Genomic DNA, 141682 nt, shown 5'->3' on the forward strand with positions numbered 1-141682 from the left:
CTAACAACGGTCGCGGGAGTAAAGGCTTGGAGGGAAAAATAGGCAGCAGAGGGGGACTTCCAGTGTTCTCTTCCGGATGCTTGTGGTTAAGGGTGAGAGGGAGGAGCAGGCCACCAGGGAAGCTCAGAAAAACGAGATCAAGAAACCCTGGGATCAGAAGGGCTGGGATTCGGGGAACTAAGTTCCCGAGCCAGTACCGCAGCCAGCTCATCCTGTTGCTCACCCAGCCTCCTTCTGTGTGTCAGGGCCACGCGCGGGGTGCCCTCTTAGCTGGCTTTCGTGACACGGTTCCGACAGCTCCCAGCCGAACCGTGAGCGTCACGACGGGGGCGGCCGCACGTTCGATCCTGTGGCGGAGCCGAGGAGCCCCGCGTTGTTCTAACTCCCTCGCAGACCAAACACGGTGGCGTCTTATGGGGGCGAGTGGAGCGCGTCCCGGAGGTCCCGGACGAAGGAAGGACGCAAAACGAGGGTCTGGGACCCGGGCCGCTCCGCCCAGAGCCACGGTCACCGCCCACCGTCACGGCCGGACTCGGAGTCCTCGTGAAGTCTCGCTTATATCTCCCCCGCGTGGGCGGCCGTGCTGGGCTCCCAGGGCGAGTTCGACCCTCGGCCACCAGGTTCTCAGCACTCCACGTGCGTCCTCACTGGACGGCTTCGTCTCCGGGAGACGCCGCGAGGCCAGGGCAGGCAGAGTGCGGGGCGCTCCTGGCCGTCGGCGCGTCCCCGGTGCGGGTCCTTGTCCCACGGCGGAGGCGGTCGGCCTCCCAAAGGGTGCCAGGGCGGTGACACACGAGGCCTCTCCCCCCCACAGTGACTCCGCCCGAGAGCGCATGCGTCACAGCCAAGCCCGGGAGCAGGGAAGTCAGCGCCGCTGGGGGCGAGGACGCCAGCCCCGGCCAGGAGCGGCCCGGGGTGAAGCCGGCGCCCTCCCATTGCCGGAGCGGCTCGCGGCAGTGGGCCGAGCGGCTGCAGGACACCCGGCTTGGGGCTGCGTGGGAGGCGCTGATGCCCAGCGCCTGTGGGAGGAGGTGGGCGAGAACTTCCTGTCACCAAGATGAAGACACGCCACCCTGGTCCACCCGGAGCAGAAGCACCGCGGCACAGGAGCGCGGCCTCCGGCAGCCGGAGCTGTCCCTAGAACCCGCGACAGGGCACTTGACGGCCTCCGGCAGCCGGAGGTGTCCCTAGAACCCGCGACAGGGCTGGTTGGCACCAACATACTGGCCTCTGTGGGCCTTGAAAGCTGATGAGATGTGCGTCCTGGTGGCGCTTCCCCGTCCTCATCTGAGAGGCGGCTGTGAGGTCCCGGTGGCTGCTGGGCCGGCCTGGCATTGGGGACCTTTAAAGTGTGTGCGGGGCTGGGGCACGGCCTCCGGTCTCCACCGGGGGGTCTGGGCCTGGCTCCCCACTGCCCACGGGGCGGCCGTGACCAGAATGTGCTGCCCGCTTGTGTTTGGACTGGTTTGCGGTGCTGAGGGGTGACCCCGAGGCCCCACAGGCCAGGCGGGCCTTCAGCCACGGAGCTACAAATGACAAACGGCATCAAAGCAGAACCCGAGCTGCTCTGCAAGTGTAGACTCCTTGAAAAGTTATTATGGCTGGGAGTAGAGATGCATTAGATACGAAGTAGAAGCAGTTTGTTCAGTTCGTAAGTGCTCTTGCTTGAAGTCGAGGAACCCAGCTTAGATTGTGAGGTGCATATTTTAGGAAGAGGTGGGCTTGGGCAGGAGGCCCTGGTATTCTAGGAAACAGCCCCGACATCTTCCAGCAATACAACTGTCGAGATTTCCTTCCTTCCTTTTTTCCTTCCCCTCCCTCCCTCCCTCCCTCCCTCCCTCCCTCCCTCCCTCCCTCCCTCCCTCCCTCCCTCCCTCCCTCCCTCCCTCCCTCCCTCCCATTGGTATTGGGGCTTGAACTCACTGTCCCTTAGCTCAAGGCTGGCGTTCTCTCACTTGAGCAACAGCTCTACTTCTGGCTTTTTTTTCCCCTGGTTAATTGGAGATAAGAATTTCATGGCCTTTCCTGTCCAGGCTGGCTTTCAACCATGATCCTCAGATCTCAGCCTTCTGAGTAGCTAGGATGACAGTCATGAGCTACTGGTGTCTGGTTGAGATCATAGTTATCACCAAAACTATGAGCCAGTTCCGCAGAGCTATGGCTCGTCCGTGCCTTCCTCACGCGGGTTGGCCATTGCGGCTCGATTCCACATGTCTCTGGACCCGGGAAGCCCAGCCCGGAGAAGCAGGCTCCGTGCAGGAGAGAGCTAGAGGGCTGGACGCCTCGGGTGCGTGTCTTACGGTCACGCCTCTCCATCTTCCCCCGTGGGAGCGAGTCGCATGCGCGGTGAGACGCAGGTTGAGGAACCAGCGGAGGCTGGAGAACTGGCGGTCGGAGGGGGCGCGGCTGTCTCCTCCTGGAAGGAGGCTGCGGGTGGGCTTGGGGTGCACTTCTTGCACTCAGGGCCCCCTCTCCCCGCGCTGTGAGCACGCGCGGCATGGCCGTGTACCCACGAGGACACGAGGACGGTACCCGCTGCTTAGTGCGCTTCATCGAAAGGCTGGAGAGCAATGGCACACCCGAGGCGCCCGGACGGCCGCGGGCTGTAGTCTTTGTGGGCTATGGAGGGGCATGGACTCTAATATTTTTTTTGAATAAAACTTTGTTGTTATTATGAAGGTGTCGTACATTTCTTTTCTTGGACAACGTCACGTCACTCTATCCTCCATTCTCCCCATTTCCCTCTTCCATTCCTGCCCACAAGTTGCACAGTCCATTTCCCACATAGCATGCACTAAATACCATGATTGCATCTGTTCATTGTTCTTTCTTCCCTTTCTGTGCTCCCCTGTTATCCTCCTAAAAAGACAAAAATAAAACCCCCGAAGCAAAAGCAAACACCACCACCACCACCACCAAAAAGCCCATGTTTCCATTTCCTGGAATTTGTTTTGATTAATAGTATTTTAAATGTTCAGAGGAGTTATACCTTTAGGTTCCTCTCCTAAGAGTTCCTCTCCTCTTTTGATCTTACTGTGCATGAATGCCTAGAATCAAGTCTGAATGTATTTTAGATCTAGCTCCTGCATATGAGCGAAAACACGCACTGTTTGTCCCTCTGAGCTTAGCTTACCTCACCTCCCATGGTTTCTTCTAGGTCCATCCATGATCCTGCAAACAACACAATATTATTCTGTCTAATGTCTGTGTAAAATTCCATTGTGTCTAAGTATCATATTTTTCTTATCGATTCATCTGTTGTAAAGCATCTCTAGCTCGGCTGTTGTGAATAGTACAGCAATGAACATGAGTGCGCAGGTGTCTTTATCATATCATGGCTGGTAATATTGGCCTCTAACATCTTTTTTTTTATTTTGGCCAGTCCTGGGCCTTGGACTCAGGGCCTGAGCACCATCCCTGGCTTCTTCCCGCTCAAGGCTAGCACTCTGCCACCTGAGCCACAGCGCCCCTTCTGGCCATTTTCCATATATGTGGTGCTGGGGAATTGAACCGAGAGCGTCATGTGTAGGAGGCAAGCACTCTTGCCACTAGGCCATATTCCCAGCCCGGCCTCTAACATCTTAAACACACAAGCTGAAGTGAATTTCATTGACACACCATGTTATGTTTGGGAACAACTTCCACGATGGTTTTTGGACTTCTCTAGGCAGAACATATTCTTGGAAAAATGAAATGGCAGGTCATCTAGAATTAATGAAATACAGCTATGAAATATAGCTACGTTCACACTTCTTAGACCTATCCAAGAAGGATTAAAAACAACTTAAAATTGTTTTTTGGTGATACTATTTCTAGGAAGGTTCTCCACTGCTTGAGCCATGCCACAGACATTTTTGCTTGTATTTCTATTATTATTATTATTATTATTATTATTATTATTATTTGTGCCAGTCCTGGAGCTTGAACTCAGGGCCTGGGCACTGTCACTGAGGTTTTTTTTTGCTCAGGGCTAGGACTCTACCACTTGAGCCACCATTCCATTTCTGGCGTTTTGCCAGAGATAAGAGTCTCATAGACATTTCTGCCGGGGCTGGCTTCAAACTGCCTTTCTTCAGATCTTAGCCTTCTGGGTAGCTAGCTAGGATTATAGGCGTGAGCCACTGGTGCCTTGCTCTGTCATTATTTTTTGGATAAAAAAAATGTCTGGGCCAGCCGGGGTTGTGATCCCCCATTGGAACTTCCTGAATAGCTGGGATGATGGGAACGTGCCACCGCACGTGTAGGGTCTGGTTCCAGGCCGGCCTCGAACCGTGATCCTTCCTGTTCGCCTCCTCCCCACCAGCTAGGGTTGCAAGCGTGAGCCGTGGCCCCTGGCTCGAAACGCCTGTGAGGGCAGCACAGAGTGGCCCAGCTCACACCTCGGTTCACGTGAACACATGGACCGAGTCGCCAAGAGCACCGGACAAGCTGACGTGGTCCTGGGACTCTGCGAACAGCACCCCACGCCGCCGGCAAGCGCTGCCCTAGGTTGCCAAGGACGGCCCTGGCTTGTTGGCTTGGGATGTGGTCGGGATGGGTGTGACAACACACGATCTGCCTTTTAGTCACAACAGAGACTCGGCTGTGGAATCCCAGCAGGCCCGAAGGACACACCTTCGAGGAAGGGTCTTGCTTCGGCCTCCTGAGGGGCGACTCTGTGAGACGGAGGTGACTCACAGCAAACCCCATGTTCTCTCAGAGGCTGCTTCGAGGGGTGCTGTGGAGTTTGGGGATACGACAGGCTTTTCTTTTCCTTTACACTTTTTTTTTTTTTTTGGCCAGTCCTGGGCCTTGGACTCAGGGCCTGAGCACTGTCCCTGGCTTCCTTTTGCTCAAGGCTAGCACTCTGCCACTTGAGCCACAGCGCCACTTCTGGCCGTTTTCTGTATATGTGGTGCTGGGGAATCGAACCCAGGGCCTCATGTATACGAGGCAAGCTCTCTTGCCACTAGGCCATATCCCCAGCCCCCTTTACACTTTTTAAAATGATACAAATGGAACAGCGGTGTGTATGTAAGTTTCTGCCTTGGGAAAAAAATTTACAACCTAAAGCCAAAAAAAAAATTAAAATTTCTAAATTGAAAAGTAGCACTTTGGGGCTGCTGTTCCCAGGGTTCTACCCTTTAATTATCTCCAGAAACTCTGAAGGGATGAAACCAGGAGCGACATTATTTGGTTTTCAGAGTGTGTGTTTCTTGCTTTTGAAAAAAAGAATCACGGGGCTGGGGATACGGCCTAGTGGTAAGAGTGCTCGCCTCGTATACATGAGGCCCTGGGTTCAATTCCCCAGCACCACATATACAGAAAACGGCCAGAAGGGGTGCTGTGGCTCAAGTGGCAGAGTGCTAGCCTTGAGCAAAAAGAAGCCAGGGACGGTGCTCAGGCCCTGAGTCCAAGCCCCAGGACTGCCCCCCCCCCAAAAAAAAGAAAAGAATCACATATATTTTATGACCTTCAGCTCCAGCAACCCCCTATCCAATCCCTGCCCCCCCGCCCCCGGCATTTCCCCTCCTCCAGGAGTGAAGCACCGTCTGAGTTCCTCAGCCCTCCTGTAGCAGTGTTCTCTGACATCCTTCTATGGTCATGCAATCGCCTCGGTCTGGTGCCAGCCACGCCTCTGCCCCTCATAAAGATGTCACAAACTTTGGTTAGATAATTCTTCCCGCATGTGATTAAAAGTTAATAATTGTCCTTTGGTGAGTTTCCTGGGCTGTCTAAGAACTCCCAGAGTTTTCCTCTCTCTTGGGTCCAATGTCTTAAGTTTCTGTCACATCCCAAGAGCATCTACCAAGGACCGCCGATAATCTCTTGGGGCGTCAGAGGCCCGTCACCTTCCCCAATCCCATCGCTGATGCTGCGCTCCGGGGACTGAGCCTGCAAACGCAAAGACCAGACCGGTGGAGACCATTTCCCATGCAAACCACAACACCTCCCAGTATTTGTTGGTTTTCCCTTATAACGGTCACTGAATTTTAGGGTCCTCTATTGTTTATGAAATATCATAGTGGTCTTCTGTCCTGGCGAGAATTCATCAGTCCTTGTTTTACTGTGCTGTCTAAAACCTCATACCCTCCAACTGTTTCATTCTCCACATTATTATTATTATTATTATTATTATTATTATTAATTGTTACTGCTGTTTTTGCTGGGACGGGGACTTGAATGCAGGGCATCCAGCTGAGCGGGAGCTGTGCTTTTAGGCTGAAGGCTGACGCTCTACCACTGGAGCCACACCTCCGCTTCTGGCTTTTTGCTCATTAGTCCCTCGGACTTGCGTACCCAGGCTGACTCTGAATCATGAGCTCCACATCTCAGCCTCCTGGGTTGCACGAGCTGTGGTGCCCAGATTCCACCTTGCTTTTGGTTCCTTTCTCTGTAACGCTTCCTGTTCTCTCACCCGTCACCCCTGACTCTCAGATGCCCAGCCTTGCCCTGGCGCTCCTTCTTCCTGACTCCTGATCCTACCTTTTCACGAGTTTTTCTCGAGACTCTCCCAAGAATTTTCCGGTGGTTTTCAAATTTGCTATTAGAGTATTTCTTGTTGCGTTCTTCTGTCTTTCATTTGCATGTTTCTTTCCTTTCTGCTTCCTTCAAGTTTATTTTTTCTTTCCTTTTTCTCTCCCCCCGCCCTCGATAGTATAGGGCTTTAAATTGGAGCCATGCCTCCAGTCCTTTCTGAGGTAGGGTCTCCCCTGCAGGCATGCACCCCCATACCAAACCACTGGTCAGGAGGAGTCCCTCCAGCTTTTGTCTTTGTCCTAGTTGACTTCAGACTGAGCTCCCCAACTTCTACCTCTCAAGCAGCTAGGATTACCGCTTGAGCTGCTGTGCCCATTCTCCTTCCAATTTGTCATCCGCTCTCCTCTCTCTTTTTGTTTTTTCTTTTCATTTTCTTTCCTCCCCTCCCCTCTCTTCTTTACCCCCCCCCACTTCATCCGCTAGAGGCCTGGAGCGCCATGTCTGTATGTCTGGCTGTTGCTTACGTTTTTGTTAGTCATTCAGAGGTTTTTCTTAGAAGGCTCGATCGGCTAGATGGGAATGCTTACCTTTGCTGGGCGGATGGGGGTGAGGGCGTCCTCTCCTCCCCCCCCCCACCGTAAGTGCTTGGTTCTTCGTGAGGGGCTCCAGATTTCCCAGGGGAACTGTCAGCCACTGATCTGTCTTGGCTCCACCTTCTCTTCACCACCCAGCCCTTCAGAGCGCTTTCCACGAACCGAGGAAGGAATCGCAGTCACCCTGAAGCGAAAATGAGTAGGTGTCCGACCTCGTGCCTAAGGACAATCAATGCCAAGGCTAGGGTATTACAGGAAGAACGGATCCACCCACCCTTTGCACATGGAAGTTCAGATTTCAAGCTGAAAAAAGAAAGAGAGACAAACTGAAACGCTGGTGTAGTCCTCTAATGATAAAACCAAAAAAATCTCTGTGCTCAAAATGTTGAATTCCAATCAGCGACAAAAATGCCTCTTGGCTCGTCTCAGACTTGGGTTTGACATCCTTAAAACTAATCAGCTGAATTCTGGTTTATAGCTCATAAAATTCTAGGAAGAATGCTATATTTCTAACTGGGCAATTTTGCACCAATTTTCCTAGAGCCAGCTCAATGCTGACATAGAACTCTACTTAAAATAGGATCTATTCATTCTCCCAAATGGAGAGGTTAGTATGTCTCCCCTATCTCGTGTTACTGACTCAAGATAAACCCAGAATGAATGCTTCGTCGGGCTTCCCTTGGCAAGAGTGCGAAGCATTGTGAGGCCCTTTCTTCATATTTAAGGATTCACTTTGGGACTCCTAGTGGTCAGCCATGCCTTGTTGGGGTGGTGCTGAGGGGAATATATCTGACAATATTTAGTTTACAGTCAGAATCTGTATCACTTTGCGACAAAGACTTCGCCTCCTGTTTATTTTGGTTAGAAAAATTCTAATGAGGCACGTTCTAGAAAGCAGAAGAAAACACAGACATGAGGGAGAGTTAGTTACAATGTACTCTCTTTAGAACAACTGGTTGATCATGGTTGTTATTTTCAACGTACCATGTGAAATGATGCCTTTTTCTTTTGTCTTTCTTCCCCGTGGTTTTTCCCTGGATGTCACTGTAACTGATTTCGGTACCCTGGGTATTGTATATTGTTTAATCGGAACTAGGGAAGGGAAGAGGAGCATCAAAATGGAGAGACGAAGGGTAAAAGGCGAACCAATGCAACAGCAACACTTACAAGACAATATGCTATGAACCAACCATACCACTCGGGGGTGGGTGGGAGGGAAAGGAATTGGGGAGGGGGAAGGTAGGAGAAAAATGAGGGAGGAGGTTAACAAGATAGGTAAGAAATGTACTCACTGCCTTATGTATAAAACTGTGACCCCTCTGTGCATCACTTTGACAATAAATAAGTAAATTAATTTAAAAAAGTATTTTCTTTAAGTCGTGTGTGTGTGTGTGTGTGTGTGTGTGTGTGTGTGTGTGTGTGTGTGTGTGTGTTGCTTCAGGGACTGGGTGCTGTCTCTGACCTTTTGTGCTCAAGGATAGCACTCTATCACTTGGTTCACAGCTCCACTTTTGGCTTTTTTTTTTTGGTAGCTAATTGGGAGTGAAAGACTCATGGATTTTCCTACCTAGGCTGGCTTTGAACCGTGATCTCAGATCTCAGTTTCCCGAGTAGCTAGGATTACAGATATGAGCCACCAATGTACAACTCAGTACTATTTTTTTTTTATTAGCATTCTGGGCAGGACCACTTTGGTTATAAATGCTGGGAATATAAGTTAAATGAGTGTATCAGATAAATATATTTTGGCTCATAGAACTGAAGGTGGAGTTGGGATGGGAAGGGTAGGATCAGACTTTGGGGCAGGCCTGGTCATTAAGTGGTCTGGAACGAGGAGACGGTACATTCCCTCTGCCTCTCTCCCATGCTTTGTCCTTCCTTGCTGGTTGGCTTCCTCCAAAGCACAGGAAATACAAGTCCAAGTATCACTGACAGGATCCCAGGCAGGCAGAGGTGCAAGAAAAAGCTGAGGAAAGACTCTGGACCGCTCGTTGGTGTGCCTTGTGTACGCTGGATGGCTCAGTGTGGGGAGGATCGGGCGGGGGGTGGCTGGGGATATGCAGAAAGGCCATGGAAGTAGGCAAAGGATATTAACCAAATTGAGGAAAGAGCTGGCCAGGCAAGGGCAGGAGTTTCCAGCCACCTGCTGGTACCTGGCCTCCCTCACCTTGGCCTCCTTCGCTGTGTTTTGCTAGGTGGAATTGCGATGTCCTCTAGCTAGACACTGTTGACTACAGCGTTGTTTGTTTGGAGGTAGATTCACAGGAGATTCGAATCCATGAATGTCAAGCTTTGGGAGCAGGGGAGGGGCACCTGGCTACCAGCATCTTCCATCTTCGTCCCTGAGCCTTGGGTTGGGCCGAGTGGAGAGGTGAAGCGTCAGAGGCGTGTGAACTGGAGTGGAGGATGGACAGATGCGGGGGAAGGCGGAGGCCGATGGGGCCGGCAGAGCCCAGAGCCTGGGACGTGGGTGCAGGGGCCTCCCGGATGCCGGTGCTTAGCAGCCACTCATGCCACGGGTAAGCAGAGCGGGCCACACAGGGCTCTGCGGGCCCTGCCAAGACCTGTGGTCTGCTCCTAGCCAAGGAGGCCCCAGGGCCTCGTTCCCAGACAGGCGTCGGCTTTCCGCGCTGCCGCCCAGTGAGGCTCCATTCGCGTGGACAGGGAAAGACCCATCCCAGCCGCCCTCTGGCTGCGGGGTCGGTGGAAGCCTCGAGTTCTCCTTCGTGGGTGAGATTACACTTCTTCTTCCTGGAAACAGCGGAGCTGCCCCGCGAGCCTTTTGCTCTGGGCTCACTTGGTTGCTCCACACACTCCTCTTGAGTAAGACGGGGCCCTGGCTTCACACCACCCAGCCACGGTGCCACTGGCGGAGGGTGGTGGGGTCTGGGCCGGGGATGGGAGGCAGGTCGGGGCTCTACCCCGGGACGTCCGCGGCCGTCCTCCCGCTGGCTGGCCTTTTGTGCGCTCCGCCGGTGCCTGCTGGGTTTCCCGGGCCGGTGGGATAAGATGGGGCCGAGTTCCAGGTCTGACACTCGCGAGTCCCCAGGGGCCTCGTGGAAGGATTATGAGCGGGAGAACCAGGTCCTCAGATCGTGCGTCTCTCCGCTGGGCCGAAGGTCACTGTTGTGGGTTCCTGCCTATCTTTAATTCTATGAATGCTGCCTGTACTATGGGATTTACTATGGGATTTGGGTTGCTCTAGCAATGGTGGGCTGGTGGGGCTGGTGGAGGGGATCTGATCTGAGACAGGACTGTTAGACAGAAGTCAAATGGACAAGGAAGGATCCTGTGTGGACTTCCAGAAGCTCCCTCCCATGAGCTGGTTGTGAGTCATGCAATTCCCTATTTCCGAAGTGTCTGCCAATACATTTCTTCGCATTCCCATAATGTCATCTCAAGCTGCTACTTACGATTTCACAGCCATGCGGACTCCATTCCACACCCCCCCCCATCGGCATGGCCTTCTTAGGTTGAGTTGAAATCAACAGGTGACATCTGCAGAGACAGCACTTGGACATTTTGTTAAAGAACGCATTCACATTAATTACAGTGCGTTCTTCTACATTATCTTATGGTATAAACGAGAGGCTGCCAGGCACCTAATCGTCCGTCTCTGTCAAGGCGGACTTGATGTTTGTGTGGGCTGGATGTGGATGGAATGTCCCAGAAGGAGTCCTGAGACAGGGATCCAACAGGACAATGGACCCAAGCCATTCCTTTAGAGGCAGGGGCTCAGGAGCTGGGAGCCCCGGAAAACAGCGGGCCCCTGACGTGTAAGAGCTAAGGACGGGTTAAGCCACGTTGTACCTACACACCCACGTGCCGCGGTGGCTCGGAGTCGGTCCAGTGGGATTTAAATCAGCACACACTAGAGAAGCTTCGGCGCGGAGGGAACGCGTCTGCCGCGCCCAGGACCCCCGCGGCCCCTCTCCAGGACCGGCGACGGTCGCCGACGTGTCATCCGGAGTCGGTCAGGGGCCCGGCAGCAGCGGCCTTGATTTGGCCTCCGGGAGTTGTGTCCAGGACATGAGCCCCGGCCCATTCTCCACGCTGCAAGTGGGAGACGCGACACCGCACTTGGGCCACGGTGCTCAGCCACCTGGGGTGAGCTGATGAACGCCGGGACAGTCCCCAGGGGCTGTATCCCTGAGAGGGCGGAGCCGTCAGGGGAAGAAGCCACCGCGGGCCCCGCACCGCAGGGACCAGCCACTCGGGATGGACGCCTCCGGGAACGGGGCCTGGGGGAGGCACTCGGTACGCTTGCTACGCCGGGCTGGCCTGTGACACGAGGGACAGCTGGCGTAGAGAACGCCCGTCAGTGCCCCGCATGCCCCTTCCAAACGCCGCGGGAGGGGACCCCTGCCCCAAAGGAGCCCGGAGACGGGCCTCTGTTGCTCACTGAGCAGCACGGGAGGGGCTGGGGTGTGGCCAGTTCAACCCAACAGCTGAGGGGAAGGGGAGAGGCTTCTTAGGGTCCCTCCGCGGCCAGTCCCAGACTCCGGTGGGCACGTTCAGGTCACGGCTTCCTCCTGGGACCAGGGGCCGGAGAGGACTGGACGTTTCAGTGACCTTAACTACGGATGATTCAGCCCGAGGGGCACAGAAGCCAGCCCCCTCCTTCCAGTTAGCACGAAGATGCTTTGCCACCGGCACTCCGAAGTTTCTGGAGCCACCGGTGGGTTAGGGAGATGTCTCAATCATGGTTAGAGTAAAATCTTGCAGGATGAGGTGTCCTAGGGAGGAGGGCTGCGTATTCAAGTCTTACCTCAATGGGTCTTCATGGCAGCGATGGGCTGCTTTCAAGGAACGGGGTTGGATTTGTCTGCAGCGAAGGAGCCCCCAGGAGAGCTCCTACCGTGCGTGGTTCCATCAGCCGCAGTGGGCCAAGCTACCTGCAGCCAAGACCGTGTTAGAAGTGGCGTAGCTGCAGTGGGCCACGGGCCCCCGAGAAACTCCTTCCTACCGCTGGCCTCGCGCTCGCTCCCGACCAAGGGAGGGGCAGAGCGTCTCCCCGTCTCCATGGGGCCACTTCTGTGCCCGTACAGTGGGGTGAGGAGTTGGAGGCCCTGCGGGAGCTTGGTTCCCATCCTGTCACCAGGGCAGTGTGGTTCGTGAGCTGAACCTCGGCTCTAAAGGCGGCCATGGGAACCCCTCCACCAGGGTCTCCATCCCCGGTACCCACCCTGACCTCCTCTAAGAGTTCCAGAGTGGAGTGGGATTCCCGCCGTGGACGGGCCGGGGAGTGGGGGCGATCATCTCCTCTGTGGCCTGGCCATACTGCCGTCACCCGCTTCTTCCCTTCCCCCACGGCCCACAAGGGCTGTGTGTGTGTGTATGTGTGTGTGTGTGTGTGTGCATGAGAGAGAGAGAGGACAGACAGACAGCGAGGAGTCACTTAGCCTTTCTGAATGTGGTTTTGCTAATCTAACAGGACCATAATTTTACCTAACAAAATCAGCCTCTCTCTCTCTCTTTCTCTCTCTCTCTCTCTCTCTCTCTCTCTCTCTCTGAGGCCTGGCCTTGGTGGCTCACACCTTCAAACCTAGCTTCTCAGGAGGCTAAGATCTCAGCTAGAAGCCAGCCTGGGCAAAGAACTCTGAGCGATTCCATTTCCAATGAACCAGCAAGAAGCTGGGCTTGGGGACATGGCTCCGCGGTCAAGCACCAGCTGAGCAGGTAAGCTGAGGAGCTCCAGACCTCACGTTCAAATCCCGGGACTACCAAATGAGCAGACAAGTAAACACACAAATAAAAGTAAAAAGCCTTGGGCTGGGATGTTTGTGAGCTATAGAGACAGCAAAAGCTGTAAGTCCGTCGCGCAGCTTCGAAAGCTGCAAGTCTCTGAAGAAGGCTGAGTTCCTACCCAGGCGTTTTCTTGGAACTCAGATCTCGATAACCACCCTGAGCTCCCAGTGCGAGCCTCCAGGCTTACAATCAGACTCATTATATATAGAACTTAAAAAAAAAAATAAGTGGGCTTTCCTTTCCTTGCCTTTCACTGGCAAACAGAGCTTTGGTTAGCGGAAAGCCAAGGAGGCGATGTTAATGGCTGGATTTTATATTTGAAAAGGGAGATTATTAGCCGAAGTCTCAATTCAGAAACTTCAAGAAGAAATGGAAGGGTGTGGCCAGGGCTTGGGGTGGGGGTGGGGCCGCATGGCCTGTTTTCCTTTCCTATGGTGTTGAAAACATGGCAGGAAACCATGGAGACCTATCATGAAATTCCAAAATTCATTCTTTTTGCCACCAGGAGCCCAGCCCCGAAGGTGATGGGTAGAAGCAGTCGAGTGTTCTTTTTTTTTTTTTGCAGGAGTTTGGGCAGCGGGACCCTAGCTGGACATTTGTAGGAGGAAGAGAAGTGACATCAGCTCCTAGCGGGAGCCAGGAGCAGCCGAGCCCCGGGTCTGGTTTTCATTTACAGTTTGGGTCTGTCCTGCAGTAAGGAGAGAGGAGGGGTCTGGAGGAAGGGAGAAGGAGGAGGAGGAGAAGGAGGAGGAGGGGGAGGAGGAGGAGGGGGAGGAGCCGGACTGTACCCTGGGCTCTGTCCAGTTTGGAGTTCAGCTTTCCACCCAAGGCGGCTCAGTGCTTGAGCCTCCGGCAAAGACTGCAAGAGGAGGCGGCCTCCTGTGCCCCGGTCTCCCCTCTGCTTGGCGGAGGAAGGCTGCAGAAAGACAGACAGACCCGGCGCGTCTGCACAGGGCGCTATGCATTCTGGCCGGACCTGATCGACTGGAGAGGCCAGGGACGCGCGTGCTCGCGTTGCTCAGGGTGAGTGCGGTTCCCCCCCCCCCCCCCCCCGCTGTGGTGAGGAGGGAAGCGCTCTGAGGACCGGAGGGGACCACCTCGCCGCGCGCCCCGGCCTCGGTGCGGCTCCGCGTGTCCCGTGCGCGTCTCGGGTCTGCGGAGGAGTCTGCTGGGGTTCCTCACTCCCTTTGTAGCTTTGGGCTGCTCTCGTGGAGTTGAGCTCCTGGGTTTGCCGCAGCCTGGAAGGGGATTTCAGGGCGCTCCTGAGGGCCCTGTTTTCTCAGCTTGTGATTTATTTGGAGTTCTCGCCTCCTGCCTAACCTAGCTGGAATCTGCTTTGTTCCCGCGGTGTCTGGCTGGGGACCGTGCGGTGGGGGGGTGGGGGGGAAGGTGGCGTCTCAGGGTCTTCTGACCGTGACGCCGGGCTTGAAGCTTGTGGCAGGCAGGGTCCCTGCCCGGGACCACCCATGGCAAGGAAGAGGGAGCGCACCCCGTCTCTCGGGGAGTGTGAAGTCCCTGGAGGAGGCCGCCCTTCGGGACGGTCCTTTGCTCCGGGGAGCGACAGGGTCGGGGGAGAAGGAATGTGAAGCGGGGGCACCGTGCCGAGTGGATGAGACGGGGCTCCGGGGCTGCCAGCTGTGTGCTATCCAGATGTGCTCTGCTCCGTGCCAAGCCGGGAGGCCCCAGGGCCGTTCCCCTGGCCGGGAGGCCCCAGGGCGGGGCTCAGGTCCGCGCCGGCGAAGGCTGGAAGCGGTCTGCCGGGGCTCGACCTCTCCCCAGCCTGCCACCTGAGAGAGATGGACGGGACTGAGACAACGCTGAAGCCTCGGGGAGGGGCCTGGGCCGCGTTGGGGGAGCAGCTCAAGAAAACTCAATTTTACAGCAAGCCCAGGGCAAATGTAGAGGGTGCTGAGAGTGTAGGGGTCACCGTGAGCCCTTTGGAAGGGCAAGCGTGGGGGCCATGCAGCTGTTTCCCTCCCTCCTCACAGCTGGAGCCAGAGGAGAATGGCAGGCTTTCCCAGCTGCCCGGGTGCTTTGGGCACGTGTTAAGAGTCCCCAGTATCCCAGAGGCCCTTTCTCACTGCGGCAAAAAGTTGGAACAGGGATAGCCTTCCGATCCAAAATGATGTGGAAAGGCAGCTGGTTGGCGATCGAGCTCTTCCCAGGATTTCTGGCTTCTTCACCAGGATGAGGAAGATAAGGGGAGAGATTCTTGGCTGGCAGCCACCGACGAGCTGTTCCTTGGCTTGAAAAAGATGAGAAATAGAAGGCTCCAGATGACTTGGCGTGGGACCCGGGGTCTGATGAGTCAGGGAAGGAAGCCCCACCTGTCCTACTCCATGGAAGGGGATGGGAAACGTGGTTCAGGCTCCAGAGCGAGCAATGTGGGGGGGTGGGGGGGCGGGGTGGGGCGGCATTGCTCGGTGACGGAGCATCGGGGTGAGCCTCCTTCATGAAGCCCCCCCCCCTTGAGGACCCAGTGGGTTGGAGCTGACGTTTGCTGTACTGTGGTGGGGGGTGTCGTTCACCGACATGTGAGATGCAGGAATAATGGGGTCTCTGGACACCTTTGCTTAGGAAGGCCTTTCCGGGACCACAGAGTACTTTACTGTGTTTGTTGCTCACGGGCACGGGAAGCCACGGGGCAGACCTGGGATGGGGGGTGGTGGTGGTGGTGGTAGGGGACCTGGGGCAATGACCAGGCTGGGATGGGACTTGGTGCCTCTCGGGGTTTTTTCCTGTCGGGGAACTGGAGGGTGTGGCCAAGAGCCTCCCGGGAGGTGGCTGGGGACTACCCTAGAATGTCAGCCGTTGGCCCAGAGGAGTGAACCCCATTCCACCATGGTTGAGGTTGTCAGGTGAAGGGCTAGAGACCACCTGCCTGAGCCCAGGGTCTTTGTGATGTTTCTGGGAGGAAACGAACATCTTTCGAATAAGACCTATCTTCATGCCCGCACTTCCCTCTGGTTCACACCTGTCACTCGCCAGAAGGGATGAGAAATTAGGAGCAAGCTCCCTACTCAGTTGCTTTCCAGTGAAACTGTGCATCCAGGTCTCAGTTTGGGGCGCTGACCCCAGTGTATGCCCCCTCCCCCAGGCCCCCTAGTTGACTGGTGGGTAGACGGCGCTGTCAGCGGGACTGCCGGCTCTGCTTCCTTCTCAGAGTTTGGGTGAGCTGGATTGGGGGTTGCTTTACCGTGGTTTGTATCTCTGATGTGAAATTCCGCGTCGGGTCGAAAACTCCCCAGCAAGTCCCGAACATGCTCACAACTCCAGCACAGTTCCTTTTCTTCGGAATTTGCTTTGGTCACTTGGCTGTGGAAGGAAGCCGGGGATTCGGCGTCTCTTGGGGAGGACCGATGGGGCGGTGGCTCCGTGCGAACCAGACCCCGCATCCCCAGGAGGCTTTTCCACAGAGCCACGGGAGCGGCCTTTCCGTGGCGCTGTGGTCACGGCAAGCAGACAATAAAAACACACCACCACTGCACACAATTAGTTGATGATCTGAGGGGCGGCCTGACATTTGAAAAAACACACCTACTGGTAGCTCTAGCTAAGGAAAGCGGGGCTCCAAAAAGGAGTCCAGTTTTAAAGCCGGCAACATTCAAAAGTTCCCGCGACTTCAGCCTGGAAAGTCTGTGTCTGCCCTATGGGTTCTAAGAGACAACCCTACTGTTAACTATGAGGGATCGCTTTGTCCTGTTCAAACCCTGGTGAGGAGACCCTTATTCTCCGTGGTGCCCATAGGTCCTGGCTTTGAGAAGCGGGGTCCTGTTCAGGCACGGCGGGTTACCGGCTTTCAGGAATGGTCTGGTCTGGTCGGTGGGGCCTCCATCTTGGAACGGTGGGTTCTGAGGAGGTGGTTTGGCTTCACCCCTCTAGAGGGCAGTGCGTCCCTCCGAACACAGGGATCATCTCAGCTGGGGCTGTGGGGCTGCTCCGGGTGGGGTGTCACTGGTGGATCCCCCCAGCAGGGCTCCTGCCCCTCCTTAGGGGGGCCCCTTAGCTGCGTCCACACACAGCCGCTGACAGGGACGTGGCGGCTGAACCCCGCGTTCCCTTCGTGGTCCTGCGTGAGCGCACTGGGGTGAACCCGCGCCTCCGGTGGGAGTCTGCGTTCTGTCTCCCACTCCGGAGAGAGCCCACGGGGCACAGGAGAAGTTAGGAAGGGGAGATTTCTTGGCGTCTCATTACAGACATTTGCACGAGCAGCCGGGGGCTTGGGGACGGGGGCGTACTGGCCTGCTCGTGCTGTGTGCGGTACCTGCACAGAACCTCGTTAATTGAGACGGGCAGATGCAGTCATTCCTAGAGTCGTGGGTGTCTGCCGTTCCACATTTTCCTCCAAACGGAAAAATCAGCTTAAGCACACTAAAAAAAAAAAAAAACCAACAACCCCACAGACTGTCGCTGTCACGGCCCATTCCAATCACTGTCCATTCAGACGATGTCACCGACGCCCTCTAACTCACGGCTGTGAACGGGAGACGCGCGTCGCTGGACGCGCAGCCGGTGAGGAGCTCCGGCCCCGGCTCTCTGCGGCCGGCCGCCGCGTCCTCATCTCCGCCTAGCGCGGTGATGCGACACGCGCGTGCGCTCCAGCACGTGGACGGGGGACAAGAAGTGACAGGGGCGGAGAGGACGGGGAGCTGGGGGGGGGGGCGCCTGGGGCAAGGCCCTGGTGCTGCGTGCTGGCGAAGCCGGCTCCCCGAGCGCTCTGCACACGCGTGCTGTAGGTGAGCAAGCAGGCACTCGGGGTCACTAGGTTACGGGAGAGGAACGTTGAGGGGGACATTTCGGAGAACCGTGCGGAGAAAGGCACTACTTAGCAATATATAAATATGTGTGTGTACATGTGTATGCACACACACAGAGATAGCCATGCAGATACATGTCTATATGTATCTATGTATACATACACGGATGCACAAATGTATATACATACATAGACATACATGCACGCATAGATACACGCACATATATAGGTGTACGTGCACACACATACACACATGCATACATGCATGAGTGTGTGTACATATGTGTATGTATATATACATATGTGTAAATACTGTATATATGTATATATACACATGCATATAATGCTTGTCCCGGGGCTTGAACTCATGGCCTTGTGCTCTTGCTTGTCTTTTATTGGAGATATGAGTCTCTTGGATTTTGTATGCTCAGGCTAGCTTCGTGCCTCGACCCTCAGATTTCAGCCTCCCGGGTAGCTAGGGTTACAGGCGTGAGCTACCAGCGCCCTGCTCTTCGTCATTCACCCGTTTTATATTGGATTAGCATCTTTGCATTTGATTTGGCAGAGGAGGATTCACCGTTGTTTAAAAAAAAAAAATCGGGAAAGAAAAAGGAGCGCCGAAAAAAATGAGACAACTAGGGAAAGTTCTCCCCAAGGCGAAGGGTTCATCGGACAGGAGCCTGGCCGGGCCTGCCCCCCCCCCCCCCACGGTCTCCGGAGGCCTGGACTCCACCGACACAGAGAGGCAGCCGGGCGCGGGCAGCCGTGTCGGCGAAGCCCCCGGGGTCTTTGTCCACAGATGGCCGCGGACCATCCGAGGAGATCAGGGGTCGGTTTCGTTTCAAAATTAACAACGGAGCAGCAGCTGGATATGACTCAGATCTCAAGGGAAACCATTCCAGGAAATGGTTTTTCACTTCTGGAACCTTCGTTAGTTGATTCAGCAGCTAGTGCTGGCACACAGCGCTGCAGCCAGCTCAGCTAAACTCAGATAGAGCCCCGAAGGGGGCCCCGGTGACGCGGGGGTGGGGGGTGGGGTGGGTGGGGGGTGGGTGGGGAGGGAGAAGCCTTGTCTGGGGACCGTCGTCTGCCCCTGCGATTCGCCTTCCTTTGTACGTTCAAAAGCGAGCCTGGGAAAGATTAAGCAGTCATTCCTGTAAGAAAGCAGCAGCTTGCAAGTTTTCTATTTTTAGGGCTACACTGAAGTATGAATCAGAAAGCAAACAGGAATGTACATTTTCCTTATGGTGCGAAGAACACTTGAGCACGTGGCTTGGGTAACTCTGCAGTGGAGTGCCGTGGTTTCTGAGGGGCAGGGATGAGCCAGCTGAGCCCATTGCATGCTAGGAAGATGTCTTTCATTGTTATTACAAAGGGGTTCCATTTCCCGAGGTCAGGTTATGGGTACCATGCTTCCTTGTCACGGTCACTCCCGGAACACTTCCCCTCTCACGCCTACCCTCACGTTACGTGGTTCAGTGCCCATTGCCTGTAATGACATTGTGTTGATAATGTCTCCAAGACAAATCTCCAAATATCTGGGCAATGAATCTGTTCCTTATAGCTCTCTCTACGGAAGGGAGGGAGCGGAGCTCCGAGGACTGTCTCCTTTGCGGGCTGAGCTCTTTGCCAGGTGTTCACATTCTCTGTCGCGCTGTCTCTGTGTCTCTGTCTCTCTGCGCGTCTCTGTGTCTCTGTCTCATCCTGCTAATGCACAAGCTGGAGTCTCAGAGCCGTGGCCTCTGCTTGGTTAGATTTGACCAGGTAGAGCCAAAGGTCTCATCAGCTATGTGAATAGATTAACAAGATCTCATCGACAGTTTCCTCAGCGACTCGAGTCTGTCAAGGTCACATCAGCTACCGGGGTCTGGCAAGGACGCCGGCAGGTGATAAGGAGGTCCTGGATTCTGTGGGATTGCAGGAAACACAGAACCAAAGAGCTTGCTGCTCTAGGATGTTTTCATGGCATAGGATGCAAGGTCAGATTTTGTTCTTAAAGAAAAAAGAAGACAAAGAACCAGTTTTTTTTTTTTTTGTCGGTCCTGGGACTTGAACTCTGGGCCTGGGCGCTGTCCCTGAGCTCTTTGGCTAAAGGCTAGCGCTCTACCACTTGAGCCACAGCGTCAAAGAACCGGGTTTTGAGGCATTTCTTTGGGAGGTTTTCTTAGAGTTATTCCAAGTCTTTCGCTTGTGAGGATTCCCTGAGAAATCTGTCTGAGAGCAATTCTGTCCCCCTGCTTTGCCTCTGGGGTCCTAGTAGTCTCGCAGCAACCTCCCTGGGACTCGGGTAAGAAAGAGAAGGAAGGAGGAAAGGGTGGGGGCCAGGGGCTCCCATTCTTCAAGTCAAGAAAGGATTCTTGGCAAAGTGAGCAGGGGCAAGTGCGGACTCTAAAGAAGCCCAGGTTTCCCCCGTACCTCTTGTTGCTGTGTTCTGATTTGTGCAGCCCCAACGTCAACGGGCTGTGAGAGGTGAACAGAGGTCTCAGGAGACAGCTTGGTTTTATAAAGCCGTGTTGGAGAAAACCAAATAAAAGACTTCAAAATGAGAGCTCTGGATGCATTCAAGCCTTTGTTTCGAAATTATTTCCTTCTGTGCCTGTGTGTGTCTTTTTTCTTAAAAAAGATTTCCAGACATGGAGAATGGAAATGCTTTTGAGGAGGCTTAATGAAAACTAATTTCACAGAATTGCAAAACAGCTTGGGAAAGTCGCTGGGATGTGATTTCAAGTTGAAGACCATGTAGAGCGAGCTTCATAATAAGAAACGCCTTTTAAAATTTCAAGTAGGCCGTAACTGAGTGGAGAAAGGTAGCTTGGATTCTTTTTTCAACAAGGCAGGGTAAAAACAAAGGAATGAGAAGAGCTAAATGAACATTCAATGAACATCTTTTTGAATTTCTCACCCAAAGGGCACAAAATCCCTGACCCACGGCTCTTTCCCCCTCCAGCCCACAGGACGCACGCAGCCAAGTCTGGCTTTTATTTTTTCACGTTTGGAAGAACAAAGTCAGACATTCACCATCACCACCAAGGAAATCTATTTTTTTTTTCCTTCGAAGACGGGGAGTTTCCTTGAGATCCTGGGGTGGATTCTTGAAAAGACCACTCCCGTGAACCGAGTGCGAGGCGGATTGTCTTGTGTCCCAGTGGGAAGTCCTTCCTCTGTAAAGATAATGTGCAGGAAGCGAACACCTTTCCACGCGCTATTTAACCAACGTTAACGTCACGTTCCATAGAATGACTGAAGATCATTCTGGAAGGTCTTCACAGAATCCGTCATATTGCTGTTCAACGCTTTCTGAGCGTGACTGCAACTAGAAAAGTGTTTGGAATGATCAATAGCCCGTTCACTGATGGACACAGAATTCAAAGGTGTTCCCTGCATGAGGTACGGGGGTGGTTCAGAGGCCGAGGGGCAAAGCCTGCTCAGGCCCCGCCTACCCAGGCCCGGTGGCACATCCCCTGCAGAGGTGCCCGCCCCTCCTCCTCCACCTGCACCCAGCAGGGGGCAGACAGCCTGGTCTCAGACTCCCTTCCTTTCTCCCATGCGTTACCCACTCTAGTTCTTGTAGTGAGAGCCTGCAATATTCTGTGTTGTAATTCTCCAAAAAAAAAAAAAAAAAAAAGAGCTATTTGAAGTCATGTGTCTTCCTGCATGGCTTAGATGTTTAACGTAACTGACTGGCTGTCCCGTACTATTCACTGAACGCTCTTGGTAGAAATTCTGATGCTTACACTTGGGCCGGGCACAGCTGCCTTTTATAATCACGAAGAACAGGGCCCCGTGCTGAGGAAGCACCATTTCCCACCTGGTCGGTACAGAGTCGGAAAGCCCGTCAGTCGGTCCTGTGTCAAAATGCTGGTCTAGAACAATTGGAAACCACAGGCCGCTTAGGAAACCAAAGTCTGGCGATCACTTTTAAATAGAATCAGGGGGAGCACACGCCCCGCATACTTCTGGATGATTTAGAGCACGCATGCTCAGTGAGCTGAAAACGTTCAATAGCACTTGCTTTTTTCTTCGGTCGAAAACCTCCGAGTGGGTCTGCCAGAGAGAAGCGATGATTGATTGGCAGGGATACTGGACGCGTTTCCAGGGCAGGGGGTGGGCTTGGGGCTCATCTGCAGACTGCAGGGGTAGAGCTGGGGCTGTGGTGCCGAGCGCTCATTCCCAGAGGAGCCCGCCTGGGTTCTACACTGGCCGTGGAAGTGCCCGGAGCCCAAGGTGGCACACTAGGCCTTGGGCTCCCTGCCACCCCACAGCAGGAGCATGGCAGACCGCTCTTCTGCATCGCACCCGTCTCTGTCCCGCAGGCTGTGACCAAGACAAGAAGACGGGACGATGCTTTTGCCATGTTGTCAGGATCATCTTGTTACCAAGGGGGAATAAATGGCGGGGTGGGGGGGGGGGGGGAGGGGTCCCTTGCCTTCCTAAAGCCTGGTTCTTGATCTGAATACATGTCTGTGTGAAGAGACAAATAACATAATTTCTTTAACGTTCTGACTAGAACTGGGGCGAGCAGGAGGCCCCTGTCAAGTGGTAGAGCGCCCCCCAAGGGAGCCAGCTGCCCAAACTCAGAGCAGTGACTCGCCCAGAAGAGAAGAAACAAAAGCCAGGCAGAGGTAGATGGGGGTGGCCGGCTTTCCATGGCCTCAGGGCACGCATGGGTGGTTCATCCTCACCCCCAGCCTGGGACTGCCTGAGGGCACCTCGACCCCAGGGCCCTGGTGCACTGTGACACTTGGTGGTAGGATGAGAGGCGCTCTGTGGATGACTGTCCCCCGGGCTAGACTGGACCAGTGCTCCCTTTCCCACCGCTGGTACACTTCCAGGATGGACAGCGGGCACCGAGAATGCTGGGTGAGCTGCTGAGCTCAGCCCCCGCCGTCTCCGAGGCTGAATCGCAGGGCAGGTTTGGCTCAGCACAGGTGGCTTTCCCTGGAAATACGAAGCCACAGTGGGGCTGGGAAGTCGTCCTCTGGCTTATGTTTCTCCAGCCTACTGATTTTTCGGTAGATTGGGTGTAGGCCTACAGCGTATCTTCGTCCTGGCAGGGCTCGAACTCAGGAAGGAGGATTCAATCAAATCCATGGACCGCATCCACTTTGCTCTAGGCTTCTGTGACGGGATCAGAAAGTACCATTCCCCTCCCAAACTTCCCACCGTCTTGCCAGGAGGCCCACATGGACATCATTCCTCTGTCTCATCCAGGATAAAGTTTTGTCACCCAATTAGATGTTCCTCTACCATCTTGGGTACACAGATCCTTCCTTCCCTTGGGCTTCATTAGCAATTCAGGGAAATGGAATCAGCCTGGGGGGTGCCTACTACAGGAGGAAGGTCAAGGTCAAGATGAGAAACTTGGGCCAGAGGGAGAGTCCATTTCATGGCTGGTTACGGTGTCTAAAGGATACTAGTTAGGGAAAGAGTGATACTTGAACTTGGCCTAAACATCAAATTTGTTTCCTTTTCATGGCTTGTCTCTTCACTTAAATTCTATCTTTTCTTTTCTGCCATACATGTCTAAATATTGTTTAGAAGCAAGGATAGATATAGTTATTTGAATAACAGGGCATAAACATGTACATTGCTTTCTTCTTTTGGCCCTTAAACCTTATCACACCTCTGAAAAAAGATTCCATATTTGTACCAGTCCTATGAAGTCATTTGGCTGTATTTTAAGTGATGCACACCTATACTCTTCAGCTCTGGAGGGCAGTCTTTCCTGTCTCCACTTCTCTTTATGCATGTACTTATTGTGGCACAAAACATAGCATAGCACCTACCATCCTAACTGCTCTTAAGTGCACAGCAATAGATGTGCCTTGTGCCAAGAGACACAAGAACCTGGGAGCTTTTTGATCTTGCAAAACAGTTGTTACAGTGATTGGGCAGCCCCAACTCCTCTCTCTTTGCCTCTGACAACCACAATTCTTGTTTCCAAAAGGTTTGTTTTTAAATTATCCTCAACGTGTTACATGGGGGTTTCATTTGAACGTGTTTATCTTTGTATACAGTGTATCTTGATAACGCACCCTCCACCCACCCTTCCCGGTTCCCTTTCCCAACCGCTCACATCAAGTATTCTTATTCTATCTTCACATAGACGCCTTGAACATTATGAACACATCGTCCACTCCCCCTCTCTTTCTTTATCCCCCCTCCCACTATTATCCACCCTTCCATCAAGACATGCTTCAGTTTCCAAATATGCCTTTTGATAAACTGCCTGTTCATTGTCCAGAGAGTACTCATAAGCTTTGTTCTTGCGTGTACCATATTTGATCACATAGATGATAAAATATATGTGCATATATACGTATGTGACCCATTATATGTTTACATTTTAGTTCTTACATCCACGTATGAGAAAAGAACACGTCCTTCTGAGCATGCCTTACTTTACTCAATGTGATGTTTTCTAGACCCTGTCATTTCTCTACAAATGATATAATTTCATTTTTCTTGATGGCTGAATAAAATTCATATATATATGTATATGTAAATACATCCTAAGAAAGCCTCTATCTCTAAGATGAGCCCATTGGCTCGGGGAGAGGAATATCAGGAGACTAAGCCTTGAGATAGGCCAAGAAGGTGTTGTGGGCTGGGAAAGGTCTGATGACATGGACTACTGAGCCTAAGTGAATTTGAACTTGGCAGCCCCCAAGTCAGGTTTGTGACCCCCAGGAGGTGCATGATGCGGGGGGGTGTGCAAGAAGCGGTTATCCCGCAGGTCTGACTCGTGACCATGCTAGTTACACCTCCCTGGGTGGTTCACGGTGAGATTGGAGGCGGCACCCACACATCACGGAGACAGCTGACTAGCAATAGAGGGGGAAAAAGTCAGGAATTGAAATAGTACCCCCTGCTGTGGTTGGTTTTGCAAATGCTGTGACCTGGGCGAAAATCTCTTTTCTCCTTAAACCCAAGCTTTCCTCTGAAATTCATGTAAACAGCATTTACACAAGAGAACTGGCTGTCACACACTCATCTTTCATCTAGAGCCTTTTCATTCTGCCATTTGCACGGGAATATACTATTTCCCAATTGCTGCTGGTTGTCAATGTAGAGGAAAATAAGGTTTAGTTGTGATAGCCGAAGAAATACAGTCACTAGATTTAAGGATTTTTCACTTCTATGTTTAATTCTAACTCCTTCTTATGAGGGAAACATTCTTGGTTCATTAGTGATTTAAGAAAAGGAACATTTTCAAACTCTGGTGAAACTACTAGAGTGTCCATTAGGAGAGTGTAGTTGTGTCTGGTGTTCACCTTGCGATCTCAGCTACCTCGATAGAGATCGGGAGGACCAGGAGCTCAAGGGAAGTCCAGGCCAAAGGTTTACAAGATTCATCTCAACCAGGAAAAGCCGGGCCTGGTGGTGTGTGCTTGCCTTCCAAGGATGTAGCAGAGCATACATAGGACGGCAACCAACATATCCCGGGCAACCGGGGCACAAATGCAAGATCTTATTCAGAAAAGAAAACGACACACAAACCATGGAAACCAAAAGGACCGGGAGCATCACTGCCCTCCGTGGCAGAGCACCTATCTAGCAAGGTCAAGACTCAGTACTGCTGACAACAGCCACAACAAAAAGCTCGGTCAGGAAGTAGACAGCTCCATCACGAGGCTGTCTCCCGTGACCTACATGAGTCTGTGGTTCCCTCGGAGAGAGATCTGTTCCTCTCGTTGCCTCCTCTCTCTCCCTTTTCCTTGCCCCTGGTACTCCGTCTTTTCCTCTTTCCCTTCCTTCTTTCCTTGCTCTGTCATCGGTGCGCGTCTGTGTGTGAAGGCGAGTGCGCGTGTTTGGCTGTGTACTGGTTTCTAGTCATGGGGCACTGATGGAGACAGATGCAGATTTGCTCTGTAGGTATCATGGGATGGACCCACCCACGAAGACGTGGCACCGCCCCAGTGAATGTTGCATGGCTTGCGCTGGGCACGGCGGGGGCTTCCTGACAGGGCCGCGCCTCTACTTTTCCCTCTCTCTGTCCGTCTGCTACTTCCCTGCTTGCCCTCGGCCTGTGTGCAGCTGGCTCCCTTGGAAGTCTAAACGAGGCCTTGAAGCCATTGCATCCGGGGGAACTTTTCAGCATGAGTAAAAGAAATAGAAGCCTGACTCTTCTCTCATGCTCTATTTTCTCTTCTAGGTTCAAACGTGGTGCTCAGACAAATTCAAAATGAGGAAACATCGGCATTTGCCCTTCGTGGCCGTCTTTTGCCTCTTTCTCTCAGGCTTTGCCATGACTTATGCCCAACAGCAGCATGCAGGTAAGGTCCAGAATCGTCCTGAGTTTTGTACAAAGGAACAGTGTTTGCCTCTAGATCTCAGACGTTACGACCTTGATAGACAGCCCGGATATGTCGAGGGTCAGCTCCTCTACCTATGAGAGGTGAATCACCTACTCCACAGGTTTGTGCACATGCTCTGTATCCAGCTGAGACTCGAGTTTTGATGTCTTGGAGGTCGTCTGAAAGGGGCTTGGTTTTACATCGGGTGTGAGCTGCAAGTTTCCATATCAGAGGGTTCACCGTCCGAAGAACTTCTATTTTAGTCTCTGAGCACATAAGATAGAAAGGAGATAGATAAGATAAAAAGGAAAGAAACTACTGATTGTAGAAATGTTTTTCTCTGAGAAAAAAAATCACCTCTTCTGGACACAGAAAGGCATTTTTCATCTAGAATCATTGAACGTTTGAAAAAAATCTGGTTCCTTAGTCGAATTTCAAACATAGATTCCTTTGATCCTATTGAAATTGCTTTCAGAGTTTCAGGACAGCTCCATGCGTTTCAGGGGGGTAGCAGCTGCCCTGGGCCCTCTACCCTGCTTTTCCCGGTGAAGTGGGTGTGTGCAGCCCCCCTCCCCTGACCTGGGTCCCCATCTCTCCTCCCTGGAGAGCTGGGTCTGTGCCTCTGCCCCAAGCCAGATTGCTCTAGAGGGGTTAGCATCTCTCGGTGGAAGAGGACCATAGGTTGGGTCCCTGTCAGACTGAGGTAAGTCGAGTCCAGGAGCTAGCCTGGTCATGGCTGCTGAAGGGCTCTTTCCGGAGCACCGAAGCCTGATACAGTCGGGGAGAGAGATCTGGACTCCTTATGGAAGAGCCCAGCACTGTCCAGCATCTATTGAATCTGTCAGGCCGTGACCAATATGCAATCACCAGCTCCAGATCCTTTGTTCATGCTCGGGAATCTGAGCCGATTGAGAGTTTTCTGTGTACCGCCATGGCCTTCCTCGCTTAAAGGAGATCCATTCAGCCCATTTATTTTCTTAGGTGCAAAGTCATGTGAAACAGCAGTAGTCTTCACACCCCAAAGTGAACAACCATGAGTCTATAAAGCAAGATCTGTTCACTTGTGATAAGAGGTTGCCATGGTCTGGTCAGGTGGGTGTAGGGGACCCACCGCCATAAGAAACTGTGCTTGCGTTCCCCGGCACCCGGGAGGTGCCCCCCCACCCCGGGGCCGGCTGCTGGGCCCCAGGAATGGTGGTCACCCAGCATGGCGCGTGGGCTAGGTTTGGGTACCAGAGCTGTGGAGTCCACGTGCCCGGAGCCTGCTCCCCAGGTAAGCCTGCCTCCTCTCTACCCTGCAAGCGAGGTTTGAACTCTTTAGTTACAGTGTAGTGGCAACTGAACTTGTTTAGGAAGCTCTCACACGGATAGGAAGCCATTATTTGAACAAGGAGAAAAATCTAAACCAATGTCTTTTTTTAAAGATGTCAAAAATGGCGCCGCTGCCAATATACTATTTCTAGTGGATTCCTCTGGGGGCCCTGGAAAGGAACGTTTCCAACTGGTTCGAGAGTTTCTCTACGCTGTCATAGAATCTTTAGCTGTGAGAGAAACCGATTTCCATTTTGCTCTGGTCCAGTTCAGCGGAAACCCACTCACTGAGTCGCTGTTAAACACGTATGGCACTAACCAAGAAGTCCTGTCCCCTATTTCCACCCTGTCCTCCACTGGGGAACGCAATCAGAGCGGCCAAGGATTAGAGTCCGCAATGCACACGCACCTCACTGAGGCTGCTGGAAGCCGGGCCGGTGGCGGAGCCCCTCAGGTGATGGCCGCTCGGAGGACGGCCCGGCTCTGTCCTCAGCGCGGCTTCAGGCTGCGGGCGTTAACGCGTTTGCAGTTGGAGTTGAGGGCGCAGACGAAGCCGCGCTGAAAGCAATAGCGAGCGGGCCCGTCAGTACGCGTGCGTCCAAGCTAGAGAACGCCACCTCGCTTCAGGACAGAGTAGGACGCGTAGTGGCCCGTGTGCTCGCCTTCGTGAGGCCAGGAAGGGCTGGGGACACGGAAACCCTTAAGGACGTCACAGGTAACGGCTGCCCCCCCCCCCCCCCGCCCCAGGCTGCTCCCTGCCCTGCTGTTCCGTCCAGATGAGCTTGGCCAGCGCTGGCTTAAGATGGCAGCGGACTGCTTAGGGAAGAGATGAACGTTCTCGGGATTAAAAACAAAGGTTTGATGATCGTTCCCGAGTCTCCTTCTCGCCTGTGCCCGGTCAATCCTTTTGAACCCCGTGAAGCCGTTCCTATGGGATCCGAAGTGCTACCGTGTCATTCACCCCTCACTGGCAAGGGGAGCTCGCTCCTCTGCCCTCGTGGCCCAGGGCCCCCGTCCTTCTAGAACAGCTCTGTGACAGGAAGCGTGAGGTCGAGGGGGAAGGGACGGCCGCATCTGTGTCTGGTGAAAAGCAGAGAGCTCCCGGTTCTGCCCCATGGAACCAATTTCAGAGAATGGAGAAAACCAGGAGTGGTTGGAGCCTAGCTGGGGTCCAGTCCTAGTTTGTCTGAAGAAATGACCCGAATGGCTGGAGGGTGAGAGGCGGGGAGCGAAGGAATGAGCTGGAAGCCTGGGGCTGGGGCTCGGGTCTGGGTTTCTGGAGGTCCTCGCAGCTGCACCGGCGACTCTGTCCCCAGAGACTCTTTGATTGCTCCCAGGCATTATCAGAGCCACCCTAGAAAGATGGGGAGCACGGACCCTATATTAGTGTGCTACTGCATGGGCACACGGCAGGCCACTGACTAACCAGCCCAGCTCCCTCCAGTGCGGAGGGCAGGGGCTTAATAAGCAAGATGGAACTCTGCTGGACCAAAGCCATGCTGACGAGTGCTCGGGGCCAGAGTCCTCACCAACCCGGGAGGCAGAGGGACACCTCTGTGTTAGAGCTGAGGCCGGTGGCCTTTCTACAGTGGAGGGGGGGGCTCTGGGTGGAGTGAGAGAGAGTTAGGGAGGAAACAGACATGTTCTCCAAGATGAGGGAAAAGAAGAGAGAGGGGACTGCGTCCCTGAGGCCCGGTAGCAGTGGGGGGGAGGACAGTTGAGAGGGGCTGAGTGGAGATAGGTCATCTCACTAACGCAATGGCACATGAGCCTGGAGGGGTGGGTGGGAGCCACTGGGCCCAGTGCCCTGGGATGTGACAGGGACCACGCAAGGCTCAGAATGCGGGAGCTGGCTGGCCTTGCTGCCCGCTGTCTTCAGAGGCTGCCGGTGGTGTTCTCCATTGGCATGGACCCCTAGCTTGCTCCAGGTATCTCAGGTAGAGGAGAGGCGAGGGGGAAGGGTGCCCTCGGGGAGCACATGTGACGTCTGGGTCCCCTGGGAGCTGGAGGAGTTTCAGCGTGCTTGCAGTGTGGCCTGCGTGTGCCCACGCCACAGCCCGGAGGCCTCTGGGGCTGAGAGGACTTCAGAGCTGAGGCTGGTGCCCAGCGGGGCTGTGTCTGCATGGACAGACGGCCACAGGGCATTCAGTGTGGGGATAGACCGGGCTTAGAGTCATGGGAGTCACACACACAGCTTTTCAGTGAGAGAAATGCGAGTGGGCACCCAGGACTCGGGTCTACACGGCACAGAGGAGGTGCTCAGAGCGAGGGAGACTTGGAGCCCGCCTTCCGAGAGGCGACCACCAAGAGGGGTGCAGAGACACGGCCATAGAAAGCCGGCCTCTTGCTGCTCAGGCGGGTGAGTGGAGGAGAAAGAAGAGTGGGTGAGCAGAGGCTTTGCTGCCCAAATCTGGACCTCTAAAGGGGTCACATGGGGTGACCCAAGGAGAGGGAGAGCCCCCGGGTGGTGATCACAACAACGGGCTGTTGTAGGAAAACAGTGCTAGACAGTTGTTTATGGCGGATGTTCGGGGCGGGGGTGGGAGAGAGGGGATGGGTGCCGGGCTCAGGCAGAAAGGAGCCAGCTGCTGTGGTCAGGCAGAGCTTGGGGAGAGAAGGGGTTTGGGGCCAAGCCAAGACCCTCCTTCAGGACCCCCTGGATGGCAGCTTCGATGGAGCGGGAGAGCCGCCCGCCCTCCTCAGCAGGCAGCTGCTTGGTGGTAAGTGAGGAGACAGCCTGGGGGCTTCCCCTACACCCTGGGAAGGGGCAATGTGGTAGATGGGCCTCTTCCACGTGACTGGCCCTCCTCGGGCCCGGTGCCACAGAGGTCTGTCAAACAGTGCAGGGGTCCTCAGGGTCACCCCCCGAATGCACACCCGAGGCTCCAAAGGAACCACAGGAGGACATCGAAACGGGGTCTCAGTCTTAATACCTCCCAGGAACCTCCGTTTTTCAGACGGTAAGGCTAACAGCAAGGAAAGAGGTTAACAAATGACGACTGAAGGGATCCACAGAGAAAGGAGCATTCAACATATTGATGCCCCGGCAAACTCATGAAAAAGACTAGAGGAGCTTTTCCTTATGTAGCCGTTTTCCAAGTGGATGCAGGAAATGCTCAGCGAGTCTCCCAACACATCACATTTCTGCACAGATGATTAAAAAACCTTTGTTTTTATGCCAAGAACACATCTCTGTCTTTTAATGTTCAAGCCCCTCCCAGCACCAGGTGGAATATTAATCTTCTGTGTCATCTTCTCTAATTAACCGCACTCTCCAATTCTTCTGGTATCAGATCCTACTGCATGTTTCACAGAAAAATAACATAAGGTAAAGTGGAATTGAAAAAAAAAAATACTTCGTGTCTGTTTAGAGCTTTGGCCCATAGGAAAGCACACAGGAAGCCTAGGCAGATAGGGCTGTCGGTCAGGACCCTTTCTTTGCTTTGCCTTCTCATCTTGGGACTTTCCTCCAGAAAACCAGGAGACAAGAACATTCTATACCTAAGCCGCAGATGGTCGCCACTGATCTGTTCAGGGAGTCAGCCTTCAACTGCTGTGTTTCCCAAACTCCCTTAGCTGCCCTTTGTAAGATGGACGAAAGGACACAAGACCTCTTTGAAAGGATTTCAGTATCAATGTTGTTTTTTCAACAGAGTATTAAGATTTGAAAAAAAAAAAAGTGAAACACACTTATAGTGCTATGCTTTGCGTAGGAGATGAGGATGTGATTTTGCCCTCCCTCCCTCCCTCCCTCCCTCCCTCCCTCCCTCCCTCCCTCCCTCCCTCCCTTCCTTCCTCCCTCCCTCCCTCCCTCCCTCCCTCCCTCCCTTCCTTCCTTCCTCCCTCCCTCTCTTCCTCCTTCCCTCCCTTCCCTTTCTTCCTCTCTCCCTCCCCTCCCCTCCCTCCCTCCCTCCCTCCCCCCTCCTTCCCCCTCTCCCTCCCCTCCCCTCCCTCCCTCCCTCCCCCTCCTTCCCTCCCTCCCTCCCCCCCCTCCCTCCCTCCCTCCCTCCCCCCCTCCCTCCCTCCCCCCTCCTTCCCTCCCTCCCTCCATCCCTCTCCCTCTTCCTTCCTTCCTTTCTCCCTCCCTCCCTCCCTCCTCCCTCCCTTCCTTCCTCCCTCCCTCCCTCCCTCCCTCCCTCCCTCCCTCCCTTCCTTCCTTCCTCCCTCCCTCTCTTCCTCCTTCCCTCCCTTCCCTTTCTTCCTCTCTCCCTCCCTCCCTCTCTCCCTCCCTCCCTCTCTTCCTCCTTCCCTCCCTTCCCTTTCTTCCTCTCTCCCTCCCCTCCCCTTCCTCCCTCCCTCCCTCCCTCCCTCCCCCTTCCCTCCCTCCCTCCCTCCCTCTCCCTCTTCCTTCCTTCCTTCCTTCTTTCCTTCCTTCCTTCCTTCCTTCCTTCCTTCCTTCCTTCCTTTCTTCCTCCCTCCCCCCTCCTCCCTCCCTTCCTTCCTTCCTTCCTCCCTTCCTTCCTTCCTTCCCAAAGGGGAGCATCAAATGAGTGAAGAAGGTCTTGTGCCCACACTGTGTGCAGCCTAAGTGGACATTGATTTTTTTCCCCCCTTGGAAAAATGTCCATCGCAGATGCTGCAAAGGATTTGATGCATGAGCTCCAGAAGCGGTAAAAGTAGACATCTTCCAAGTGTTACAGGCTGAGAGAGACACACTTCACCTTGGCGTTAGTGCTGGGCATTGGCATATCTAGCTGCAGGCGGGACCTTGGGGCCCCTGGGCCGATGCCAGGCTTCGGCTCTCCTGATGGCCAAGCATGCTCTGTGTGTGGCATCACTGTGTGCGTGTGAATAGACCATGTTGTTGTTGTTTAAGGCAGTGATGACAAATTATCCAACATTTTTATGATCTACAGTTGTAGACGTTCCGCTTCTCTGGGAAATGCGCACAGATTTCCCTTGGGGTTGGTTTGTCTTAGTTGCATAATGTAGATAGCAACTCCCAAGTAAGGAAGTAATGAATGGTGTCTCATGATGTAGACATCATTTTTATTGATTCTATGGATCACGTCTGCTCTTCTTTTAAATGTCTCCATGTGCTGAGCAAGAGGAAGACCCTTTCCTGTCCCTTGGGGGGTCACTTTTATCCCTCGGGGGTCACTGGCTTGCAGCTGGAAATCCTGAGGAATTTTTTGTGGTGTGGTTCACCTGCACTCTGCCTCATGATATGAGGTAAAGTATTTCTATAGCCTGCTGTTGCGCCTCAAACTCGGTGGCTCTGCAGCTTCCTAGAACCTTCTGGAATCTTACATTTTGGCTGAGAAGTGGCACACATTTTGGAGTTCAGAGCAAGAGCACAGGCTTCTTGTGTGAAAACAAACAAACAAAAAAACCCAAAGCAAAAACCCAAACCAATAAAAACAAGATCTTAATTCCTATAGCAAAACAACTATCCTTCTCATTATATCTTATAAGAAGGATTGTGATAGAAATCTTCCTAAGCTGCTTTCTTTCCCTGTGCAAAGAATTAATCTGCAGAGGTGGCATCAGGGATTTGCATGTGGTTAGGGGAAAAAGAACCTTCCAGAGGCTGGCACTTCCTGCCTGAGTTTCTGCACAGGCAAGTTGCATTGCTTTAGAGAAGACCTGCCAATTTTATGAGACAGGGTTTGTATGTGTTTTCAAAGTGAGAATAAACACCATTCTGCTGGCACAAGTCAATTTAATTTCTATTTTTATTGTTTCCCCTTTTATATTATCTTTTAAGTAGTTGTACAGAAGAGTTGCCGTTTAACAAAGCATCTTCTTTTAGATGATAAAGAAGAAATGCATTGCCTAGTCTACCTTGTTGAGAGGGGCTTGGTGAAAACCAGCAAGAAAAAAAAAAGAAATACAGCAGTTGGAAAGAGTTATTCTAATCATATGTAGAAAATCTCCACAAAGCCTTGACATGAATTTAAAGGGAGAAATTGTGTGTTTAGCAGAATTGCTTGATGCAACATTAGAATTATAAAATCATTCCATACATATAGATGAAACAAATACAAATAAAAATTATACAACTACATTTTTTACCACAGAGCAGAGAAAATGAAGTACACCAGATTGTTATAAAAAAGAATGCAGCGAATATTAATCAATGTCACCCCTTTCATCATTCTCAAAATTTATTTTAAAATATGAAACATTCACTGTCATTAAAAAGTTCAGAATGAATCATCTCACAATATTACAATTATGCCCCAAATATAAAATTTTAGAACCCAAGAATATGAATATATACGCTCACCAAAAATCTCTTCTTGTCCCCAATATGTAGCTAAATTATTGAAAACATTTACAAAGAATAATTCTCCTAGTTTAATCTTTTTTTTTTTTTTTTGCCAGTCCTGGGCCTGAGCACTGTCCCTGGCTTCTTCCCGCTCAAGGCTAGCACTCTGCCACCTGAGCCACAGTGCCCCTTCTGGCTATTTTCCATATATGTGGTGCTGGGGAATCGAACCCAGGGCTTCATGTGTAGGAGGCAAGCGCTCTTGCCACTGGGCCATATTCCCAGTCATCTCCTAGTTTAAACCTGTCTGGGTTTAAACATTTCTCATTGTGCCTTTGAAATGCTCAGTAGACTTCCTGATTACTGCTTTTTTCCCCAGTGTGCCTGTGTAGCCCCATTGTCCGCAACAGAATTCAAGGCAGGGGCGTTAAAGAGGTCCCACTCGGCCTGATTTACATCCTTTGCCTGGCCCCAGAGCACATTCTGACTAAGGGATTGCCACATTCTCCCAGGTTGGCCCGATGATCCACTTAGAAAGTCATAAAAATAAGGTTGGATAATTATGTCATGACTGGTTTCACATCACTCTGTTTAACATTGTTCTGCATTACGTGATTAGATATAGAGGCAATGGCAAAAAGAAATGAATGAAATGTCTTGGTCTGGTTCTAGGCTTGCATTCGAGTTTCACAGAACCCAACAGCATGCAAGAAAGAAAATAAGAAACCCAGAATCGATTGCAGTATTTTTTAAAAAGGAAAACGTTACATGTAGTTTGAGTCCACAAAGATGCGTGTGCTCAGCCCCTTTTGCGGTGTTGATGAGACAGTAGTTGTACAAAGAATCAAGCCCTAGCCTGGGAAGACGGGTTGCTGACTCTGAGTCTGGGCCTCTGTTCTCTAAGCTGTGGATTTCCATGCAGAACTCTTACAGGTGCCCAAGGGGGCAGCAGAAATGACCCCAAATCAGGAATCGCCTTTATATTTTTGTTCATTTTCTCTGGCACTGTGGTGATACATCAACCCATGCAGCTACACGTCTGTCCAAACTGAGTAGACCCTCCCAGACTATGAGTGAGATTTCTCCCTTGGAAAAGTGAATGTTGTAAAATTCACCCATAAAGATGGTGCCAATGAGATCTTGATATGAAATGTCTGTATTCCACACCGCAATTTAAGAAGTTGCCTCTTATCCATTCAGAATGCAGAACTAAGAAAGAATTCCACATTCTTTAATCACCACGTGTTTCATTTGTCCCTACTTCGTGTTTCTTGTGGGTTTCCAAAGAAACATGTCAGACCACTGGACGATGCATGAGGTCACTTGTTCTAACGCTTTCACATGTTTTGCATTTCTTTCTCTTTAAAGCACAAGACTCTGCTGACATTATTTTCCTTATTGACGGATCAAACAACACCGGAGGTGTCCATTTCGCTGTCATTCGCAACTTCCTTGTAAATCTCCTTGAGAGACTCCCCATTGGAACCCAGCAGATACGCGTGGGGGTGGTGCAGTATAGTGACGAGCCCAGAACCATGTTCTCCTTGGGCAGCTTCTCTTCCAAGGCTCAGGTTCTGGAAGCGGTGAAGGCCTTGGGGTTTGCCGGGGGGGAGTTGGCCAACATCGGCCTGGCCCTTGACTTTGTGGTGGAGAACCACTTCACGCAGGCGGGGGGCAGCCGCGTGGAGGAAGGGGTCCCCCAGGTGCTGGTGCTCATCAGTGCCGGGCCTTCTAGCGATGAGATTCGCGATGGGGTGATAGCTCTGAAGCAGGCTAGCGTGTTCTCATTCTGCCTCGGAGCCCAGGCCGCCTCCCGGGCAGAGCTTCAACACATAGCTACCGATGACAACCTGGTGTTTACTGTCCCGGAATTCCGTAGCTTTGGGGACCTCCAGGAGCAATTACTGCCCTACATTGTTGGCGTGGCCCAAAGGCACATTGTCTTGCAACCGCCAACGATTGTCACTCAAGGTACGTATGTCCTTCTCACCGCCCCTGTGGAGGGGGGGTGTTGCCTTGGTGTTTTTCATAGAAGTGAGGGGGGCACTGGAGTAGCCATGTCAGGAGAAGCTGTAAGTACCCGCAATCCAGTCCTCCTGGGACGAGCTGGCTTCTGGATGGTATGGACACGAGCGACAAAGTGCTCAGAAGAGCTCGAGACCCACGAGTGAGTCCAAAGCTCCATTCAATCACGAGCCGCAAACAAAGTGTGCCTTCCGGGGGAACACGGCGAGCGTCTTGTTTTGGCTGATGGCTAAACGTGGTTATGCTATTTGTAATCTAGCCCTTCTGAAAATGGTCTTGAAGGGTTCATTGCCATTCTGAAAACGCTGTGCCAGGATAACGGTATTGCTGGTGTGTTCAAAGTGTGGTTCATGGAGAGTGTCTTCCCTAACGTGGAGGAAGATTACGGGGTGTCTTCTGCAGCTGGGGCAACGGGAGAGGGACTCTTCGGAACATAAGGGACAGCAGAGAGCACTTGATGGCTTCAGTGTTTACAGCCTATTTTGTTCCTCTGCTTATCACGTTCAAAAGTGATTTTTCTGAGTGGCAAGATGGCGGTAACCATTCCAACGGAAGTACTTCCACAGCAGTCAACTAGAGTCATTCCAAAAACCTAAAGCCCATCGAGTCATATAGATAACGCCCACTGGACGCACACGGGAGGTCTGTGGACATGACAGTGTCCAGTGCATCTCACGAGCCCAGACACTGGGCACCTTTCAGAGTGTATCCATGCTATGACCTTGGTTAGACCAAGCGGATGCCAGTCAGTCCACGAGGGCCGAGGACACGGCGCCACTTTGATCCTCTTTATCTTTCTAGCATCACAGCAGATGTTGTGCTCAGTGAAAGCTGGCAAACTAGCAAGATTTATGGAAGACTATGGTAGCATGTGCAGCCAGCGGTTTGAATTTGCTGGTGTGGAGCCACACTTGCTTTCTAACTTCACAGGGAAAGGGCCTGTTTCTATACAGTAACGATGGTACTGGTCCCAGGATAGCGTTGCTCATCTCATCGTGTCACAGGGATTTCAGGCTGGGTGTCCCTGGAGAAACGATTGGTAGCAATTTAAAAAGAAGCATTTTGCAGGGGGCACGCCATTATATAAAACGGAGAACGGAAGGTTTTCAAGTGCCCATTAAAAAAACTTGCTTATCGGATCATAAATGCAACTGACCTCTACCAAACAGTTCCTGGCTAAACTAGCAGGCATAGTCATTGCATAAATGTAAGGGGAATCTCACCACACTTCCTAATTAAGTGTTGTGGAGAATTCAAGCAGAATTAGCACAAGCTTCCTCTAAATGATTTTCAGAGAGGGCTTTTGTTGGCATGACAGTCAAGCTGTAGGCAGATAACTAAGGACTATGCCATTTCTGCTCATACTGGATATCAGAACCGTGTCCTGGTGGCGTGGTTAGGAAAGTGTATGTGAGAATTACTTTCTGGAGAAGACTCTTGGTAACGTTGAGTTCAGAAAGGCCAGTCTACTGCGGCTGAGTTTCACCTCCCCTAGGTTTCCAGCTCTTCCCTTGATAGGGACGCAGAACCGACCCACTAAACCCCCTCAGGGGAGCTGGAAGAAAAGTCAAAGTTTGGTGTATTGCTTTGATACAGCAGTGAAGAACAGAGGAAATTGTATCTAGAGGCCAGCTGCTTGCCTGCCCTATCATCGGGCTGTGTTGGGACCGCGGTGATTAAGGAAACGATCAGATGGAAATAGTCAATTTCCTGAGGTTCTTTTGGGATTACACACTGTCAGAAGCAAACATTTCTCTAGGTTTTGCAAGCACAGATGATATGCTTTCGCTGTCACGGGGAGACCTGGCTTCTTCTAAGGTCTGTTGAGCAGCTGCATAATCCTGGGCAGGTTGCACAAACTCTCTGGGCTCTGATCTCTTGGACTTACGACAAAGAACTTTCACTTGATGAAAAGCTTTTTGTTCCAGGAGAAGGTTCCGTTTCTTCATTAAAACAGGCAATTTCATTGACCTCCTTTCAGATTTGCCTAGATAAGTAGAGTTTCAGCTCTCTGTTTACCAGAATCATGCTTCATCTTAACAGTTAACTTAGAAACATTCAACAAATGTGCCTGACTCTCTCTGGCCTGAGCCAGCTGCTGGGCCAAGTACGGAGGACCCCGTTCTGTTTCTGGAGGCAGGGGTTACAGTAGAAGGGGGAGATGGGTGATAAAGATGTAAATGAGCAAAGGAAATAGTGCCTGGGCGTGACACATCACACGAGAGACGTAGACATGGCTGGGATAGAAAGACTACGGGCAGGGGAGCTGGAAGTTCTAGCAGGCACTGTGGAGCGGAAAGGGGCTGGGCACGCAGCGGGGGGGAAGAACACTGCGGCCCGGTGGCGGTGCCACTTAGAGATGGCACAGCTAGAGCGCAGGGAACCGGGCACCCAGGGTCCAGCCTCTCGGGAAGATTGAAGCCGAGAGGCACCAAGCTTGGGGGTGCTATGTTGGAAGCAAGCATGAGGAATTGGGGGGCTATGCTCAGCTGGGTTTGGAGAAAAGGTTTGGGGGGGTGGGGGGGCAAGTTGAGTCCGCACTGCAGGGCAAGGGGAGGCGGGCCGGGGGAGGGGGCAGGGTGGGCAGAGGAGGGGGGAGAGTGGACAAGGAGATAGACTTTGTTGGAAGTGTTGGGTTGTGTTGAGGTTGGTGGGGGAGAATGGACGTAAGGACAGCTCCAAGGCAGGGCAGAAGTGGGGGGGCTTTGGAGGGCTTGCTCCGAGCCGGTTATGGGAGGGGGGAAGACGTCACCAGCAACGGGGTAACAGACCCAGACCCAGCAGAACCACATGGCAGAGAGAGCGGGGTCCCTCCCATGCGGACTGCATTTCGGACCCGGGGAGAGGCACCCCTGACAGGAATGCACCCCCGACACGACCCCATTGGTGAAAGGAAGAACCGAGGCACCGCTGACCCGGCTCCCGAGGAGGCAGCGGTGGGAATCACCAGGTTGAGGCCGGGAGTCGGGGGTTGGAGGCAGAAAGCAGACCCGGGACGCCAGTCCTTCTAGAGCCGTCCAGTACTCTCCAGTGCCGCTTTGGTGTGGCCCAGCACAATTCCAGGTGTCATCTGTGATGAGTCCCCGGGCGCAGGTCCCGTGGAACCCTGAGGCACATTTCCGAATCAGGGGCCAACTCCCCCGGTGTGGACCTGGGTTTGAAGCGTCTCTGGGCGCGAGGGGAGTGATAGCGACTCAGTTATAGGGGGCGTTAGGAGTTGGGCGAGGCAGCGAATATCGGCCTCGTTCACTATTGCGTCTTGTAGGTGTGAAGAACGTAAGTGTGGTGTGGTGGAGACGTAGTAGTGCAATTTGATTTGCGGGGAAATTTTAGACCCAGCCCAGGGAGACAGTAAGATCTAAACTGAAGGAAGGAAAAAGTCCTGGAGACATGTGTATAACCGGGATCGTGGCCTGGTCAGAGCGGTGGAGTCAGGTGCTATGTCTACTGCTGCACTTACTACTGGGCACTTGTAAGGTGATAGTGCCCAGGTGCCAACTTCCTGTTAGAATGCAGACTTCCTCTTGGTGCTGAGGACACAGGAAGGGGGTGCAGGAGGCCCCAAACCACTCGGGGCGGGGGGTGGCCTCGTGTCCCTGGATCTGACACAGGCTTCCGGCTGCTGGTCCTCAGTCAGCAATGAGCTCCCTTACAAACAAAACCACAGTTCTTAGGAAGGCCTTGGTCACCAGCCTTGCTTCCTGCTGGGCGTTAGCAAATCAGCTTGCCGTCCAGCTGTCTAGTACCGGGAGGACGGGACAGGTGGAGGCCCGTCCTGCGAATGGGGTACCCCCTCTTGGGTTCCCTCGGGCACGTCCTTCGGGTCTCAGGTGGGTGCAGGTGTCTAAGGGACCCCCGTCCGCGCGTGGGCGACTGGTGTCCACGTCAGGACTGGCTGGCTGGAGGCAGCAGGCATTGGAAGCAGGGGTCCCGTGGGGGCGTCTTGCTTTGTGGCTGTCCTGAAGTCATGACGGCATTCACGTGTCACCGATGTCCCTCCCCGCCCACACCCGTTCTGGCCAAGTTACGCGTGGACCGCAGCAGCGCACTGGCCACCTTGTTAGTGACAGCAGGTAAACAGGTGGCTACTGCACAGTTGTTTCTGCACAATGGTTCGGCTAAATACCTGAAGAGGCTGGGCAAGAGGGGAGCCAGCCTGGTATCTTACAGGGGAGGATGCAAGTATCACTTAGGGCGTCATGACACGTCCTCCCCCCTCTCCCCGGGGAACCCCTGTGCCCTGTGTGCCAGAGTGAATGACAGTGTATCCTTGTTAGAGACAGTGGGTGTGTGGAGTCACTGCTGAGCGTGATTGCTAAGGCCGTTCTACTCACCTGCTGCTGTTGCTACCTACAGTCATCGAAGTCAACAAGAGGGACATAGTCTTCCTGGTGGATGGCTCCTCCAACCTGGGGCTGGCCAACTTCAATGCCATCCGAGACTTCATTGCCAGAGTCATCCAGAGGCTGGAAATCGGACAGGACCTCATCCAGGTGGCCGTGGCTCAGTACGCAGACACTGTGAAGCCCGAGTTTTATTTCAATAGCTATCCTGGCAAAAGAGAGGTGATATCAGCTGTGCGGAGGATGAAGCCCCTGGAAGGCTCAGCCCTGTACACGGGCTCCGCGCTGGACTTTGTTCGCGACAAACTGTTCGTCAGCTCGGCGGGCTACCGGGCCGCGGAAGGGGTTCCCAAGCTGCTGGTGCTCGTCACGGGCGGCAAGTCCCTCGATGACATCAGCCAGCCCGCCCAGGAGCTGAAGAGAAGCAGCATCATGGCCTTTGCCATCGGGAGCAAGGCGGCCGACCAGGCCGAGCTGGAAGAGATCGCTTTCGACTCCTCCCTGGTGTTCGTCCCCGCGGAGTTCCGCGCGGCCCCTTTGCAGAGCCTGCTGCCCGGCCTGCTGGCGCCTCTCAGGACCCTTTCTGGAACCTCTGAAGGTATGGTGGCTGTAGCTCAGGCTTCAGGAGGGTGGCTGGCAGATAGAACCTTCGAGAACAAAAAAAAGAGAGAGAGTGGAGTTGTTGATGACGAAGGTCACTGCAGAACACAGAGTTTAGTCCATGTTTCCTTTCCCCTGGATTGAGAATGTCCAGTTCAAATGTCATGTGGGAAACTCGTATGATGGAGGCTCTAGGGCCCGGAGGCCATACGTCCGTGTGCCTTTTGGCTGAGGGCTCGAGTCTCCGTTCTTGTTCCCGGTTGAGGCCCAGAATTCTGTCCACTGGTGACTCCTGGGCGGCTGCCTCCTCCTCCTTCCTGTTGGAGGTGACAGAGCTTCCAACGAGGCCAAGCCTGAGCCCCCAGGTTGCAGTGTCCCCAGTTTTTAACCCTCCCTCTGTACAAGGGGCTTCCGCCCAGGGGAGAGAAGATTGGAAGGGTGCGAAGACAGAACGCCATGTTTCTTCAAATCCCTTGCTTCATATGACCGGCAAGGGGAAGTTACTGTTAAAGGTCTTACAAAGCGTGTGAGCCTGTTAATCGACAAATGCGGTTCTCTGTCCCCAATGAAGGGAAGATGACTATCACTGGCTCGAGCTTCTCACTTCACAAGCCTCCAGCTGTGGGTCTTTTGGTGCATGCGCCCTGCTTCCTGGACACCTGCTCTGCTCCGCCCAGACTCTGCGGTCTTGGAAATCCAAAAAGCATGTGCGGATGCTCTCTCTCTCTCTCTCTCTCTCTCTCTCTCTCTCTCTCTCTCTCTCTCTCTCCCCCTAATCCATTCTTTTATAACCAAAGTTCAATCCAATAAGCCCAGAACAATCAGTCTGCCTTAGAGTAAGGCACCAGGGAAAAGAGCAAGGGAATTTTTAAAGGCGTTAAGCAGATGGTTGACAGTCAGTTCTTAGGGACTCCCCATCTACGGATGCTCGAGTCCCTGGTGTCAAGTGACACGGGGCTTGCGTACAACCCGTGCCCATTCTCTGGGCTGCTTGACCTCAGGTCTGCGCTACTCACGATGTCTCAAGCCACGAGAGCACTACAGACACACGGCACGTTTTAGAGAATAGCGGCAAGAAAAGATCTGCCCCGATTTTGGGATCTGGGCTGGCTGAATCCGCGGGTCTGAGCCCCCGGGGGAGCGGGCCTGTGGCGTTCTGAGAGTCGCACTGTGTATCCTCTGGGTGCTGAGCCTCAGCAAGGTCAGTGCACAGCACATCGCCCCCCAGCCCGGCTCCGCCCTTCGGGGCGCTGCCCCGGGGACCTGGTTGGATGATTAACCAGCGCTGTGACCCGCAGGAGAAGGAGACAGTGCAGGAGAGGAGGACAGGTGGGCGCTCTGGGTCTTAGGCCAAGAGCAGCCTCTTGTAATTGGTTCTTAGTCTTCAGGGTCATAGGTTCCCAGGTCAGGAGGGTGAAATGCTCCCCAGCTGTGGGTGGGAAGTTCTCCAGAACGGCACGGGGCTGGGAGCCCCACCCAGGATGCGTGTGGGGGGTAGTCTGAGAGAGAACAGGGCCCAGCCCCCCCCTCCCCCCCGTAGAAGCCCGTTCCAGGGTCGGGGTGTCCTCTTTCCGGGATGCTGACTGCTGCGTTGTTGCACACGTCCTAACTCCGGCACTCCGTCTCTGTGAGCCCCTCGGGTTTTGCGCATTTGGGTGTTCATTCGATCTGCTCACCAGCACCAGCTGCCACAGGAGGAAACCACGCAGCCGTACTTAGCGGACGGGCACGCTCTGCCACGCTGGCTTCCTCTGCGTCCCGAGTGTCGGCATGCGTGCCCGTGAACGGGCACACATGGCCCCCCCCCCCCCCCGTTGTGTGTGTCTCACTGTGTGTCTTCTGTGCTTCACCGCAGTTCACGTAAACAAAAGGGATATCATCTTCCTTTTGGACGGATCGGTCAACGTCGGACAGGCCAACTTCCCTTACGTGCGTGACTTTGTCATGAACCTAGTTAACGGCCTTGATGTTGGAAGTGACAGTATTCGAGTCGGTCTAGTGCAATTTAGCGACACTCCGGTCACGGAGTTCTCTCTGGACACTTACCAGAGCAAGCCCGAGCTCCTGGCTCACTTGAGCCGCTTGCAGCTCAGGGGGGGCTCGGGCCTGAACACGGGGGCGGCCCTGAGCTACGTCCAGGGCCATCACTTCACCGAAGCCGGCGGCAGCAGGATCCGGGAACGCGTACCGCAGCTGCTGCTCCTGCTCACGGCCGGCCGGTCCGACGACGACTCCTACCTGCAGGCTGCCAACGCCCTGGCCCGCCAGGGCGTGCTGACCTTTTGCGTGGGGGCCAGCCGGGCGGATAAGGCGGAGCTTGAGCAGATGGCTTTTAACCCGAGCCTGGTGTATCTCATGGACGATTTCAGCTCCCTGCCGGCTCTGCCCCAGCAGCTGATTCAGCCCCTCACCACCTATGTTAGCGGAGGGGTGGAGGAGGTGCCACTCGCCCAACCAGGTAAACCTACCCCACCGGCTCGGACCCCCCCGGCCCCCCTCCTCCCTCAAGGAAACCCAGAGCCTGTGAGCGGTGGAAAGACGGCCGACCCCTCTGATCAAAATGTCGAGGCTGCACTAGCAAGCTGAGAGTTCAAAGGGCATTTGTGAATGGAAGGGTAGGCAGGGCCAGGGCTGCTTTGCCCCTCATTCAGAAGCCCCTCCTCCATGCCCATAACGATGGTATGGAGGGAAAATCCAGGGGAGGGAAGAAGGGGTGGAAGGTGAGCGAGAGAGAAACCAGGGAGGGAGGGGGGAAAGCAGGGATGGGGTGGGGAGGGAAGAGGGAGAAGGGAAGAGGGAGGGAAAGGAGACCCCGAGGGAGGGAAGCCAGGAGGCGCAAAAGGAGAGACTTTTCTCTGAGTATGCCCTGGGATCCCTGAACAATTGGAACGATTGTCTCCCTGGGGCATCTTTTCCACGTAGACTCTGCCGTCGTTAAAGGCCACCAGTCCCTCTTCAGGCACTAGTAAAGGTAGCTTCCAGAGGAAGTGTGGGCCATCGTTACCGGGCTCCGTGGCGTAGCGTGGAACCACGGTGGAGGACGTGTTTGACCCTCCAGCTTGCCGGCTTCGCGCAGGGCTAAGCCCACAGAGGCCTGGTCTGAGAACCGTGAGCTGGGAATGGCGTTTCCGTGACACGCGGCGCGACACGATGCGTTCCCCTCGGGGCTGCCACGCCCGTTCTCTGTGGTTCAGTGATAGCAGACTCCAAAGCGCTAGCAGTGACACGGCGTCCCAGTAATGATGGGCACTGTCGTGGGCCTGAACCCACAACCTCAACGCAAACGCAGTGAGGATCCGGTTAGAGCAGCCATGTGACAACACAGCTGTCCCTGGGTGGCTCATCTGTCCCTACAGACGGACACAATATTTTTTAGCCAAGGTACAATAGGGCCGATACATTTTTTTTTTTTTTTGCCAGTCCTGGGCCTTGGACTCAGGGCCTGAGCACTGTCCCTGGCTTCTTTTTGCTCAAGGCTAGCACTCTGCCACTTGAGCCACAGCGCCACTTCTGGCTGTTTTCTATATATGTGGTGCTGGGGAATCGAACCCAGGGCCTCATGTATACGAGGCGAGCACTCTTGCCACTAGGCCATATCCCCAGCCCCGATAACATTTTTGATAGCTTTTTTCTGGCAACATGAAAGTGTTGTCTGTTCTCCCGGAGAGAATCTGCCTGACGAGAAGCAGGACCCGGCTGGCTTTGTTCCCGTGGCCTGAGTCCATGCCTTTGCAAGTGATGAGGGCACTGTATGCGGGGAGGCCGGGCGGGCTCTTCCCTTGCCGGTTCGGGGATCCCCGGATGAGTTCGGTGAAGTGCTGGTGGTGCCGTGCTGAGTCCGTGTGGCCAGTTGGCCCGGTTCCCTTCCCTTACTGTGTCCCCACCTACCGTCCTCGTAGAGAGCCAGCGAGACGTCCTGTTCCTCTTCGACGGCTCCGCCAACGTCATGGGCCAGTTCCCCGCCATCCGGGACTTTCTCTACAAGATCATCGACGAGCTGGACGTGAAGCCGGACGGGACCCGGGTGGCTGTGGCGCAGTTCAGCGATGACGTCCGCGTGGAATCTCGCTTCAACCAGCACCTGAACAAGGCGGAGCTCCTGAACCTCGTGAAGAGGATGAAGGTCAAGACCGGCAGGACGCTCAACCTGGGCTTCGCCCTGGACTACGCGCAGAGGCACATCTTCGTGAAGTCCGCGGGCAGCCGCGTGGAGGACGGGGTGCTTCAGTTCCTGGTGCTCCTGGTGGCCGGGAGGTCGGCTGACGCCGTGGACGGGCCGGCGAGCAGCCTGCGGCAGAGCAGGGTGGTGCCCTTCGTCTTCCAAGCCAAGAACGCCGACCCGGCCGAGCTGGAGCAGATTGTGCCGTCTCCCGCCTTCATCCTCACGGCAGAGTCGCTCCCCAAGATCGGAGACCTCCAGTCCCAGATCGTCAGTCTCCTGAAGTCGGTGCACAACGGAGCCCCGGCGCCAGGTACAGGGGCCGCAAGGCAGCCCGGCTCTCTCTCTCTCTCCTGCCTGCTTGGTGCAGGCTGCAGACCCTGGGGTCTCGGATAGAGGACCCGCTGGGGCCGCCCCGGGGTGAGGGGCGGTGGAAAGGTTACAGGTGGTTTCCATGGGAACAAAAGAAATGACTTCTCTCTCCTCCATTTGATCCTCTAGCGACTCTCTTGGACCACACAGAAGAACCTTGGTGATTATTTTTAAGGGTGTTAGAGTATTTGACAACAAGATCCATTATAAAAACTTAACGATAGCTAAAATCCCTTATTTAAAAAAGAGTTTTAGCCAGGCACTGTAGGCTCAGGCCTGTCATCCTAGCTAGTCAGGAGGCTGAGATCTGAGGATCACAGTTCAAAGCCAGCTCAGGCAGGGAAGTCCGTGAAACTCTTATCTCCAATAAGCACCAAAAATAAAGAAATAAAGAAATCCAGAAGTGGAGCTGTGTGTGGCTCAAGTGGCAGAAAGCTTGAGCTTGAGCAAAAAGAATCCCAGGCCCCAGGTTCAAGCCCCAAGACCTGCACCAAAAAAAAAAAAAAAAAAAGTATGTTGTAGGGAGGATCTTAAAGAGGGGGAGCTCATGTTCTTACCTCTTCTAGCCAGAAGGATTTGGTGGTTATTTCAAAGGACTCTGGAGAAAACATGATCCCCTTTCTGTCCTCAGATTCCTGTAGCACAGTGACCTACTCACCTCCAGAGGGCCATGGGGAGGGAAGAGGGCACAGAAGAGACAGTGGAGAGCATCCTCCCTGGTCACCAGGTCCATCTGTAATGAAACCCTGGAGTTTGACTGGGGTGTGTGTGTGTGTGGTTAAGTACAGGGCCGGGGATGGGCCTAGAAAAGAGTGTAGGGGGAGACAGGCAAGAAGCAGGACCCGGAGAGTCTGCTTGAACAGCGGCAGCTGGAAGCCAGCCTCTCCCACGGCCCTGGCCCCCCAGCGGATGCCACGCCCCCTTCCCATTTCTAACACAAGCAGAGCTTGCTGGAAGGAGGGCAGCTGAGGATCCCGATTCGAGGCCACCACTGCCGCTGTGTTTGTGCCCAGGTTGGGCACGTTGCCTTGCCTCATCTATCTTCCTTCTTCTGTTTGATCGTTTTTAATACGATAAAGACCCCCCCCCAAAAAAAGTATTTTACTATGTGCGTATAAGGCCATATAACATGGCGATCTTGATAGCTGAAACAGTTTCCATCCTGCAGCTCCCTATGCCTCTGTTTAAAGGGAAACCACTGCTATCGTTCCTTGAAGGCACTCCCCAAAAACTAAAGACACTGGAGGAGGCAAAAGAAGAAATAATCCCCGCCACAAAGGCCGTCTTGCTGTGTGTTTAGACTATGGGACACTCCGGGTTACAGCGAGAGCGCCTCTACTGATTCCTGCATCCTGTTGCCAGCTGGTGGCGGGTGGCACTCTGACCTCTGACCTCCCCGGGTTAGCCGCTGGGTGTGGCAAGGTTCTGAAAGGGCAGGGCTTGCTGAACGGGGGCATCCGGTGGCCACCTCTGCCGTAGCACGTGACCACCGCCTGTGAGATCGGGAATTGGAACAAGCCTTTTCTGGTTCGAGGGGAGCCGCCATCGGGCCCGCGTTTTTCCCGGAGGTCCTAGGAGACTGCGCATCGCCTCAGCTTTCCCGGCTTCCGGGGGCTTCCTGCACCTCCTGGCACCTGGCTGCCTGCCTCTCCCATCCCGGAGGCAGGCTGTGGGGGGCCTTCTTTTCCCTCTGACCTCTAACCCCACCTCTCTCTCTAGCTCTGACCCTCTCCACTCTTTCTTGCAAGGACACCGGGAATTAGTGTAAGGATGTTGGATCCACCTGGATCCACCATCGAGGAATATCACCCAAGTCCTTTATGTAATCCGCTGGCAAGGTCCGGGTCACAAGGACCGGGAGGTGGACTCTGTGGGGGCCGCCGCAGGGGGAACGTCCCACCCTCCGGCTCCCCGGGACTCACGAAGCGTCTCCCTCCAGTTTCAGGTGAGAAGGACGTGGTGTTTCTGATCGACGGCTCCGACGGTGTCCGGAGTGGGTTCCCCCTGCTGAAGGACTTCATGCAGAGGGTGGTGGAGAGCCTGGACGTGGGTCCCGACCGCGTGCGCGTGGCCGTGGTGCAGTACAGCGACCGGACGAGGCCCGAGTTCTACCTGAATTCCCACACGGACCCACAGGGCGTGCTCAACGCCATCCGCAGGCTGACCCCGCTGGGGGGCCCCGTCCCCCACACGGGGGCCGCCCTGGACTTCGTCCTGAGGAACGTCCTGACCAGCTCTGCCGGCAGCAGGATGACGGAGGGGGTCCCCCAGCTTCTGATCGTGCTCACGGCCGAGCGGTCTGGGGACGACGTGCGCGGCCCCTCGGTGGTCCTGAAGAAGGGCGGCGCGGTGCCCATCGGCATCGGCGTCGGGAACGCCGACATTGCGGAGATGCAGACCATCTCCTACATCCCGGACTTCGCCGTGGCCATCCCCACCTTCCGGGAGCTGGGCACCGTCCAGCAGGTCATCTCTGAGCGGGTGACCCAGCTCAGCCGCGAAGAGCTGAGGCTGCTGCAGCCCGTTTTTCTGCCCCCGTCCAGCCCAGGTGAGAGGGCTGTGGGACGCTGGGTCCTTGGTCCTTAAAGGCTGGGGGTAGGACACCGAGAGCAGGGCGTGACTGGCTGCCTCTTCCCAGGGTCTGCTGGAGGAGTTGCCGGGCCTTTCGCACTCAGGCCCGTGCGCGGCTTAGGAAGGAGTCTTGGGAATGTTAGGAGAGCTCAAAGTGTGAAGATCCCTTTTGGGTTTGCTTGAGGATGGCAGGCAGGGCGCCTGGCTCTCGTGAGCAAGGTGGATTCTCTTCCCCCTCCCAGGCCTGGACACAGAGGGTCCCGGTGACTGGAAGGAAGAGCGGCGAAGACACATCTACTCCCACAGAGGCCTGCCCAGGGCCTGTGTCCTTGTTTTGTATTTTGTGCTGGTCCCGGGGCTTGATCTCAGGACCTGGGCACTGTCCCTGACCTAGTTAATGGTAAGCTAGGCTTTACCACTTGAGCCACAGCTCCACTTCTGGCCTTTTTGGTGGTTAATTGGAGCTAAGAGTCTCATAAACTTTCCTGCCCAGTCTGGCTTCCAACAGTAATCCTCAGATCTCAGGCTCCTGAGCAGCTAGGATTACAGGTGTGAGCCACCAGTGCCCAGTTGCGCCTCTTTTTAAAGATATAGCTATGCCACACAATTCCTTCCATCTTGTCTTAAAGTAATGCAGACCAGCTAAGATCAAGACCACATTTGAGACGGGGTAATGGGTTTTATTGCCAGCAACCCAAACCAGGCTAGTGCCAGAAAGAAATTCTGGTCCGAAGGGAGGGGAAATCCTGAGTTTTAGACAAGCTGGTTACACACAAAATAGACATTAATCAGATATTCCAAAGAGGGGGCAGGCTGGCGTCAACTTCTGACCAGGTGGGCAATTCCTTTCTAGTTGTGCAGAAATCATGACATTCGGCTACTAACCCGTCTATACTGTTATTAAAGAAAAAAATTGCCCCTGAGCTTCTTACCATCCATCCAGAGAGCTCTACCTTGTCTGTCCCCCAACCTCCATCCCAGGAACAACCCCACCGGGCTGCATCCATCAGCTACATGGGAGCCCCATTCCGGCAACTGGATGCTGGAAAGCACCTTTGCGGGGAGGGGTAACTTTGTTACTTCCTATCCCCTTTGAACCCAGCCTAAGCTCTCAACCGCCCTTGTCCCTGCTCAGAATGTGCTCTCGTCCAGGTCAAAGCCCTGTCCCTGAGTAGCTGACTCCCCGGTGCCATCTTCCTTGGTCTACAAGCAGCATCTAACTTGATCTGTAGGCAGCACCGCATCCTTTGTTGCCTCTTCTCCCCTAAGTGCCACCTTCTGGTGATGGGGATGCCGCGCTTGTCTCTGCCTCCTTTCCAGCCACTCTTCCTCCTCCTTTGCCGAGTCCTCCCCTTCCTCCCACGTTGAGGTGCGCAGGGCTCCCTCCTTCCACAGATAGTTTCACTACAGCAGTGGCTGTAGGTCCTGTTTTTCTGTCAGGCGGTGGTTCCAGGACAAATGAGAAGGTAATCGGTAATGCTTGTGATTTGGGGCCGACGGAGTTGAACCCTGTGATCCCGTTCGCTTCGCAGATGTCGGGAGCAAGAAAGACGTGGTCTTCCTCATCGACGGGTCTCAGAACGCCGGGCCCGAGTTCCAGTACATCCGCACGCTGATCGAGAGGATGGTGGACTCCCTGGACGTGGGCTTCGACACCACGCGGGTGGCGGTGATCCAGTTCAGCGAGGACCCCAAGGTGGAGTTCCCACTGAACGCGCACTCCAGCAAGGACGAGGTGCAGGGCGCCGTGCGCCGGCTGCGGCCCAAGGGCGGGCGGCAGGTGAACGTGGGCGGCGCCCTGGAGTACGTGCTGAGGAACGTGTTCCAGAGGCCGCTGGGCAGCCGGATCGAGGAGGGCGTCCCGCAGTTCCTGGTGCTCCTCTCCTCGGGGAGGTCGGACGACGAGGTGGACGACGCGGCCGCGGAGCTCAAGCGGTTTGGGGTGGCCCCCTTGGCCGTAGCCCGGCACGCAGACCAGGAGGAGCTGGTGAAGATCTCCCTGAGCCCCGAGTACGTGTTCTCGGTGAGCACCTTCCGGGAGCTGCCCACCCTGGAACAGAAGCTGCTGACCCCCATCACCACCCTGACGGCTCAGCAGATCCAGCAGATCCTGTCCACGACGCGCTACCCTCCCCCAGGTGAGGCCGGTGGGCAGGGCGGGGCCGCGCTCCCCAACCTGATACCAAACCCGGGGGCTCGGAGGTGGCGCGACCCTCTCTGGGTTAATTTCCCATGAAGGTAGTACTCCTTTCTCTTTATGCCATCACTGGCCACCAGCCAGAGGCCACCGGAACACACCCACGGCTACGCAGAGTGACCCCGTGGCCGTGGCCCAGGAAAACAGAGACTCGGGGACAGGGTGTGAGCGGGTGGCTGGTAGTTGTGTGCACAGCTAGTGGAGGCAGGGCTCTGGCCCGGGGGGAGGAAGTGGAGATACTTCCGCAATGCGGATCATCTTCCCCCAAAGATACTTGGATAAACTTTGTTTGTGAATTTGATTTAACGTTCTCAGAACCTTTTGAAAGGCTGGTTGTCCCAAGGGGGTTGCCGCCGAAGGTGTCATTTTGGTGAACTTTATACGCGCCCGGTATCCCTCATGCGAGGTATTTGGTTGGGAAGTGGTTTGGATTTGGGATTTATCTGGATTTTAGAATAGGTACGTGTGTGTGATGAGATACCTCAGGATTGTAACCCAAGTCCAGGCACGCATTCCTCTGTGGTTCTTCTATACTTTCTATGCATAGCCCGAAGGTGATTTTATGTGACTGCAATAAAAGCGTGGGGCTTTTCACCGGTGGAAGGCGTCTCAGGCCGGGGTGTTTGTGACTTTGAAGGATGTGAGATTTTGCAATTTTGAATTAGAGCTGCTTGACCTGTGGCTAAAAAACAACAACAACAACAACTCATGAGAAAAAACAGAAGAAATAATAGCTTGAAAAGCAAAGTCTTGGAATAAGTGTTAGAGGTTTTTGGCCGGCCAGTCGTTGGGGAGTGGAAGGGATATAAGTGTCCTGTGGTATGGAGATGGGGTGCGGTGCAGGAAGGGGGACACACGGGACCCCCAGGGCTGGCAGTGGTGACTTTCGTGGACGGAGTGAGGACAGGACCACAGCTCTCTCTCTCTCTCTCTCTCTCTCTCTCTCTCTGATCACAGGCCCTTCAGTAGCTACAGTGTATCACTGCAGCTCACAGTAGCCCAGGCCAGGATTAGTTCCTCAGTGCGACTGATCTTTTTGTTTGTTTGTTTTTGGCCAGTCCTGGGCCTTGGACTCAGGGCCTGAACACTGTCCCTGGCTTCCTTTTGCTCAAGGCTAGCACTCTGCCACTTGAGCCACAGCGCCACTTCTGGCCGTTTTCTGTATATGTGGTGCTGGGGAATCGAACCCAGGGCCTCATGTATACGAGGCAAGCTCTCTTGCCACTAGGCCATATCCCCAGCCCCCTGCCACTGATCTTTTAAATAGCGAGCAAGAGCAATGCAGACTGTGAAGCTCAACTTAAAGCTAGCTCAGCAAGAAAATGGCTTAGAGAACCTAAAGCATTTGATGAACTGGAAATGCTTTTGGGGAAGAGAGTCCTCTTGGTTTTGTTTTTGTTCGTTTCGTCTCAGTGTCAGTACTGGGGCTTGAGCTCTGGGTCTCCCACGCTTGCTTGGCTCTTTTGTTCAAGGCTGGAGCTCTACCACACGAGCATACCTCCACTGCCAGCTTTTTGCTGGCTAACCGGAGACACGGTCTCAAAGACTTGAGCAAAACATCCGGTATTTAATGACTAATTTGCAAATGAATGAAAATGACAGGTGCGGGAGGGCAGGCATCGTTTCCACTGCCGGTTGACCTCGTGGGACATCCTAAGGCCAACGTGGGGAAGGGCAGGGGGAAGCAGAGAGTTTACTGAGCCCTCCTCCTTCCTCTCTCTGCAGCTGTGGAGAGCGACGCTGCTGACATCGTCTTCCTCATCGACAGCTCCGATGGCGTGAGGCCGGATGGCATCGCCCACATCCGAGACTTCGTTGGCAGGATTGTTCGCAGACTCAACATTGGTCCCAATAAAGTGCGGATTGGGGTCGTGCAGTTCAGCAACGACGTCTTCCCAGAATTTTACCTGAAGACCTACAAATCCCAGGCCACCGTGCTGGACGCTATCAGGCGCCTGAGGTTCAAAGGCGGGTCTCCACTGAACACGGGGAAAGCTCTGGAGTTTGTGGCGAGAAACCTGTTTGTGAAGTCCGCTGGCAGCCGGATAGAAGATGGGGTCCCCCAACACCTGGTCCTGTTTCTGGGCGGGAAATCCCAGGATGACATTTCCAGGTTCTCCCAGATCATCAGCTCCTCGGGGATTACGAGCGTCGGAGTTGGAGACCGGAACACGGACAGGGCAGAACTGCAGACCCTCACCAGCAACCCCCGGCTTGTCTTCACGGTGCGGGAGTTCAGAGAGCTCCCCAACATAGAGGAGAGGGTCGTGAGCTCATTCGGACCCTCTGGAGCCACGCCGGCCCCCCCCGGGGTGGAGCAGCCTCCCCCTGCAAGGCCAGGTAGGAGCTGCGTCACCTGTAACTAGCGTGGGAGACCAGGATTTTAAAAACGAAACAGGCTTATTACCCTCCAGGTTGTGTCTACAGATAACACTCCAAACGAAATACTGGAAAATTAGTTCAGTTGGGAGGGACAGGGAAACAGATCCCCCCAAGGGACATGCCCCTGGCTCCCCGTCCCTCCTGCGGTCAGCCGCGGCTGGAAGGCTCTGGAACGGTGACGGAGGGAGGGCACTGCAGCCCTTGGCTCTCAGGATGAGATGGCGTCTGTGGAGTCCGCCACTCAGCATGGCTTCGATGTCCGTCCATTACCAGTGGCGGGATTCGCCCTCCCCACCCCACGCCCAGTCCAGGCTGACCTCCTTCCTTGAGCTCCTGTGACCACTGGGCCACTCGCCCGCCAGCTCCCACGCTCCCTCTCCTTGTGAGATGCCACAAGTGGACTGGCCCCCTCCGCCAGCACACGTTTTTTTAAAACATCGAATTTTATTGTCGAAGTGTTGTGCGGAGGGGTTATAGTTACACATGTAAGGCAGTCGGCACGTGCCTTATCATTGTCAGTCTACTTCTCTCAGTGCCCCCTTGCTCTGTCCCTAATACATCTCCCCCCATTCCTACAAGATACGACTTCTCACGCCTCCTTTCCTTTCACCCTTGGCCATCTTGTTCTTGACATCATCTTTTGGCGCTGGGTGATTGGCTAGAACAAGGATGTCACCTATCAGTGAATGATTAGAAAGGTCTTCTATCGGTTACTTTGATTTGTATTTTGTGTTTTTCCATTCCGGACACGGAGACCCAACTTGCTCTCATGTTCATTGTGATCTCCTGTAGAGAAGAAGAAAGCAGACATTGTGTTCCTGCTGGATGGCTCCATCAATTTCAGAAGGGACAGCTTCCAGGAAGTGCTCCGCTTTGCCTCGGAAATCGTGGACACGGTCTACGAAGAGGGCGACTCGATCCAAGTGGGGTTGGTCCAGTACAATTCTGACCCCACGGATGAATTTTTCCTGAAAGATTATTCCACCAAGAGGCAGATCATCGACGCCATCAACAAAGTGGTCTACAAAGGGGGGAGACACGCCAACACCAGGGTGGGCATCGAACACCTGCGGCTCAATCATTTTGTGCCCGAAGCCGGCAGCCGCCTGGACCAGAGGGTCCCTCAGATCGCCTTTGTGATCACGGGAGGAAGGTCGGTGGAGGACGCTCAGGACGTGAGCCTGGCGCTCACGCAGAAAGGGGTCAAGGTGTTTGCCGTGGGCGTGAGGAACATTGACTCGGAGGAGGTGGGCAAGATGGCTTCCAACAGTGCCACGGCCTTCCGGGTGGGCAACGTCCAGGAGCTGTCGGAGCTGAGCGAGCAGGTCTTGGAAACTCTGCACGATGCGATGCACGAAACCTTATGTCCTGGTGTGAGCGATGTTTCCAAAGGTAATCAATCCCCTTTGCGGTTACACGCCCCTGGGCGTATGTTTCCAGACTTTTCCTGTGGGTGGTGGAGGGACTTAAGTTCTGCCCTATGGATTCTTCAAGGATTTGGTTACTTCAGATGCCTACTTACACACACACACACACACACACACACACACACACACACCACCACCACCACCACACATACACATGTGGGTTGGATCACAGGGCCACTGTGGGAGAATGTTCTTCCAGGACAACAGTAGTAGACCACCTTTTTGCCCTTATTAGCTCAAGTTATTTTCTCCGTGTTTCTCTAAACAATTCAAATGTATTCATTCTCCTGTTCATTTATACATTTTTGGGACCAAAAGTTTGGGATCAGAGCCTTCAAACACCTGCTGTGTGTTATGTCACAATTGATGAGCGCTCCCCCAAAGAGAAACCATACATTAGAAGGGTTCGCAACGGTGGGGCCTCACGTCCTTCGTGTTTCCCGTGAGAGCCAGGCTCACTGCTTCTCGGCGCTCATACATGAAGCAGCTCATATGTAAGAGTGCTCTTCTTTTTCTATTTTTGTCCAAGATCGGGGACTTGAACTCAGTACCTGGCCCTTTCACTCACTGACTGGCGCTCCACCGCCAGCCTGAGCCAGGCCTCCAACCCCGGGTGCTCTGTGTTCTCCTGCGGTGCGATGGCCCCTGGGCAGGGCCGTGCCTGTCACTCGTGAAGTAGAACTCTTCCCATCAGCTTCGTCTTTGAGCTCATGGCCTGCATTTTTCCTCTCCAGCCTGTAATGTGGAAGTGATTCTGGGATTCGATGGATCCAGAGGTCAGAATGTATTTGTGGCCCAGAGGGGACTCGAGTCCAAGGTGGACGACATCTTGAACAGAATCAGTCAGATGCAAAGGATCAGCTGCGGCGGCACCCAGCTGCCTGTCGTGCGGGTGTCGGTGGTGGCCAACACACCGACGGGGCCAGTGGAGGCCTTTGCCTTTGCCGAGTACCAGCCGGAGCTGTTTGAGAAGGTCCGAGGCATGCGCAACCAGCAGACATACGTCCTCACGGCCGACACGCTGAAGCTCTACCAGAACAAGTTCCGGCAGTCCTCGCCCGACAGTGTGAAGGTTAGTGGACTGGAGCTTGTCCAGGGAGCCTGGCTGGAGTCCTGTACACACTGTGTACATGGGGTCTGTCCAGGGAGCCTGGCTGGAGTCCTATACACACTGTGTACATGGGGTCTGTCCAGGGAGCCTGGCTGGAGTCCTATACACACTGTGTACATGGGGTCTGTCCAGGGAGCCTGGCTGGAGTCCTATACACACTGTGTACATGGGGTCTGTCCAGGGAGCCTGGCTGGAGTCCTATACACACTGTGTACATGGGGTCTGTCCAGGGATCCCGGCCCCGAGTCATTCCTATACACACTGTGTACATGGGGTCTGTCCAGGGAGCCCAGCACCAAGTCATTCCTATACACACTGTGTACATGGGGTCTGTCCAGGGAGCCTGGCTGGAGTCCCATACACACTGTGTACATGGGGTCTGTCCAGGGAGCCTGGCTGGAGTCCTATACACACTGTGTACATGGGGTCTGTCCAGGGAGCCTGGCTGGAGTCCTATACACACTGTGTACATGGGGTCTGTCCAGGGAGCCCAGCACCAAGTCATTCCTATACACACTGTGTACATGGGGTCTGTCCAGGGAGCCTGGCTGGAGTCATTCTTATACACACTGTGTACATGGGGTCTGTCCAGGGAGCCCGGCCCCGAGTCATTCCTATACACACTGTGTACATGGGGTCTGTCCAGGGAGCCTGGCTGGAGTCCTATACACACTGTGTACATGGGGTCTGTCCAGGGAGCCTGGCTGGAGTCCTATACACACTGTGTACATGGGGTCTGTCCAGGGAGCCTGGCTGGAGTCCTATACACACTGTGTACATGGGGTCTGTCCAGGGAGCCTGGCTGGAGTCCTATACACACTGTGTACATGGGGTCTGTCCAGGGAGCCCGGCCAGAGTCATTCCTATACACACTGTGTACATGGGGTCTGTCCAGGGAGCCCAGCCCCAAGTCAATCTTATACACACTGTGTACGTGGGGTCTGTCCAGGGAGCCTGGCTGGAGTCATTCTTATACACACTGTGTACATGGGGTCTGTCCAGGGATGCCACACCAAGTCATTCCTATACACACTGTGTACATGGGGTCTGTCCAGGGAGCCTGGCCGGAGTCATTCCTATACACGCTGCTCACATAGCACTGGGTTGTTAATTCCCGTACTGAGCAGTTCCTCATTTATGGACCCATTGTAACTTCCTGTTCCGTCTTCCTCATCTTTCCAGCCTTGCTTAAGTTCTACAGACACCTGGGAAGCCAGGAACCAAGCTTGAGTGGATCAGAAACTCTGACTTAATTTTGATCCTACTTATTCAATAAGTCTGCTTCTATTTCTCTTTCCTCTGTCTCTCTGCATTTGTATTCTTGCACGCTCGTGTGTGCATGCACACACACACGTTTCCCATACATGTACTGTAGTATTTTGCTAAAGCTGCTCTTATACTATAAGTTAGCTACTGTGGCTTAAAGCATAGAAGTTTGTTTTCTCGTACTTCTGGGTTGTAAGTTTGACATGAAGATGCTGTCAGAGCTGGTTTCCTTGGAAGCCTATGTCTTTGGGGTCCTCCGAGGGTCCTTCCTGTGGCCGAATGTCCTCTTGTCGTGAGGACAGTAGACGCTCTTGGGTTGAGGGCCACCAAGGGCCCGTCTCGAAGGCACCGGGGTCAGGACTTCACTGTCTATTTTTTGCAGCTGTACGTTTCACGTGCACAGCCTTCAGAAAGAATGCCTCTGTTCCTTCTTCTCATAGTTGATTGCATTTAAAAAACCCCAACAAATCAAACAGTTGAGCATGCCACTTTTACACTTCATTTATTGCACAGTATCCTTGGCCTTGGCCTTTTATTTCCTTAGCATGAAGGACTGGAACGAGCCATAGCCCCTCAGCTCGTCTGGATGGCCGGTGGTGTTTCTTTTCAGTCCAGCCTGGGCCTTGACTCCTCTTTTGCTTGCAGGTGGTGATTCATTTCTCGGATGGAGTAGACGGAGACTTGGCTGACTTACACAGAGCTTCTGAGGAGCTCCGGCAAGAAGGTAGGTTCCGAGGCTTCCTAAATACGAGGAGCAAGGCCAGCGATGTGGGGTCTACCACTCTGCCGAGAGGAAGCCCTGCGGTAGTAGCAGAGTCCTTGGAAGCGGGGGTGGGGTTCTTCTGGAGGGTTCCCCCCAGCATTGAGGCCCCGCATTGCCTCACGAGGACCGAGAGATGAGGCTAACAATTCCTCCTGCTGACCTTGGGCGGCTTTACTTCCGAGTCCGAACAGAGGTGTGAAGACTTTACTCAGATGGGAGGCCATCTAGAACGTATGGTTCTCTTTGCGAAAGAACTCACGTATTGGTTCATTGAACTCCATTATACACCCCAGGAATGAATGTGCCAACAAAAGAGACGGCTGCACATTCAGCGGGCCATTATCGCAGCTCAAACACACGGCGATGTCTAAACTAATACACATGCACAAGTAGTCTGACGTACATAAATAACGCGAGCACACTTGCCCCGCGCCCCACGACTGGGTAAGCAGCGTGCAGATGTGCACCTGGGCTCTGGAAGTTCTTAATCTTTTGCAAAAGGTGGATGCCAAGTAGCAAACATTTCAGAGGGATCTATGGAAGCAAATGTATTTAAGAATATCCTGCCCTTAGCTTATTTTTTTCTAGCCATGGCAGGAAACTGCTGTTCTCTGGTGTAGGACGTGTGAGTGTTCCAGCTCTTCTATAGCACACTGTTGTGTAGGGCTAGAGTTTACAGGTGTGTGTGTGTGTGTGTGTGTGTGTGATATTCCACCTGACACACTGTTGTGTAGGGCCAGACTTTACACGTGTGTGTGAGAGAGACAGAGAGACAGAGAGACAGAGAAAGAGAGAGAGACAGACAGAGAGAGAGAGAGAGAGAGAGAGGGAGAGAGAGAGAGAGAGAGGCTGCCTGAACGTTACTTCCCAAGCTGGTAGCAATACCGTTAGAAACACCGAGGAGGCCTTCAGGTTCGCCCGCTCCAGAGCATCCGACGTGCTTGGAGTAGAGCCACATTTTATGCTGCAGAGTTCTTTAAAGAGAAAACAAACCCAGGGAGGCTCAGGGCTGCAGCTCCGTGGTAGGGTGCGTGGAGCTCTGGGTTTGACCCCTCCGGCACCAACGCGCTACAAAACCAAACCAAAGTCAGGAGAAAACTGGTATCGGGCCCTCGGCGACTCTCTGGAATGTTCTCTCCCTGTAGGAGTCCGGGCCCTGATCCTGGTGGGCCTGGAACGGGTAGCCCACATGGAGCAGCTGTCCCAGCTGGAGTTTGGACGGGGCTTCATGTACAACAGGCCTCTCAGCCTCAACCTGCTGGACCTGGATTATGAACTTGCCGAACAGCTGGTGAGCTTTTTTTTAAAAAGGCTTTTTACGCATAATCTAGTTTAGATATGAACATTTTTGATATCTCAAGACTATGAAGCCAGTCGGGGCCTGGTGACCAGGGGAGGGGTTAAGGGTATGTGGTGAAATGACTGTCAGCCTGGGCGGGGCTAGACTAAGCGGGTGTGGGGGAGGTGGGGGCGAGTGGGGGAGGGGCGCATGGGGGAGGGCGGGTGGTGGATGGTTTGTGTCGCTCACAGCCTTCCTGCCGCCCTCAGGGAATGGTGCTGGATCGGTGGCCTTCTCCTCTGTGTTCCAGCGAAGGAGTCTTGGGAGTTCCTTTGCAAAGACTGGGGTGGGGTGGGAGACCCAGGCTGGGGGTGTTCTTGGGTGGGGGCGAGAGTGTCCTTTCTTCCCCCCCTCCCCCCGCCTTCTTTCGTGGCCGGAACCCCGAAGGCTTTTGCCGCAGTTGACGTGGGGGCGCGCTTGAGTTCTGGGAGGCGCACTGCGCAGAGTCGCGTGGGGCCAGCCAGTCTCTCCGACGGAAGCGCGCTCGGGACGCGCACTTAGGGACACTCCAGCCCCCGTGAGGTCAGGGGCCGGAGCGGGGAAGGATGGCGGGGGGTGTCTGTGATGCGGAGGCCCGGTGCTTCCAGGCTGGAGACTGTGACTCCGGCAGCTCTGGGGGGAGGGGTGCCACGCGGCTCCTCCCAGCTGAATCCGCAACGCCGTATTTGAAGGCTTTGTATTGGTGACGTAAAACCCTGTAGAACTCAGTCTTAGCATTTCCAACTCCAGTGCCAGGGTTGGAAAGTTCTCGAAGCAAAGCCTGGGGTCTGAGAGGACATTGGCCGTGCTCTGGCTGCTCTCCTACTGTGATTTCACCCTCCGTCCCCCGCCCGCCCTACTCCCGGCGGTGCACACCTGGGATCTCCCGAGTCGCCCGTCTTTGAGAGCCGGCGATGCGCCGCCTCTTCTCGCACTGTGAAGTTTGCACAACCAGCGGTGGCCATTAGTAACGTGGTGATATTTTTCGGCTAAGCCTTTCTTGGGATCTGAACTTGATTTTTCCATCTGGCAGGACAATATTGCCGAGAAAGCGTGTTGTGGGGTTCCCTGCAAATGCTCTGGAGAAAGGGGAGACCGAGGACCCATTGGCAGCATTGGACCAAAGGTAGGGTGGCGTCTACCCCTCTTCTTAGCACCGGAGGCTGGGCTTCCAAGTCCACTGTCACTTGGGCTGGTGACTTTTCTAACGTCCAGCACCGGGGTCGGGGAGGAGACTGTCTCAGGTTGTGGGCAACGGGTCCCAGGTGCGAGGGCGGAAGTCCCAGTGACAGCCAGCTTCTCCTCCCCTGTGGGAGGAGGGACTTCGAGTTCTGCATTGCCAAAGGAATGAAAACCAGTGGGTGAACAGTAACATTGGTGGGAAGCCCCCCTGTGCTAGTCATCCTTTCCTTGGGCCTCTCTCTCGGTGGGAAGCCAACTGGCTTGCTTGGTAAAGTAAGAACCGCAAAGATCCTTCTAGAAAAGAATAACTCCATTGAAATAGTCAGTGGAGAAGAAGCGGTGTTCAGCTCCAGGCACGCTCAGAGCCAAGCGAAAGCTTAGCACTGCTGGCCAAAGTCCAATGCAGGTGGGGCTGGGCTGGCGACACTGGTGGTGGGGAACCCTGGGGGCCCGGGGGGGGGGTCTAACCCCGGAACCTGTGTCCTTCGTTTCAGGGCATCTCGGGAGAAGATGGCTACCGAGGCTATCCCGGCGACGAGGGCGGTCCTGTAAGTGGAAGTTGCTCTGTCCGCTTGGTCTCACCTCCTCCTGCACCCACCTTTGAGGATGCTGTCCTGAGGTTCACTACCTCTGCCGTTGATGGGGGTGGCTTTCTCACGAGGAGAACATTTAGTTTCCAACTTCCCTAACAACTGTTCTCGGGTTTCTCCACTGGAGAAGATAGCAGCGTGCTCTGCATAGGCGGTCTCGAGGCCGCATGGGGTCTAGCGCAGAGGGAGGGACATAGCCGGTGTCTACTTAAGAAAGATGTGCAGGCAGAGTGGGTGTCAGGAGGGTGGGGAGCAAGGACAGAGCTGTGAGTTACCCCAAGGGCCCAGAAGAGAGGTGTGGGGGGGGGGAGAAGCAGGGCCTGGGGTGATGGGGCAGAGAGAGAGAGAGATACAGAGAGAGACAGAGACACACACAGACACACACACACACACACACACACACACACACACACACACACTGAGGTGGTTTGAGAGGTTTTGAGAGCTTAGAACAAGTTCTAGCCCTGGAATGGGGGACCCAAGGGCTCCTGGGGCAGTTGGAGATGTCTTCAGACCCCTTGCCTAGATTCTGGGCATCAGGGCTCGGCCTTGGCCCCGCTGTCCAGCTGGGAAGCATTCACATAGAGGAGGGGTCAGGCCACGGGAGCTTTCTGGGGGTGGGGGGCAGGGGCGGTGCCCACAGGCTGGGCACCCAGTGCCATCCACACTTGTTCCGCTGGGCAGCTGCTGCGCTCCTTTTATCGAGCTCCCGCTCTCCCCGGGCCTGGCACGGGGCGTGGAGGCTCCAGGTGCATGCAGCACCGTCACGGTGAAACCCAGGCCGTCCTCCTTCCACTCATTCTCCAGCAGGCAGACCCGGCAGGGACACGGGACGAGGAGCCCTGTAAATTGCCTTTGTTTCTCCAACAGGGTGAGCGAGGTCCACCTGGCGTGAACGGCACTCAAGGTTTCCAGGGCTGCCCGGGACAGAGAGGAGTCAAGGTGCTGTGTGGGACTGGGGGCTGGGGGGGGGGAGAATCTGGGTAGTCTGTGTGTGTGTGTGTGTGTGTGTGTGTGTGTGTGTGTGTAGAGAGAGAGAGAGAGACAGAGACAGAGACACAGAGAGAGAGAGAGAGAGTGCCACAGCTCAAGGATTCCTGGCTGACCCACTGCCCTCTACTTGCTGACATGTTGCAGCAGGTGCTGAGGGAGGGATCATCAAGACACAGAGGTACCAAGTTGGCCTTGGCCTCTGGAGCCTCTTTCCTGCCTTTGGAGTTAGGGCTCCCGCCAGGGAGCCAGGAACCGGCTGAGAGTTGAGATCCAGGCAGGCTGACTTTGTAACGCCCAGCAGGCGATGGGGACGCAGATGGATTCCCCATGCAGAGGGAATCTCTAACAGGGAGGTTTCCAGGCACTGGGGCGTATTCACACGTGGGTGGGGGAGCATCCCTAGGGCCCTTCTTCCCCCAGGGACCAGCCCTGTGGGAATAACTGATGTCACCCTGTCCCTTACCTTCCAGGGCTCTCGAGGATTCCCAGGAGAAAAGGTACCCATGTTTATGTGCTTTTGGCATTGAAAATGTTCCCAGTATTTCTTGTCCCCCCCTCCCCCCCCGGCCCCCACTCCTTTGCCACTATAGCTTCTGGCTTCACGTGTCTGCCTTGTTCCTCCTCAGGGTGAATTGGGAGAAATCGGGCTGGACGGTCTGGATGGCGAGGAGGTGGGTGATATCCCCTTCTAAGTCCAAAGACCCCCCCACGATTGTGACAGCTGCCAGGCACGACCACGTCTCATTGTCTTTGCAGGGAGACAAAGGCTTGCCGGGTTCTTCCGGAGAGAAAGGGAGCCCGGGAAGGAGGGTAAGTCCTCCCCAGTGCCGCCCCTCCCCGATGGGTCTGGTCTGCCCTCCCCTGCACAATGGCGGCCGCCGAGTCTCTAGGCTAGCTCGGGCACACCCTGCGGTGTTTTCTGATTGGACAGCCTGGTTTTGTTATAAATAAATCCCCATAGGACGAGTCCCCGATAAACACTTTGGGATGAACTGAAGCAATCAGACCTATTTGGAAGTGATTTTTTACCTTTATGTAAAATGAGTAAATGCCCGACACGGTCCTGTCCGGGGTTTACAAAGTGAAGAAGGTGACTTTTCAGAGCAACAATGTGGTGAACAAGTCTGGAGCCCTTCTGTGTAACTTGAGAGCTAGTTAATCAGTTGGTCTCATGCTGCAGACTTCAGTAAGTAGGCACATTTCAGCAGCCGCTTTGCCACAACCTGAAGTAGCTACAAGAACATGGGTCAACAAACCCGGGAACACCTAATTTTTTTTGTTTGTTTGTTTTCCGCGTGTGTGTCTTGTATAGGGTGACAAAGGACCAAAAGGAGACAAGGGGGAGAGAGGAGATGCTGGAATCCGGGGTGACCCGGTAAGGACGGCTTGCTCAGGGGTTACCCCGTCATGCGCCTGGGGAACGGACTTGCGGGAGAAGATGGGAAGCTGTTTCTCTTGAGATAGCTTCAGGGTGTGTTGACGGGCCGTGTGCTTTCCCTTTCTTACAACCTTGGGCTGCAAGGCTGACCATTCGCACACCGCTCCTAGGAAGAGCTGACTGGTCTCCCAAAGGGCCGCTCAGCGCTCCGCAACTTGGCTTTTAGAAAGGAAAGCCATTTGCAGCGTTCTTCACTGGGTAGCTGGGAAACCTTTGAAGGAGGGGACCACTGCCGCCTTGGCCTCTTCTCCAGGCCTCCTCCTTCTGGGGCTGAGGGTGGCAAGAGTGAGCGGGTGCCCCCCCCCGCGGCCTCCTCGCTGAGCCTGTCTGTGTCCAGCCCGAGTCAGCACCGGCTGGATATCATCCGGACAGGGGTGGCTTCGAGGAGCGCTTGCACTTACACTTGCACTTACAATGTCACCCCTGCTTTCTGGAGTGGCCACCCCAGCAGCGGCGACTCTCTTCCCCGGGGCGGCTCCTTTCTCAACCCGTGTTCTCCTCAGGGTGACTCTGGACGTGACAGCCAGCAGAGAGGACCCAAAGGAGAGACGGGTGACATCGGCCCCATGGTACAGTGCGCCCCATCCAGAGCTTCCCCTTGTGCTCAGGGACACAGGGACTCACCGGTCACGGAGGCTGTGGGCGTGGCCGTTAGGTGCCAGAGCCGCTGAGCTGAGCAGCAGAGGCCCCATGAGGCCGGCGCATGGCCCTGGGCAAGGAAGCATGGACAGAGGGACACAGCGGCCCTAACCCAGCCAGCCTGCTTCTTGGCTATAGCACTGCCCCTTAGCTCCACAGTGTGCCCGTGAAGCCACCCGATGTGGAGGGATCCCGAGTCTACGCGCTTCCACGGTGCCCCGTGACTGTCCATCCTCTGCGGATGGCCCCGCCCCCGGGAACTGACGGACCCGCCCCTTGACTTGCCGTGTTCTGGGCCACACGCCACAGGCACGCGTGCTGCCTCATGCTCGCTTTGTTCCCACACCAGGGTCTTCCAGGAAGGGATGGTGTAGCTGGAAGCCCAGGAGAGACGGGCAAGAATGTGAGTACCTCAGGGCTTAGCAAGCCCCATCCTTCCTGCCGAGCACGGCCTGACGCAGAGTCGCCCCCCTCCCCCCCAGCTCTTTAGGCAGAGAATTTAAAGGAATTTCTGAAACCAGTTCTTGCCCTGTGCTAACAAAAATACGAGAGGCTTGGTCATTATGAATGAGCAGAGGTCTTCCGCACCCTCCTTAGCTGTGGGGGTCTGGACTCCTGGGGCCTTGTCCAGGCTGAGAACACCCAGCCTACACCCCAGCCTATCTATTTGGGTTACAGCTCTAGAGGCCGTGAGGCCTGAGACCCTCGTTCTGGTTTCCAGCGAGGGTCTTGGTGCTGCTTTCTCCCCTGGGAGAAGGGAGAGGGCAGGATTTGGGTCGCTCACAGAAAGCGTGCATTCTTAGGACTCGGTAGCTTTTCTTCTCTTCCCCCTCACACTTGTATCTTTTCTCCCCCCCCCCAAAGCATACACACAGTTGGATGAATGTCTTGGAGGCCTTTAAGAATTTGGCCAGTTCTTATCTCCTTAAGTGGTTTAGAAGCCCAGGTGGGGAGCCTGGTGGCGGGGCGTGTGCGCGGGCCGCTGCCAGCCACATGGACACAGGTGCGGCTGTTGGAGCACATTGCATCCTGCAGTTGCTTCTTGGAGGCTGGGAATGTCTGTTGCAAACTTACTGCAAACCTTGTCTTGCACTCATGGTGAGGGAGTGCAGAAGCCGAGGCGACAGAAATCATCCCTATGAAGGCGTTTGAAAGCTTCCAGGTCCCAGACGGGCAGAGAGCCAGGTCCCTTCGCCCAGGAGGAGAGGGTCCCCACCTGGGGAGATCCAGGAAGCTTGAGACCCTCAGGGGAAGTTGAGGAAGCTGGTAGGTGCCCAGGACAGGCCTCTGTTCAGAAAGGAACGGCAGCTGAGAAGATTCCTGCCATTTCTCTGGACCACTGTAGCATGTTCAGGCTCCAGCAGCTGATACTCAAGGTGAAGGGCTCCCACGAGGAACTAGTAGCTCCCCTGGAATCACTGCCAAAGGTTTCATTGTGCTTCTAAATCCATAAGCCAACCAAGTTCAGAAATCCTATCTTTAAAAGTTGAGGACTATTGATGAATCATGCTAAGATGTACAAAGGGAGATCAATAAGGAAACCCTCACCAATTGTCGCAATGAGCAGTTGCAACTCAAAGGTTGGTTTCATGAGAGGATTTAAAGCATTGCAACATACACAATTAGCTTTAAAACCACCAACCAGGTAAGACCTTAGGTTTGAGTTCTGTTACAGACAAGGGCTCTTGTGGCCTGACTTTGGGGGTTCACTGAAGCAGGACAGGTGCATCAGGGCGAGGTCTCGCTGAGAGGTCTTCTGTCCCTTCCCCGAAGGCTTCTGGTACTGAGCTCTGCGCAAGATGCCTCGCTTCCCCACCGATGGGCTAGACCACGCTTCAGGTCTCCACTTTAGGGCCTCCGTAGTACCACTGGTCAATGAGTTTCCGGGCAGCAGTAGACTCTGATTGGATTAGAGCCTGCTTCCTCTGGGAGAGAGCAGGGGGAACTATTATTCTGTGCAGGGGAAGAGTAACCAACCCCCAAATGTATCCATGGGAGGAGTTCCAAGGTCTCTCATTAATGCAGCTGGCACTGCAATGAATGAAGGCGGAGGTCACTGGGGCAGGTGCCCGGGTTTGTCCCCTGGGAATGGAGAATGCGGGTTCTGGGTTGATCAGTGGAGGAGCAAGCCTAAAACAGAGCTGGCAAGATTGGGCTCTGGAACACCAACCTCTGATCGTGTACAAACCACCCAGGACACCCCAGCTTCCCACACCACCCTCTGCCTCAGGGGACACGGGGTGGGGGTGGGGGGGTTACCCGAGGAGCATTTGGGAGGACACTGCTGAGCACAGCCCACGTTTTCAGCTCACGCATGTGCGTTTGGGAGGCTTTGCTGGACGGAGTGGGTGTCGTATTTGGCCAGGACCATCTGGCAAGCTCGGGACTCCATTCCACCATCATGAATTTGTTCCGCGGCGGCTCTCTGCAGTTGGGAAAATGACCACCAGGCCCAGTTCTCAGCCCTCACTTGAAATGGGCTGGGCCTGTGTAGCCAGCCAGAAGGAGGCATGAGTTTGCTCAGCCTGTCTGAAGTAATTCTCACGTTCACTGGAGACTTAGGAGGAGCCGCAGGGGAGGAAGAGGTCTCTGAGATGGGGGAGGAAGGAGGGACGTTCTGATGGAGGTTTCCCTAGGGCTACCGAAGCGTAGGTTCTGGTCTCAGACACAAAGGTGGGGGACCAGAGACGGGCGGATGTTGAGGCTTCGCGAGCCCCAGCCCCCGGCCCGGCATCCCTGCCTCCTCTAACCGCGTGTGTGAATTCTCCCACAGGGAGGCTATGGCCGAAGGGGACCCGCAGGAGCAAAGGTGAGACTCTGGGTTGATGTCTCTGCTCTTCAGCCACAATGTTGCTCACCCAGATTCTGGGGAGACTGACAGAACACGGGCAGCCTGGGGACTGAGGCTGCTGTGTCTTGAGACCAAAGAGCCTCTGCCTTCCAGCCCATTGTTGCCTCCACCTCAGCCTCTTCCACGTGGTCTTTGAAATGATTCCCAGCGGGTTGGCAAGAGGAAGGGAAAAGGGCTGGGCAGGTGAATCCAGGGCTTGCTTCTATGGCGTGCCCAGGCAGGCTTAGGTCTAACACATCTGCCCTCCACAAAGCCCTTTGGAGGATCATGCGAGGCACAGGAAAGGAATTATGGGAAAAGGACAGAGACACTGCTCTATTCAGGGTCCCATCTTGGGGGTACGGTGTTCATCGTCAGTGACCCCGGGGAGCTGTGTTCCCCCTGGATGTGTCCCTTGTCCAGAACTGGTGGTAGAGCAACGAACTGATGTCCCATCTTCTCTTGTCTCCAAGGGAAACCGGGGCGGTCCAGGCCAGCCGGGATTCGAAGGAGAGCAGGGGACCAGAGGAGCACAGGTCAGTGGCCACAGGCCTTGTGACGTTTCTCCACACGGCACAGTATTTTCATTTACATTGAGACGACGTTAGCTCCTCCAAAGGGAGCGATGTGGAGTCCTGTCGTACATCGTAATGTTGCACAACATTGTGAAATACTCTAGACAGAACCACTCCTCAACACCCTCCATCCCAAACCCTCCACTCCGAACCCTGGGCACCCCTAACAGATCGGTCTTCCTTCTGGACACTTCATATCAATGGAAGCACTTCACAGGCGCCTGTTTTGCCCTTGGCTTTCCTCATCCAGCACGCATGATTTTGTGATGCAGCCATGGTATTTGCTAGAACTCCATTCCTTTCGATGGCTGGACGATATTCCGCCGGGCCGATGCAGCACAGACGGTCCACCCTCCCATCGAGGGCCCTCTGGGGTTCCCCCTGTGGCTACTGTGGGTAGTTTTCATTTGTGGGATTCTCGTGGAGAGAGAGAGTGCAACAGCTCTGGCCGTAACCGTGACCTTTCACCCTTTAGGGCCCACCTGGTCCCACTGGTCCTCCAGGCCTGATGGGCGAGCAAGGCATACCGGGACCTCGGGTAAGTCGTCTCTCTCTCTCTGGCCCATTTTGAGGTGAACATAGTGCAGCAGGGCCCCATGGGCTGAGACTCCCGGGGTTGGTGTGTTGTGGACAGGCCTGTCCCTTAGCTCTACTCTTTGGCAACACAGACCCTGGATCCAAACGGGGTCCTCGCAGTGACTGGCTACAAAATCCTAAGGTGCTTGGTGCTGTGGGATCCCAGGGCCACTCCTACCAGACAGAGACTCCCCGCCCCCACCCGGGGGGCTTGAACGAGGGAAGGACGCGAGGAGCCTTAGGAGGGGAGTGCATCAAAACTCGGCTGCCGAAATGTGTAGATGGCGTGAAGCGTTTTGTGTTGGCCCCCCAAAGGATCGCCCCTTCTGCTAGAGATAGCCATTGCTTTTCGTGAGGAGTCCCTCATCCTCAAGGTCAACACAGAGGGTGCATCTTCCGTGTGCGGGCACCTCGGCGATCGGCGGGTGGATGTGTCAGCCATTGGCTGTGAGGGGCAGGAGTGCCTTTCTACTGGCTGGAGCTCTGTCTGGCCTGGGTTCCCCTGAGCAGGGCTAATGGGGCGGGAGCCATCCTATCAGCTGATCCCGAGTAGCTCAATGACTAGAAGGTGGGTAATGAGCAGGTCTGTTGCTGCAGAAGTGAATGAAAGCATGTCACAGCGGAAGCTTGCAGAAAGCGAATGGTTTGCTGAGACACTAGCTTGAAAGATGGAAGATGCCCGATTAAAAGTTCTGCACGTTAACTTCTAATTAGCCAAGAATGCAAGCTAGTATGGGGCCACGCTTGAGAAACACTTATCAAGGCATGGTTTCTTATCATCTTTCCTAGGGACATTTTTTTGGGGTAGATAGTCTGCACCCCATTTTAAGAGTTACTGTCCTGCTTTCACCCACTCAGCTAGTTTTGTAGGTCTCTGCCTGCCTCAGCTGCTCTGCGTAGGGAGTAGAAGAGTAGAGGACACAGAGTCACGAGGTCAGGGGCTGGAAGTTCTGGTTGGGGTCCCGACAAGTACCCAGAGACAATGGCGGCACGCGTGCATTGGTTAAAAACGAGCCCTGAGACCTCACACCGGGATTTCAGATCCGTACAAGTCCCCTCTGGAATTGGGGTTCGTGGTCCCACCGTGGGACGGTGGGGGGCAGGGCAGGACGCTGGCCCTGAGGGCTGAGGCGTCCACCCCGGGAGAGCGGGGAGCCTGTGGCAGGGCCAGCTGGGAACGTGACGCCCCCTCTCTCTCTGTGCTGCAGGGAGGTGGAGGCGGCCCCGGGGCCCCCGGAGAACGGGGCAGAACCGGTCCTCTGGGAAGAAAGGTTTGTCTGCAGGGAGATCAAGCTTTGCTGAACACAAAGACCCGTCCACGCGCACCCCTAATGCTTCCTTCCACTGGGGGTGCGGGGAGGCGGGGGGAGCTGGGACTGAAAGGCCGAGACCCTGCTCTTGCCAGCCACAAGGAAAACTCCACCCTCCCCTAAGTAGGAAGGCATTCCCGCACCCTGCGCCTGGGTGGTGGGCTCTGTGCCTGCTGGCGTTGGCTCTCACTGCTGCACGCAGCGCGGGGCCCTTTCCTGCCGCCTCTTCCGCGTTTCTCCGTCTCTCTCTCTCCCCCAGCAGCCAGGCCTCTGGGTCACAGAAGGAACCAACATGAGTGGCCCTGGATTCTTTCCAAGAGCCAACACAGGAATTAAGCAGATGCATACATTTGTTATTCTCAAAGCAACACATAATCACTGTACATATTTATGGAGTCAAGCGTGACACTTTAAGTACATGTATATAAGGCCACATGATCAAATCAGGGTACTCAGCATTCATTTTGTTTTAGGAACCCCTGGTCTAGTTATGTTTAGCTATCATCCCGACCTAAGAGGAGAGGCTTGTGTTTGCAGCAGCCCCCTCCTGCCAGGGACATCCGTTAATACGTACACGAACCCGCCCAGAATGGCAGTGGGGCCTGGGCTCGCTGTAGGCCCCCCTCTGCTCACAGTGCTTTCCTCTGTCTAGGGAGAGCCTGGAGAACCGGGACCGAAGGGAGGCATCGGGAGCCGCGGCTCGCGGGGGGAGACGGTAAGGCCCCGGTGGCCCTGCTGGCGGGTGAAGCCAGATGTGGTCCTCAAGGGAGAGGTGTGGGCGTGGCTCCTTTCCTTACTGGGGATACCTCTGAACATAGCAAGAGCCGCTGCTTATAAGCAGCCGGTTCTTTCCAAAGTGAGTCTGGTGTCCCTGGCGGGTGGGTGCGTGGTCAAGACGCGTTCTCTTGGTGAGCGGATACGGCGATGGGCTGGGTCTCGAAGCTCCTCTGTTTTAAGACGTGGGCCTGTGACCAGGGTGCTACTCCGCCAGGAAGCAAACATCTCGGCGCTGCGGTGGGACTGGGTTTAATAAAGCCTCATAGGAACGGAAACGGATTCCTTTGGATGGGACATCCAGGGATAGAATTTGTGGCCTCAATAATTTGATTTTGGAAATGGGATTGAGCACACCCCAGCGGCTCCCCGATAATTCTCCGGTCACCTGCCCTGCCACGCAGGAAAAGCAGTCAGTACTCCATACCGAATTTTTCTAGAAGGAGTCGCTGTAATGGAAATCTCCAAGCTTTGAAATACGGCACGTAGTGTACACATATTCATCTGAATCTTTAAGGGGTGCTCAACAGTGATGATAATATCAAATGGATAATTTCCTTCAGAAGGGGCCACGGGGGTCTGAGCGCGCGGCCCCTTAGAGGACACCTGTCTGGACAGGATGTTCCCTTGGGCATGACAGGGGGCTTGGGGGAGGGGAGAGAAGCCACCCCCTCCCCTTTACCCCCCCCCCAGGAGCCTTGGGGGTGTTTCTTTTGAAACACATATGAGGGTTTGTGAGAGTTGAGGTGACCTCCGAGTTTCCTTTCGGCCGTGAGATTCCCTGCCTGGAGGAGTTGCTGGTTGTCCACCCACCAGGGCCTCTTCTTCGTCGGCACCTTTGGGCTCTTTAGGATACTGTAGCTCATGGAGAGCACTGACAGCTCCCTGAGCTCCGCCTCACGGCGCTGCTGCAGGGTCCTTTGCATGGCTCCCCCCGTGGACCCGGCCTCGCTCGTACTCCAGGAGGATGGAGTACAGAGGGGAACCTGCCTGCTCTCACGCCTTCATCCGGAATATTCCAGAGACTCAGCGTCCCCGGGCTCAGGGCAGCAGCGTGATATGGCGGGCGTGAGGTCGCCTACGGTGACAGTTTCTTTCCTTCTCCTAGGGAGATGACGGGCGAGATGGAGTCGGTGGTGAAGGACGCAGAGGCAAAAAGGTACGTGCCCGCGGAAGTTTCCGGAAGAGCCCTTCTTGCTGGAAAGCTCCGAGGGCAGATTCCTATTTAATACGATGTTCAGAGGAACATGTTGTTACGCTTTGCTGTGCTTTCGTGATCACTTAGGTTTGAGGGAGTCTATAGGCTTGTTTTTCCTTTTGAGGTAACGTTTGCCTTAGATGATTTTAAGTGGGGACAAGATATGGAGACATTCATTTATCTTTTCAGGGAGAAAGAGGTTTTCCCGGGTACCCAGGACCAAAGGTAAGTATCTCCAGGGGCTGGAACTCCCTTGCTCTGTGTGTGTGTGTGTGTGTGTGTGTGTGTGTGTGTGTGTGTGTGTTGGGGGAGGGGGTGGGGTCTGGTGCTTCCAGGAGTTGGAATCAGAGCATCCTGGCTTCGGTCGGGGGTCAGCCCTTAGTGACCGGGCCGTCCTGGGTGGGACCGGTCCCCTCCAAGACGCTTGCTCTTCGGGCGGATGGAGGTGACAGTGCGCACAAGCGTGATGCACCCGGCGTAGGTGGAGTCGGGCTGCGAGGAGAGAACCCTGTAAACTGTAAACTGCCGTAACTTACGTGGCACAGTCGTGAGCCAGGAAACGAACCGGGCTCCCTGCAAGCGCCGTGACCACGTTAGAAACTGCAGAGAAGCCATGAAGCTGACTCTTCAGCTGCCCTAGACAATACGACGCAGGCGCCCACGGGGGCCCAGCCCAGGCTGAAAGTTCCTCTCCAGATGCTGACGTGCTGCTTTGTGGTTCTCTTCCAGGGAACCCCCGGCGAGCCCGGGACGGACGGAGCACCGGGACCCAAAGGTGTCAGAGGCCGAAGAGTAAGTTCGCTGGAGGCCTTTGAAGCCATTGCCCTTTCGGTGTGGGCTGGGCAGACGCGGCGCGGGGTTGAAGAAACGGGGCCCCCGGAGCCCCACGTCGAGGTGGATCCTCGCGATCTGGACATGGCTGTGGTCTGCGCGGTCTTCCGCAGCCACAGAGTCTCAGGGAGTCCCCGAGGGCTCAGGGGCCCCTAGCCCCACGGGAAGCTCCAGCGCCGCGTGAGGAGCTCTCAAATCTCAGGCAGCACGGGCCCGCTGGGCCCCGGGCGCCCCGGCGGGGAGGCAGTCGCATTTGACGAGGTACGCGGGCCACTTCCGAGGCTCCCAGGCTCTCGGGTTGGGACCGTTAGCTCCCAGTTCTGGGTTGGCAGGCGAGCTGGGCTAGGAGGGAGGATGGACCGCACAGTCCCAGGCCCCCAGCGGCCCTGGGCGGGGAAATCACTCCTTGTCAGCGGTATTGGTTCTGGGTTTCTCTCTTCCGTGACGGTCACTCACTCTCCTAAGAATGCACCGAGTCTTGAATGGGCAGATGGTGGCCCAGGTCTAGGTAAACGTTGCTGACCATTGTTTTAGCCTGAAACACAGTGGGCAATGATAAAGACCTGTCCTGTCAAGTTGATCAGCGAAGAGAGGCAAATTGGATCATTTTTGTCCTTGAGGGGGAGTTCGACATCGGACTGACTTTTCACGCAGACTCAAGATCTCCCTTGTTGGTGCTAATCCACTCTCTTGGATGTAGGGAGATAATCTCAGTCGCGGTTCAGAGGCAAGTGGGTGTCAGGCCTTGCCCTGCCGGAGTCCAGTCGAGGGGACTCACAGCGGCTTTGTACGGTCATTTGTCCCTCTGCTTGAGTTCTGGTGACAACCGAGCACCCTCCACCGAGCCCGACATTTCTCCTGTGAGGAGGAACGTGGGGCCGTGACCTTCATCTTCTGTCCCAGCGCATCTGCTCCCGCAGCTGAGTGACGCTTGTTCTGCCTCCTCCAGGGAAACTCGGGCCCCCCAGGCGCAGTCGGACAGAAGGGAGACCCTGGCTACCCAGGGCCGTCTGTAAGTACCCGCCCAACTCCATTCAAGCCCCCGGGGTGGGGGACGGGTCCACCTGTCTTCCACTTGATCCGGAAAACTTCCTCCCATCTTCTTCCCTCGCCGAGCAGGCTTGCTGCTTTGGTGTTGGCTTATTATTCGCGTCTAAACCTTTTCCCTTCGGATACCCTGCTAGAAAATTTATTTCTCTGAGTTTTACAGTAATTAGATACGTTTTCAAAGTTTCCTAGGGACGGAGGGGGAAGCTCACTGGCAAAGCATTGTCCTTGGCACACCTGAGGCTTTGGGTTTGCTCCTCAGCACCATAAACAAACAGAAACCAAAGTTTGGTTTCATGTGGTACTCAGTAGTAATTTCCTGACAAGCAGGTCTGTGTAGAGGAGAGACCACAGAGATACATAGCAATACCTCTCACTTGTGTCTTGTGGAAGGTATGTAGCGATGTCAGGCCTGTGTGTAGGGAATGCATTCTTTGGCCTGTGAACTCTTTGGGAGCCATTGAGTCGTGGTCATGCCCCACCAGATCCCAGGAGAGCCCTTAATTACCAATACCTTTTCTTATGTGACTTTGTCCCTATGATGACACAGATGGAATTTTAAAAAACGGGCATCACAACTGAGGAGTCAGACAGTCACCCCGAGAGAAAGGCTGAGGGGCCGGTTTAGTGGGACGAGGGAGAACGCTCAATCTGGTGGTCCTGATTTCCGCACTCGGGATGTGAAGCGCTTAATGGGGTATGCGAAGGAACTCGCTGCAGATGGCAAAGCAGGAGAAATAGCGGGTGGGGAAAGGTGGCCAAGTAGCCAAACAGCTGAGCCCTTGACCGTCAGCCCGGCAAGACACCGAGGCGAGGCTCTGAGGACGGCCATCCGCCAGAGCCCGAGGAGCAGACCTGGAGGGGGAGGAAACACCTTCACCACAGAGACTAGCATGGATGGCTCCGTTAGTCCTGTCCTTGCTGTGGGGGCAAGGTACATGAGAGGGAGCTCTTCTCTCTCTCCAGAGAAGCACTGCTCAGACTCCAGCTCAGCTCCGTGACCCGCATTGACGGGTGCTGGGTCTCTGGGCTGCGGGGCGGGGAGCAACTTCCCAGCTGGGCTGCCTCCTAGGGGATGCTGCTGGCAAAGCCCCTCCCCCCCTCCAAGGGTTGGAGTCAAATTGAATGTCGAGGGAGAGGCTAGAAATGGCCAAGGTTATTCCAAGGTCGCCTGGACTCCCGGTCACGTTTCTGTGGCCATAGGTTCCACTATTATTTCTTTTTATTGTATACTCAGTAGCACGTACCAATTGTGCAAATCGGCGGGTTTCACTGTGAACGTATTTCCACAGACGATGTGTAAATCATGCGTAGATTGTCTCCCCCGTCCTTCCATGTCCCCCAAAGTCCACGCGGGCCGTGTCTGCTGCCCGCTCACGCGCTTCCCGGCTTGGTTTTACAGGGTCACAAAGGCAACCGCGGCGACTCGGTGGACGTAAGTAGCTTGTATCCAGTGCCAACCGTTGCCTTGCGTGCCTTTTGCTTGCTCTCCTGACACGCTGTCCTGTTTTCTTTTAAAGCAATGCGCCCTCATCCAGAGTATCAAGGATAAGTGCCGTGAGTACCTCGTTTTCTACCTCCGGTGGGCGTCCCAATTCACACCTGCAGTTCACACCTGCTGGTATCCTGTCCCTCACCTGTTCTTCTCTTTGTTTCCTTACAGCTTGCTGCTATGGTGAGTGGGTTGTGGTGCTTTGACTTCCTTCCGAGAAAAGGAAGACTTCTTCCCAGTGAGTAAGCCTGTCCTTGCTGCCCTCCCCCCCCCCCTCGCCTTCTCAGGGCCCCTGGAGTGCCCGGTCTTCCCGACGGAGCTCGCGTTCGCCTTGGACACCTCAGAAGGGGTCACGCAGGACGCCTTCAGCCGCATGCGAGACGTGGTGTTGAGCATCGTGGGCGATCTGACCATTGCTGAGAGCAACTGCCCCCGGGGGGCGCGCGTGGCCGTGGTCACCTACAACAACGAGGTGACCACCGAGATCCGCTTCGCCGACTCGGCCAGGAAGTCCGTCCTCCTGGACAGCATCAAGAACCTCCAGGTGGCTCTGACGTCCAAGCAGCAGAGTCTGGAGACCGCCATGTCATTTGTGGCCAGAAACACGTACAAGCGCGTGAGGAGCGGGTTCCTGATGAGGAAGGTGGCCATCTTCTTCAGCAACAAGGCCACCAGAGACTCTCCGCAGCTCCGAGAGGCGGTGCTCAAGCTCTCCGACGCCGGGATCACACCCTTGTTCCTCACCAGCCAGGAGGACCGGCAGCTCGCCAACGCCTTGCAGGTGCGGCCCCCCGAGTGTTCGTTCTGGTAGTCTCTCTCCCTTCTCACCTTTGAGCAGATTGTCAGGTGCATGGGTTGTCAGGTTCATGGTGGCTCTAACGATCCCAGGGGGCCGAGGTGGACCCCCTCTGGAGATTTCCAGGGTGGCTTACGCTTGTTACTGACTGCTTCCCCTGGTCCCTCCCCGCTCGCTGACAGCTCAGCCAGGCAGTGAGGCACCGTCCTCATCCATCAAGCCATGGTGTGTGTGTGTGTGTGTGTGTGTGTGTGTGTGTGTGTGCGTGCGTGTGTGTGTGTGTGTGTGTTGGTGGATTCTCTGCCTTCTCCCAGATTCCACTCAGCCCCCAGTGATTGCTCTCCCCCAGGGCCGGCCACAGAGACTACATTGCTCCAAGAGGTACCCCGAAGCATGAGTGGTTCCGCAGTGTGCCACTGGGCAAGCCTTTCCTTAGGCAGATGGCCCAGCCAGCCTGTAGAGAGGCCCAGGCCTCCTTCGAGCTCGTTACATGCTAGAGTCGGTCAGTGATTGCTCCTTCAGCGCCCATACACTCGGACACTAGATAAGAAAGGCAGGAGGGAGCCTTTTTATCCTTGTTCTTATCCCCCTTGCCCATTCCAAAAGTCAGAGCTGTCTTTTTCTCCCGTGAGGCAAGGCAGCGTGAAATGGTCTCCGATGGCTTGTGGGTGTCCCGGAGTTGCTCCGCCGCTGATGTCGGTGAGAGAGCTGGGTCACCGCTGCCCGACACTGTAGGCCGGTCGGCACATAGAGCACTGGGCTCCAGAGCCCAGTGTTTGATGCTTTTTACAATGGGACCTTTGTGAAGATCTTGCTGAGTGTGGGCAGAGCCACTCAGGGTACATGGAAGTCTTCATTCGTGGTTTATACAAGATCAGAAGTGGATTCATTCATCATTCATTCATTCACTCAAAGTCGGTATTCATGAAGTGTATAATTGTGAGACCCGTGTTAGACTTGACCCACTGGCCATATGCTTTTTACAATGGGACCTCTGTGAAGATCTTGCTGAGTGTGGGCAGAGCCACTCAGGGCACATGGAAGTCTTAATTCGTGGCTTCTCCAAGATCAGAAGTGGATTCAGTCGGTCAGTAAGTCACTCGCTCATTCATAGTAGCTCTCCATGAAATGTACGATTGTGTCCAGTCAGAGTGATGGGCAGGGATCATTACAGGTTCTACTAGTGATTTCCTCACTTGGCTTGCTGGTGTCTAAGCCAAGAGGGTGGGGAAGGGCCAGAGCTCACCTTTCCTAGCTGCCCTCCTGTTACTGCTACAAATGACCATGGTGGCCACTGGCCTAGTATTCCTGTGACCTGGGGTTTGATGCTCAGCACCACAAGAAAGAGAAACTTCTAGTTCCCTTTTCATCCCCATTATTTTCTATCCGATACTACAGCCACTTCACGTAGTCCCTAGTTCAACCGTCCAAGTAACGCAGCAGGACGGCACCCTTGTCTTCATTTTACAGTTGAGGAAGTGGAACCCCAGCAACGTTAAAGAAAAGAGTGCTTTAGTTCTAGCAGAACGAGCGGGAGAGGGATCTGGACTCCTGCCATGGCATCGGGATGGAGCCGCCCTCCCGGGGTGGGGCTCCCCTTCTACCCGCGCCTCCGGCAGGAGCTGGGTTCAGCTCACTGGTGTGGATTTGACTCCTCCCTCAGCCAGTCTCAAATAGTTTCTTCTCACGTGCACTGACTGCTACAGCGAGCATCTCCTTTTGTTCAAACCAGATCAACAACACGGCCGTGGGGCACGCGCTGGTCCTGCCGGCGAGGAGAGACCTCGCAGACTTCCTGAAGAACGTCCTCACTTGCCACGTTTGCTTGGGTGAGGTGCTTGCCCAGTGGGGGACAGCTGTCCAGACCTAACACCCGCAGGGGGCACTGGAGAGGAATTACCGTCCATTTAAAGAACACCGGTTATGTTCAGGTCACTTCAAGGCTCCTCTTCTCCGGTGTAAAGCTTACCTAAGTAGTTTCCCTAGTTAACAAGGCTTTCTTCTACCGGGAGACACAATTAATTTTATAGATAACAAAAGAGGAGGTGGGCTCCGTCCAAGTTCTGATCTTCGAAGGTAGAATTCACATGTTTGGTTTGAGTGACGTTTCAGAACATATGCCTTTGAGGCAAAGAACGGCGAAGGGTTAAAGGACTGTTTTGCCCCCGCCCCACCCCATCCCTTTAAAATCGATAGTAGAGCGCAGGTATTTTAGTCCAATGATTGGTTTAATCTGGCGGAGGATTAGATGACAAAGACTGAAATCTGGCCACAATTCAGAGAGCAGGACGTAAGTCCTCTTCCGAGACAGCGTCTTTGTAAGGAGCTCAGGTGGGACTAGAAATTGTGGTCCTCCTGCCTCTTCCCCCCCCACCCCCAGCGGGGTTACAGGTGTGCAGGACCATGCCCTGTGGGTAGTCCCCCGTATGGGAAAGGCGGAGTGGACCGGCGGGGCAGGGCCCCCGAATCAGCAGGCTGCGGTGCTTCTTTCTAGATATCTGCAACGTGGACCCCTCCTGTGGGTTTGGCAGCTGGAGGCCCGCCTTCAGGGACAGGAGAGCGGCGGGCGGCGATGTGGACATCGACCTGGCCTTCCTCATGGACGCCTCGGAGTCCACCACGCTGTTCCAGTTCAACGAGATGAAGAAGTACATCAGCTACCTGGTCAGGCAGCTGGACCTGAGCCCGGACCCCAAGGCCTCCCAGCACCTGGCGAGAGTAGCCGTGGTGCAACACGCCCCCTACGCGTCGGTGGGCAACGCCAGCGTGCCGCCTGCGAAGGTGGAGTTCTCCCTGACCGACTATAGCTCCAAGCAGAACCTTCTGGATTTCCTCAGCCGTGGGATGAGGCAGCTACAGGGAACCAGCGCCTTGGGCAGCGCCATCGAATACACCGTCGAGAACGTCTTTGAAAGCGCACCTAACCCCCGGGACCTGAAGATGGTGGTGCTGATGCTGACGAGCGAGCTGCAGGGGCGGCAGAGGGAGGAGGCCCAGAAGGCCATCCTGAGGGCCAAGTGCAAGGGCTACTTCTTTGTGGTTCTGGGCATTGGCAGGAAGGTGAACGTCAAGGACGTGTACGGCTTTGCCAGCGAGCCCAACGACGTGTTCTTCAAGCTAGTGGACAAGTCGACGGAGCTCAACGAGGAGCCCTTGATGCGCTTCGGGAGGCTGCTGCCGTCCTTCGTCGGCAGTAAGTCCTGCACCCCACATCACCCCCCCTCACCCCCCTTCCCCCACCCCCCCGCCACAGCTTTACACCGGCCCACATCCGAGGGCCGTAGGGGAAGCAGGAACAGTCACAGAAAGTGCATTGATGTGCTGAGACAGGCTTGTTCGCTCAGTCAGTAAATAGACATTGCCGCGAGGTGCAGATGGCTGCTTTTAGGAATCAGAGCAGGCAGCACAGAGAGAATCCTCTGTCCCCATGCACACATTTACCCCCCGCTCCCCATTGACTCGCCCCTCTGAGTCCTAGGGCACCGTTGGTGCTCCAGAGTGCAGATGTATAAATGGGTCAAGCACACATTTACTGGGGTGTCATGAAGAAGGGTGTCCCGTCTGGAGCACTGAGGAAACCTTCCCGGAAGGGACCTCGCTGATCTGGGCCTAGCCCCCAACCCCATGCTTGGTTCCTTCGGCTCTTGGTCCCTGGAGCTTGTCCTTCCTCGAAGGGCCCGGCCCCCGCCTTCACGGGAAATTCACACTCACCTTCGAAACGCTTCTCTGTGTGGTCACTCCCTCCCTGGCCCGCCCCCAAGGCCTCCTCATGGGGAACTGGAGCCTGTCGGTGGCCGGCGCTAGGTTGTCTATTGTGTAGCCTGCTGCTCATTTGTTTGTGACTCCAAAGCTCCTGCCTTCAGAGGATTAAAACAAAGCACCGGGACAATAGCACATGTCTCTAGATTGTTATTCCATGTTCAGAGTTTGTAGCTTGTTCAACACTCCACTTGATTTTTCTTCTGTTCTAGCCTCTTGAACACATAGCTTTAATCGAATCACTGAAATACTGCCAAATAGAACATATTAGCTTAAGACATTTTATGGACCAAATGCTGTCATAATTAATGTTTAAGATTACCGGACTGGGGCTGGGAAGGTGGAAGTGCTTTCCTAGCATGCATGAAGCCCTGGGTCCAATTCCTCAGCACCACATAAACAGAAAAATCCAGAAGTGGCTCTGTGGCTCAAGTGGTAGAGCGCTAGCCTTGGGCAAAAAGAAGCCAGGGACAGTGCTCAGGCCCTGAGTTCAAGCCCCAGGACTGGTGGGGGAAAAAACAACAACAACACAAAGATCACTGGACTGAGAGTGTCTGGAAGAATTAATAGAAGCAACATTTATTTATGGGCTAAATAAATACTATGCAATCTGTTTTTAACTCATTAGTGGACTAATTTTAACTACCCCGTGAGTCACAAGTGTTTTAAACACATTTCTCTCCTCTTTTCTCCAGGTAAACATGCTTTTTACTTGTCTCCAGATATCAAGAAACAATGTGATTGGTTCCAAGGGGATCAACCAATAAACAGTGGTGTGAAGTTTGGTCATAAACAAGTGTAAGTGATTGTAATCATTGCTCCAAAAATTGTAGTGCTAGCTGTAATGCGCTGGTCCTCTATCCAGCCCCTCACTTCATGAAGACATTGAAACACAGAAAATGTACTTCCCTAAGGTACTGTGGGGTAGTCTAGAAGAATCCGTTATATCACAGGCTCCTGCTTCATCACAAACGAGTGGAAACACAGCGGCTTAGAGCAAGAACAGTCTACTTGCGATTCTTGGGCTTGCACGCGCTGGCTGGGCTCAGCTGGATGGCTGTTCGGGTCTTTACTGGATCTCCACAGGTATCTGTGGTCATCTTGGCACCAGCTCTCTGGTGCGTGCGCTGGGATGATTTGTGCCCACTCCACGTGGTCTCCCAGTCACCAGGAGGCTGCCAGCCTGGGCCCGTCCACCAGATGAGCCGTCAGGCTTCCAGTGCGAGAGGCCCAAGTGTACACTGTCTCCTGACACATGAGCCAGACGTGACAGGTGGTCGCTCTCCACAACGTTCTACTGGCCAACGCGTGTCTAAGGGCCAACCAAGATTTAAGGGGTTGGGGGGACTAACTTTGAGGGGAGGACCCAAAAATGTCACACGACACACTACGCAGCCATGAGAAGGCCACGAACGAACCCTCTACCACAGCTCAGGTCTTCAAGTGATTACTCCTATGATGAAGTGATGGCGGTAGCAAAAGGCAGCCCCGGGCATGTCCTTCTAGGCCCCTTTCTCGGGCACCGCGGCGCTGGTACTGCCTGACTAGGTTCAGCAGCTCTGCTTTCCTAGCAGGGCTGGGAATGGTACCTAAAGTTGGTCCAAACTTCTTACCTATAGAAGAACAGGATGGACAAAATAACTGAGCATTTGAAGTTTTTGTAGCATCGGCTTTAAAAATACGGCATGTGGCATCTAGTAGGATAGCCAGCACACGATTGGATTTTCGTTTAAAAGCAAGGGCCAAGTGTGAGTCCACACTGTTGTGTTGTTTTGTGGTGTTGCTATTCTACAGTGACATATTCTACACAGCAGACCAAGAAATTACACTAAAGAAACCCACATACGCAGAAATGAATGCAAAACTATGTGCACTTGAAGGAACTAGCTGACTCTATGTGAAGCTGACTCTATAACCTTCCAGCACAATAGCCACTTTGTTGACGGGACACTTTGTTATAGTGAAAATAGCTATTTCTGACTTTGTATGTAAGTTTCAGTGTACATGTCTCATTTTGTCAGTTGTTATAACCAGAACACTGTGGAATGCAATTTATTATTCTCTTGACCTCGCTTCGTGCTTTCTCTTATACATCGGTAATGAGAGATCAGATCCATTTTAGTGTAACGGAAGCTTTATTTTGAATGATTATGTTTCTATAGGCTGTTTTGTATCTTCTCTTAATGGTCCAGATTCCCGAAATGAGTTTCATAGACGGCACACTATGAATTCATGATCTATAAACACGGCCCCGCGCACTCTGCTAGCGCGGGGGCACCGCGGAGCTCAGGGGCTTTGTCTGTGTGTGTTGGCTAGCACGCAGATGGGCAGTGACGTTTAATCTGTTTGAACAGAAACATCCCACCCAACGCTACTTCCAGCCCGACAACGAAGCCCGCGACGACAACAAAACCGACCACGACGACCGTCAGTCTGCCTCCCGTGAGGCCGGCTCCGGCCAGGCCGGCGGCCGGAAAACCTGCGGCCCCGAGTCCAGCCGCCGCGAGGCCGGCCGTGGCCGCGAAGCCGGCCGCGGCGAAGCCGGCCCCTCCCAGACCAGAGCCCCCCAGACCGCAGCCCAAGGCCGCTGCCGCCACCAAACCCCAAGCCAAGCCCGCCTCTACCAAGACAGAAGCCAAACAAGCCGCCTCCGCCAAACACGAGGTCAAACCGGCGGCCGCTAAGCCGGAGCCCCCCCGGCCACAGGCCAAACCAGCCGTGACCAAGCCAGCCATGGCTAAACCTGCAGGTAAGAAAGCCCCGGTGGGGGCTGCCATCCTGTTACCCCCTCATTCCCGTGGTGGGGGGCTTGGCCCTGGAGTCCTGCTTGTATGCGGCCCCCAGTCTGGGATCTGCACAATGGGCTGATGCATTGATCAGCAATGAGCCCGCGTGTGGGACCGTCAAAGCGTGGCTACTGTTTTCTCCTGTATTTGGAAGCCGTCTCATCTTACACCCTCTTGAGGCTTGGGGGTTCCCTGAGACGTGGGCCCCAGTTCTAGAAGCTCCTTCACTTCCCCTGCCATCCCCACGCCCTGCCCCATGCGCTGTAGCAGTTTTGGGGTGATCAAGCTTTCCACAAACACTGACCTGCCGGCTCCTTCTGACAACAAGAAGAACATGCTCCCAAGCTTGCTCAGCAGAGGCAAGAGGCCGGTGGGATCATGGGACCCAGAGTTAGGGTATCCTTTTTTTGTCAGAGAAGATGCTAGAAGATGGTACAGACTATGACACAAGTTAGACAGATGAGAGCAGAATGCATGTACTCATGAACACACGGGAGCCGTCTTGTTTTGTGAACAGAGAGAGGATGGAAATCCCTTTACAATGATGTCACGCCCCGCCCTGCCCCGCCCTGCCCCACCCTGCCCCGCCCTGATCGTCCCCCTCACCTCTGTGCTAGCTCACGAGAGATTTTGGCTTCATGTCGGTACTCCGCTTCGGTCTGTCTTCCAGTTCAAGCCCCTCGAGAAGTCCAGGTGTCAGAGGTCACGGAGAACAGCGCCAAGCTCTCGTGGGAGCGGCCCGAGCCCCCCAGTTCTTATTTTTATGACCTCACCATCACGTCGGCCCATGACCAGTCTCTGGTCCTGAGGCAGAACCTCACGGCCACCAGCCGCGTCGTCGGGGGCCTGCGGGCGGGGCAGACGTACCACGCAGCCGTCCTGTGCTACCTGCGGGCCCAGGTCCACGCCGTCTACCAGGGCAGCTTCAGCACGCGTAAGTACGGGGAGGGCGCCATCGACGCCGGGACGCCAGCGCCAACGGGGAAAGTAGCCGCGACTTACTGACTAAAAGTACAAACGCGGGGCGCTGTGCTTGCACCCTGACTTGTGTTGGACTTGAACACGGGCCATCAGGGCGGGGTCTGCGCTCGGGGCGTCCCCCCCACCCCACCCGCACCCATCTCTCCAGCCTTTCTGGTTTGGCTTTCCTGCCTTGCTTGAGACCCGATGATCCTCCGGGTCACCCGGGCTGTGGCTGAAACCCCGGGCTCCAGTGATCGTCCTGCCCCGCCGGGCGTGTCCAGCCCTTCCCCGCCGGTCACAGCCCTTGCTTTCTCCTCTTCCTGAAATCTGGCTCCCCCCCCCCCCCCGGTTCTCCCGGCCCCTCCCCCCCGCCCCGGGGAGAAGCCCCTCTTCTCTCTGCGTCGATGTGAGCCACGCGGGCGAGGAGGGGGACGCCCTCAGCCGGCGGGAGTCAGACCCGCGGCTCTGGCGGCACAAAGCCCCCCCTCCACCCAAGGACCCCCTCCCCGTGGACGGACGGCGGCAGGAGAGATCGCTCAGGGGTTCGGGGTGCCCCCCGTTCGCCGGCGAGCGGATGACGCGGCGGCGGCGGCGGCGGTCACGGAAGGCGAGCTCGCCCCGCGTCTCTCGGGGGATCCCCCGGCCCACCGGCGGCTCCTGTTCACGCGTGCGTTTCCTTCGCAGAGAAGCCTCGGCCGCCACCCGCGCAGTCGGTGCACCCCGCCTCCGGCGCCGCCGCCCATCTCTTCGTGAACGCGAAACCACTGGATTTTACCAGAACAGGTGGGCGGTCAGATAACCAGGCCCGCGGACGGGGCCGGGGAGGCGCTCCGAGGACAGGGAGGCTCCCGGGGCCTCGGTCCCAGGGCATCCCCGGGGGGCTGGTTCTGCGCCGGGCTCTGGGCGGGGAGTCCCCCCTCGGCTCGGGGGGGCCCTCTCGGACTTTACTCCCACACTTGCTGTTAGAGATGAGCGCGCCCCTCGCTCGTGGCTGCGCTTGGAGAAGGGTGGATGGGAGCTGCCGCCCAGGTGTAGGCGGGACCCGGCCGCCACCGGTCCCTTCCCCTCCCCGCTAGACTGGGTCGCCCTGGGGTCTGTGGTGCCACAGGAGGCCGGTGCCAGGTTGCTGTTGAGCCCCCCCCCGCCCCCCGAAGTGGAGCCCAGTGGCTCTGAGTGTTCCCTCGCTCTACACCTCCACTCCAGTGGTCTTTGGGGGGCAAGAGGGGAGTTCGAGTCTCTTGGCTTGTCTCCCAGCAAAGGGCTGTGCACAGACAGGCCCCTGCCCTGCCTGGTGGGAGCCCCACCCCTCACCCTCCAGTGGACAAGGATCCCCCCTCCACCCCCACCCCACCCCTACGGGTCTCAGAGCGAAGCCAGAGAGAACACACTGGATTTTCCTCCAAGATGCAGGCTAGCAAATCCCGGCACGCCCCCGCCGTCGCCGGCTGGTTTTGCCCCTCACCCTGTGGGAAGTAGACTGTTTTCTAGCAAATTCTTGCTTCATTGAGAGAAGATGGCTCGGAGTAACTACTAGAGAGCAAGAGGCAGGGATATTTTGGGTTCCTTTATGTGTGGTCCCGAGGACAAGCATACATAAACAATGTTTAGTTGACACAAACAACATAATCTTGGAACAAATCTGGCAAAGCTGTTCGGTTTTTAAATATAGAGTTCCAAGTTTCAGAATTACAGAGTGCTTCTGATCTGGACTGTGTGTGTGTGTATGCATGTGTGTGTGCGTGTGTGTGTGTGTGTGTGTGTGTATTCTGGGGATTAAACCCACGGCCTCTCTCTTTTGATAGGTAATCATTGTACCCTTGCGGTACACCCCAGTTCTTTTGTTTGTAGGGGTACAGGACCACGCCACCCCCCTCAGCTTGGTTAAGTCTCCTCTTCTTCCATATCATAGAGATTATTTAGAAATCGGGGCTCGGGTCTCCTTCAAGGTTGCAGACGGTTAGATACGGGTGGATCTGAAACCTGGCACGCGCCACGCCGCCGAGTACCTGGGACTCGGGCTGGTGTTACACGGGCTCGCTTGTCACTTCCTGTGGGTGTGCATGCGTGTGGCGTGCGAGCACATGCACGCGTGTGAAAGTCCCATCAATTCAGGGCAGGTGGGGGCGTGACCCTGGGTAATGGTGGAGCCGCACGTTGCCCGGAGATGGCGCTTTGCACTCGCTGGTGCAGGGGGCACGGCGCGTGCACTGTGCGCTGCGCGTGCGCACACCGTCATCTTTGAGAGGAAGATTTCAATCCGATTAACTGGATACTTCACCTCAAAAAGCTTAAAATTAAACATGGAGAACAAAAGAGGGAGGATAAGCAGAAATCGCGAGCAAACGAATGTCTTTCCCCTTCCTTCCCTTCCCATTTCCTCTTCTTAGTTTAGACGTTCACTTCAGGGAGTAAAATATCTTAATGATATTATATTTTTAGAGGTGGGGAAAAAAGTGACCAGTAATCATTCTTTGTTTAATAACAAGTGCACAGAGACTGCATGCCCAGGGCATATACATTTTGCGTCCCATTAGCGATGGCTATATTATGCGTTATTTCTCCAAAGACAAATTTTCTAGACAATTCAGACAAGGTTAAGTTTAAAAATCATCTTTTCTACATGGACATAAAATCCATTGTATTTATTTAATTTCATTTTCTGCTGTATCACTTAGAATCATAGGGTAGACTTGCAGAATTGTGTCCTTTAGTTTGTATTAAATGTTAGCTACTGACACTTGCTTAACTATACCGGCCTCCAAAAAATGAATGATTCTGTCTTAAGGGTTTGTGTTTTGTCATCGTTTCTGACTTTGAATTCAAGAAATGAGGTGACCTGTGTTTAAGTCTAGGCAGGAAGTTGTGGGCAAAACCAAAGTAAAATGAAAAGGCTGGAGTCCTAGGCTCTCATGCAGGGGAGAAAATGATCAGATTTTGTTTTCGCTTTTGTGTTTGCATTTGCAAGTACTGGAGGTGGAGCCCGGGGCCTTGTGCTAGTCTGCTAATACCCAGGGTGAATTTTTTTTAAAGAATTTGACACAAGCCGGGGCTCATAGTTGTAATCCTAGCTATTCAGGAGGCTGAGATCTGAGAATCACAGTTCAAAGACAGCCTGGGCAGGAAGGTCTGCGAGACTCTTTTCTACCATTAAGCACCCCAAAGCAGGAAGTAGAGCCTGTGGCTCAAGTGGAAGAACACAAGCTTTGAGAACAAAAGCTCGAGGGCAGTACCCGGGCCCTGAGTTCAAGTCCTAGTACCCGCACCGAAAATAACAGCAACAACCAAAAGCAGTCTTGCCTTGCTAAGTGATCTCCATGACATGGGCGCGCCGTGTCCCACCTGAGCCACCGGGGACCACAGACGGTTGGAGGTGGCGTTGTGAGGCGAGAGCTGGGAGGCTCACACAAGCATGCGTTATCTGCTCCAAGGGTGTTTATTTATTGATCTGTGTTTAGCTTCAGATGACAGTTGGCATCTGTGTATCTCTTTCCCAGAACACGCCGGAGTTTCCCAGAAAGTTCTGTAAACAGAAGCCTCACGGTGCATGTAAACTTGTCTCTGCAGCTTTGGAAGAGACCCCGGTGCTCCTACGTGGCTGGGCTCGGTGCATATTTCAAACACAAACTTCCCGCACTGGACCACAGTGCGCCAGGACTTGCAGCCTGCTGTGCTATGGGAGCTTCTGCCGCCAGTGCTGGTTCTCCCTGTGTGTGTTACGCGCCTGATCAGGAAGGCGCTGGGTGCTTATTTCACGCAGCTAGCTGGTCAGGAAGGTGCTCGGTGTTTGTTTGAGTGGCAAGGCTGGTCAGGAAGGTGCGCGGTGCTTGTGTCGCAGGGCTGGTCAGGAAGCTGCTCCCTCCGCCACACGCCTGCACACACATGTCACAGAGGAGGTTTGTTTCCGGCTGGAATTTGAGTGGTGTGTTGAGAAACCTGGAGATTCTTCCTGAAGGCTGTTCTGCCATGATTTCAATGCCATTTTGCTAAGGACTGCAAAGGCCCGTGGTTTCTGAATTTCAGTTTAGAGATAGAAGGAATTAGGGAGGGGGATGAGTTTGTTTTCGGTTCATATTTCGATTTCCACTTCCGGAAGACCAGAGACTGGAGAGAGGGAGACACTTGCATTTTCTTTAAAAAATTATATACATGTCTATGTAAGGACGTACGTATATATACACATATATTCTATTATTGAAGTAGTTGTACAAAGGGGTGTCTACGTAACATGCCCGTTTATGAGTACGATGCGCTTGATCAAGGTCAGCGGTTCCATCGTTCGCCTCCATCTTTCCAAACCTCACCCCTCCTCTCCAGTCAAATTACGCAGTGACCCAGAGCGTCTGGGGGTAAAGGCCTTGGGGAAGTCGGTCTTTCCAGCCAGAACCCCTTCAGGGTGGCGACCGGCCTGCCAGCCCCAGCCCTGGGCGCCGCCGGGGCCCTCTGCCGGCCTGATGTCGCGTCTCGTCCTATGTTACAGACATATGTCAGCTGCCCAAGGACGCGGGGACGTGCCGAGCGTTCGTTGTGGCTTGGTACTATGATCATGGCAACAAAAGCTGTGGCAGGTTTTGGTTCGGAGGCTGTGGAGGCAACGAGAACCGATTCAGCTCACAGGAAGAATGTGAAGCCGTTTGTGCTCCTGGTAAGCCACACTGCTTTACGGTAATTGCTGTCATAAATAAGCTGAGAAAGCGAGGTCAATCCCTATCCTTGAAAACATTTACATTTACAGTGACTATGATATCTGAGCAAACAAGATATATTATGTATTTGTTCAAAGAAAGCACATTAAAATACGCAAAAATATAAACCCAACCAAAAGACACACATGAAATTAATTTTTTGAACTGTTATTTTGTTTCCTAAAACACATACTTGTGTTTTTGCCAGTGAAGAAACACCCGGTCAACTCTTGGTCACTCCTCAGAAATGTTATCAAGTCTCTATTACTCACAGAAGGTTGTAGCAAGCATGATTATTAGGAAAACAATATAGTGATCAATTACAGAAAACACTGAAGATAAATGTTCCCATATGTTCATCTTTAAGTAATTTTTGCTTCTTGTAAATAATAATGTCAACACCAAGGCTATTCACTATTTCTAACATCTTGGGCACTCCCCCCATTGATAAGAAAATAGCAGGAACTTGGACTGGCAGCTGGGCTCAGGGCCAGAGCAGGGAAGGGGAGGGAGGTTCAGCTGGCATAAAGGCCATGGAGATGCATCAGCCATGTGAGTGCAATCAGAATAAACAGAGGGCCCAGACCCAAAGCCAAGAAGCCACAGGGAACCAGTGACAGTACTGAGTGGGAAGAGAAGGAGAGGAAGACCAAGGCTGCGGGGACATGTCACGTTATAAATACAGTCCCTCCCTCCCTCCCTCCCTCCCTCCCTCCCTCCCTCCCTCCCTCCCTCCCTCCCTCCCTCCTTCCCTTGTAGTTAGGATTATAAGCATGAGCCACCAGTGCCCAGGTAATAGCGTCTTTTTGGTCAGTAACATGGCTTTTCTTTCTGTCCTCTTCTCTCTCCATCCCCGCCCCTACTTTCCCTCCATCCGTTCTCAGGGCTCACCAAACCAGTCATCAATGTGATCGGCACCTAGGCGTGGCTGGCCAGCAACACATACCTCTTGAGAAGAAGGAAGCAGCCATTTCCAACGGTGGTCATCGTAGACGCTGGGGCAGACCTCGCAGACCTCCCCGGCATTCTCCTGCTTTGATTGACGCGCGACCTTGGGAGGGAGCCTTCCGCTCTGCCGCTCCACCTGTCAATATGGTGCTAACTGTGTCTGCGGAGCCCTTGCTCTGTCTCCAGGCAGTTCTATCGTATACTTTGGACTCTTGTGTACTAGTTAGCCAACGCTGGTGTTTCTGTGAACATTCCTATGCATTCAGATTCCCTCTGGAGTTCCCTGTTACACCTGTTCTGGGAAAATTTAAGTTCTAGAAAAGAATTTCAATGTCACGGCTCCTTTATATACGTCTGCTTGGTTCATTTTTTTTTTCTCTTAGTTAAGCATGGCTGTAGATGGAAAAACAAAAACCCAACTTTTCTCCTTCCCCACCCCTTAGCCTCCTGGATTAGCTCATTTTCTTCTTCTAAGTCCTCTGGCAAATGGTCTAGTTAGACTGAAGCAAACCCATTGATCTGTGTGCACTGTTGGGACCAAAGCCTTAATTAAGGATTGAAAGAAAGTCATCATAGAGAATATTTTTGGCATTCCTTTAGTGTGTTATTTTTTTTTGAGTCTGGGGAGGGGTAGGGTTTAATTTTAAAATCTTTAGGAAATTTATACAAAGGAACTTTTTAATAAAGTATATTGAAAGTGTCATTGGTTTCATGTTCTTGGCGGTCTTAGTTCCGTAGCCTTTGTGGTCAGAACCACCGGAGGCTGGGGAAAGTTGGCCCAGCCACAGGTCTGGATAGAGCCCCGTGGACAGGGTGTTGGGGTCAGCTGCAGCTGAAGTTCCTGCACTCCGGGGCCAGGCCGCCCTTGCTCTCTGCTGGGACTCCTGAGGTCTTTCAGCCTGGATCTACCTCTGCTCACTCCCTTTTGGGTGACACCAACGCCTCAGGCCCCTTTCCCGGCCCCCTCTGTAACGATTCTTCCACAGCGATGATAGAAATACAATGTTTCTCTTGGACTCCAGTACTACTTAGGGGTCTCTGCGTAAAATCGTAAAATCTGGGCTTTTTCGGAGGTTGTATTTATTTCTTTTTCTCCTTAAAGATCTTTCTGTACTGTCTTTGGAAATCATAACACACACACACACACACACACACACACACACACACACACCCCAACCTATACATTTTCACTTGGTGTCTGAATCCCCCTTAGGGAGGAAGTGGAATTTGTTGGGCACAGACATGGAGAGAACCTGACAGGTGCGGAGGGTGGAGCCCGAGGCCTCCCGTGTGGCCAGAAATGTGTTGTGGATGGTTGGGGCTGGTCTGCAGGCCGGGGCGGGGGCGGGAGGGAGGGAGTGGAGGGGCGGCAGTGGTCACAAGCCGTAGTCCCGGAGGCTGGCCAGATCTTTGAAGGACATTTCGAAGTTCCTAGAGTGGGTGTATCTTTGAAGAAGCTGGGGAAGGACCTGGGCTTGGTGATCGTGTCGCTGTGTGGCCTTGTGAGTGTGGCAGGGGTAGGGTAGTGAGTGGGGGCCGAGGGTGACTCTGCTCGTTATTTATGGGGGTCCTGGGAGAGGCTCAGGGATTCCTGGTCCATGGTGCTGGGGATCTGAGGTTATACCTTGCTTGTCGGGACTGCAGGGCACGGGTGAGCATCCGGCGGGCTTTGGGGAAGCTGTTGTGGAGCTCTGGGGTCTCCTCCTAGCCCCACCAGAGGCAGGTGGCCTCCCCTGGTCTTGGGAAGGTCCCTGTGATAGGTCTTTCTGGAACAGGTCCGAGTGACCTCAAGCTCCCCCGGGGCAGCCCCTTCCATGCACATCTGTCTGCATGCCTCCCTCAGGCTGAGAATCTTCCAGAACAAAGCGTGGGTGTGGCGGGGCCAGCGAGGAGGAGGAGGCCCCGTGGCGCAGTGGACGAAGCCATCCCTGTGGCTGGCTAGTGGGCTGCTGTGACAAAGTGCACAGGAGAGATGTATTCTCCCACCGTTGTCAAGGCTGCTGGGCCAACACCCAAGTGCTGGCAGGACCGTGCTCCCGCTGAGACCCACCAGGGAGATGCTCCCCTCTCTCTTCTTCTTGCTCCCTGGGGCGGCTGCAGCCCTAGGGCTTCTCTACTTGCAGTTGCTCCGAGGCGGTCTCTGTGTTCACAGTCGTGTGGCTTCTCTCCATGCGCCTTTGTCTCCATGTGGCTGTCTTCTTACAGGGACCCTGGTCATTCCGTATTAGGTTTCTACCCTACTCCAGCGTGGCACTGCCCTCACTTCTTAAATCTGCCATTACTCTGTTCCCAAAGAAGGTTATATCCTGGCAGATGTTAGGATGGAGTTAGGACTCCATCTTTTCTTGGTAGGTGATACAATTCCACCCATCAGCCTCTGTCAGTATTTCCACCACCTGCTTCAACTCCCTTGCTGGTGCTGTGGCTCCAGCGATGAAAACTCAGCCAAACACCCACGTTCCCTCCTCATTCTTGGTTACGGGGGCCGCTGCTACTGAGTCTTAAGGCTGCATCTTGTCCGCCTAAAATTTAAGCCTCAGATTCTGGGCATGCTTGACTCTTGGCTTTGGAGGGAGCTTGAGTGGAGAAGTCCATGGCCCGACCTCCTCCTTTATCATCTGGTCCACAGAGTCCCACACTGGAAGTCTTTACTAGAATCTATAGAAGAGGTTTGAACTGACTGCCCTGTCCTTGCTCCCATCTTCACGAGTTTCCCCAAGAGGAACATGCAGGCTCTCTGGAGGAATGTTGGGGACCTAGCTGTGGGGGTGGTGGGGGAGGGAACCTGGCTGCTGACGAATTTCTTCCTCCCCGGGATCTTGATGCTAGCTTTCTTCATCCAGTAGAATCTCCTTTGCAGGCCATAAGAAAGTTAACTGGAACCTCACTCCTTTATGGGGTCACAATCCACAGGAATCTCACATGAACTCCAGACACCAACTGGTCCTTCCCCCTTCCTTTCTGGTCCACCATTGCATCCTTTCTGTGGTTCGATGTGTGGGCACAGGGCCAATGGCGAGCCTGGTTCCAGCCCTAGACTGGGGGGTGGAGGGAAAGAGTGATCCAGACACACCGGCACACCGTTGGTACATCTTGAGTCTTGTCTTAAGGGTGTGTAGGGCTTCGGCTGCAGGATGGTGCGGGCTGGATGCCTCTCCTTCCTGCTTGGGAGGTGAGGGGAGTTTGCAGCCTCTTAATACCGCTTTGTCCCCACAAGGGAAGGTCTTCCTCCTTCCTCCTTTCCTATCTCAGCAGTGACGGTGGTGGACTCGGCTCAGTGCTCCAAGCCGCGGCCCTTAGCAATGGTCCCTGAGAAAAGAGTCCACCAGGAACCCAACACAAACCTTCACCGGAGTGTGAGCAACAGAGCTGGCAAGTTGCGTTTTCCTTGTGGATTCTGATATGCACGTAAAGCGGGCTGAGCGCACCCACAGCCTGACGTCATTTCTAAAGTTCCCCCAGAAGCAGCTGTTAGGAAATGAAGCAGCTAGGGGCGGGGAGGGGCGGCCACGATTAAAATGTGGGGGGGGGGTCAGCTCCACGGTGAGGGCTGGAGCCACACTGCCCCCGGGGCCTCGAGCATGGAAGGTTCTTAGCAAGGATTTGTGGGTGCTCAGCGCTGGAGTCTCCAGACTACGGGGAAACGAGTGGGACCCCAGCGCTGGTGTGGCGCATGGGTCTGTTCCAGGCGTCTGCAAATGAACTGGGCCGGCTCCATCACGGGGGGCGGGGGGACTCCACGCACATTAGGGCGGCGCCCGCGGCTCTATTCCTGCCTGCGTGCCCACCCCACCGCTCTAGCTTCCCTTCAGCCCACCTGGCCAGCTGCCGGGCCAGGCGCGGGCTGGGCGTGGGCTGCGTGGCCCTGCGAGGACCCGTCAGGAGCTGGGATGTAGAGGGGCTCTGAGCTGACAGACACACGGGGAAGGCGCGTGCGGTCAAGCATGAGGGACGGATGTACAATGCCAAGACCGCGCGGGAAGCCGCGTGCGAGGAGCGAGGTGGAGAGCCGCTAGCCCCATGCGGCTCGGACTTGGCGACAAGCGGAGGAGCCCAATGGGTGGCCCCCGCGGGACTGAGTGTGGAACCAGGAGTTAGACGGCGGCAGAGCTCTTCTCTGTGGTTCACAGGCTTCAGGGACAAGAGCCACGGCGGGGCCGAGGGCGGGAAGGGGCTCCCCGAGCAGAGCAGAGAGGGCGTGCAGGAGCCTCTGGGGAGAAGGTGTCATGGCCCTCTCCACGGCGCCCCGGGGGCGCAGGCAGCCACGGAGTTAAAGCCATGGTGGTCTTCAAGACAGGAAAGAAAGGGGCCTTCAAAGAAGTGAGGGGGAGGGGGGAGAGGATCTGCTGGGGAGAGGAGGGATGAGGGGATCTGCTGGGGGGAGGAGAAGGGAGGGGATCTGCTGGGGGGAGGAGGGGGAAGGGGATCTGCTGGGGGGAGGAGGAGGAGGGGATCTGCTGGGGGGAGGAGGGGTGAGGGGATCTTCTGGGGGAGGAGGGGTGAGGGGATCTGCTGGGGGGAGGAGGGGTGAGGGGATCTGCTGGGGGGAGGAGGGGTGAGGGGATCCGCTGGGGGGAAGAGGGGTGAGGGGATCCGCTGTGGTGGAGGAGGGGTGGGAGGGGATCTGCTGGGTGGAGGAGGGGTGGGAGGGGATCTGCTGGGTGGAGGAGGGGTGGGAGGGGATCTGCTGGGGGGAGGAAGGGTGGGAGGGGATCTGCTGGGTGGAGGAGGGGTGGGAGGGGATCTGCTGGGTGGAGGAGCGGTGGGAGGGGATCTGCTGGGTGGAGGAGGGGTGGGAGGGGATCTGCTGGGTGGAGGAGGGGTGGGAGGGGATCCGCTGGGTGGAGGAGGGGTGGGAGGGGATCTGCTGGGTGGAGGAGGGGTGGTAGGGGATCTACTCTGGTGGAGGAGGGGTGGTAGGGGATCTACTCTGGTGGAGGAGGGGTGGGAGGGGATCTGCTGTGGCGTGTGTGGGGTGACAGGGCTCAGCGACTGCTGGCGATGATATCTGGGTGCGATTGGGGACAGGAGGGGTGGAGTTGGTGAAGGAACCACTATTAGGGGTGGCTCGTCCTAAGATTAGATGGAACTGGCTGAGCAGACCACCTTTGTGACTCCTGAGACCCCTGGAGAAGGTGCTGACCCAGGTCGGTGGTAACTAAAGCCTAGGCAGGAGCTGGGGCTGGAGTTCGCCCAGGATAGCACAAACGCCAAAGGCCCCGGCGAGAGCGAAAGCAAAGGGAGGGGGATGGCATTTAAGGGGACCGGAAAAGAAATGCAACCCCCAGTCCTGGCCTTTGGCCTGGGAAGGCCTAGAGCTGCACCTGGTCGTACATCCTGGGATAGCCTAGGCCATGTATCTTCACTGTAGAGGGCCACCGAGGGCTGCTGATGGGTGGGGGAGGCTGGGGGGGGTGGGGGGAGAGAGCGGTGGGGAAGAGGGGAGGACCCAGCGAGCCCAGGACGTGCTCACTGTCTGCCATCCTCACAACCGACAGAATGGCCACACAGAAGACTGGTGCTGGGTGCCTGTCCCCACTGGCCTTCTGTGCCTCCCGCCCGGCCCTGGGGTACCATGGAGCACCCCTGGACTCACTCTGCTGCCTTGAGTATACAGATGACACTTCCCAGCACGCAGGAGGGGCTGCCACGGGAGAGACTCCTGCCACGTCAACGCCGAGCGGAACAGTGCTCCCCTCCACCGAAAGAAAATGCGCCCTGCTATAAACCATCAACTCCTTTTAACCAGACTAGTGACCCCCGAGGAAAGGGCTGGGGCTAAGTCTACCTTCCCTTCACTCCGGTATGAACGTTGACCTGTCCACACCCTCCCCCCTCCTCCCCCCCCTCCCCGTCCCTCCTCCCCTCACCCCCCCACCCCCGAAGGAAGGCTCAAGTCTCTAGGCAACACCGCCGTGGATAACTTGCTGAAGGCTTTTTGTGGGAAAGAAAGGAAAGCCATCACCACTCCATGATTTAAATTCATCCGGATGCCTTTAACAGACGCTATGGTTTCCAGGCTCCTCTGACCCGATGGCTGCCTCCCATGGCCTCCTCCTCGGCTGCGGTCCCCGAGCGGACCGCGTCCCTGTCCTCGTGGGCAGGTCAGGCTTGGCCCTTGGCGTGGGGACGTTGCTTGAGCTGAGAGTCCCTTGAGAGAGGTCAGCTGGCGACCATCTTCCTTCCTGAGTTCCCCTCGCTTCCTGCGCTGTCCATGTGGTGTTCATTTATCCCATCGTGCTTGTAAAAATAAAGGCTTCATCCAGCCAGTGTATCTTGGAAACTCCTTATGAATAACAAGGGCCCTCGTTTACGTAGACTGACCGATTCGTTCTGAGGAAGCACTCTCCCCCATGGAACCGCGCCCTGGACGGCATAGACCCCCTTCTGTGTCTAGAGAGCAACTGAGGTCTCGTCACTCTTCTCCCAGGGGATTTGCACCTGGACATTTATGCTAAGGAGACAATCAGAGACACACAGCCGTTTGTACTCAGGGAGAGTCATGATGGCGTCACTCGCCACGGCAGACACGACCAACACTAAAATGGCCCACGAGAGGAGCCTGACTTACTCACCCGGCTTCATCCCCAGGAGAAAGCACACGGTAAACACGGGCGATGCCACGAAGTCCATAAGCGGCTTCTGCTGGAGTTAGGTCTAGGTCAACGGGGTATTTAAGAAGACGCGCCCCTGTGTGTTTAATGAGATAACCCTGTGCATAAGTGCATCTTCGTAAGGAAAAAACAAATCCTGAGAGGCACATACGCTATTTAGGAAGTGACGGCCTCCGGTGAGGTGATGTAAATGTTCCTTAGATGTTTCTGGACGGAAGCCTCCATTTCTGCCATACGCGGTGTTGTCTTTACCACCCAGAGAGCACTGCCTTGTGGGAATTGCCGTCTTGTAAATTCAACTGTTTCGCGACAGCACGTCTACCTACCTAGCGGATCGGGGTTCGCCAAGCCTGACGCGTGCGGTGAGCCCCGAGAAGGCGTGTATGGCGGGCCCGTGGGCCCAGGGGGGGCCCAGACACGGGGGTGCCTTTGTGAGGCGTGGGCGAGGGGCGATCCGCTCCTGTACTTACACAGGCGTCCCTGGGGGTCTGAAGAAGGGGGGGTCCTCGTGAGCCCCCACACAGTGACACTCGGTTACCACGGGGAGAGCTGGGGCCGTGAGAAGTCCCGCCTGCCGATGTCTCCTCCTCAAGGCGCCGGTCCCGGCCCGGCTCTGCCAGCTGCCGCGCGTCCCCTCCCGGTCACCGGGACCTCCTTCCTCCCGGTCCCCCACCGGGGGCCTGGCTGTGCACCTGGCACGGGTCCAGAACGGAGCTGAAGGCCGTCGTCCGGCTCAGCCACCCCAGGCCTTCAAGCTTGTGTGAGATCCCACGGCCGCGCCACCACGCCGTCCCCACGAAGACGACCAATGGGACCCCGAAGGCGTTCTGCAGTCACAGAGCAAATCAGTCGTGAGTCCGTGCCCCCACGAGGAGAAGGCTGACCGAGCACTGTCAGGAGGACCTGGCGCAGCGGCCGGCGGCTGGAGGGGGGGGGAGGAGGGCGTCTGTGGGGGCAGCCGTGGGGGTCGGGACAGGCGCCAGGGCCGGCAGGTCAGAGCAGGACCTCACTGCGACGATGACGCCGAGGTGACCCCTGAAGGCGGGTGGGGAGAGATCCGTGGGGCTTGGCCCCGAGGGACACGGGGTGTCACAACGAAGGAGGAAAGCAGAGGCCGGTCCGCCTGCCCCAGGGCGAGGGGGCGGCCCACTGAAAGGTTTCGGGGTGCCCGTGGCTGTTCGCAGATGAGGCACCGGGACGGCCAGGCAGAAGCGGGGACCCCGGCCGGGCTGCTGCGGGAACCCAGGAGAGACCGGCGTGACAGCAGAGGGCGTCGGGGACATGTTGCTGTCACGGTGGATGTCATCTCCACGCTCGGTTCTTCCCATCTGTCCCCACAGGGCAAAGGGAGCCAAGCTTTGCGGGAGCTCCTTCGGCCGTCTCGGGGCTCGGTGAGCGGGCGCTGCGTGCCGGGGTGCCTGACCTCTGGCCGTCGCTTGCTGCTCCTCCTCTCCAAGACCCCCCCTCCCCGCCCCCGCCCAGGCACGCGGAGGGCCCTGCGTCCTTCCCTGACCCCTGCCACGTGCCTGGCCCTGAGAGCCGGGCAGCTGCGTGTGTGCGAGCCGCCTCTGTCTCGGCCACGTGGAAGACGGCTTGCCAGGAGCCAGCGCGGAGCTGGGACTTTCTGCTGGAAATGAACTTCCCCCCGGCGAAAGCATCTATCCGCCGGGACCAGAGCGCGTGCCCGGCCCCTCCAGCCAGTAGCCCCGCGATGGCCGCCCCGCGAGGGGGGCGGGGGGGGGTGCTGCTTCGGGCCCAGGCCCAGGCCGGAGCGTTCAGAGGCAGTCAGGAGTCTCCTTTCGTAGATGATAAAATCAAGGTCAGCACCGCCCAGCCTGCCCAGCTGTGACCCGAGCGGCAGGTCGCCGTGACCGGCCTCTCAGTCAGACCTCCAGGACGGGCTGGTCCATGTCTTCTCTCAGACCCAGGCCCCCCTCCCCGCCCCTCTCCCCCCGGAATCCCCGTCTGCTCTCTGGCACGGGGTGTCTGAACTCTCCTGTCCCTTGGCCGCTGTCTCGCCCCGAGGTGCCGTGGCTCTGGAAGGCTTGTGAAGGTTCCGGGTCGGGCCTGGGGCTCGTGCCCACGCGGCCCTGCCCCGGGGCCGTCCACCGTCCGTGGTTCTGAGGCCCCACCCGGGGTGGGGAGGTTCCTTTGCCTGGCCCCGGGCTCGAGCGCACCTCAGTCCTAGCCCTGGTGTCTTTGTAGGGTTCAGAACACACGTGCTTTCCACTTTAATTCTTTTGACAGCCCCCTCCACACTACCAAAGGAATCTCACCCATGTAAAATGGGTGCCAGAACCCTGGAGAGGGATTTGAAGGATCTTCCCCGCAATGGCTCGTTTTCAGGGGACGGTTCCTCCATTTTCTGCCAAGTTCCCCTGGTTCGGTCTCCAGCCGGCCCGGGCTCCTCAGGAGCCAGGCTCTCAGGGGTCCCCCCTGGTTGGGTGTGGCTTCTGGAGAAATGGGGGGCGGTGTGGAGCCGCCAGCCGAGGTGCGGGCATGGCTGTCCTCCAGTCTGCTCCCCTCCCTCCCTCCCCTGGCTGGGCTGAGCCTCCCGGCTGCCCGTCTCCTGCCCCCCTCCCCTTGAGGCGGAGTGCTGCTGGGAGCCGCTCGGCCGGCCACTGCCTTCCCCGGAGACCCGGCCAGGTGCTCGGAATCATGGGTAGGAGCTGGGCATCCCTTCAGAGGTTGGAGACCCATCCGGGGCCCGTTCTGGGCAGCCGTCGAGCAAGGAAGAAAGCCTCTGGATTAAGAGGCTAGATTCCAAGTCACTCCCAGCCTGGAAAACAGATATGGGTTTCCCGTCTCGAGTCCGAGGTGTCTGCGCAGCCCTTCACGCCGCTCTTGCCCGGAGACATCTGGCGGAAGGTATTTGGGTGTGTGCAGCGGGAACGAGCCAGGCATGCTCGATTTCAAGTGCACGATGGATTTCCTGCATCGACACGAATTTTCCAGAGACGTTGCAAACAGAACTGACACACCAAAAAAGAAACTGGTGAAACCTGTACACCTGGGGAAGAAGATTTCTGTTTCTGAAGATCGGCTTCAAGTAGTTGGGGCTGGCAGACAATCCAGTTTAGGGAACCGATGGGCCAAGTATAAAATCAGCCTCAGTTTGGCTCTCTCCACAAGCAGACTTTGATCAAGACCCCTGGCGGCAGGGGTCTAGTTGAGCAGGCACAAGAAACACATGAGTGAGGCCACTGAGGAGCCACACGGAGATGTTAGAAAGTGAGCGAGGCTGTGTTAATGTAGAGCACGTCGCCGTGTCAGTGGGGACCCAGTCACCGTGGAGCCGCCGGGGCCGGGGAGGGCAAGGAGGAACGCGAAGCCGCGTGCCTGTCTACTAACAGTTGTCTGTCTTTGGTCGAGGGCTATCCAGGGCCGGGCAGGGGTTCGATCCTCACATTTCCAAGTACCCTTCACATCCTGCTGCTGGACAAAGCCCTGGGGCAAGGAAACCAGACACGCGGGGCCGTCACTGGGGCTGTGGACCCCCCGCAGCAGGTGGATTCTGGGGCAGCTCCGTCAGGGTGGGCGGAGGAGTGAAGCCCAAACACTGACAGTCCGCTGGTTTGGACACAAACCTGCTGAGATTGGAGAGAAAGATCAAAGCCACGAGAGAGGGCGTCTGGATGAGTGGAATAACCAGCACAAGGCCGTCCACTCCCGGTCACTCCAATGGCTGGGAGGAGGGGGCCCCGGCTGAGAAGCTCTTCTGAGCTGTAGAGTCCGTCCCTGGCGGGGGGGGGGAGGGGGTGTCAGCAAACTTGCCCTTCCTGTCAAGTGGCTCCTGGATCTGTGTAGGGGCGACGGAGTCCAGGTCTCATCTGTGAGGTGGGCTCTCGCGGTGACTCTGGCCGCCCAACTCCAGGTTTCGATCCATTCTTGGGCCTGAGCTGCGTGTTCGAACCTTCCCATTGTGCTCCCCGCGACTCAAGATCCTTCTGATGCCACGCTAACCAGAGCACGTTTTAGCAACTTGCAACCCGGAACTCAGATTGGTACACGTGCGGTCATTCATTTTCATTAATTTAGGCAACACTTTATGAGCACCTAAGGTGGGCCAGGTGTTAGGGGACACAGGGAGGACAGGCAGTCTTTGCTCCTATCACAGGGAGAGGGGTGGACAGCAAGCTGCAAAGCCTTCAATAAACGGGGTGCAACTCCTGAACGGTGAGATGACTTTCAGGGAGAAGCCTTTCAGAGGAGGTGACTTGCAGGCTGAAATCTGAAAGCAAGAGGAAGCCCGCCATGGGAAGTCAAAAGACAATTCCCCATCAAGAGAAGACGTGGTCAAAGGTCCCACGTGAAAGGGTTCTGGGACATTCAGAAATAGCGAGGCTGGGGCTGGGAATACGGACTAGTGGTAGAGGGCTTGCCTCGCCTACATGAAGCCCTGGGTTCGATTCCTCAGCACCACTTATACAGAAAATGGCCAGAAGGGGCGCTGTGGCTCAAGTGGTAGAGTGCTAGCCTTGAGCAAAAAGCAGCCAGGGACAGTGCTCAGGCCCTGAGTCCAAGGCCCAGGACTGGCCAGAAAAAGAAAGAAATAGCGAGGCTGCCAGCGTGATTGCAGCAAGACCAGTGGAGGGGGCAGGAGGAGGCTCCTCCTGCGGTGGGAAGATTTACCGGACCGCACAAGGCCACGGTGGACTCTACTCCACCACACGATGGCGTGGTACCGGGCCCCCAGAAACAAGGAGGTGGCATTCTGAGGACGAGGATCGTGCCGCTTGGCCTTTCTTAGGCAGAGCGTCCGCGTGAGGCGTGGAATCGCTCTTAGACTGAACGAGGCGGGCCTCTGGGGAAGCGGTGGAGGAGCCCTGTGCTGGGGGGCCCGGAAGGCACATTGGGCGGAAGTGGCCTCTACTGTGCCGGCTCGAGCATTGATGTCTGAACCTGGGACACACGCGGCTGCCACCCGCAACTGTGGCTCATCCGATGGCCCCAGCTCTGCTTTTCCTGATGAACTGCTTTGATACTTTCCCAACCACAAAGGGAAATCACAGAAACAAACCTTTGCCGTTCTCGTTAGAGGGAAGCACTTGAACTAACGTGACCTATGGACATTTAGTGTCACTTGTTCTGTAAGCCAAGAAAACCAGGAGTTAATGGTAACCGTCCTGTTGACCAACTCAGCGAGACACGGCCTTCGCTAAACCCTGAGCCTGGGCCTGCAGCTCCACCCGGCCAGGGTTCACTTCCTGCAGGTCTTCACCAGCTCTTGTAGGCTGGGACTGGGTGTGGAAGGCGGAGGGGTAGGCGAGCATGAGTTTAAGGCCAGTCCTCTAAGAGTGTGTGTGTGTGTGTGTGTGTGTGTGTGTGTGTGTGTGTGTGTGAGTGGCACTGGAGTTCAAATCCAGTGCCTTGAGTTTTCTGGGTAAGTGCTCTGTCACTTGAGCGGCATCCTAAGGCCTCATGATTCCCGTTTGTTTTTCAGATAGGGCCTCAAGCTAATGCTGCCCACATTGGCCTCTAAGTACCTTCCGCCTCCACCTCGCCAGTCGCTGGGATTGCAGGTGTACGGTGCCTGATCTCTCTCTCTCTCTCTCTCTCTCTCTCTCTCTCTCTCTCTCTCTCTCTCTCTCTCTCTCCCTAAATGAAGAACAACAAGACATTAGCAACAGGCTGCTGGCCCTTATCTATCAACTATAAATAGTTTGTTGAAATCCTCACTTCACCAATTGAGTCAAGGCTACTCATGGTAAGATACAACTTCAAGGAGACGGAAATAAATATTAACTATTTATTTCCAGGAAATAAAAAAAAACTTGCTCATGTTTTCTACTGTTCAGAATAAAGGCCCCAAATTAAACTACATTCTAATCCGATTCAATTTAATCATTCTTGTTGTCCGTGCCGGGTCTGGAAGCCAGGGCCTCCTGCTTGTCGGGTAGGTGTTTCGCCTCTGAGCAGCCCTGCCTCCAGCCTCGTTTGACGTGGCGTCTCTCCAGGAGAGGGAAGGTCTCACTTCTTGAGGAGGAGTGCACGTTGAGATGCGGGCTCACGGACTTTTCTGCTCAGGCCGGCCTGGAATCGAAGTCTTCCCAGTCTCGGCCTCCCACGCAGCATAGGATAATAGGCACAAGAATGCCACGGCACTGGGCTGTGAGAAGGGGCCTTATGAACTTTTCTACCTGGGCTGGCCTCAAACCATGATCCTCCCCTTCTCGGCCTCCCAAATAGGTAGGGTTGCAGGTGTGAGGTACTGGTATCTGGGTCCTGTTCCCGTCTCCTGCTTTAGGAAACATTCAGAGAACATCTCCTTTCTATGAAGTTGCCCTGGGGAAATCTTGAATAGTGGAGTGGGTCTGTGTAGCATCAAGCATAACCAGTAGGCAGAGCGGCCTTGATTGATAACGTCAGGGCCCGGCAGGTGGAGGGGAGATGGCTAAGGTCACTGTCACAAATGACCCACACTGCGCTTGTCTTTCCTCAGTCAGCGAGGATGCATCCTAACTGTTGGCTCAAGTCAGCAGTTTCGAACCGGAGAGCTGTTTCCCTGTTCCATAAGCCGGAGCTGGAGAACGTGCTGGTCCCTGAGCTGTGGAGGATGGGCCGTGTCCCTGTCGGGGGTCCACACCCCCCTTCCACTGCCTTTCTCCTGCCTTTTAAGGAAACGGGTGCTTCGGCAGCTGCATCGCAGCCTGCCCCTGGGGCCCGGGGCTGCCACTTCGCAGGGAAGCGTCTGCCAGCCTAAAAATAGCTGGGTGGACCCCGCCAGGCCCGGCTGCCGCAGCTGGTTTCCATCAACTGTGGAACCATAGGAACTGTCTGCTGGCTCAAGGGGTGGCCCTTCTGCGCCCGCTGTGTGGTAGCAGTTATTTCTCCCACCCCAAACCAATGGTTCGTTTTCAGAGCAGTGGCTCTGTGTGTGTGTGGGGGGGGGGGGGCTTCTCAAGTGTTCCCTCGTAGAACGCTCCCCTCTCGAAGGGTTTGCTTCTTTGGGCTCTTTGTCATCGGAGCATGTCTAAGTGAGGAGGACGAAATGGGAATGTCCTTGCTGGGAGATGTCTGAGCAGCCGGCACGGCCCTCTGACTGGGCTCCGGGACCACCCTGTCTCTCTCCCTGGGGTCCTCCTCCGGGGTGGGGTGGGGTGGGTGGGGCTGCAGGCTCACGGATGATGAAAGCCACAAGGGCGGGGGGGGGGGCAGTCAGGCTGGCCGGGGCTCGGGGCCCACAGGGAAGAGGGGCTGATCTGAAAGCCAATCAGATTTGAGGACTAGAATACCAGTGACTATCTCATAGACAAACGCGGCTCGAAGGCCCCCATGTTCATGTCACCTCAGCTGCGGGAGCACGGAGTTCAAATCCATCTCTGAGTGTCAGAAGTGATGGACAGAAATCGTGGACTGGCAAGAGGAAGCCCCCTTGGCATCGACGGCTTGTGTGGCCCACAGTCCCCCGCGCTGAGCTCTCAAGAGCCTCGTGTCTCTCAGTCTCGAGAGCCGGTCTCATTGCTCAGAGCAGAAGATACTGCTCTGGGCCTAGGGTTCCCACAGGCAGTGCTTAGAGTTTCAGCTCCCGGGCTCCGGATGTGGGGACCCTCAGCTCTTCCACCCTTGGCTGCTCTCCCGAACTCTCGGTCACAGCCTGCAGTCCACGGTCTCGGCTCCGACTGGTGGCTATGCGCAGCCTCTTGTGCTCAGAAGCCTCAGCTTGGCCGTCTTTCTTACCTTCTCAACACATCCAGCACCCTTCGTGTGGCGCTAGCTTCTGAGAGACTCAGCCCATGGTCATTCCCTGCAATTCTTTAATGACTTCCCGGGGTGGGAGGATTGCTCTGGATTGCGCGTGGATTGCTCTGCACAAGCCAGCCTGGAGCCACAGTTCGCTCATTCTCAGCTTCTCAAGGAGCTAGCATTACAGGCAGGAGCCACCAGTGTTTGGCTACAAGACAGATTCTTTCGTGTAGCTATGTTATTAGTCACTGTAGGTCTGAGACAAGCAGAGCAGATTATATGCTTATTACATTGGCTGGAAACAGAGCAATCAGGGGTAGACCCAAAGGCATCCAGAACAGACGTGGGGAGGGAAGTGTGCTTTGGTGTATGGGGACTGTTCGAAACAGTTCCTGCAGCAGTGTTACACTCGGTAGGAGACGTGGAGAAGATAGGCCCTGGGGCTGCCTCAACTGCCCTCTGACCTCGTTTCCCTCATTGGCAGGAGCGGTCTTGGGAGTGTGGTTGCACGGCTAGCCATCTGCTCTCCATTTGGAAAGCTTCTTATGATCTGCTGTGGCCACATGGAGAAACGTGGGTGTTGTGGAGGTGGTACAATGAGGTGGATTACTAACCAGCGAGCGGTGTTGAGAGGAACCAGTGACTCAGTGCCCCACAGACTTGGGTGTTGGATTGCAGAACTCTGTCTCTGATTCTGGACTGTTCGGCATTAGTGCCAAGAATAGAAACAGAGGCTATCATGTTCACATCTACATACGGCACAGAACTGGTGTGTGTGGTAGGGGAGGAAAGAGAATAGGCATGAAGAGGGCAGAATCTACAAAAGCACAGTTTCATGGGTGTAAGTGTAAACCATTGACTGGAATGCAAATTCCACCAACGAACTCATTTCTAGCACAGGATAAAGTGGTAGTATTTTGCCGCAGTAATCTTAACCCTGTTGAACGATGTGATATCTGACAACTATGAACAAATGCAGATTTAACTTGGGCTAAGTTGCACCAACCACAAAGCTAGGATGGTTTCCTGGGGGTTTCAAGCAAGGTGTAGAAAGGGGAACTGAACAGACTGCATTTGAGGCTGCCTGTAAGATGGATCTTGTATAGCCCATGGTGTGTGTAGGTGCTGCCTGGTGCTGGCCAGAGAGGGGGAATTGGAGGGGCCAACAGTTCCACATGACAGAGAGAAGAGGAGGCACAGAGACGAGACAAAGATATGGCTCAACATAGGTTTATTAGAGGGAGAAAATCTGCAGAGGGGAGCCTCCAGCTGCAGCTGAAGATTTGCACACAGGCTGAAGTATCTGTAGTGGGTGAAAAAGAATTCTAGGGTTATCTGGAGGGAGTCGGTACAACCGATGGCGGGACATGAATAACACAGGATCACCACAAGTGGTGGGGAGGAAGCCAGGCCAGGCCCCTGCTCAAGGCCTCATTGGTTTACAGTAAGTTTTTGGCCTGACCTCTGGTCAAGGAGAGGGTAAGGTGGGAGTGGTTGTAAAGCAAGATGCTGCTCTGAGGTCTCAAGATAAAGACACTCTGCTCTTTAGACCTAACCATATGCACAAAGCTTTCTAACAGAACAGACCACTGAGGTTTCAAACCACATGGCAGGTGGTAGGAAGGAGCAGGGGCCTGCAGAGCCAGGCTGAGAGCTTCATTCCGGGCCCGTTCTCCTCCCCACGGGGTGGGCAGGAGACAGGAGGCTGAGGTGGGTTTTTGCCACACGACTCTCATGATCACTGGGAGAGTTGACTTGGGAAGTGCTTCATGGCTGAGCTGGGAAGATCAGGAAGGATGGGAGGTAGGGATGCTAGAAATCCCTCCAGAAGCTGTTCATGGCACAAGGAAAGTGTGACAATCAAACAGAGATGGGGGAATGGGGTCAGACCTGTGTTGAAAGACCAATGGCTGCTCGCTAGCTTTGCAGCTGCGATGCGTCGCGTACCACGTCATCCACACGCAACCGGCACCTCTCCTAACCCTTGAAGCTTCAAAGACGTTCCGTCACGAAGCAGAGGGTACTGAAGGTCGCATGTGAGATCAAATATGCTGGACAGCACAGACACAGGTTATCGTGGGTCATCTGGTGGCCCCAGTGTGACCACAAGGGTCCTTAAAGGTGGCAGAGAGAGGCAGGCCTGAGGCAGAGCACTAGCTGCTGTAGGGCCGGCTTTGACTGGCCGCAGAGGGGCGGTGAGCTGCGGTGTGTGGCTGCCCCTCGGGAAGGAGACCGCTGTCTTCTAGAGCTTTCCGGAAGGAACACGGTCCTCAGCCAACGTCTTTGATTTTCACCCACTGGGGCCCATGTCAGACTTGCTGCTCACAGATCTGTAAAATAATAAATCTCAAGCTGTTTCAAGCCACTCAGTTTATTGTGTGTGTTAAACAACAGTAAAATCAAATACATTTGGGTGCATTGACCTCTCTCTGCCAGTTTTTTTCTTTTCATATATGGAATAGACATATGAATGCCTACATCCTAGACTTCCAGCCAATTAAGTGCCTGCTATTCTATCGATGCATTACATATGCTCAAAAAAAAGAGAGTCGGGGCTGGGGATATAGCCTAGTGGCAAGAGTGCCTGCCTCGGTATACCCGAGGCCCTAGGTTCGATTCCCCAGCACCACATATACAGAAAACAGCCAGAAGCGGCGCTGTGGCTCAAGTGGCAGAGTGCTAGCCTTGAGCGGGAAGAAGCCAGGGACAGTGCTCAGGCCCTGAGTCCAAGGCCCAGGACTGGCCAAGAAAAAAAAAGAGAGTCATCATGATTATTATCAATCAGTTTTATGTGTGAAATTCCCCCAATGTCATTTGCCTGTTGTGGGAAGTGGTGTGTTCTTCCATCCCTTGCTTTCCCTGATCAAAAACAAAGCAAAACATGAACCTCACTAGGGGCTGAGGCAACAGCTGTCTTATCCTTGTATTCCAGTCTCTGGAGGAAGACTGACTGAGTGAACTGACGGTCTGGGGTCATCCTGACTGACAGGGAAGGGCAGCTTATAGATGAATGGAGCGAGGCAAATGGTTCAGTGGAGCCTGGACTCTGCTGCCCAGCCGCTGGGCACACACGCACATGCGCGTGCGCACACAGAGGTAATGTCACCACCGCCACCCAGCTACAAGATCGCACGCTCTCTGGTCCCAGCCTTCTCTCACCGAGCAGTCCAATACAGTCCGGATGCAGTGCATACTAAGTGTTCATCACAATGTCCACAGAGTGGAGGAAAACAAGAAGAGCACTGGGAATCGCCAGGCCTTGCTCAGAGCTGCAGAGCACGCGGCGTTCTTCTGGACGCAATGAGTAAGGCATGGTTCTTTGTTGGGGCCCTGCCCTAGTTGTGAGCCAAGCTCCATGGGACGTCTGTCTGGTGGCCACGGTTTCTGCCTGCCTGCACCACTTGCTTGCGGGGTCTGCGACAGGCTCAGGGGAGGAGGGGGGCTGAGGTCTCTGCGACGTGGCGGAGTGTGTGGCTCACTCCGCGGTCCGATCCACTCCAAGGAGGCGTGGGCGACTGGAAGTGGACAGGGAGCATTCCAAGGCTCTCTTCGCTCAGCTCGGGAGCTTTCTGTTGACCTAGTTTCCTAAAATAGCGCTAGCATTTCTTTCTCTCTTATTTAGGCAGAGTAGGTTTGTGAATTGTGAGTACTAGCAGTGTTGGATAATGGTGCTTTGTATTCATCAGACTAAGTGAAGGAAATTGTCCATGCTTGGGCAGCTTTGGGGATTTTTAATCTGATAATCCTAAATGTGATGCTCCCTGGAGGTAGTGTGGGGAGAGGAAAACCACAATGTGAGTCTCAGTGCACTGTTCTCTGGGGTGCACGTGAGTCTCGGTGCACTGTTCTCTGGTGTGCACGTGAGTCTCGGTGCACTGTTCTCTGGTGTGCACGTGAGTCTCGGTGCACTGTTCTCTGGGGTGCACGTGAGTCTCGGAGCACTGTTCTCTGGTGTGCACGTGAGTCTCGGTGCACTGTTCTCTGGGGTGCACGTGAGTCTCGGTGCACTGTTCTCTGGTGTGCACGTGAGTCTGGGTGCACTGTTCTCTGGTGTGCACGTGAGTCTCGGTGCACTGTTCTCTGGTGTGCACGTGAGTCTCGGTGCACTGTCCTCTGGTGTGCACGTGAGTCTGGGTGCACTGTTCTCTGGTGTGCACGTGAGTCTCGGTGCACTGTCCTCTGGTGTGCACGTGAGTCTGGGTGCACTGTTCTCTGGTGTGCACGTGAGTCTGGGTGCACTGTTCTCTGGTGTGTTGTGAGTCTCGGTGCACTGTCCTCTGGGGTGCACGTGAGGTCTCGGTGCACTGTTCTCTGGTGTGCACGTGAGTCTCGGTGCACTGTTCTCTGGGGTGCACGTGAGTCTCGGTGCACTGTCCTCTGGGGTGCACGTGAGTCTCGGTGCACTGTTCTCTGGGGTGCACGTGAGTCTCGGTGCACTGTCCTCTGGGGTGCACGTGAGTCTCGGTGCACTGTCCTCTGGTGAGCACGTGAGTCTCGGTGCACTGTTCTCTGGTGTGCACGTGAGTCTCGGTGCACTGTTCTCTGGGGTGCACGTGAGTCTCGGTGCACTGTCCTCTGGTGTGCATGTGAGTCTCGGTGCACTGTTCTCTGTTGTGCATGTGAGTCTCAGTGCACTGTTCTCTCGTGTGCCTTGGCCGGTTGCCACAGCCTTCTCAGTCCACACTCAAGTCACATCTGTGCAAGCTCACTTTTCTCTATTTGCCATGAGCTTATTGGATGCATGCCATGACACAGTCATTGCTCTAGGCATTGTGAACGCAATCGAGAACAAAACAGACAGAGGTGCTGCTTCTGTGCAGTCTATGTCTTAGTGGAAAGACACTGGGCAGAGACCGATGGCTGTTCAAAGAAACTCAATCTTTTCTTCTTTGGATAGGCAAACTTTCTTTCCAAAGATCCCTTGAAGCTATGTATGAACATATGGTCTAAGTCTTTCTGAGTGAGCAAAACCAGACGTCCCAGCTGCAGGCTTGGACAGGGACGGTGAAAACTTCTATTGCACCTCTCCATGCCGAATGCTCTTCCTGGTGTGAGATTCAGGTAACTGGGCCCTAGAACGCAAGGAGAAGGACGGAGCCCTGTGTGGCCCCGTGGATGAGAGCCAGAGGGGCAGCCTGACTGCCCACCTCAAGTTGTTCTGCAGCAAGAAAGAAGCCTGTGTGTGCTGACACAGTAGCTGTTTGGCTTTGTTATCACATCAGCCTAACCTATGCTGATTCATACTCAGATACAGGCCAATCAGTGCATGAGTAGAGCTTGTATGATTCACTTCCTTACCAAAGGCAGCAAGAGGGCAGGAAAACACCTCCATACCTGGACACCTGCAATCCAATATTCTACCATCGCCTCAGTGGGTATCTGGTCTGCCAGCAGCTCCTCTTCCTGGGGGATTCCAAGGAATTTCAGTGAATAGCACTTCCACCCCATTTCAGCCAACTCCTTATGTCAGGCTCAGTTACTTGCAATTAGTTTCTGATTCTATTTCATTGCCAGTAGCTTGCCCATGGAAAATAGAATCTACTAAGCAAGAGTGTAATTTTTATGTGTAATTGTGGAGTTAGTCTATGGAATGCAAAGGCTGGATTTATAGGCTGAACATGACGTGGGTCTTCCCATATAAATGAGTATAAGAATAAATAAACAAATAAATACCAAGTATTCATCGACACATACGTTTATATTAACACACATGCGGATTGGATTTATTCTAGAAATAATTGCTTCCTCACAATCTATGCATCCGCCAGAGACTCACTGTGACGCCAGTTGCACGAAAGAAAGCAAATCCAAGGAAAAGGGCATTTCTGCCATTTTGAATTAGGACGCCACGTGGAAAGGTGCGCGGTGAGGTCAGCGTGTTCCTCGCGTGGAGAAGTCTCCACGTCTGCACTGCACAGACTTCACGAGATCGTCCTTCCTGTCGGCCACTGAACTCTGCTGGACAGAAATGATCTAAAGCGTCTTTTTCTGAGAACGTGGCACAGGACAGATACCCAAACACTTACATAAAATGGTGGAGTATTTCTGTATTACCTATAATGTGTCAAAGAACTAGAAGCAACTTGGTGCTTTTTTTCTTAATTTATCTTTTATTTATTTCTTTTGCTTTGTGTGTGTGTGTGTGTGTGTGTGTGTGTGTGTGTGTGTGTGTGTGTGTGTGCCAGAACTGGGGTTTGAACTCAGGGCCTATATGCTGTCTCTGACCTTTATGCTCATGATTGGTGCTCTACTACTTAACCTACACCCCCACTTCTAGCTTTTTGCTGGTTAATTGGAGGTAAAAGTCTCATAGACTTTCATGTGCAGGCTGGCTTTGAACCATGATCTTCAGACACCAGTTTCTTGAGTGGCTATGATTAGAGGCATGAGCTACTGGCCCTCAGCTACCTTTTCATTTTTCAATTTGAATTTCTCTGGTCACATACATTATGACCACGGGGGGAGGGGAATACCTGACTACATCAGGTTTAGGTTAAAAATGACCTTCATTTTATTTCTTCTATAAGGTGAATCACTAAGAGATACCTACAAATATTACATTCCTTGATGGAAAACAGAAAAATGAATATATATTATATATACATACATATATATACATATATATATCCGTGTGTGTGTGTGTGTGTGTGTGTGTGTGTGTGTGTGTGTGTGTGTCTACATGTCCTGGCTCTTAACTCTTTTTCCAAAACAGGTCCTAAAGGCAGATTTCGCTGCTGTGTTGGAGCTTGCCATAAAGACATTCTCTGACCTACCTTCACTGACACACAGAGTGGGTTGCGGGACGGGAATTTCAGAAGGGTCCTGTCTCGCCTTCACGCGGAAGGGGAGTTGGAGAAGTGAACAGGATCAGGAGTAGATCACGCCGTCAGTCGTGCCCTATGGAAAGGGTGGGGAGACTTTCAGGTCATGTATCTCTTCTGCTGTGTGTTCTGCGATACCATTACTGGTATCCTAAATACCTAAACTGGTGATAGGTTCCATGTGTTTGTGACTGGCATCTGAAGTCGGGGCAGTCCCGGGACCCAAATCCTCAGCGCATGAGCCTGAGGTCTCCACGTAGAGCGGTCGGAGCTGGACTGGATTAGGGATGCCCAGCTGGCTGGCGTCCGCAGCAGAACTGCCGCCGGCCCGCCTGGTGGGGGAGGGAAACGGCACCCCACACACCCCAAGTGGGTTGTGAGGTCAGCGGAGGACCCACGCTCGAATTTGAGGTGGGTTTCCCACCGTCTCCTTGGAAGCCTTTTTGGTTTTAATTCCACGGAAAGGAAGCGGCAGCGTTTGTTGAGTGTGTCCTGGGAACGCATACGCAGAGCAGTTTCCGGAAGGGCCGCATGGAGCCACAAAGAACAGACCGTGTTGGGAAGGATTTTAAAAAAGAATCACTTGTGCACTTACTTCATTGCTTCCTGCCTCAGCTTCCCCAGCCTGTGAAGCGGGGCGACTTTGCAGTGAAGAAGCTCAGGGGCTGTGGAGTCAGGTGCCAGGCACGGTGCTTACTCGGGGGCCAGCGCACACTCGTTGGTTCTTCCCATGCCTCAGTTTCCTAATCTGTACAACGAAGTTAATCACGCCTACGTGGTGAGAATCAAGTGGATTAATAGCTTCACCATCGGCTGGAACACAGCTGCCATTATGTGTTCCTGGCTCTCGCCTTTGGAAAGCTGCTTTGGAATATCAGATATCCTGCCTTCTTCCTTCAGCACGCATCTAGCATTCCTGTATTCTAGCATTCAATTCTAATACTAGGCCCTTATGTCTTACCCAGCTGTAAGTTTGATACAGTTCTTGTTTATGGTGGTGCTGGGGTTTGAGCTCAGGGCTTCCTTCTTGTTTATGGTGGTGCTGGGGTTTGAACTCGGGGCTTCCTTCTTGCTGAGCAGATGCCCCACCATGGAGCACCCCCCCCCCCAATCTGGTTGTGACGTTAAATACCCGATTGGAGTTACAGGCCAATGCTTCCCCTCCTGCCCGCTGCTTGAAAACAGCAATTGTGGAAACAACCAGCTTGGAAGGCGGCAGCCGCAGTGAAATGCCGTAGCAAGGAGGGAAGCCACTCTTCTGAAGAAGGGGATATGGTCAGAAAGCGTCCACCACGGGCCTGAGAATGTTCCAGATGAGTAATGATTTATGAGCGGGAAGTCTGGGCTGCCAGGCTTCGGCTCAGCAGTGTGGGAAGATGGAAAGCAGATGTCTGACCTTCATTCCCGGGCCCTTGAACGAAGAGGAGGATCGGGGAACATACCCCTCCAGCAATGAGAGAGGGGTGCACGGGGTGCAAGGAGCCCCGAGAGAGGAAGGAGGAGGCCCAGGAAGAGCAAGAGAGGCGGCCGGCCCAGCAGGCACCAGCGGGCACCAAACCAACACCCACCAGAGCCAAATCCAGCCAAGTCCACCAGCAAGGAAAACCTCAGCTAGGACACACGCTTCCCCCCGCCATGTTTCTATGGCAACCAGCTGAAAATGTTCATGCGTTTTTATTGATTTTGACTACTTGGCTTATAGAGACCGTGTGTGTGTGTGTGTGTGTGTGTGTTTCAATGAAATGCCTTTTTTTCTTCTAACCCAATCTCCATAAGATTCCAGTTTCTTTAAAGCTGGAGGAGGAGGACAAGTTGTTGAAGCTAGAAACAGGGCCTGGAGCAGGTTCTAAAGGGCTCTATGCTTGGTTTCAGGCAAGGTGAGCACTGTTGAAAGCCACTGCCCTTCACTGAGTATTTTAAATGAAGACAAGCAAGGCCCAGTTCATAGTTCAGAAGCTTACCAGAGTGGTCACGTGGACACTGGCTGGGAGAAATCAATCCAAGGAGGCAGAAGGGGCCTCTGCTGTAATCCAGAAGGCTGCGAGAGGATTCCCGTGCAGGTGCGGGGAATTCTGGGTTCCACGGGCATCCCAGAAACAGCCCAGGCGGGGGTGTCAGCAAGGTGTCCAGACCCTCACGGGGCTCCAACGGTTAACTTTCTGTCACGAAAACATCCTTCTTAGAGAGGTGGGCTGGTTAAAACTCACGGATGGCGCCTCCAGGTGGAAAGTCACGGCTCTCAAAGCACGGAGCGGGTCCCGGTGTGTGTGGCCACGCGCGCGTTGCAGCCCGGCGGGCTACCACGCGATACTTCACGCATGTCACAGGCCAGGGATGTGCTCATTCCTAAGTGCCTTTCAGGCCACCAGGCCACACACAACCTATCTACTATGATGCGTGGGGCGCCGTGGACTACAAGTACCTCAGGGAGTCACAGATTCACTAAAAAATCTTCTCTCTCTAAGTTAAGAGCACCAATTAGAATTGCAACACACACACACACACACACACACACACACACACACACACACACCAAACCACACACAAACAAACTGAGAAATTCAAGCCATTCACATATCTGTAACACAGGCCATTTTTATTTTAAGACGCGTAAAGGCGCCTTGTGGTTACGCTCACGGCACCATACTTGGTCCTCACGAAGTCAGCCACACTCAGGCAAGAAGATGGGTCACCCATCAGCCTTGGCTGCAGAGTTGTGTAAAACTTCCTGGCAAAACAACAAGTGCTGCTCGATTTACTCCAACTGTATCATCATCGTTTGGGTCAAATCACACAAAGGTGATAGCACAATGGTGAGATCTATGGGATGACGGTCGGCCCTAGCCGGGGTGGCTGGCAGGGGCAGCCAGCATCGGGGGATGTTCCGAAGTAGAGCACCTTCCCCTTGACCAGCCAAACCCTTCCTCCTCCTCTTCCTTCTTTTCCTCCCCCCGCCCTTCCTCACCTGCTTCCCACTCTCCTTCCTCGCTCTCTCTCTCTCCTTTTTCATTCTCTCTTCCTTCAGGTATTTGAGCATCTTATTATATCCCAACTACGCAAGCCAATCGACATCTCTGTTCTCAGCGGAATCCAGTCTGGGGTTGTCAATGTGGACAATCAGGTGAATTAAATTCAAGTCCCTTTGCCTTGTAGTGAAGTCTGAAGACCTGCGTTTGAATCTTCGCTGTCCTTGCTTTTTACAAGACTGAAGTTATTTCATGTCTCCGAACCGTAGTTTACAAAGTGCCTAGGATAAAGCCTTTCCCCCAAAGTGTGCCTGACTGCATAAGTCAGTACAGATTATCCATCTAGATTTAATAAAAACTGCAGACCTAGCAAGTTCTGTGACATTAAAATGGTGGTTGGATTGCTAAATCCTTTCATGCTGTACCATGTGTGGGCTCCTTAGTCTTGACATGAGTGATTTCCAAGTTGAGGTCAAAGAACTTTGAAATATGCTTCTCGGGATCATCTCCAAGCCAGCCTAGCTCTGAGAGAGCCCTGGGGGGCAGAGGTGCTGAGTTTCCTCTGGGTTGTGGTCATGGGTTCCATTTGCTCTCTTGGGAAGTGGGCCAAAGACTCTTCCAGAACCTTATCATTTCCCTCACTGCTCCAGTTCCCAGTGAGTCAGATCCTCTGGGAAGCAGAATGACTTGCCATTTTACACGGAACTCTCATTAGTGGAAGGAAATGTAACACGGGAAGGCAAGGCAGGGCTCTGTGAATGCTACCCATCCAGCGCAAGTCTCTTGTTGTTTGTGCCCATTTGACGCAGGGTGGCCATTGTGTCATTATGATTTTGATTGTGGTATTAGCAGATGTAAACCATTTTCTCTACAATCGCTTGCAGAGAAAGCTCACCCTTCCTGTGTTCTCTAGGACTTCACAAACATGCCCACCTCTGTCCGGCCCGATGTGATGTCCACTCTCCGTGTAATCTCTCCAATAGCGTCCAAGGCCAGCTCTACCGAGTGAGCCCCTGGGCTTTGCCACCAGGTCGCCAGACAGTTGAGTTTGTGGCTTTAAGACTTCCCAACTCACTTCCGGCTTTGACTTAATGTAGATGGGGCAATAGTCATTCTCTGAATATCCACTTGATTTTTCCACTTGAAGATAATTGTTTTGTGTGGAGATGGTAAAATTCTAAATTATGTCAACCAATTAGAATATCAATTCTATTAACTCCTCTACTTTGGGAGAAAAGTAAATAAAATCAGGAAAATACTGGGCTGGGCTTTCTGGCGTAGCAAATGCTTACTATGCACTTACTGGGTGGAAGGCGTTGTGTGGGCATTAAGGATGGAGCTGGAGCCTGAGGGACTGGCCTCCACTTTCCTAGACCTTGTTTCGGGAGGAAATTGATTTGAAATGGGACAAAAGTAGTCAACTCTTTACAGAGTTGGCTGCAACCATTCAAGCTGGACTCTGACCTCCCAAGTGTCCCTTCCGTCAGACAAAGCAGCTGAAATGGGTCCCCTTGGGGGATGTTACTGAGCACTGGAAGGGAACAAACACAGTCACAAGTCCTATGACATAGGTAGAAGCAAATTCCAGAAACCCAGTTCCAGTTGGTTCCAGTTCGTTGAGATGAGGCCCAGACATTGGAAGGAACTGAATGTTCCTTTTGGAGAACTTTCCCATGTTTGCAAAGATCTCAGCAGAGTCTTTCTCTCTCCTGATATCGAGCCTCCTGAATCACCCTGGGAAGCTAACAAGGCCGGAGTTATTGGTCTCGCTGGACATTTAGGTAGGAACGTGGTCTTTGAGTGCCTCCTGGGTGGAATCCTATTCTATGTCCCATGGGGGTCTGCAGAGAACATTGCCATGAAGATCATGGAAAGAGTGAGCAGGGTTACGTTCCCAAGCTGAGAAACCCCTGTCCATTCAAGGGCTCAGGATGTAGAGTCCCGAGGCGTTCCTTCCATTAGCAGCGTGCTGGCGGGTCAGCTGGCCCATCGGGGCTGGTTTTCTACCCCAAGTCTTTGGCGTGTGTGTGTGTGTGTGTGTGTGTGCGTGCGTGTGTGTGTCTGCCAAAGCTCCTGAAGATGCAAATGGGGTAGGACACATCGTGCACCGAGCGCTTTCTGGAAGATTCACTGGAGTGGACGGGACGTGTGGAAGTGGTGGTCTCTGAGGTCATCTCTTCCTGACCAGTGACGGCTACAAGGGAACAGGGCCAGCGGTCGAGATTGCCCTTCCTCCCAACAGGGAGAGGAGTGCTGACATCAAACTCCGGTGCAGGGACGTACGCGGTCGCCTCTCTTGAGATCCACCCAGTTGGATCCGGCTCAGTTACCTGGTTCTCTACTCCACAGAGCGAGCGAGTCTTCGTGTCTTGTAAAAGCTCCTCCGGCTCTCACTGGTGGGGCGTCGTGCTGCCCAGATCCCGCCGCGGCCCCCGCTGCTCTGCGAAGGCTCTGCGAAGAGCAAGGAAGGCGTTGGGAGCGGCAGAGCTGGCAGGAACGAGAAGTTCACTTCATTTGTTTCTCCAAAATGTAGTAAGGTTTCTGTCTCTGAACCAACGCACGTGGGGCTGCTGGCTTCCAGCAAACCCTGACCCTGGCATTTGAGAGGAGAGGCCATCCTTGTGAAACGCGATCTTTACTGTGTCCCCACCCCCCACCACCTACAGAGGCCCCCCCCCATCCCCCGACTCTTCATCTGCCCCGTCCACCTGGCCCGGGGTTCCTCCTGAAAGCCACTACCGAGACTGCTGTCCCTGGAGTCGCTGTGTTCCTGGTAGTTCCCACATAGCTCTCTACCCTCCCCTTCCTTCCTCTGAAATATTCCCATCCGCAAAACGTGCCTGAGCATCTCCCGCCCCAAACAAACACACGAGCGACCAGACGGCACGAGCACGTGCATTTGACGTAGACTCATTGAAACGTTCCGCTTTTCAGCCGAGTGTCATGGTCGAAGGTCTCCTTCTGTCCTCTCGGTGAGCGGCCACCGTGAGGTTCCCATCTCCACGGGAGTGGTGACCCCCAGATCACCAGTGCCCTCTGTGTGCCACCAAACTCTGAGGCTGCTGGGCTGCCACCCACCATCCCCCCACACTGCTGACGCGTCCTGCGTCCTTGACCTTCCTCAAGCCCTTTCCACTCGGCTTCCAGGACTCTGCTGTCCTCTGTGCTACCCGACCGGAAGCCTTCTACCCCATTCGGGGACAGGCCCGCTGGGTCCGTGCCGCTCTCTCGGGTCTGCTGCCCCCTCCGGCCTCTCCTGTCCCCGACTCGGGAGAAGGGGAAGCGTGTCCGCACCTCTGTGAGGAGAGGGAGACGGTGGAGGCCGGCCCAGCCCTCACAGCCAAAGACATCAGGGGGTCCGTGCGGGCCGCCTCCACCAGAGCGAGAGGAAACGCATCCCCGCCGCGGGACCTGGGGTGCACCAGAAAAACAGGACTCGGCACCCAGAGGCCTGAGTGGATGGCGGTAGCCACTGTCGCTTCACCGCCGGCGTCTGCTGAAGGTGAGCACCAGGCTCACACACACACGCGTGCACACACACACCAAGATGAGCGGACATCCTGCTCTCCTGGACAATGACACCCCAATCCCGCTTGCTGGAGAGCAGGGCATGAGGGGTGCCCCTAGCCCCACCACCCGGAACAGCCACCCCCAGTACCTGGAGTGGACCGAAATATTTGTCATCTCAGCGTTGGAGAAAAACACGATGGCATGGGGTGGGCAGGTAGAGAAACGTAAGGCCAAAGTCGCAGAGCCGTTTTGACTCTGACAGACACATGACAAAAAACCACCCAACTGAGGGGCTGGGAATATGGCCTAGTGGCAAGAGCACTTGCCTCCTACAGATAAGGCTCTCGGTTCGATTCCCCAGCACCACATATATGGAAAATGGCCAGAAGTGGCGCTGTGGCTCAGGTGGCAGAGTGCTAGCCTTGAGCAAAAAAGAAGCCAGGGACAGTGCTCAGGCCCTGAGTCCAAGGCCCAGGACTGGCCAAAAAAACCAAAATAAAACAAAAAAAACCACCCAATTGAACAAAACTGTGTATCTAGAGAGACATCGGAGCCGCTGTGGCAGCGACCTTGCAGGGAGGAGTGGAGTGGAGGAAAGATGAAGCAGCTCAGGAGAAGATGGCGTCTGGGGAGGTGGGGCCTGGAGCTGGAGGGGGCGGGGAGGTGCCCGGGGCTCTGTGCTCAGGGGCCTCTCCAGAGCTGCAGAGAAGGCGGAGCCGGGATCGCTTCTCTGAGGCTAGGGGGCCGGTGGCCCGTCCTTCCCCGGCCTGGACGCCGCTGCCTCCAGGGCCTCTGCCAGCGGGCAGAGGAACAGAGGACACGGGCTCATCCCCTTCCCCACTTGGCGGGGAACTTCCCAGCATGGAAAAAGAATTCAGGCCTCAGCTTGATTTTTGCAACCAGCCTTCAGCTCATGAAAAGGCAATGGAAAAAGCACAAGAAACCGAGGAGTCTCTCCACCTCTGTTCAGAGGGAGAACTACTGACATTTCCCTAATCCTCTCAAACACAGTACCGGGCTGGGTTTCTCTTGGTGGTGGCTTCATTAACATATGCACTAATTGGACCTAAAAAAAACCCCCAAAAAACCACCATGAAACCCTTAGCTCTGATTATTTTCCAAGTGAGTAAATATTGCAGCTGCGAGTTTCTAATCGTAGTGGTTGCACCTCCCTGGTGGACGGTGATCGTATCCACGCATGCCAAATGGAGTCTGGGGCGAGCAGATTGCTTAGGAAGCTGCCTGATCGCGCGGGCGGGAGGACGGAGACCCGCAGAAGACGCGGCGGATTTGGAGGACGGTGGCGGTGGTAGCACTCAGACTTCAGGGCCTTGTGTGACCCCGCTAAGAATGCAGAGGCAGGGGGTGAGCAAGTGCTCGTCACGCCCCGACTTCCTTTCCAAGCAGTGCAGGGTGCATTGCGTGCGGCGGTGGGGAGGCAATGTCTCCCGAGGGGTGGTGGGGGCCAGGGATCACTGTGTCCCCGCAGACCCAACTGAATGCAGTTGTGGGGGTTCCTCCCAGCTCTGTGAAGGGGCTGCACACACTCCCGAAGACAGAATCGAGGGCTGGGCTGAAGCAGATCCAGTGAGTCAGAACTGTGGCAATGTCAGGAGTTGTTCTTGATATATTAGAGATGAGGTCTGGAAGCTTCCAGAAGAGCTAGAAGCCTTGCCCAATGTAAGCGCTTCTGAGTTATTTGCTTTGGCAGACAGCACTTCGTGGTTGGTCCAAACTCACCATCATTCATCTCCAACAATTTGAAAGAGGGCACCAAGTATAGAAGTGGCATTGAACTTGGGCAGCCCTCCATGAAGGAGCAATTTCCACAGAAATAGAATTTCACCATGGAAACCCCATGAAGTCACCTGGGACAGAAACGGAGCTGTTTACATTAGCTGTTTCGCATTAGTTGTTGCACAGTGCAGTGACTTTTGTGCATTTCTAACAGTTGTGAGAAGAATAAAAATACTTTAAGGTTTTTCCTGTACCAGGATCGATGATATAAATCCACAGTGCACTTCTGTGTCTTAATAGTCCTTCCAAGACCGTTGATAATCATTTCCATCCAGATGGAGTAGGAAAGAGAATGATTCTTCACTTACAGGCAGAAAGACAGTGTGCACTTATCTGGCGAAAAGAAAGTTGGCAAACACGTGGGTAGCAGACTAGGTTTCCTGGGATGGTGAAAATGGTTTGATATTGTTTCTCAGAGCTGTTCCATATTTAAAAACATAATTTTATTCATGTTTTATAAAGAGGGCTTAGCACTTCACAACTCAGGTAAGAAGTGCAAATTTTTTTTGACAATGTCACCTCTTTGTTTGCTTTCCTTGGTTCTTTCCTTTTTAATGAAGAATCAGAGACAAAGCTGACCTTAGCACTATCTCCTCTCTGGCTTCCTGTCTCACTGTGCGACTGCGGCATTCTCACGCGTTCCCGCGCTTGGGGTGCTGTCTTCTGCAGGGAGGACTTCAGCGGTGCCATAGTGACGCTGGTGGGGTCCTCAGCTTTGAGATCCGTGAGCTCATGCGCCTCTTTAAAAACTCCCAGCCTCGAACAGTTTGTCCTAGTAACAGAAAGTGACCTGAGGCATTGCAGAATTGTATACGTGTTGTGTTCACATAACAGTAACATAGGCCCCCATGACTAGGTCGCTAAGCAGGGTACGGCCCATCGCTTAACTACAGCTGTCATTAGTACTAGGTGGCATACAGTGTTCAAGTGTCCATACTACATGGATACATCTGGAAGTGTAAAGTGTGCTGGCTGAAGGCTGGAGTATTCCTCAGGACCATGGGTGCACTCCAGTTGCACAGAATGCCAGTGCATAACTCTTTAGTGGAGCATTCGTCTGGTTCTGTCTAGATGACCTGCCTAACGGTGCGTGGTGTACTCGAGTCCCCATCTATCACTGCATTCAGGTCTATAGTGTTTAACTAAGTTGAGTGCGCCAATATTGTGTGCATTAATGTGAAGAATCATTATTTCTTCTGGCGGAGAGTTCCCTTGTTTAGTGAAGCCACCTTCTTTATCTTGTTTGACTAATTTTGATTTGAATTCAAATCTACTTGTCTTAGAGAAAAAAAATCTTTCTCCAACCTTTCACTTTAAGCTAGTTTCCCCCCCCCCCATTTCTTTATTGTTAAAGTAATGTACAGAGGGGTTACAGTTTCATATGTAAGGCAGTGCATGCATTTCTTATCCAATGTGTTACCTCCTCCCTCATTTCCACCCCCCAACCTTCCCCCTCCCTGTTTCCCTCCCCCATGAGTTTTACAGTTGGTTTATACCATGTAGTTTTGTAAGTATTGCTGTTTGCATTGGTTTGTCTTTTTATCCTTTGTCTCTCTAAGCTAGGGGTTTCATTCCACAGGTGTGTTTCTTATAGGCAGCAGATGGTTGAGTCTTAAATTTTTAATTTTACTCTCCATCCTATATCTTTTGATTGGATCCACTGATTTTGATTGGGTCCACTGATTTTGAGTGTTAAAATGCAAAAGTATATAATAATTCTGGCCACCCCCCCAATTTTAGTTTTGTATGCTTTCATATTTCTCATGTTTACCTATACAACTTTCAGGATATGCTTTCTTTGCATATTTTTATGTTTACAGTTATCTTGTTCAGTGTGCAGAATGTCTCTGAGTATCTTCTGTAGTGCCAGTTTAGTGGTGATAAATTGTTTTAGATTTTATCATGGAATGTTTTTATGTGCCTTTCTCTTATTAATGAAAACAGCACTGAGCCGAGGATTCTGGATTGATAGTTTTACATTTTTTAGCACTTGAAATGGACCATTAAACTCCCTACTTGCCAGTAAGGTTTCTGGTGAGAAATCTGTTCTTCTGATAGGCATCTCCTTGTGAGTGGCCTATTTTTTCTCTCTCTGATGGCCATCAGTATTAGTTCCTTATTCTTTGTGCTCATTGTTTTAACTGTATTGTAGAGAAGTTCTATCCTGGCTTGATCTTTTGGGTGTTCTAAAAGTCTCTTACACTTGGATTGACTTCTCTTTTTCAAGGGTTGGGAAAATTTCCTGCTATTCCTCTGTTGAGCATATTTCTGTGTATTTAGCTATTATCTGTTCTCCTTCACTAATACCCATGTAATATGTTTGGTTTAAAAAAAATTAAGTCCTGAAATACTGGAAATACTTTCATATTTCTTTCACCTTTTCTTCTGCATTTCCCTCCCCCCCCCCTTTTTTTTTACTATATCTATTATTTCTCCAAGTTTTTATATTCTGTCTTCCATATTATCTGCTGAAGAGGCTTTCCACCTTATTATTCATTTCTCAGCCTTCACTTAGTCTTTAAAAATATACATAAGTTCAATAGCCAATGTGACTAAAAAATGCTCCTTGCCTTAAGAGAAATACAAGTGTTTAGACATGAGGGTGAGCTTGAAAAACCATCTCTTTTTTTTTTTTTGCCAGTCCTGGGCCTTGAACTCAGGGCCTGAGCACTGTCCCTGGCTTCCTTTTGCTCAAGGCTAGCACTCTGCCACTTGAGCCACAGCGCCACTTCTGGCCATTTTCTGTATATGTGGTGCTGGGGAATTGAACCAAGAGCTTCATGTATACGAGGCAAGCTCTCTTGCCACTAGGCCATATCCCTAGCCCCGAAAAACCATCTCTTGAATGCAGTAGAACATGTATACTCTGTACAGAGAAAAACATTTGGAACTCTAAATCCAGCTGCAAATTCTGCTGCTCTGTCTGCTGTGAGCATGGTAAAGATCTGGCAGGACATGTTATGGGGAGAAATGATCATCAGTTGTATTCTTTTCTTATAACTGCCAAGAGTCTAGATATCAATAACGCTTCCCCAATGACTCATACCTTTTCAAGTGTCACTGATACTTTATGAGTACAAAACATTGGTACTTGTTCTGTAAGGAAGCCCCTGAGCTTGGGAAGTAACTTATTTTGGGGGGTATTTTCTTACATTTTGGCAAGATACTCCAGGGTCATCTTGTACAATTCATGCCCCAGTTCTAGATTCAGCCATTTCACTGGGAAATACAGATTCCTGTTATTGGAGATAGAAATGGAGACCTGAGCACTAGTGTACATATAAGCTACACTTTTTAAGTTGTAAAGTTCTTACTGAGTGTCATAACTCAATGTGGGTTGAAATCTTTACCGTTTCTCAATGGTTTATTTTCAGTGAGTCACAGTGATTCACTCTAAAGAATGCAATGGGACGATTTTAAATGAATGCTCTCCAATTCTTTTTGACAGTAATTTCTTCTATGGAAAGTTGGTCAATCACTTTCAGTAGCAGTAACAGTGTGAGCAAATAGGTTGGAGTCCTTTACTCTTCCATCTCTGTCGCACCCAAGCTGCCCATCCCTGATAGGTTGGAGGGTGATGGAATGGCTTGTGGCTAAGCTTCAGTATAATGTCCATGAAGAACAACTCTCTGTCTGTCTTCTTTCACTCCCATCCAAACTGCACAGGCTTATTTAGCTGGGGATCATGGGAGCTTGGGAGAACATTAGTTATCCCTGATATCTCTAACTGACCATGGCTTCAAATCCTTCTGCAGAGCAGGAGGAGGTGCTCTGTTTGGTTGTTTTGTAGAGTTCAAGCGTACAGTCCATTACTGGGAAGAACTGAGGTGAATATGAGAAATGAGGGCCTCATCAGTGAGATTCGGCCGTAGGTTTCCATCTCTCCCCACAATTTCTACCCTCAGGTTCTTTTGCTGTGAAGTGTCTCCAACCATGGCTTTGAACAAGCTGTTTATCTCTCTCTCTCTGTGTCCCCCTCTTTCTCTTTCCTTTTTGCTCCCAATTCCAAAGAGCATAAAACCGTGAATTTCATAGCACTTTGGCTTATAAGCCATTGGTATCCTTTTCCTCATCTCCATCTGCTGTTCTTTAAGTGTTTTACTTAAAGCTATCTTTACTTAAAGCTGTCAGAGCCAATCACATAGATCTCACTTCATGGGAACCCATATAAATTGCCATATCAATGGCAGGATCACCATGTGTGAAGATCAAACAGCCAGCCAACCAACTAACTAACCAGGCAACCAACTAACTAACCAACTAATCAACCAACCAACCAGACAACCAACTAACCAACCAACCAGACAACCAACTAACCAACAAACCAGACAACCAACTAACCAGCCACCCAACCATTAGAATAAACCGAGTTTTGTTCTCTGGCAGCCTTGCAGTGGAGCTGCAGCTCTACAATTAATTTGTTAACGATCTGCTCTTATGATGATGAGAGCAGTTAGCAATCTATATCCAAGTACCTACTTGTTTAACATGGCATATTTTTGTAATTTTTCTCCTTATTTTTCTCTATTTTCATACTTAAAAAAAAATTCTCTCCCTGGCAGAGAAAATAGAATGAGGGATACATTTCTCCAGGGAATCCTCAGACTTCAGAAATTAGGCGCCTCAAGAGCCCATAAAGGCTGCAGATACCTGACTCTTTTCACCAACATTCTGCCAATAAAATTACTCCTACATTGCCTCCTCCAAGACAAGGTTGTCAGAAAACACTCAACTGAATCATAAAATAACTTCCAGAAGTCTGGACTTCAACACCTTAAGACATAGTAAAAATTCACCTTCACTTCTCTTTTTATTTAAATTTTTTCCAGCTTGTGACATAAATTGTCCTGTAGGAACAATAAACGGATTTTTGGAAACCCTGGGTCTTCTTACCTGCCAGGTGGGATTATAATGATGAAATTAGAATAAACCAACTATCGGCTCACCTGTCATATAAGGGTCTTCAACTTTTGTTTTTATAGAGAATCGTGTTTCAAGGGACAAAATCTGAGTTAGAAACATTGCAAAAACGACATTGAATAAACAACATTCTGCTGCATGATTATAATTTGGAAGATTCTTGATTTCTATTTAATTGATGTATCTTCCTGTTATTACACAGATGTTCAAATGGGTGTAAGCATTCATCTGAAAACCGAGTAGCCAAGGGAGACTCGCCAGCTGTCACTTCACTGCCCTTGGCTACAAATTCATGTTTTACCTCCTGATCCACAGGACAAAGATAGACACAAAGCAGGCACAGGGTTCTCCCACTGAGTTCCGTAGCGTGGCTGGCTGCTCCGGTCCCCAACTTCTACAATGCATGGCAGCCATCTCTGTCTCCCCACACCTCCCTCAAGTTACCTCCTCGTGAGCGGTTTCTCTGGAAACCTAGAGAACACATTTCCAAGTTGTAGAGGGCTGATTGCCAGCAAGTGGTCTGCTGCAATACCACAACGGTTCTCTGCCGTCGGGGAAGGTCTGCTGTATCTTCTCCAGCAGGTCTGAATCTTCTCTGCTGGGGTGGGGAGGCCAGGGTTGACTCTGGGTGCTGTCTCGGCTCCGTACGCTTCTGACCATGCAGTTCCTTGAGGATCTAACCCTTCTTCTAATTTTACTCATCCCCAACTTGCCCTGTTTAAATTACTCTACGGTTTCTGCCTCTGGGTTCAAGACCTACAGCTGATCCAAGACCACAATCTTCCAAAATACAAGTTTGGAAATGAAAAACAGAACAAAACAGCACCATCTTGAGTAAGCACCAAGCTCCTGTTATTGCCGTTTGAAACGTACTCTTCCTCGTTTAGTACACTGGGTGCCTTTGTGTGTTTGGCTCTGCCCTTCTTTCTAGAGTAGCTTCATAGACAGTTGTTCAAGGCAGCCCGTGTGCTTCCTTGCCCCCAGTGTTGATCAGCCCCTCGCATGGAATAGCTCGTGTTCAGGAAGATGCTGAGAGCTGAATTCCCCTAGAGTTCGCCAGCCTGGGCTCCATCAAGCTGCAAGCCATCTGGGAGGAGGACCGTCTAAGACGGGGCGGAGAGGAGGCATGCATGCTTGTGGATTCCTTAAGATTTATTTTCTGACCTCAAACTAATCTGAAAAGGATAAAGGAAACCCCATCGCTTCAAAGGAAAAATGGCTTTGAATTTCTTCATGGAATGACAGTAACAGCAAAGTCCCCGCAGCTGTCCCCAATCAGCGCTGGAAAACCATCTCTGCTCCTGATAACAGGCCTCCGCCATGAGTCAGACCAGCCATGAGAGAGTACTCCCACCCGCGGGGGGTGGGGGGGCGGGGGGCGGGGGGGAACCAGGCCAGGCACAGCCCTCTGACTTTGATTTCTAGGAGTTATTTCTCAGTCATGATGGCTTCGCTCCTCTGTCTGTTAGGTAAATGTTCCCCAAATTGTTTTTCTTCTTCTTCTTTTTTTTCTTTTTGAGATACTGGGATTTGAACTTGGGCTTCATACTTGCTAGGCTGGTGTGACACTGTTGGGCCTTGTTTTCCCTGGTCCTCCTCACATATGTGAGCCACCATTTTCCTCCTTTGGGGTCCCTGTTTTGGAGTTTGGTCCTGTGCCACTGTGCCGTCCTTCCCTCCGTGGGACAGAGTTTCTCAGACTTAGATCCTGGGGCTGACCTAGAACCGTGTTCCTCCCAGTTTGGCTTCCCATGGAGCTTGGTATGCCAGGCACACACCATTGCACCCCACTGTGGGGTGAAAAGGGGTGCCATACACTTTCCTGATCAGTCTGTTCTTGAACCTTGATCCTTCGATTCTCAGCCTCCTAAGTAATTAGGCTTCCGGGCATGAGCCACGGGTGCCTGGCTATTTTCTGAAATGTTCAAGGGAGCTGTATTTTTTGTTGTGGAAACAGGTTTTGAGTTTACATGCCTGCATTTCCCTGGAGGGTTCTCCGTGTCCTCTCGATCAGCACCGCTTCCACATCTACACATGGAAGGGGGGCCGGAACACAGTCAGCTGTGTGTCCTGCGAATGCTCAGAAGCCCTGTGCAGAGCCGGGGTGACTGGAAAACTCATGGAACAGAAAAAGAGTTGCTACCTCCGCTGGCGAAGTTTCCAGAGCTGCAAACCTATGTGCTCTTCTGTAGCATTATCATTCTTCTTGACTTCTGGAATTTTCCGGCAGAGGAGCGGGGTGTGAGGGTAAGAAAATACACTTTCCACTCATGACACGTGGTCCTGGGAAGCAGCTCTACTGCTCGGCCTCATCTCCCACGCTAGATACCTGGATTCCTTCAAGTTATGACTGCTACTGCCTGAAGTTTGCCCCGAAATGTCTCCTAAGAACCTACCCAGGAGAGGCAGAGGAAGCAAAGGGCCACGGGTTCCCCTAGCCGTGGGGATACGAACCTGGTGCCGTCTGAACAGACAACCAGAATTTCCAAGCGACGAGTTACACAGCGCAAGTCCAGCAAGCTGGGCTGGACAAAGGCAAAGGTTAGGGAGGGTGTTGTACTTCAGTTTCAGCAGCTGTCACAGAGTACCTCAGACAAGGTAATTGAGAAGGGAAAGAGATTGATTTTTAAGTTCTGAGGGCTGCAGAGCCTTCCAAGGCACAGGCATGGGGTGAGGATCTTCTTGTGACTTGGTGTGACAGCTTCTTGCTCTTCCTCTTGCTGCAGTGCCACTACCCCTGTCTTGGAGGTACCCTACTCCTGATCTCCTCTAACTCTGATGACATCCCAAAGGCCCCATCTGCCAGTGCCACTTGTGTACGAATTTCGGGATTGAATTCAAAGTGCATTGAATTTAGGGAGCACATTCAAACCGGAATACAGGCTAAATAGGCCAAAGGCATCCAGCAGGTTAGCCGGGAAAGAAGAAAATTGGCCTTTCAGACACCAGTTCTGCTTGGGTTGTGAGGGAAAAGAGGGTGTCTCAAAGCAAGGTGACCCCAAAGTGTCATCTGATGTTTCAAGCCTTTGGTGAGAGCCCCTTCCCCGGCCTCACTACGCAGACCCTGACTGGACATCTCAGAAAAAAAGGATCAAGTTTGTCAGAAGATGACAATACCCCAGCCCCCGGGGAATCCTTCACAATCTGACTCTATCCTGTCTTTTCCAAAAGAGAGATTAGTCATCTCATGATCTACAAATTCAACACAATCTCCATAAAAATCCCAATGACATTCTTTACTGAAATAGAGAAAACAATAAAAAAAATCATATGGAACAACAAAAGACCTAGACTAGCCAAAGCAACGCTAGGGAAAAGAAGCAGTTCAGGAGGTATCACTATTCCAGACTTCAAGCTTTGTAACAGAGCCGTCATAACAAAAACAGCCTGGCACTGGCACAAAAACAGACCTGAAGACCAATGGAATAGGGTAGAAGACCCAGAAATAAAACCTCATACTTATAGTCAGCTGATATTTGGCAAAGGAGCCACAGACATACAATGGGAAAAACACAGCCTTTTCAACTATTGGTGCTGGGGAAAATGGGCAGCCACATGCAGAAAACTCAAAGTGGAACCTAGCCTGTCACCATGCGCTAACATCAATTCAAAATGGATTAAAGACCTCAGCATCAGACCTGAAACTCTGGAACTAGTGCAGGACCAAGTGGGAGAGACACTAGAACTTAGAGGCACAGGCAGGAACTTCCTGAACAGAGTCCCAGGGGCACAACAGGTAGGGGAGAGACTTGACAAATGGGACTACTACAAAATAAAAAGTTTCTGCACAGCTAAAGACTTTGCTACTAAACTAGAAAGACAGCCAACCAACTGGGAAAAAATATTCACCAGTAATGTAAGAGACAAAGACTTAATAGCCATTATATACAGGGAACTGAAGAAATTAATCCCACCCAAAACTAATAAGCCAATCACTGGATGGGCAAGGGAACTAAAGAGAGACTTTGCAAAAGAAGAAATAAAAATGGCAAAGGAACATATGAAGAAATGTTCAACATCCCTGGCAGTAAATGAAATGCAAATAAGAACAACCCTGAGATACCACCTGACCCCAGTCAGAATGGCCTGTACTCTGAACTCAGGCAGCAACAAATGTTGGAGGGACGTGGAGACAGAGGAACTGACTGCACTGCTGGTGGGAATATAAACTAGTACAACCACTAGGGAAAGCAGTCCGGAGGTTCCTCAAAAACTCAGCATAGACAGACCCTATGACCCAGCCATACTGCTCCTAAGCATATACCCTGAGCAACAGGACTCAGGATATGACAAGGACACCTACACCTCCATGTTCATTGCTGCACTCTTCACAATAGCCAAGATAGGGAAACAACCCAGAAGCCCCACTACAGATGAATGGATCAAAAAAATGTGATACTTGTATACAATAGAATTCTATACAGCGATTAGAAAGGATAAAATAATGGCATTCACAGGGAAATGGACAGGACCAGAACAAATCATGTTGAGTGAGACAAGCCTAGAACATAGAGACCAATGGTGAATGGTCTCCCTGATATGTGGGTGTTAGAAATAAATAACAAAGAGACATGACAAAAAAAGGACCCAAGATACCAATTCACAGGGAGGCCAAAAGAGGTAAGCCTTGGGAGAAAGGTACCAAAAAGTAAAGCCCAAACACGAATTCATATGTACATAAATTAATATCCCTACTGAAAAGAACTCCAAAGATAAGGAAGCGAAGGACCTCTTCTTAATTAGTCTTACAGTATTTAGAGGACCCTATACTCTTTACCTCACATATGGTATAGACTCGTGCACATCTGAAAGAAGCTGGGAGGGGGACACAGAATGAGTGGGAAACGGGGGGCAAATACAGTAGAAAGGGCCCAACGGCTGCAATGGACACTGATGAGAGCAAACTAAGCAACTTAAGGGCAGTGGGGAGGAGGGAAGAAATGAGAGAACAAAGAAGGAACAGATTACACTAAGCACAAGGAAAGAAATGTATATGTATATGTCACCCGATCTGGAAGGAACTGTTTTATTGTGAATAATCATAGAGGTCATAAGCGTTGTAGACTAGAGTGACAATGTTCATCAGGGGAAGATTTTAAAAAAATGATGAAAGCAGGGGCGAGGTGAGGTGGAGGAGCGAAGGCAGGAGAAAATTGAGGAAGGGGGTAACAAATATGACAAGAAAATGTATATGCATTCACTGCCTTAAGTATGTAATTACGTAACCCCTCTGTACATCATCTTGAGAAAAAAATAGTCATCTCACAATTTCCTGTTAGGAGCCTCTTATTTCTGACCCTCTTGCTCGGCCTCTGGTTCTCTCAGTGTTCAAACCCTAGATCCAAAGGAATAGGGCAGCTGGTCACCTGGGGCTCACGCCCCAGCTTCTCAGGAGGCTGAGCTCTGAGGACCGTGGTCTGAAGCCAGCCCGCGCATGCAAGTCCGTGAGCCTCTTCTTTCCAATTAACCACCAAAAAAAAAAAAATCACAAGTGGCGCTGTGGCTCAAAGTGGCAGAGCACTAGCCTTGAGCAAAAGAGCTCGGGGACAGCGCCCAGACTGTGAGTTCAAGCCCCATGACAAACAAACAAATAAACGAGCAGGAGAGCCTTTGGTACTTGAAGAGGTGTGGGCCCGAGAGGACAGTCTGCTGTATGTTCTCCGAGTATTTTCATGCGGTCACGGGTTCTAGGTCAGGCTCCGGCCTGCTGGCTGTGTAGTCCAGGGCAAGAGTTTAACCTCCTTGGATCTTAGCTTTGCCGCTTGTAGATGGACATTATCTAACATCCTTGCAGCATCTCCAAGATGAAAGGACGAGGAAGCACGTGGAGAACTGAGTACTTCCTTCTTGAAAGCCGCCCTGCTGACCCGGGCGCTTCCGGGGAGGGCCATGGAGTTTCGCTACAGATGCAGGCTGTCCGCACCCTTGCCCTGCGCTCCGTTCACGGCGTTAGCACGCAGGAGCCTGCTTGCAGTTGGGCATTTAGGAGGACAAACCGACGCTATTTTCATGTTTGTGCTCCTGGTACAATATATGGGGTGGGAGGTGCGCAGAAACGAGTCCCGCGCAGTTGACAGGAGGGACTGCGCAGCCCAACGCCAGTGTGACTGAGGCGCGGCCTTCCATCCACACTCAGGACAGCTGCGCCCCCTCCCCCCTGAGCTTGGCAGGGGCTCTGACAAGGCTCAGGACTTGGGGGAGACTTGAACGCATCTGTGACCCTTTCCATTAAAACGTGGACCCGAGCATGTATGTATGTAACCAGCTTGAAATGTCTTTGGAAGAAGAATGTTCTCATGTCCCATCTGGAGCCTTTGAAGCCACAGCTATTTTCTGCCTTAGTGATTCTTGAGGATCTTTCCACGAAAATGACATAGCAACTCTTGCCCAAACACATAACATTTATATACGACTATTCCCTGGCCAAGTCACAGCTTGGTTAGTTTAAAAAAAAAAAAAAAAGCAATGAATGTGATGGTGGATACCTTGGAAACAAACAAACAAGGGATTCATTTTAAAAACAGACTAAATATATCAGAGACTTGTAGTACATTTAGTAACTGAGAAGTGAGTTCTTGGCCTTTGAGTAGTAACAGTCAATGATTAATTAACCGACTGCCTAGTACATTGTATATCCAGAGATCACCCTTCGCCGAGGACTTCTTTCTTGGGTGTCGATGTCTGGTGTGGCAGCTCCACGGTTGATTTGTCTCTTTCGGTGCCCAGAGGGCGCTTTGGAAATGTCTGTGGTTGCATCTCCCAGAAGGGATGCTCCACGCAAGTCATCCCACCTTCGACTCCTGGGTGCGTGTTCTTTTCCTCTTGAATTGCGAGGGGTGTCTTACTCCACCACGCCCTGTCCACTTGGAGATAACTTCCGGCCTCACAGGTGAAGGGCTGTCCACCCAAGTGATCTCCTTTTGCTCCCCTCAGCTCCTATTTGGGGCGACCATTACAAGGCCCAGGTAGTTTTACCTGTGCCTCCTGGCGGCCATGCAGTCCATGAAATAACGCTCGTTGGAGCCCGTGTGTGCTTACGGAAGCCCTCCGAGGGGCCTTGGCACAGGGCTGGGGGACCGTGGCCTCCTGAAGGGGAGCTGAGTTACTCAGCGAAGGTGACTGGGCGGCTGAGCCGGAGTCCAGCCTCCGGCGGACTCCGCTGTCCTCAGCGCCCTGGGGCTGCTTCCCAGACAGTGGCGACTTCGGGGCTTTGAAACCTGAGTCCCGTTAAGCCGAAAGAAGAACTTGGGGTGCCCGTCCCGTCAAGTGCCCGGAGCAAAGAAGATGGTCTGCGATGAGTTCATCTGCGTTTCTTTTACCTCTTCCCCGTCCTCGTATTGTTTCGCTTGGTTTATCCAAAAGGAGGCACACGTTGTCCTGCTGTGTCTCTGGGGAACTCAGAGCCCGGGGGGCAGGGAGGCGAGGAGAGCCGGGCAGGGCTTTCTTGGGGCACAGTGAAGGCGTCAAGGCAGTTGCTGGGGTGGGAAGACACTGCGTGACTTGTCCTTCCAGCTGCCATCACTTTTTCCTTGGACGCAGCCGTCATTCACAAACGCGGCCATCAGCCCCCATTTACGGGGTGCCTACTTGGAAGGGGAGCGAGGAAAGCCACGCGTGCACCCAGGGCTGGGTCTGACGGGACAGCCACAAGCACCCGTCGGTACAGGGGCGCGAGCTCAAGTGTGTGTGTGGGGGTGGGGGGGAGGCCTTTCAGATGACGAAAGAGCCGGGAGCGGGGAGGGCGCACAGGAGCCAGGTCCCGGCTAGTGCCGTGCCCTGCAGAACGCAGCTACCTGCTTGCGCAAAGGCTTTGGGGAGCACGGTGCTTTCTCGATGCTGCTGAAGGGTTTGGGGCAGGCCAGAGATGATGATCTTGGAGACCAGACCAGAAAGCCCGCCCCCGACAGACACAGCGAGACCTGAGTCCATTGCTCCGGCCCTCGCGATTTCTCCTCTCCGGTCAGCAGACACGGATGAGGCTTCCGTTCCGGGAAGGTCGCCTTCTCTCCAGTGTGGACGCCTCGCTGGCTGTCACATCCATCCGAAGGGCCGGCTAGCCCCGCCGGCCCCTGCTCTGCCCTGCTCTCCTGCATCTCACGGTGCGACACAGAGGACGGGGATCCGCGTCCGAGGCTGCTCACCTGCGCGGGGTTCATCCACGCGGCAGAGCCCTGTTGGCTTCAGAGGGCAAGGAATGGCCCTCAAGTCCATGTCACACGCTGTCCTCCGGGGCACAGAAAGAAAGGAAAGTGACTGCCTCGCCTAGGTCTTCTCACACATTTAATAGTGTATGAGGGTTTATCTTTTTCTTAATAAGGGGCCAAAGCGGTTTCTTCACACGTGCAAACTCAGCAACTATAAGTCCCAGTTGTTTGCATGATGTTTCTCTTTATGGTCTCTTTGGCCTTTTTATATACTGACGTCTAGTTGAAACAGAAAGCTCTGTGTGTGTGTGTGTGTGTGTGTGTGTGTGTGTGTGTGTGTGTGTATGAGAGAGAGAGAGACAGAAAGTTCGAGAAGGCTCCAGGAGTTGAAGAACCTCTTGTTTGCTAAGTGCTTTTCCCCTGTGACTTTCTGACCTATACCAGCAGAGCCGCTGCCTTCTAGCAGAACTGGACCAACCTGGTCCTGAAAGATAAGAGCACAGCGAGGCCCATGTCTCTTTGGTTTGACTCATTCCTTGACCAAAGAGCTCAGCTCCTGTCAGGCCATTGTGTCGAGAACCTCTCTTCATCTGGTGCTGCACAGGCGATAGAGTTCACGATCACAGGCTACTTGGTCCACGTCCTCTCCGATCATTCTGTTGGAAGTACTGCTGTCCTGTGACTGCTCTGATGCAGGCAGGACTGACCTGCACGGACAATACAAGGGACTCGCAACCCAGCTCACGGGTGATTCTGCTCAGAGGGGACTTGTAACAGAAGGGCTGAGGTTTGTGCCCTGAAAGGAAGACAGCTCGCACTAGGAATTGCAGCAGCATCCTTTTCTCTTTCTGACATCCCTGTTTCAATGTGCAGTTCTGGGAGTTTTTAGAAACATACTCAGTTGTGAAACCACCGTGATAATAAAGATGTGGAGAAACCTCACGAGCTGAACTCTGAACTCTGCCATGCACTCTGATGTCAGGTGCTCCTCTATTCAAGGCCGGATACTCTAACCTTTTGCCTGGTCCTGATATTTTTTTCTTTTCCAGAATGTTCTCTAAATGAGACCAGAGCTTGCTGTCATGTGCCACGAGGCCACTAACTTGAAAAGTGGAGCACGCCCAGCTGCAGTCGTGCCACGGGAGAGGATGCGCAACCGCGCGGTGTGTGTCCCATGCACCGTTGCTTTGGGAGCCGATGGAGTGCAGCCACGTGCCCAGTCCTGGAATTCTCTGGTTTGCCACCATCTCCTCTTCCCAGAGGAACTGGCGGGTAGGCAGGTGAAATGGCATTTAGAGACCTGGTCACAGAACCAGCCAGGCATCAGTGTCTCGCAGGGCCGGGGAAAGGCTCTCCCCGCTGATTTGAATCTGTGCCCCACATCTAACAATGCTTCTCTGCTTCTTCCACTCTCGGAATTCATGGATCCAAGAATCAAGGGGCGGAAATGGAGGTGGCATCCTTCGTGCTCACCCCTCATGCTCCCTTCTTCCACGAGCTTACTCTTTATCTCCAGGGGAGGAGATATTCCCACCACGAGACGCAAAGGCGAGAGCTCTGGGATCCCCAGCCACTTCAGGCTCCTCAAGCTTCTGGATCAACGGGCAGATAGAGAGACACAGCACTGGTGGAGTGATGGATCCCGACTACCAAAAGGAAATTGGCCGACCGCTCCAAGGTGGAGGTGGGAGAGCCCCTCTGGACCGCGGGAAACCTGTGCAGCAACTCTTTGTGTCACGATGCTGTGCTGCATGAATGGACCAATGGAAAGGCGACCAACCAACCGGGCAGGGCTGTGTTCCTAGGGGGACTGCTCAGTGGTTACTATGGCGTGACCATGAGGCGTTTCTATAGGAGATGAACACTTTTACTTGGAGTAGTGAGAGTAGTATATGGTTCCTTCCTCATGAGTATGAGCCACATCCTATCGGTGGAACAAAAACAGGTGGAATAAGGCATGACTCTTTCTGCATGACGTCTTGATCTGGGATTTGGGTCTGATATATCATCTATCTATCTCTCTATCACCTATCGATCTACCTATCTATGTATCTATGCATCTATCTATCTACCTACCAATCATCGCCCTATCTCCTATGTCATCTATAGCATCGATCTCTCGCTACAATGCAGTCATCTATCTAGTTATGTATCCTGCCCCATCCATCCTGTTGGTTTTACTTCTCTGGGGAAACACTGACAAAAATAGTCATATATATGGGATCATGCATTATATAGACTTTTCAATCTGGCTTTTTTACTTTATATATGCATTTGAAAGCAAGTGGAATAGACTTGATGTGTTGGGAAGTAGGTACATTTTATTACGTTATATTATATATACACGCACATATAGGACACACGAATACATCAGACCTTGCTACACTTCTCTACTGCACAAAATCCATCGCCACACTGAACACAGTCCTATTATAGCAACTGTGCTGCCCATGACCTCAATGGTCCATGCGGCCATGTAGCTTCAGTCTTTACTAGATTCATTCCTAGGGCAATGAAGTCATGGAGGCTGTGTTAATATCAGAGCTTTCCTTCCATTTCTTCTTACAGCCAAGGCCGTGGGCCCCGAGACTCATGGAGCACTTTGGGGGCCCACTTGAGAACATGCTTGAAGCGGAATGAATGAGTTATTCTATATAGAGAAACTAACATCCTTCCCCGGCCTCCTGGGCGTTTGGATTCTGTTCCCTGCTCTCTGCTGAAGAAGCTTGTACGTTCTGACCTCATTGAATGTAGGTCAACACTAAATCCAAATTTTAGTCAGAGAACAAAGCCAACCAGTAAAGCTGCCCCAGCTGTGAAAGCTAGAACATTAAATCCTAAATCTTGTAAAAAATGTTCCTACTGGCAAGTTCAGCCTGATCCAGCCATAGGTCAGGCTCGTTGGTCTGATCACCCTAAAATTCCACATGCTCCTGGGTCCTGCCAACAAACGAGCTTGCGGTGATCTGGGTGTCTATTTTACAGGGAAGCCATTTGCTCCTACAGAGGAGTTCCCAATCGAGCCCCAGCCTGAGCTGCATCCGAATAGAGACTGAGCAGTGAGAGGTGGCCATGGTTGGTTCCGAAGAGCAGAACCATCCACTGCACAGCTGGTCCTAGGAAGGACACAGGCGCTTGAAGCAGGGAAGGGTGGCCCCGTCGGGCCTGGGTAGAGTCCTCCATCTTCTGAGAAGGGAAACACAAGGGCATTTGAGGGTCCAAGGTCCCCAGATGAATGTAGGCCAAGATAAGATCTCCAGCAGTGTCCAACTTCCCTGTCGTTTAGGGAAGCCAAGAAGCGGCTTCCCTTAACGTGGTAGATTCAAAAGGCAACTTACCAACTTGCTTGAAATCTTTTAGCTGACATAATTAGATTTTCCAACAGAACCTTAGTTTTGTCACATTGGGTGCATACTAAAAAATTATCCTCTAAAGGCTTCCAGAGCATACGTCTGGCTCTATGTGTATGATTGGCTAGGAGCTTAAAACCCTAGGTAAATCATCTCCAAACCGTGGGGGACTAGCGTCCCGAAGACAACCAGCTCCTGGGGAACCCTGAGGCCTCTCAGAGGAGCGAGGACCACACATCTCAAAGAGTCAGCCCTCCATGGCTAGGACCCGATTACAGGAGGCACCGGGGTGGCTGCTCAAGAGAGAGCAGGAGTCTCCTGACCATCCAGACATAGTGTCCAGGTGACTCTGACAAGTCCATCTGGGAAATGCACAGCGAAATGCCACTGGAAGCAGCCAGCTCCTTCCCTCTGCAGAAAGCAGGCGCAGGAGTAGCTCTTGCCTCACAGGATAGTATGAAAGCCACAGGGACCAGATGACTGCAACGTAAGTCATCCCTGGCACCTCAAAGTAGCTTGCTTGGTGCCATGGCTGAGCGGCTTTATAGGTTGCAATTGTTTCCCCATGTGGCAGAGGCTGGGAATGGAGTAGGGTGGTTGGGGGGTCTGGCGGGGGGGGAGAATCTTTTGCTTTCCCAGAACCTGGGAGGTGATGAGACTCTGCCTCCGGAGTGCACAATTGCCCATTAGCAGCTTCTCACCAGCCTCCCACGCTCGGGTTCTGGTAGGATCACAGGGTGTTCTGGCCAAGGCTCCCCACAGTTATGAGTAAGCTTTGCCTACATGGCCCACGTGCACATGCACACAGGTCTGCTGGCACCATGCCGGGGACATTGCTGTACACGTATTTGCTCCAGCTTTTCCTGCTAGAAACCGAATGATTGCCCTGTGCTAGCAAATCTATCCACTGAGGTAATTCTATAATCATCTGCTGTCCAGCCCGGCCTCTTGCTCCATACTGATGAATCTATGCCCAGCCTGAGCAATAAAACCTGGGAGCCCAACTACGTCATAGAGACCTCTCTGGTGTCTTCTTGCTCTGTGGAGTTCTGGCATCTTCTCACTCTTACTCTTCTAGTAGAGAAACTCGTAATTAGTTTTATAGAGAGTTAATTTTAGAGCTGAGATTGCCTACGATACAACAAACACTCTTGCTAAGCTTGTAGAATACTTCTTCAACCCTCTTAGCCACCTTGGGCCACCGGCTTGGTAGAGGAACTAACTATCTCAGCAGAACTTGTTGCTAAGTTGTGCCACAGCTAGTGTGCAGAAGCTAGTGTGTGCGGCTGGGGCCTTTTCTCCCCTCAACGAGTCAAAGGAAATGGAGTCCTCAACAACCTGGGCGGTCATTCCTGCTGTGGATGGATTCATTCCAGGCGTGGAAGGGGAACATGGGAAGTGGACGTGGCGGGGAACTGGAGGGAAGTAGGTAGCGGACGAAGCGGAAATGCTGCTCCCGGTGGGAGCTTTCGGACAGACGAGCCCTTACTGTAGCTGAAGCGGGGTGCAGGCGGAGCCAGGAGAGATCAGCCTAACTCTTCAAGAGGGTCTAGGGAAGGGATCCTTTTTTTTTAATGATCAATTTTACTTTCAGCTATTTGGTAGCCACTCTCTGAGACAAGGAGCTTATTTTAGATACGCCAAAACAGAGACAAGAAGGCAGAGTGAAAGTTTTGCCCGACGTTAAAAAGCAACGTAGACCGCGCATGCCTGCAGTGGGACTTTGGGCTCCAAAGGGATTCCATCTGGAGTGAATGAAGCCAGAAAGGAGAAGATTCGTGGAGAGAAAGATGGAGGGGCAGGGTGATAGAAAGGAGAATGTTCCAGAGCACCGAAAGGACCTGCCATTGTGGAAAGAGGACAAGGAAAGCGCTTGTTAAGAGCCCGTGTTCCTTTAGTGAGGTACTGAATTTTGATCGCATTTGGAATCCTGCTGTACCACAGTGCTCTGTGATTGTGGTGAGAAACAACCACAGAAACAAGAGGAAGGCTGGGGAAGGAGGAGGAAGGTCCGACTGCTTAGATGGGCGGGCACAGACAGATCTCTGCGACGTGTCATCCGCACTTGCCATCCTATTTCCATACCAGTTTTTGACTTCTCACACACAGAACACCGAATTCACTCCTCCAAAACTGTTGTCTTGCAGACCACTGAGGATTCACACGGGCAACGTCAAGGCCACTGTCTCCATCTGCGTGCCACAGTAGTGAAGCCCCTCCCCGAGGCTGCTCTGCTCCATGAAGCCACTGTGGAATCCTACAAGCAGCAGGACTTCCAGCACGTCCTTGCCGCACACCGTCCCCAGAGGAAAGAGGCCGATCGCCCCATAAGCAGGCGTGAATCATGACTAAAATGAACACCCGCTCTGACACAAGCTTTCTTCCCCAGCACGCGATTCCTCTGACAAGTCTGCCATTGAGACTACCAACTGTGCAACTGAAAGGCAATTTGACAGACTGTGGCTTCAGGACAATGTCATGGGTCTTCTTGGCCTTGTCCTAGGTCCTCTCTCCAGGGGGCGTTGGGCCTAGCGTGCTGGAATGGCCTGATGACAGCTCCAGCGTTCTCCCACACCCAGGATGTGACACGAAGCAAGCGCACAGCTGGGAGACGTGGATGTGAGCGGCAGAGGGGGACTGGCGCGGCCTCTCGCGCTGCCATCTCCAGCAACCCAGGGCAGGATGGGTGATGCCCAGCCGTGCAGGAGAACGTGCTGCCAGGTTCGGGACCTGACTGCTGGAGCGGGGAGCCTCCTGCCGGGGCACAGCCTGGACCCACGGAGAGGCTGCAAGCACGGATGGTACGTTCGGACCTGCCGTGCTGGTGAATCAGCGGGAGGTAGGGAGGGGAAAGTAAGTCTTGTCATCAGGATATCAGCTTGCCCCTGGCGGGGAGAAGTCTCTGGAGCTTTCAGTGCGGGCTTGAACATCTCTCAGTGCTTCTAAACGGGTGATGACAGCAGCAAGCACCTGCAGCAATTATGGCCCGGCAAGATTCTCTGACGGGGAAATCACCCAGGACCCACTCACACGTTAACTAAAAGGAGTGGGAGAGGATCGGAGGAGGGAAGGGGAGGCAGATGGTAGCATGAAGCTCTCTGGGGCCATTGTTCCGTGGACTGTACTTCCTTCTGCTAACACCTGTAGTACGTTCTCTGGGTGAGTCTGGCTCAGTCTCCACCAGGAAGAACCAGGCCGTGGTTGGAATGGATGAGAGGCTGGACCCCACTCCACATCTTGGCCTTACCTAGGGTGGAGATGACTGATGGGGAGCAGAGGAGGGGCTCCGGGCGCTCACGTGTAACTTGCTCAGAGGTGATGGGCTGAGCCGTTTCTGTCACAGAGCTGGAGGGGCGCGCGCAGCGGAGAAGCCAGGGTGCGGCACAGACTGACCGTGGAGAACGCCCTCCCGGAGCTCCTTGCCTGCTCCGATCTCGTGCCACCTTAAGGACTACAGCCAACGCCTGCGATCGCCATCAGGAAGTGGTCGGAGTAGTGCCTCGGTCCTGGTCTCGGTCCTGCCTTCCAGACGTGCGCTTCCAGGTGACCTGGCTTAACCGTGAAGACGCGCACACCCCGTGTCGGTGGACACATGCGGGGCCCGAACCTCGCGCGCTGTCTTCACACCCCTGTCCCCCACACGGGTCTCCTTTCTTGTCGATGTTGCCACACTGGGCCTCCTGGCAGCGAGGAAGATCTCCTCGATTCTTCCCTTCCCACAACCGGGGATCAGTTCTTAAAAGTCCCTCCAAGTCATCCCCCCCGTTTCATTTCTCCCGGGGCCTGTCCCAGCAGAGGCCGTGTACAGCTCCCTGGATGTTTAACCATTATTTCAGAACCAGTGTACGGCCACCTATCTTTCTCTTACGCCCCGTTTAATTATGACTGACGTCCTTGCTCTTAAACGTCGCCTTCATTTAGCCAATTTAACCATCTGTTCTAGCGAAGGACACGATCCGAATCCTTGGCTTGAGGTGCCACTCTTTCATGCGGGCTGTCAATCCCTAGTAAGAGAGAAGGAATACGTTTTCTGATCCAGTAATATTTTTTTTTAGGTCGAATGAAGGCTTCAGTTCTTTGAAATTTGATAAAACACAGAAGGAGACAGTCACCCTGACCAGGATGGAGAGTAGAGGCTGAGTTTGCTGGAGGTCACACTGCTCTCCGTTCTCGAGTGAGGTTTGTGTTCGTGATGGCAGGTAGCCGGCAGGTGAGGAAGGTGGGGACCAGGAGACTCACACCTGCCCCGCACCGTGTCTGCTCTCTTCAGGATCTGAGCCCTGGATCACCCCATGGCCTCATCCTCGCCGTTTTCCAGCATTGCGTTTGTTCTCCTGGAGTGAGGCTCTGGCCTCAAGTCCCCTCGACACCCCGCGCTGGGTTGGGGCTCTCCTCCTCGGTTCAGCATCTGGCCCTCCACCCACTCACCATTCCCGCCTTGGGTTTCTCGGCTTAGGCGTTGACAGCCCAGTGAAGCTCACCTTGTCCCGGAGCCAGGGATGAAGTCAAGTATCAAGCGAGGGTGACAGCAGGGAGAGGAGCAGAGTGTTTCCTCCGGGGACGGTGTGTGCAGAGCCAGGGCAGTGGGGGCTCAGGAGCCTGGGGGGACACGGCAGCCAGGAGAAGTCCGACGCATCAACCTGGATGGAGGACTGAGAAAGGTCAGGACCGTGGAACACTCCAAGGCAGACCACAGGGCCACGGCGTGTGATTCTGTAGCTGAGCTACAGAAGCCCAGGATGGGCAAGGATGTGGACGGAGCCCCAGACGGGGGGGGAGTCAGGTTGCGCCTCTGTTAGTGGTAAGTCCAGCGGCGACCCCCCTCCCCGCCACGATAGAGGCCCCGTGGAGATCTGTTGATTTGCCGTCTCGAAAGCGTCGGTGTTTCCTTTGGGGGCCATCCCCCCTGCCACGTGGGACTCAGCTTACCCCAGGGGAGATTTCGATGAGATCGTTGATTATGTCCTACTGCCAAGATCTTTGGAAAATTCTGGATCACCAAACTAAGCCCGGTTCCCAGCTTTCCTTTCAAAGGCTACTCTCTCATTGGCCCAATACATTCCTTTTCTTCTTGTTGTTGGTGGTGGGGTTTGAACTCAAGAACTCACTCTTGCTGTCACTCTACCAGCGTTTCGTGTTGGTTATTTTTGAAGTTAGATCTTGCCTCATGCCCAGGCTAGTCTGAACCGTGATTCCCTTACTTATACCTCCTGGCATCACTGAGTTTTCATACAAGCACCGGACTCCTCAGCCGTTCTTCTTCCCCTGCACCTTGGGTGAGCAGGCCCGTGCCACCGTGCCCAGCTACCAGCTGAGAAGGGAACCTCGTGAACTTTCTGCCCCGATTGGCTTTAAACCTTATTCCCCAATCTACCAGCTAGGATTACTGGCTTGCGCCACTCAGCCTCGCTAATAAACACTTTGAAGGCTTGCTTGAAGCAGCCAGAGTCAATCACTTTTGCCTAGAGTTGAAGAATCTAAAACGAGTTGACTCTTTCTCAGTCTGGTCCCTGGAATTGCATCCCTAGGAGGCCATGCGTGTGGAGGGCTGCTGGAAGGAAAGCTATGCTCCTGGAGACAGAGGTCCGGTGAGTTGGAGCAGTTTCTGTGTGTCCCGTCCCTGACCACGTTATTGGTGTATATGGAGACCGCCGTGGACCACGTTATTGGTGTTTAGGGAGACCGCCGTGGCCTGCAGGACGATCGTTTTAGGTGTTACCGGGCTTACTGGGGAGAAGCGAGGGACTGATAGCCTCTCCATCTTTCCCTGTTAGAATTGCTCCTCCTTCATCTCTCTTATACATATTCTTTATACAATTATTCTTTATATAATTATTATTCTATTTCAAAAATCAAAGCTTAGTGACAAAAAATAAAACCACGGAGTTGGGAAGTCATTTCATTGAAGAACTCAACTCTTGAGAATTTTCCCAAATGGAAATTCACAGAAAAATCTGGTTCAACTTTGCCCTGATCATGGGATCAGCAGGGCTGATGACTCTGTTGGCATTTTCTCTGGGTATGGAAGCTATTTTTTGAGAAACCCAGAGCCAAAAGCTTAGTTATACTGACTGTGTACCACCATGTGTTTAAGCATGACTCAACTAATGGACAAAGTTAATGGACTTAAAATGTGAGCCAGGCTACTGCTAGTCAATGTAAAAAAAATTCCTTCTGGAAGAAGATTCACTACACACTGATGCAGACAGACTTCTGAGGGGTACCCGTGGTCCAAGAGGCCTCACTTGAGCTAGTGTTTCTCACCTTGCAGTAGTAGAGGTGGGAGGTAGAGGGGGCAGATAGGTAGGTATTTTGCACATATTGAATCTGTGATAACCAAGCCTCTCCACTAATACTCAGAAGGATGCCGAGAGTGAGAACTTGGTTTGAGAATTGCCAATTCGGGTTGACAGAGGATTTCAGGATAGGAAAGCCACAGAAGGCCCAAAGACTACACAGATATTCATCCATTGGTCTACCCACCCATCTATCCATCTATCCATCCATCCATCCATCCATCCATGGATATATGAAAACATTATTTTTAAAAGCAGATAGTTTGAGGCTGAGAACCTGGCTTAATGGTAAAGTGCTTGCCTAGCATGCATGAAGCCCTGAGTTTGATTCCTCAGCACCACATACACAGAAAATGCCAGAAGTGGTCGAGTGCTAGCCTTGAGCAAAAAGAAGCCAGCGACAGTGCTCAGGCCCTAAATCCCAAGCTGCAGGACTGGCAAAAAGAAAAAAAAAAAGCAGATAGTTTGCGGGTGGAAATTCAAGTCTGCTTCCTGACCCTGAATCTGTTTTCCAAGTACCTGTATTGGGCACCTTACATCTCTTATTTCATCTTTGAAAAATAACAAGTATCACATAGTACAGGTGGTGCTGACTCCACCTTCAGATGTATTACAACAGTGGAGAACCTAGGTGACATCCAGCGCTGTATTCTAGATCACCATGCAAAAAAGAAGCAAGTGGATTTTTAGTAGTGAGCTTGCGGATTCCAAGGGATCTCACGTGTTTACCTATGCAATGAGAATAAAGGTGAAAACGTTCGCATTGTAGGCTGTAGCTAAGGACTGTTTTACAGTGTCCTCAGAATGTGAGCACGCTTTTCTCACTGAAAGAAATGTATACCTAGAAAGACATACCAAGCAAACAAGCCGCATTTCTACAGAAAGCACACACATGATATGCAGACAACCGTGGGTTTTATTATTCTCATACAGTAACTAAAGCGCAGTCAGTTTATTGAAACTCTGTTGATAAATTGAAGGATTCCCCTCTTTGCCTCTCTCAAACCTCTCATCTTCTGTCCACCCACACTTGCTACCACTATAGTGGCACTTACTTCATCCCCAGTCCCACTCGAGTTGCCTTCAACCCAATCTTCTTGCCTCCAAATCATCTTTGTACCTGTAGCCAAGAAGTGTTTGCTTTCTTTCCTCTTTTCTTTTCTCCACCAACTTCTTTCAACCTTTCCTTCTTTTCCTTCCTTCCTTCCTTCTTCTCTCCTGTCTTCTTTCCTTCCTTCTTTTCTTTCTTTTCTCTCTCCCTTTCTTCCCTTCCCTTCCCTTCTCCTCCCCTCCTCTCCCCTCCCGTCCTCCCTCCCTTCCTTTTTTCTTTTCTGACTGGGTCTCACTGTGCAGTCCAGACTGTCCTTGAATTTAGCCTCCTGCCTCCCCGTTCTTGGTACTGGGAGAACAAGAATGGCCACCCTATCTGGCACAGTCATTTTTGAAAACGGCTGAGTGTATGCGCAATCCTCCAAAGCATCTCTTGGCCCGTGGAATGGATTCTCGAGGTTCTCCACGCCTGGGCCCTTTTTTCAGCCCTCTTCTCCCTCCCCCAGCCGCACCCCTGAGTTCTGCACACACGCCACGCCTTCACTTGCCCCTGGGCCGGCCATCCCACCGGTGGCTCCAAACTCTCCCTGGGTTTCTCTTCACGGAACAGTCCTGTTCATGCCTTGGCCTTCATGGAGAATTTCCTTGGAGAATCCATATTTAGTACCTAAACCAGAGTAGCGCCAAACATGAACGCATTATACTTCCTTGAGTGTAGCATTTATACTTGTGAGGTTTATTCTTTTTTAAATGATTTCCCCCGTGGCTGAAAGCCTACCATCATGCCTTGTGCATGATGCTAAATAAACATTTGGGAGGAGTGACTGGGTGCTGGCTACCACTCTGTACTGGTCTGTCTCGGGCTGAGTCTTTCAGCAAGGAAAGCCACGGTGACAAACACAGGCACAGGTGTTTTCACAGCCAAGGGTTGAGGACACAGCCCGCGGTCAAGAGAGGCCGCGCAAGGCGTGCTGCTGAGCCGGCCGCCACCATGCGAGATCAGGTGTTCAAGGCCGCCAAGTGCGGGGCTCATCGTGTAGCTCCATGGTAATAGCACGTTAATGGCACTGAATGTTAGAGCAGGTTAATGGCACTGAAAAATAAGCCCGCGCGGCCTTTCGAGGCCCTGACGGCAATGTAAGGGTGTCAGAACTTTGTCATGACGGCAACTCTTGCGTAGTGAGTTCCTTAGGATCCTGGCTACTTCCAA

The 141682-nt window shown here is 53.6% G+C and overlaps 1 protein-coding gene across 1 annotated transcript; it reads left to right on the plus strand.

The window, feature by feature from the left end:
• The first annotated feature begins 25838 nt into the window (after window positions 1–25838).
• Window positions 25839–88021, plus strand: Col6a3 (collagen type VI alpha 3 chain). Its single transcript, XM_048344468.1, is given in 43 exon segments — window positions 25839–27616; window positions 27619–27879; window positions 34744–35346; window positions 39757–40341; window positions 42199–42801; window positions 44243–44815; window positions 46814–47422; window positions 48978–49583; window positions 51368–51982; window positions 52817–53416; window positions 54186–54523; window positions 56474–56552; window positions 57737–57882; window positions 58943–59035; window positions 59586–59639; window positions 60552–60623; window positions 61145–61171; window positions 61301–61345; window positions 61431–61484; window positions 61987–62049; window positions 62616–62681; window positions 63101–63154; window positions 65525–65560; window positions 66055–66117; window positions 66632–66694; window positions 67941–68003; window positions 68695–68757; window positions 69925–69975; window positions 70204–70239; window positions 70744–70806; window positions 71795–71857; window positions 73295–73327; window positions 73413–73449; window positions 73556–73567; window positions 73672–74165; window positions 75913–76009; window positions 76675–77373; window positions 78635–78737; window positions 80294–80688; window positions 81396–81659; window positions 82373–82471; window positions 86166–86330; window positions 87255–88021. Coding segments are annotated over 43 exon segments (9438 nt in total). The 5' UTR covers window positions 25839–27261; the 3' UTR covers window positions 87293–88021.
• The last annotated feature ends 53661 nt before the right edge of the window (window positions 88022–141682 follow it).

This window comes from Perognathus longimembris, chromosome 4 (assembly GCF_023159225.1).
Source record: "Perognathus longimembris pacificus isolate PPM17 chromosome 4, ASM2315922v1, whole genome shotgun sequence".
Lineage (NCBI taxonomy): Eukaryota > Metazoa > Chordata > Mammalia > Rodentia > Heteromyidae > Perognathus > Perognathus longimembris.